Source organism: Oryx dammah, unplaced genomic scaffold (genome assembly GCF_014754425.2).
Source record: "Oryx dammah isolate SB20612 unplaced genomic scaffold, SCBI_Odam_1.1 HiC_scaffold_15, whole genome shotgun sequence".
NCBI lineage: Eukaryota > Metazoa > Chordata > Mammalia > Artiodactyla > Bovidae > Oryx > Oryx dammah.
This window is the reverse complement of record NW_024070199.1, coordinates 25,985,875-26,130,053: the sequence shown is the minus strand read 5'-3', so window position 1 is coordinate 26,130,053 and position 144,179 is coordinate 25,985,875. Positions and strand designations below refer to the sequence as shown.

Below are 144,179 nucleotides of genomic sequence, written 5' to 3'. Positions count from 1 at the left end.
GTGTATTATGCCCACTAGATAGATGAAGAAGCTATTAACAAATTCAGAGACAATTGATTTGTTAGCCTTGACTGTGGTTCTTCAATATAAATCTGGATAATGATCTCCTAATAGTACAGATTTAAAACATTGACATAGCCATAAGAAATAAAAGTGGTAATTAAGGATTTGAGCCAATATGGATATCTTCTGGAAATACTATCTCAAAATCAAAGTATGCATAAAACATATGCTAGATGCAAAGAGCATAAGAGCAAAAAAACCTATAATCATGATATGAACATTTATTTTCTGCCACCCACTTGTTGTTGACATTTTTCATTCATAAGCATAAATTTCAGTCCTGAATATGAGGACCGTCATTTTAGAAGTAAGATCCTCTTAGTCTTTAGCTAGCAGGACACTGCAAATTGTGATTTTTTTAAGCTATTTTTCTAGAATTTAGTGATAACAGCAGGTAAAACTGTTTACCTTTTTAAATACAAATTTATATTTTTTAAAAGTGGCATTGAAACATGTGTAATATCATATATGAAATGAATCACCAGTCCAGGTTCGATGCCTGATACTGGATGCTTGGGGCTAGTGCACAGGGATGATCCAGAGAGATGATACTGATACTGGTGCACTGAGATGACCCAGAGGGATGGTATGGGAAGGGAGGAAGGAGGGGGGTTCAGGATGGGGAACACATGTATACCTGTGGCAGATTCATGTTGATGTGTGGCAAAACCAACACAATATTGTAAAGTAGTTAGCCTCCAACTAAAATAAATAATTTAGAGAAATATCTATTTAATAGTTCTTTGGCCCATCTTTTGTTTGGGTCGTTTATTTTTCTCGAATTGAGCTGCATAAGTTGCTTGTATATTTTTGAGATTAGTTGTTTGTCAGTTGCTTCATTTGCTATTATTTTCTTCCATTCAGGTGGGATGATTTGGGAGAATGGCATTGAAACATGTATACACATGTAAGAAACGAATCGCCAGTCTATGTTCGATGCAGGATACAGGATGCTTGGGGCTGGTGCACGGGGATGATCCAGAGAGATGATATGGGGTGGGAGGTGGGAGGGGGTTTCATGTTTGGAAACTCATGTACACCCGTGGTGGATTCATGTCAATGTATGGCAAAACCAATACAGTATTGTAAAGTAAAATAAAGTAAAAACAAAAATTAAAAAAAATTTTAAATTAAATAAATAAAATAAAATAAATAATTTATATATTTTTAAAAGTGTATATGTACTACAGCTTTCTTATCCATTCATCTGCTGATGGACATCTGGGTTGTTTCCATGTCCTGGCTATTATAAACAGTGCTGCAATAAACATTGGGGTACATGTGTCTCTTTCACTTCTAGTTTCCTCAGTGTGTATGCCCAGCAGTGGGATTGCTGGCTCATAAGGCAGTTCTATTTGCAACTTTTTAAGGAATCTCCACACTGTTCTCCATAGTGGCTGTACTAGTTTGCATTCCCACCAACAGTATAAGAGGGTTCCCTTTTCTCCACACCCTCTCCAGCATTTATTGCTTGCAGACTTTTGGATCACAGCCATTCTGAGCGGTGTGAAATGGTACCTCATTGTGGTCTTGATTTGCATTTCTCTGATAATGAGTGATGTTGAGCATCTTTTCATGTGTTTGTTAGCCATCCGTATGTCTTCTTTGGAGAAACGTCTATTTAGTTCTTTGGCCCATTTTTTGATTGGGTTGTTTATTTTTCTGGAATTGAGCTGCATAAGTTGCTTGTATATTTTTGAGATTAGTTGTTTGTCAGTTGCTTCATTTGCTATTGTTTTCTCCCATTCAGAAGGTTGTCTTTTCACCTTACTTATATTTGAATCAATTCTAATGAGATGGATGAAACTGGAGCTGATTATACAGAGTGAAGTAAGCCAGAAAGAAAAACACCAATACAGTATACTAACACATATATACGGAATTTAGAAAGATGGTAATAATAACCCTGTATGTGAGACAGCAAAAGAGACACAGATGTATAGAACGGACTTTTGGACTCTGAGGGAGAGGGAGACAGTGGGATGATGTGGAAGAATGGCATTGAAACATGTATACTATCATGTAAGAAAGGAATCACCAGTCTATGTTTGATACAAGATACAGGATGCTTGGGGCTGATGCACAGGGATGATCCAGAGAGATGATATGGGGTGGGAGGTAGGAGGGGGGTTCAGGATTGGGAACTCATGTACACCCATGGCGGATTCATGTCAATGTTTGGAAAAACCAATACAGTATTGTAAAGTAATATAAAGTAAAAATAATTTTTTTAAAAAAATTAAAAAAATAAAAAGTGGAATTTGCACTTTGAGATATTATTTTGAGAATTATTGTATGGTATTGTATATTTAGTCCTATATTGAAAAAATATTCTACTAATAACTCTGATAATACCATAAAAGAAATCATTATGAAATTTGTAGATGATGTTAACATAGAGAAGAATAACAGACACTTTTGTTATGATAATGATTCTAGCAGATACTATTAGCCTGTGGATCTGATAGCCTTTGATATTACAAAGAATTTAATAGTCTGTAAATACAATTTGCTGTGGATATTTAGGATATAGAGATAAATAAGATAGAATCTCTGCTCTTCAGAGTTTTACAGTCTAGAGAGTGTGGAGGGGCAGCTCAGACTGTGATAAATGATTGAACAGATCCTCCAGAACATGGTGACTATGGTGCTAACCCAGGGTAGGGGTCAATGCAACCTCCCCCACCCCCACCGCACCCCCCCCAAAAAAAAAAAAAACTGAATCTGGAAGGATATAAGTAGAAATAAGCCAGGTCTGCAAAAACATTCAAAATTGGGAAGCACTGGCCTAACCAATCTGTATTCAAAACATCTTGATCAAGAGAAAATACTTCAAACTGCCAATGAATTCATTAAAAAGAACATAACACCCAAATTTAAGGGAGTGATAATCACACAAGAAAAAAGGAATACATCTGATAAATTGTGCTTAGTTCTGGGGGCTATAATTTATGATGGTGAATTTCAAATTGTAATTATCCAAGATAACAATATTTGGAGAAAAATAATTTACTCCAAGTATCTACACAACTAATAACATGAATTGGAATTAGATTTATTGTATGTAAGTTACCTTAAAGGACAGAGCTGCAGCCCATAAGATACCTGTTTCAATAACAAGGCTGTCTAACCACTAAATGGTCTGAATATAATATAGGTTGAATTATGAAAAAGATAGTTTTCTGCCTTCAGAGGCATTAAGAAGTGAGCAACCATTTTTAGATATCAACCATTTTCAGGAAATCTCTGTAATGGTGTGAAGAGGTTAGACTTTAATATTTTCAGATTAAAAATTCTGGAACAGATGGAGTTCAGATACTCACCCTTTTCTTGGAAACCTTAGACTGGAGTGTATGTCTGCTTTAGAATAAGTACTCTGTAAGGGAAATCTCAATGATGAAGGTAGGGGCTGTTCAAAATAGAAGTTCCTATGCTCTCTTTTACTCGGTGTTCAAATTCAAATCTTGATTCTTGAGTTGTTAGTAGAGACTCTGAATCAAGAGTCATGACTCCTTATTGTAGCTTCCTCATAATTCTACCAGAGACACTTGACAAAGTGATATCCTCTTATCTAAGGTTTCAATATATAAGAGGTATTAATAATATCAAAAACATGTTGGAAGCTATTGGAAACTCCCTTAAGATTTTCTTTCATCAGGGATGAGCTATTGGAGTATAGAAACAATTAAAATCTGCTTTTTTCATTCGTTGTTGATAATATCATCAGCTCTCTTGTGTATAATATTCTCAATGTTGAGACAGTAAACAGTCATTAGTTTAAGGGCTAGAAATTAAAGCCTGCAGACATTGTTTTAGGCAGTCTTTGAAAACAACTTCCTATATGAATATAATTTCTGAAATATTTAAAGCCATGATTTCAATCTTTTTCGGTTTACTTGAGGTTTGGGGAAATACTTAACTGTATCTATTATTAGTAGTAAATGCCTTATTATCACAGTAGGTAATGTGTCAGCCATTAGTTATAGGTGCTCTATGTAGTTTTCAAACACTTTATTTTTATGTACATAAGTCCACTATGCAAAGAAGTAAAATGGCTGTCTGAGAAGGCCTTACAAATAACTGTGAAAAGAAGAGAAGTGGAAAGTAAAAGAGGAAAGGAAAGATATACCCATGCAGATTTCCAAAGAACAGCAAAGAGAGATAAGAAAGCTTTCCTAGTGATCAGCGCAAAGAAATAGAGGAAAACAATATAATGGGAAAGACTAGAGATCTCTTCAAGAAAATTAGAGATACCAAGGGAATATTTCATGCAAAGATGGGCTCGATACAGGACAGAAATGATACGGGCCTAACAGAAGCAGGAGATATTAAGAAGAGGTGGCAATAATACACAGAAGCACTATACAAAAAAGATCTTCATGACCCAGATAATCACGATGGTGTGATCACTCACCTAGAGCCAGACATCCTGGAATATGAAGTCAAGAGGGCCTTAGGAAGCATCACTATGAACAAAGCCAGTGGAGGTAATGGAATTCAAGTTGAGCTATATCAAATCCTGAAAGATGAGGCTGTGAAAGTGCTGCACTCAATATACCAGCAAATTTGGAAAACTCAGCCACAGGACTGCAAAAGATCAGTTTTCGTTCCAATCCCAAAGAAAGGCAATACCAAAGAATGCTCAAACTACTGCACAATTTCACTCATCTCACACACTTGTACAGTAATGCTCAGAATTCTCCAAGCCAGGCTTCAACAGTACATGAACCATGAACTTCCAGATGTACAAACTAGTTTTAGAAAAGGCAGAGGAACCAGAGATCAAATTGCCAACATCTGCTGGGTCATCAAAAAAGCAAGAGAATTCCAGAAAAACATCTATTTCTGCTTTATTGACTATGCCAAAGACTTTGACTGTGTGAATCACAACAAACTGTGGAAAATTCTGAAAGAGATGGGAATACCAGACCACCGGACCTGCCTCTTGAGAAATCTGTATGCAGGTCAGGAAGCAACAGTTAGAACTGGACATGGAACAACAGACTGGTTCCAAATAGGAAAAGGAGTACGTCAAGGCTGTATATTGTCACCCTGCTTATTTAACTTCTATGCAGAGTACATCATGAGAAACACTGGGCTGGAAGAAGCACAAGCTGAAATCAAGATTGTCGGGAGAAATATCACTAACCTCAGATATGCAAATGACACCCCCTTATGGCAGAAAGTGAAGAACTAAAGAGCCACTTAATGAAAGTTAAAGAGGAGAGTGAAAAATTTGGCTTAAAGCTCTACATTCAGAAAACTAAGATCATGGCATCTGGTCCCATCACTTCATGGGAAATAGATGGGGAAACAGTGGAAACAGTGTCAGACTATTTTGGGGGGCTCCAAAATCACTGCATATGTGACTGCAGCCATGAAATTAAAAGACACTTACTCCTTGGAAGAAAATTTATGACCAACCTATACAGCAATATTAAAAAGCAGAGATGTTACTTTGCCAACAGAGGTCTGTCTAGTCAAAGGCTATAATTTTTTCAGTAGTTATGTATACATGTGAGAGTTGGACTATAAACAAAGCTGAGTGCCAAAGAATTGATGGATTTGAACGGTGGTGTTGGAGAAAATTCTTGAGAATCCCTTGGACTGCAAGGAGATCCAACAAGTCCATCCTGAGGGAGATCAGTCCTGAGTGTTCATTGGAAGGACTGATGTTAAAGCTGAAACTCCAATACTTTGGCCACCTGATGCAAAGAGCTGACTCTTTTGAAAAGGTCCTGATGCTGGGAAAGATTGAAAAGAGGAGGAGAAGGGGACGATAGAGGATGAGATTGTTGGATGGCATCACTGACTCAATGGACATGAGTTTGAGTAAACTCCGGGCATTGGTGATGGACAGGAAAGCCTGGCATACTGCAATCCATGGCGTCACAATATTTGGACCCGACTGAGAAACTGGACTGAACTTAATTTTTAACTTAACTATCTGAAAATTTTGAAATACATTGTTTCATGTCAACATCCATAGTTTTTGATCATGTGGGTGCAATTCTTCTTCCCTCAATTGCTGAATTCCTTCTGTGAACCCAGTACATATGAATTATACACAGAAATCAGAAATATAGCCACAATACCCAAGGAGCTTAGAAAACACAATATAATGTAACCTCTGTAGCATTAGGGTATTTATGATCTAAAGTTAGAGGACAAAGGAAACAATATAAGTCATCTTGTTGGAATTAGGTCAGACTTTTTGCAGAACTTTAGAAGATGAAATAGAAATGAATTGCATTTCAGACTTGGAACAACATCTCCGAAGACATCAAATTTTGATAACATTTTCTTTTGGAGAAGGGGCAAATAGCTTGGTAATTTTGGACTGAAGAGGAAAATAGAGGCTGGATATTTAGATTCAGCCAGGCAATGCAAATTATTATACATATATTAAAAAGTTTGTTTTGCCAGGGGAGTTTGTAATTTCCTTTGTTATGTCTCACCACAGCAAAAATTTGAACTGATGGATAGACCAGTGTTACAGCTCAGTTTTATTTGGCAAGGAAAGGAAAATACATCCTCAAGGCACAGGGGCAGGCCAACCCAAAAGATACGAAGAGAAGAGAGGCCCCTGGCTCAAATTTGGCTCCTCTTTTTATATGTTTTTTTTCTACTCCTCCTGAGCCACCCCGATATAAATTGGCCTAGCCAGAAGGGTTATTTGTTTTACCTGAGGTTCTAGTCCAGTCCTTAGACCTTCCTTTGTTCTATTTTCATGGGCTTTTTCCTTTCTTTGCCTTTAGCCACCACCATTATGGACTTTTTTTTCCCCTATTCTAACTACCTAACATTCTCCCCTCAAGGGATGGGAGGCCCAATTCTTTGGGAATAGGGGTGTTGAGGTCTCTCTGGCTACTTCCTGCTGAACTGGGATAGTGAGGGGAATTGGGCCTCCTCCTCTTGCTAATCTCAAGCCTCAGAGTCCTTAAAGTGGTGTCCATCTAAGAGTAAGTGATATTTTCCTTGGTCAGGTGTAGTTTTATATATCCTTGTCGAACTGGCACTGCATGTTGTAGCTTGTTGACCTGGGTAGAGACAAAATGGGTTAGATAATTGATAATACACAGAGCAATCATAAGCAGCATCAATACGGTGATAACAGGGATTAGTAGGGACAATAGCCAACCCCAAATTCCCCTCAACAGGAAAAGGATCCCCCAAAGAGAGATTGTAGCCACCCTGAAAGCTCTCTAGCTTGTTCTTTGAGATCCAGTAGGACCTGAATGTTTTCTTGAGGACTGTGAGACTTTCTTTAACTTAGCTGGAGGTATTTACCCAGAAACAACATGTCTCATTCAAGATGGCTCAAGTCCCTCCTTGTTCAGGGATCAGGAGATCTATCTCCTGTCTATTTTGGAGTACAACCCCTGGCCAGCTGTGTTTGCTCTTTAGAGCTATCCTAAGAAACCATATCCCCAGAAACTTAATTTTGGGGATGTTTATTAGAATGGCACTCATTTGTAGTCCTGAATAGGTATCTGAGATCTCCCAGGGCTCATAGGTGTGTTGAGTGTTCTCTTCTGTTTTCTTCTACAACTTGACTCATGAGTAGTGAATCCAGGAATCATGTCCTGGTACCCTGACTGCTGTGGGGGTAGAAAGTATTACAGGGTAGGGGCCCTTCCATGTGGACTGGAGTTGAGCCTTTAGGGACCCATCTTTCCAGACTTTAATTAGGAATTGAGTCCCTGGAGCATATAGCGGTGGCTCTTTAGAATCTTCTGGGTCCTGGTTGATAGCCACAAGTGTATATCCTGTTGGAAATGCCCAATGGCCATGGTATAAGACCAGAGGGTCTGAGACTCTGGATCTAGGAAGAGGTTATTGACATAAACAAAAGGTTTCCCATATAGCATCTCATAAGGACTAAGACCAACCTGTTCCTTAGGGGCAATACAGGTATGGAGGAGAGCTTTACTAATGCTTTCTTGCATTGCAGGGAGGTCTCCTGGATTATTATTATTATTTTTTAATCTCTGATTTTAAGAATTGGTTGGCTCTTCCTACTTTTCCTGAAGACTGAGGCCTCTGGGCACAGTGGAGATAATAAGTAATGCCCAATGCTTTAGAGACCCCTTGAGTGACCTTAGAAGTAAATGATGTCCCATTGTCACTTTGTAATGACTTGGGCAGACCAAATCTCAGAATGATTTCATGGAGCAGTTTTTTTTTTTTTTTTTACCACCTCCTTCCTTCTCAGTCTGGGTGTAAAAACCTTCAATTCATCCTGTGAATGTATCTATCATGACTAATAGGTATTTATAACCTTGAGAAACTGGCATCTGGGTGAAGTCCATCTGCCAGTCCTCTCCTGGGTAGGTCCCATGTCATTGGATGGGCTGAGGCAGCTGGGGTCTTTGAGCTCCTTGGGGGTTGTTTAATTGGCAAGTGGGACAAGAGGAGATCACTTGCCTTATAGTTGTTTGGAGGCCTGTTCCTTTGAAGGACCTTTCTAGTAATCTTTGAAGGGCCTTCTCCCTTAAATGAGTGGTGGCATGTAAGGAATTAACCAATTTTCATTGGAGTTTCTAAGGCAAAAAATGGAGTCCCTCCTTTTGGAACCACCCTATATGATCTTCTTGAAAGCTCTCACTCAGCTTTGAGAGTCTCATCTGCAGTATATGATGGAGTTTTTGGCAAATTAGTCTGTGGAACTAAGGTGGCAACCCCTATTAGGGCACTGTTCTGTAATGCTGTTGTCTTAGCTGCCTAATCTGCAGCTTGGTTCCCTCATGCCACTTCCGTACTCTCTTTTTGGAGTCCTTTACAGTGGGAGACTGAAACCTCAGTGGGAAGATGGACTGCATCCAAGAGCCTAAGGATTTGATCACCATATTTGATTGGGGAACTTCAGGTGGTCAAGTGGCCCCCATTTTTCCAAATACCACCATGTGCATGTAGCACCAGAAAGACATACTTGGAGTCAGTGTAAACGGCTACTCCTTTTCCTTTTCCCAGCTCTAAAGCTCAAGTCAGGGCTATGAGGTCAGTTAATTGAGCTGAAGTACCTGGTGGCAAAGGTTTAGCCTCTATGGTCTCAAAATATGAGACTACTACATATCTGGCTCTTCCTTTTCCATCCATGACAAAGCTGCTTCCATCAGTGTACCAGATTTCCTCAAGACTGGCCAGAGGATCTTCCAACAATCCCTCTCAGGGTTTTGTCCAGCGGTCCAAGGTTTTTAGGCAAGAGTGAAAGGGAAGAGAGTCCTCAGGACCAGGCAAGAGGATAGCTGGGTTAAGAACCTCACAAGGGGGTATAATGAGGCCTGAACTTTCCAGCACTACTTGATATCTGAGGATTCTTTGATCAGACATTCATAAATGGTCTTTCCCATTCAGGAGTTGTTTCACTTGGTGGCTGGTAAAAATAGTTGGTATACCCCAAAAAGAGAGTTTTAAAGCATCTTGTATCAGGCCTGAAATAGCTGCAAGATTTAGAAGGCAGGGAAAGATCTTTTCCCAATAGGGGAATAGGACACTCAGGGACCACCAGAAACTGGTGGGAAAATATTTGTCCATCCCAGCAGCAAAGTGCTCAGGTGAATCTTTTTTGTTTCCTGTAGCACCCAAAATGGTACAGGCTTGGGAGGAGAAAGCTCCAGAGTAGGAGGTCAGGACAGAGTAGGTATCCCCTTGGTTAACCAAGAAATTGTCGGACCTACCTGCCATATCCAGTTGTACCCATGGCTCCAGCCCCGTGATGGTTATCTGTGACAGGTGGGCTGGCTGGAGTGGGCTGCTTCAGTCCTGTTGAACCATCCTGAGGAAAGGCTTGGCACTTGACCTTGAGGCTCTTGTGTCCCCAGGGCAGAGTGCTGCTCAGTGTCCCAGTTGATGACATTTGTAGCAAGCCATTTTAGGAGACTTGGCTTGTTTTGGACACTCTTTGGCCCAATTCCCACCTGTCTACAGATTAGTCATTTGCCTCATGCCTTGTCCTTTAAGGTCCTGGGGTTTGCCATAGGGCTTCCCAGGAGGGCGGCCAGCATCTGGGCATGCCTTGTCTCTTCTTTTCTCCCTTTCCTGGGCCTTGGCCTCCCTCTCATGTTCTCTGTTATAAAAGGTATAACTGGACCACTGTCAGGGCCAGTGGCCTCATCTAAAGAGGCAGCAGGGCCCTGCTTCTGTAACTGTTTTAACTTTATCCTGATGTCTGATGCACACTGGGACAGGAATTTGTCCTTTAAAATCATCTGTCCCTCATAAGAATCTAAGTCCAGATTGGTAAACTTTTGGAGGGCCTCTTTTAGCATTTCCAGAAAGGCAATGGGGTTCTCTTTGGGCTCTGAGTTACTGCTGAGACCCAGGTGTAGTTGATTACTTTTTGCTAGGCTGCTTTTAGTCCTGCTTTTACACAGATCAGACCAATACAGAATTGTAAAGTAAAATAAAAAATAAAAAATATAAAAAAAAAAGAAAAGAAAATGATCCCTTTCCCAGATGTGCTCAGGGTCATTATAATTTCAATTAGGATCTGAGGAGGGGACCGCAGTTTCCCCCACTGAATATTTCTCACTTGACATGTAAAGTCCCATAGCATACCTTTGGGTTTCCTTTAAGACCCTAGCATGCTCAGGGTCAGATAAAGTTCGACTAAATATGACCATGATGTCCTTCCATGTCAAGTCAAAGGCCAAGGTATTCAGTTGGAATGTACCTATATATTCGCCTGGGTCATCTGTATAGCTCCCCAAGTCTTGTTTGATCTGTCTAGTTCTAAAAGGGAGAAGGGCTTATGGACCCAGTTGGTCCAAATTCTCCTCCAGTTTCAACTAAGGGACATACTTGAGTTGGCTTTTGTGGAAGAGGTGCTCCTGGATACTGGAGCACATTTGAATACGAGGAAGGAGCACCAGGCAACTCAGGAGCCATGGGAGGTAAGCCTTCACAGGGAGCTTCCTTCTCTATGTTGTCTGTGCCTAACACCATTTGCCTAGTAGGCTCACTTTTAGGGCATACAACAATCCCATACTTAAAAGAGAGTCCCTTCATATCTCTTAGTTGGAAGAAAATTTGGACATAGGGGAGCTCTGTCCATTTCCCTTGTCTTTTGCAGAATAAGTCTAGCTGCAGGATGGTATTGCAATTTAAACTCCCATCCTCAGACTAGCGTTCCTTGTCCCCCAGAAGATACCATGGTCATGTAGTGACACAAAAGGATTTTAAGCAACTTCTCCATAGAGTTAGAGGATTGAATAGCTTCCAGTTGTCAAGGATGCATCTCAAGGGCATCTGTTGGGAAGTGGATTGATTATTTCCCATCTGAAAGACAATCATGACAGGTAGGAAAAAAAAAAAAGAAAAAAACTAATAGGCCTCCTTCTATTTCCATGGGTGGACTTCCTTAGGGGTAAGTCTTTTTTAAGCCATCCTACCCAGTACTGTTGCAATCTGAGAGCCAGGTGTCCCAGGGTCATGGTGCAGATCCCCAGGCAAGCTGAGGCATGACAGCCTTCTGGAGATCTAATCCCTGGGCAGGTCAAGGAAGGTCAGCCCCCTGGGACCCCTAGACTGGCAGATCCCCAAGCAGGCTGAGACGTGACAAGCTTCCGAGGACCAGATCCACAGGCAGGTCAAGGCAGGTCGACCTCCTGGGACTCCCAGAACCGAGTTGGGTGTCCCCAAGGTCTCCAGCATGACAACTGCTGGGTAGGATTATGGGGCTGTAATCTTAACTCATTGCTGGTTTGTCTACCACAGATGGGACTAGATGTGAAGTGAAGTGAAAGTCACTCAGTCATGTCTGACTCTTCATGACCCCATGGACTATACAGTCCATGGAATGCTCCAGGCCAGAATACTGAAGTGGGTAGCCTTTCCCTTCTCCAGAATATCTTCCCAGCCCAGGGATTGAACCTGTGTCTCCTGCATTGCAGGCGGATTCTTTACAATCCGAGCCACAAGGGAAGCCCATGGGAATAGATATCATGACATAAAGCAATCCTAGCTTTTGCTCTGAGTCTGGGAACCTGGTGAAAGAGCCATAAGCCCTATACTCTTATTGCTCTGAGAGAAAGCAAGCCACTGATTTCCTCCCCTAGTCCTCCATAAGAGCAGTTTAGGGTGTTTCCAGTGGTAAACATTTCATTGTCATAGACCCACTTTAGGTAATAGCAGAAGTAATGGCAAAGGAGTTGGTTATCTGGTCCTGTTAGGAGCATTAAGAGTATTTTAATAATAAGTGGGGTGGAGAAATGTTGCCTATAAGCAGGCAGGGTCCTGGTTGCAGGAGTTAGTAAGTGGCTTAAGAACAAATTGATAGGAAGCAACAAACCAGATGTTCCACAAAAGAGGAGCGGAGATTTAATCCAGGGGTATGCTTGTAAATTTAAGAGAAGTGTGGTAAGGGTTTGGGCCCGAAAGGACTGCAGGGCTAACTCCCAAAGTGGCAAACATTATCCCTGGAAGCCCAATTGCCTTTGAAGGGATGCCAACAGATGGACTTCTAGCAGGCATTGTGTGCCTGTCACCTGCCCTAGTGGGTTCACTGAGATATGCTGTTGTTACACATATAGTAGGAAAAATAGAAGATGAAGGACTTAATATCTAGAGGGATCGGATATTATAGAGTACTTCCCTCCCAAGGGCCAGCTAATTTCTGGTTGTCCCTCCAGAAGAATGTAGAGGCAACATTGTGGGCTCAGACGGGGCTCAGGAAAAGAGCATGAAACAGGAGGGAAGGGGGCAAGCCCAACTTTTGAAAGAATGACATAGCCCAAAGGAATAACATAAATTGATTCAAATCAAATGGGTCCAAGATAACAAGTCAAATTCAACTAAACGTTTATCCTCAGTCTGCAAGCTAAATGACACACCCAGAGGTGCCAGGACAGTTTTAAGTCACTGTCAAAAGACCCAGAAGTGGGTGGTTCCCAACTTGTTGGAATGATTCTCCTACTCATGAGCATATGAAATCACCCAGCTAGGAAAAACTAACCACACCACATTCCATGGATGCCACACTCCCCTCTGTGATGGCCCACACTTTGGAATGTGCTTCTCTCTAAATCCAAACAAATCCAAACAAGCTTATCTATCACTGTGTCTCTCAATGAATATTTTTGCAATGAGACATCAAAAGCCTGACCTTTATTAGGTCCTAAAACCAGGCATTGTGGGTGTTGGCTGGGCTCAAGTCCCAGTCAGATGTGACTGAGAGACTAAGCATAGCACAGAGTGCCTGCCGTGTGGGTTTGAGTCTTAATCTTAGGTAAACAGTTTCAAGAACAACTTTCAAAAATGGAAATATGATGACCTGCCCAAAACTTTGTAAGCAGTGGCATAGATGGAGACAGGAGCTAAAGGACAGGAAGAAAAAGCAGTGGGGAAAAAATGTGCCAAGGAATCTCCATCATAACCTGCTGAAAATCTGCTAAATACCTGACCTGTGCTCACAGCTTTCATTGGCCTGATACTTGACACAAAGGAAATTAAGGACAGAAGAACCCCCACCTGCTTGGGCAACACCTACTAAGGCACAGCAGATAGTAGAGCCTTCAGAACACCCTGGGACACCCACAGCCACTTGCCTGTTCACAGGGGGTTTGAGGAAATAAGAAACAAGAGATTGTAAAGGAATTAAGACTTAAGATTTTGTTAGCCATATGTCCTTCCAGTCATAGGAGTAAGGACTTCTACCCCAACCAAAGGTCTTCTGGAATCTGAGACTGAGTTGCTTGAGCTTTCTGTGGCGTTTGTTTCTGCTGTCCTGTTTTCCAGCACACTGGGCTTCTTGTCACCTCCTATGTGCTGGGTTTTCTTCAAGTTCAGCTTCTACCATGGGAGCTTTTGCTGAGTTGGGCTTCTGCTGTACTTGGCCTCTGCCTCATGGGGGCCGAGCCAAAGTTGTTTCCAAGTTAAATCCGAGCCAGGTTAAATCCAAGTCATGGCACCATAGATGTCGAGGGAGTTTGTAACTTCCTCGGTTCTGCCTCACCACAGCAAAAATTTGAAGCGACAGATGGACCAGTGTTACAGCTCAGTTTATGTTGGGGGAGTGTGTAATTTCCCTGGTTCTGTCTCATTGCAGCAAAAAATTGAAGGGACGTATGGACCAGTATTACAACTCAGTTTTATTTGGCAAGCAAACAAAAATACATTCTTGAAGCATGAAGACACGAAGAGGAGAGACCTAGGCTCAAATTTGGTTTCTCTTTTAATGTGTTTTTTTCTCCTCTCCCTGACTCTGCCCTATGTAAATTGGGCTAGCCAGGAAGGCTGTTTTGTTTTTTTGTTTTTTGTTTTTTGTTTTTACCTGAGATTCTAACTCTAGTCCTCGGACCTTCCTTTGTTCTGTTTTCACAGGCCTTTTCCTTTCTTTGTCTTTTAGCCACCGCCATCGTGGACTCCTTTTTCCTATTCTAACAACCTAACAGTTTTATTCTAAAGACACAAAAAATTTTAAAACACAAAGTAATGTCATCAGAAGTACTTCTACATTGTTAAATACATAATGGAGACTGGACTTGAGAATTTTCTCAATAGCCAAAACTATTTAATCCAAATAAGTAAGTAAAACTAATTCTAGCTTATTTCATGAACTTAAGTGAGACTTAATTTAGGCTATTTCTTGTAAATGCTTCTGATAATCATGAAAGAAGGCTTCTAGATGGCATGGTAGTAAAGAATCCGCCTGCCAATATAAGAGATGCAAAAGAAGCAGGTTGCATCCCTAGGTTGGGAAGATCCCCTGGAGTAGGAAATGGCAACCCACTCCAATTCTTGCCTGGAAAATTCTATGGGCAGAGGAGCCTGATGGACTATAGTCCATGAGGTAGCAAAGAGTCAGACATAACTGAGGGACACACACAATCATGAAAGCAGCTTAAGTCATCTTCCTAAAAATGGTATGAGTGTTAGCGCAAGTTTGTGTGCACAGTTAGGCCAAGTAAACTGAAGCATAGGAGTTTGGAGCAGAGAAATGCATATTATAAGGTAATGCAAGGAGACAGGTGATTCATGACCTTAAAAACCCCTAGCTCCCCAAAAGAGTTCAGCAAATCACTTAAAAGGCAGATGGGGGAGACGGAACACAGGGTATGTGATCAGCTCCTGCACAGTTCTCTGGCTGAAGGTAAGGAAACAGCGTGGTATCACAAAGTTTAATTTAAATCAGTCTTTAGGCTTCAGGAAGCCTGGGGCTGTGCACTCTTGGTTATCAAGTAATTAACATCTTCCATTTGGGATGGAGTGGGTGTTCACATCTCTAAACAACTCAGGCAATCTGCATCAAATACTGTTACCTAGGTACTTCAGAAAGGAGCTAAGGCAGAGGGTCTGGAGGAAGGGCTGTTCCAGGAACGCCCCACAGGATCCTGCTCAGACACTTGAGATGGTCACTTGTGACCAGTTCCTTGCCATTTGGCTTCCCAGATGCCCCAGCAGTAAAGAATCTGCCTGCCAGTGTGAGACTCAAGTTCAATCCCTGGGTCAGGAAGATCACCTGTAGGAGGAAATGGCAACCCACTCCAGTAGTCTTGCCTGGGAAATCCCAGGAACAGAGGAGCCTGGTGGGCTACAGTCCATGGGGTCTCAAAGAGTCTCACATGACTGACATACATGAAGCACTAGCACTGCCATTTGGAAACCGCATGGTAATAACCGATCATCGTGGAGATTACACAGCTTCCTCATTTCCACTTCACCAACAATCCTATAAATTCATGATCATATCAGTCTTTGCATTTGAAAGTTCCCACTTTGTGAACTGTCCTCATCTACACAATAAACTCTCAGAAGTACAGTTCATTGATTTGGTGAGTTTAATTTTGCTGTTTCTGGATTTTTGACAACATAAGTAAAACTAATTTTCAAAAAATACCTATTTTACCAAGCAGTCATTATTTAAAGAAAACATTTTACCACAAGTAATAATCACAAGTATTCACTGTAATTTTAAAAAGTCATATCAGAAGAAATGTCTACAATTCAATTGGATATAATTATTTTTACCATTTCTACTGAAAAAATAGGTGCAACCTAAAAGTTGAGAGTTACGTTTTTATTAGCAGGAATTTTCAGGATGTCAAGCCTGGGAGACAGCATCTTAAGTAATCCTCAGAGAACTGTTCCAAAGAGGAGAGAGTGGGAAGCCATGATATATAGAAGTTTTGTGACTAAGAGCAGGTATGTCCAAAGATAATTGCAAATTAAAGAAAAAACATATCTCAAGGAATTTAGCATGTTACTATGTATGGGAAAATGTAAGAATTTGGGTTCACTGATATCATTCCTTTCATACACACCTCACCTGTCTGAGGCCAAGATCCCACATTCTCACATCCTGAGTTTCCTCAGGGCTCACCAGCTCACCTTTGGTGGTGCTTGCAGTCTCTAATAACAGTGACACCCTTTGTTTACTGATATGGCAGCAAATATTCCATTTCTTAACACCATTTTTCAATATTTCAATTGTTTCCCGTGTTTTCAAATATTATAAATATTTTTATAGAGAGCATCTTTGTACATAACATTTATTCAGAATTTTCATCTCTTCAAACTGATCAGCTCACTTATAAAGCAAATTTTCTCCTCTATCCGAGCCCCTCCAAACACAAACATATTCTTGATTTCTAAAGCCAGCTGCTGCTGCTGCTGCTAAGTTGCTTCAGTCATGTCGACTCTGGGAGAACCCATAGACAGCCTATCAGGCTCCCTCGTCCATGGGATTCTCCAGGCAAGAACACTGGAGTGGGTTGCCATTTCCTTCTCCAATGCATGAAAGTGAAAAGTGAAAGTAAAGTCGCTCCAGGGAGAACCCTTACCTGTGCTAGGTTTGGAGATGCTCTTCATCCACCAGAGGGCGACAGAGCACAGTTTGCAGAATACGAACAGCTGGCCTTGTCCATCTTGGATCAATCTAAGTCTAGACTTAACAGACTTAGACTGTACCATGGATCCAAGATACTGCCAGGATTCCTGTTCATCTGTAAACCTAATACATATTGGAAAAGATAAGGCAACTATCTTGTGCAAGGACAAATAATGGGAAACACATCAGAATATCAGGGATAATTTAAAGAGCTCAAAGAGAGCCTGCAAGCTTTATTATTTTCAATCACAATCTCCAAAACCAAAATCAGGGAGGACAAAGTGAGTTCCTAATTCTTTCATCCTTCTGGGTTTTCAGTAGATGCTACACCCACTGATTTACCCTCAGTTTGGTAAAATAGGTCACAAGTGGGATCCTTGTGACTTTGGGCACCATCTTTTTGCAATTTGCATTGAACTGGTGTGGTGTGTGTGTTCAGTCTCCCAGTCGTGTGACTCTTTGCGACTCCATGGAATGGAGCCCACCAGGCTCCTCGGTCCAAAGAATTTTTCAGGCAAGAATACTGGGATGGGTTACCATTTCCTCCTCCAGGGAATCTTCCAGCCCCAGGGACTGAATCAGAGTCTCCTGTGTCTCCTGCTTGTCTTTCCATTTTGCATGCCATTGATAAAGCAGGGTATTTAAATACAGCTTGGAGTCACACAGGCTAAAGAAGCCTGCACTTTGCTCACAGTACAGTAACTTAAGACTCAAAAGAGGGAGAGATTAGATTCTATTACTGACAGTTGTTCAAAGGGAAGCTCCGAGTTCTCCAGCTCTTTGGGTTGCTAAGAAGCAAAAAATATGAAAACATTGTTATGACCAGGGCATGCAAATTAGTATAACTGTGTCTCAGATCCATTACAAATGTAAAATGTACTATTAACATATCCTGTATATTTGTTACTTCTGTTTTTACCTAAGTACACAATCATAAATTGAGGAAATTTTATAAAGGATTATCATTCTCTAAGAGCTTCCCTGTGGCTCAGATGCTAAAGAATCTGCCTGCAATGTGAGAGACCTGGGTTCGATCCCTGGGTTGGGAAGGTCCCATAGAGAAGGGACCAGCTATCCACTCCTGTATTCTGGCCTGGAGAATTCCATGGACTGTATATTCCATGGGGTCGTAAAGGGTTGAACATGACTAAGCGACCTTCACTTCACTTCACTTCATTCTCTAAAGTGAAGCATTCAGTTTAGCTGTATTGAATACAAACATTCCAGTGGCAGTTGTTGGCTCCACAATTGTCATAACCACTGTGGGTCAGTTATTAATAAAAGCCTTTAGCTTTCAAGGTATTCTAAATATAACTCCTTATCAAATTCTATGGTTTCCCTGGTGGCTCATTGCTAAAGAATCCACCTGCAATGCAGAGGACTTGAATTCAATCCCTAGGTCAGGAAGATCTTCTTGGAGAAGGGAATGGCTACCCACTCTAGTATCCTTGCCTGGAGAATCCCATGGACAGAGGAGCCTGACAGGCTACAGTCTATGGGATTGCAAACAGTCAGACATGAATGAGAGACTATCTTTCTCTAAACTGAAGCATTCAGTTTGGCTGTACTGAGTACAACCATTCCAGTGGTGGCTATTGGTTCCACAACTGTCATAACCACTATGGGTCAGTTATTAATAAATGCCTTTAGTTTGCATGGTATCCTAAGTATAAATACTTATCAAAGTCTTGGAGTGTACTTCAAACGCTTCCTGCTGAACCTTAGTTATTCTGCTATAAATTCCATGTGGGTCTTATTGTTTCATATAAATTTATTGATCCTAGTAGGGCTTGATGCCAATGTATCAGGTATTCACTTAGTATAAAAAGCTTTTGTCATCTTATTTCCCTCCACTCATACTTTTCCTCAGCTTGGTAGTAGTTGTTAGGAGTGTTGGCTGCACCTCTGTAAAGGAAAGGGATGTTTCTCTCCATTGGGTTCTATAAGGATTAAATCATTAGCCATCCTGGTAACCTACCTAGAGTAAAGGCTGAAAGCTAGTCAAGGACAAAGAACAAGATAAAGCACTCTGTGCATTTCGAAAACAGGCCATCAGATGGTTGGATATATTTCAGGAGAAATGAACCCGATTCTTGTATCTTCCCATACTTTGGAAAGCACTAAAGTCTTTAACTGAGATATCCATTCCTTGTGATTAGCGGTAACCTTCTGCTGAGATGACTGCTGGGCTGCACTTACTCTGTCACCAATGTCACAGGTATAATGGCTTCTCCCCTTACCTCTTCAGAGCAGTTGTTCAGAGCTCCATAAAAGACTGTAATAAACGCTGGAAAGGTGGAGAAAAGGGAACTCTCTTATACACTGTTGGTGGGAATGCAAACTAGTACAGCCACTATGGAGAACAGTGGGGAGATTCCTTAAAAAAAACTGGAAATAGAACCACCATATGACCCAGCAATCCCACTGCTGGGCATGCACACTGACTGAGGAAATAGAATTGAAAGAGACACGTGTACCACAATGTTCATCTCAGCACTGTTTACAATAGCTAGGACATGGAAGCAACCTAGAAGTCCATCGGCAGAAGAATGGATAAGAAAGTTGTGATACATATACACAGTGGAATATTACTCAGCTATTAAAAAGAATGCATTTGAGCAGTTCTAATGAGGTGGATGAAACCAGAGACTATTATACACAGTAATGTAAGTCAGAAATAAAAGCATCAATACAGTACGTTAAAGCAAATATATGGAATTTAAAAAGATGGTTATGATGATCTTATATGCAAGACAGTAAAAGAGACACAGATATAAAGAACAGACTTTTGGACTCTGTGGGAGAAGGTGAGGGTGGGATGACTTGAGAGAATAGCTTGGAAATATGTATATTACCATATGTGAAATAGATGACCAGTCCAAGTTCAATGCATGAAACAGCACACTCAAAGCCGGTGCACTGGGACGACCCAGAGGGATGGAGTGGAGAGGGAGGTGGGAGGGGGGTTTGGGAGGAGGGCAGACACCTATACACTGTGGCAGAATCATGTCAATGTGTGGCAAAAACTACCACAATACTGTAAAGTAGTTAGCCTCCAATTATAATAAATAAACTACTTTTTTAAAAAGACTGTAATCCAGGCTATGGTCCCCCACAAATCTCCAAATAAAATTCAGTTTCACAGCTCTCCAGTTGTGTGGCTTTTGTTTTAAGTCTACACTTCCGAACAAAAGGGTTCAGAGTAGAGAAGTGGAACATCAAAGTCTTTGGAGAGGCTGGGGTGAGGCTGAGCTTAGATAGTGTCTTGAAAGATGAGTATGATTTATTTGGACATATAAATAAAACTCATGTGCCAGGCTGAGGGACCAAGATCAAGACCCAGGGTCAACAAAGAGAGGGCATGAGTGAGGAATCACCAAAATTCAGGCTCCACGGTCTGGCGCCACGGTCTGGCATCGTGTACAAAACATGGCCTGCATGTCAACAGGATCTTTTCAGTCAGGACTGAACTGAGAAATCCAGGCTATTTTGTTACATTGTTTCAGGGAATTACAAACTAGTTTAGGTTAGCTTGTGCAAAAGTCATCTGTGTGTGTGTGCTTAGTCGCTCAGTCATGTCTGACTCTGCAGCCCACAAGAGGCTTCACTGTCCATGGGATTTTTCAGGCAAGAATACTGGAGCAGGTTGCCATTTCCTACTCTGGGGGATATTGCCAACCCAGGGATGTAATCATAATTTGTTGAATTGTTTTTCTTCATAATTTCTGAGACTGGACCTCTGGCTCTGTAAGTATGCTTGTTCTATGATGCCAAGGGACTTCTGCTTAAGACAAATACACAGTTGCACTCCTAGGGCAGTTGAGAACTGAGTGCTTACCCCAAAGTCTTCCTCGGACCTGTCCCAGTGAGTGTCTAGGGTCTTTGTCATCCTGTGTGCTTCTAGTTTGGCATTCCTGTCTTCTCAGTGAGGCTAACAGGTTCTCAGGAGTTTGTCATACCATCCATCCCTCAGAGCCATCTCTGCCCTAGCTGAGCAGAGGAGAACACAGGACAGCTTCCGCATCAGCGGTGAAGGTCAGAGACACACCAGATGTATGAGATTCCTATTGCTGCTGTGACAAATTACCACACATGTAGTGACTTAAAACAATGCAATTTATCATCTACAGTTCTAGAGATTAGAAATCCACCGTGAGTGTCACTGCTTCCCTGGTGGTTCAATGGTAAAAATTCTGTCTACCAAGCAGGAGATCCAGGTTCATCCCCCTGTCAGGGATGTCGAGAACATACCCTGAAGAAGGAAATGGCAACCCACTCCAGTATTCTTGCCTGGGAAATCCCATGGACACAGAAGCCTGGTGGGCTACAGTCCATGGGGGTCACAAAAAATCAGACATGACTTAGCAATGAAACAACTCAACCCTGCTAAAATCAAAGAGTTGGCAGGACTGAGTTCCTTCTCAGCTGTCATTTCTCTGATTCTCTTCTGCCTCTCTTCCACTTAGAAAAATCTTTGTAATTATATTGGGTTTACCCAGATCACTAGGATGATTTCATTTCAAAGTCAGCTGATTAGCAAACTTAATTCATCTGCATTCTTAATTCCTTTTTGTCAGTAACCTAACACGTTCATAGGTTTTGAGGATTTGAATGTGAGCATCTCTGAGGAACATTAGTCTGTCTATAACACCAATTGACAGATTTCTTCACTGCTGAGTTATCAAATTCCATCATTAGTCAACTTTTACTGGACAGGAATGCTAAACAAAGATTATTGGAAGTGTTCAATAAATCCACCCAAGCAGGGTTTCTGGAATACAGAATTAAATCCATGTAACTCTACATCCACCCAGAGTGGATCACTAAAAATATCACCTTAGCTGCTCATTCACAAATTGCGGGATCTGAAAGTTAGCAAATTTATTTAGCAGCTCAAAAATATTAGACAAGTGTTTAAAATTAGTCTATTTTTGCTTTAAAAATTGATAGCTGAGTTGTTGCCAGAGGTGTAGTAGGGGCAGGAGTGCAGAGGGTCTGAGAGCACAAGCCTGACTCTCACACTTGTTTTGAATCACACAAGCATTTCTGTTTTACTGGTGTGTGAAAACCTGTAACGTGTTGCCATGACAATCTGCATGTGTTGCCATAACACCAAGAAAAAAAAAAAAAGATTATATCTTTTAATAACCAAATCAGGAGAAAACAGCACAGTGTGGAGCCCCATTTTTCAAGCTTTGTTGTCTGGACAAGGATGCATCTAAATTGGACCTGAGATTCATGATGCAACAGAATAAATAAGAGTTACCTTTATAAAGTCCTCAGACTTTTAAACTTGAAATTTTGAGGATAAAAAAAAGTCCTATAAAAATTAAAAATGAATCTATTATGGAATAGAAAATAAAGTATTTATGAAGCAAATTATCAAATAACCTTTAAATTAAAAGAGAGAGCTTAGACCATTTCTAAGATGGATGAAGATAATTTCCAGATGACTATCCTCCCCCCATCATCCCCTGTTTCCTTTCAACTTCATTCCGTCCTACACAGTTTTTTCTGTATAGCCTTTCAAGTCACTTCAGTGGAATATTAAAAACACTGGCTAATGGCATGGGGATAGAACTAAGAATCAAAAGACTTGGGTTTGGAAACCAATTCTACCCAAATTATTCTATTTCCTTAGGTATGTGTCTTAGATATTTTCAAGTTATTTTTTATCAGTACAATAAGGGAGAGTGAAGAATTCAGCAATATGTGTTGATCTATCACCAGGAAAAGCTTAGCAGTTGTTCCAAAGGACTTCATAGACTGAGATTCATAACGCTAGCAAATTTGTCACAGTCTAGACATCTGACCTTCAGTTTTGTACCTTTTGGAAACTTAATTTTCTCCACATGCAGAAAGGAAATTAATCTCTCAGGGGAGCAATTTCACATCAACCAGGCACATAAAACAGGCATAAAGCCAGAATCCTAATTTATTAATTTTCCATGAACCTAAGATACTTACAATTGTAAAGAGCAATATTGTTACACATGGGAAGTCTGAATACCAAAAGTTCAATTTAATTTAAAATGGGAATCATAAATGTCACACAAACTAGCAAAATCTGCACCCTGCAATTTCTCTCCAGTGAGATCTTATTAAGAAGTCAAATGAAAAGGAAAATAGGTGAATTGAATCAAATTGAACAGAATCTGTTTTTCTCAGTTTTTGAATTTCATTGTTCAGTAATTTAAAAAAGAAAATAATTCAATTAAAACTACATTTGGAGTTACCTACTTCTTATTTTGGCAAGATATTAATTAAAACTGTAATTAACACTAAAAGCTACTTTAAAAAAAAAAGGCAGGGGCGTGGATATAACATATAGTTTCACAGAAAAAAAAATACATTCTTCCCAAGGAAAGGCAATGCCAACATTAAAATTTTAGTTTTGCCATTGACTGGTGAAAATTTTATCACACTTTCATACTATTCCATAGACCAGAAGTAATAAATCACCAGATTAGGTATTTTAAATAGCTGTTGCATTCATCACTCAGTATAAGTAATTTTCCAATGGGCTGGTAATACTTAGAATCAATTGGCTACAACTTCCTTTAATTCCTTTCTACATGAGAGTGGACTTGACTTTGAAACCATAATACTTGGAGTCTATCTCTTGGGTTTATTTTAGCTGTAAATATTTATCTTAATAATGTATCTTTTTTGTGGTTCTGGATCTGAACAATTCCTACCTATCCTAAACACTGTCCACTGCCATGGTTGAACATTCATATCCTTCTAAAATTCATGCACTGAAATCCTAACTCCTAAAGCGATGGTATCAATTAGTGGGGCCTTAGGTAGATGATTAGGTCATAAGGGCAAAGCTGTTGTGCGTCAGTTGCTCAGTCATGTCTGACTGTTTGCGACCCCATGGATTGTAGCCCTCCAAGCTCCTCTGCCAGTGGAGGTCGATTCCTGACCCAGGAATTGAACCCAGGTCTCCTGCATTGCAGGTAGATTCTTTACTGTCTGAGCCACCAGGGAAGCCCCATTTTTAGTGTCATTATGAAAGAGATTCTAGAGAATTCCTTTGTTCTTTCCACCATAGGGGACACAGTCAAAAATGGCAACTTATGGACCAGGAAGCAGGCTCTCGCCAGACACCAAATCTGCTGATGCCTTGATCCCGGACTTTTCAGCCTCCAGATTGTGGAGAGATGGTGTTTAAGCCACCCAGCCTATGGTATTGTTGTTCCAGGAACCTGAATAAGTTGACACAAATAAATTATATTCTGGATAAACACATTATTTCAGATTACAGTCAAGTCTTGCTGGACCAGAATACATTACACTTGGTAAAGTTTATTTGTCTGATATAGTGTTCATTGAATTTAGAATATGTCTCAGAGAGTAATCTATTTACAATCCCAAGTTATTTGTGAACATCCCTCTTTGGCACCTCGTTTAAGAGCCAAGAATATCTACCTTATACTTTTCCAACCTCACAGGTCTATTTTGAGAATAAAAGCGGATGGATTGTGTAGAGTAACTTTGCAAACCACAAATGACTATGCACACATTTGAGTTTATTATCATCATTCATAAGAAGGCCAGAGATACCAGTGATGTGCATCTCTTTGATTTAAATTAGGGACCTTATTAGACCAAATCTGATACTCCTCCAGTTATTATTTGAGTTCTACCTTCTAAGTCCTTCTATCCTGGTTCATATGATCCTTTTGAAGCCCTTTAATTATCTTCTACATTAACTGATGTGTGCCAATGGCCAAGAGACAGTCTATTGATATAGGCAAAGAAGACATGAGGAGTATCACCAACACATAGGGAGAAAAGGACCTTAAGCCGGGTTTCCTTAAGCTGCTGGCTCAGCTGGTAGAGAATCCGCCTGCAATGTGGGAGACCTGGGTTCTATCCCTGGGTTAGGAAGATCCCCTGGAGGAGGGAATGGCTACCCACTCCAGTATTCTGGCCTGGAGAATTCCATGGACTATACAGAGTCACAAAGGGTCAGACATGACTGAGTGACTTTCACTTTCACTTTCCACAATAAACAGAGACTGGCTTTGGTACCACCCTTCCCAGAGCTTTCTGCTTGAGAAATATGAGGAGAAATTGAAAACAGTCAAGAGAAATTCTATGACCACCAGCTGTAGCACCTTTTAATTTGGCACTGAAGTTACATATATATAAAGAGAGATTCATATGTGTATGTTTCTGTTTTCCTGGATTGTATGCTTTTATAGAACTAGGATAAATTTTATTTTCATCTTTTTTCAGTATCTAAAAAACAGCTTATAAGATATGGATCAGAATATTATCTATAGCCCTTGAAGGGAAACTAAATATCTTTGACTCTGCTTAATGACTAAACTATTATTTGGTCTTGTTTATTTTCATTTGCTTCTGCATTTCTCACTTTCCTGATTAAATTTATTCTTCTATTATAGTTTTTCTACAGGCAAAAGGCAGGTAGAGGACATGGGCATGGGACCATAGGTTCCTGCTCTGTTTCAGTATTTTGTCTTCAATTTTTCATTTTGTCTTAAAATATTACAAAAAATACGTATTAGGGAAGCAGGAAAAGTGCAGTCCCTTGCTATCATTTCTTTAGGCCCTTGGGTGAAATTGGAAACCACCAAGGTGCTCTTGGATATTTTTTGTAGGATATCCCCTCCCCATTAACAGCCTTTGAGATGCTTTCTGAGATTCAGCAGAAGGTGAATTCGCCAGGCTCAATGCAAACAATAGTGTGGCTGAAAAGAAGGCTGTGAGCCTCTAGAATAAAGGTCGTGGTCCAGATGAGGTGAGGAATCAACACTAGGAAAGTATCATCCATCTCTTTCATGGTCCAGGGAACTTCCTCATGAAGGGGATGGAGACCACAGGCGATAGAGGCGGCATGGGGTCGATGTTTGCTTGGAGACAGAGCTTTGTCTCCAGCTCTTGCGTGTTTTCTTATATCCTTGGTCTTCTCTCCTCTTTGCAAGTTTCCTCAGATTAGATATAATCAAAGTTTCCAGTGCCTTCATTTATAGCTCCTGCCCTCCTTTTATTCTGGAAAAAGATGTAGAGAAAGATGTAACACTTCTTATTGCCAGGTGGCCCTCCTTGCTTTTCTGTTGCTGTGTTGGATCCTAATTGGCGTGCCCCTTCATATCTCACTATAGGGCCAGAGTGAGATAAACACACCACTGACCACTTGGGTTACCATTTCCTTCATAAGGATTGGGGAAAAAAAAAAAAGTCCTTATCTAGGCTCTGTATCTTCTTGGGTTTGCATAGATAAAGATAAGTGATCCTGTTTAGTGCCTTACCTATTCTCAACAGGAAAGATCCCTAAGTATTTGGTAGATTTTCTCATTAATAGAAAAAGCCTCAGCTTCATAACCTAGTCCTATTATATTCTAGTTATGTGATCTTGAGCAAGAAATTTCTTTTTTATTAAGCCTTGGAAATTCATTAATACAATTGAGATAATAATACAATTGTCACAAGATTGTTGTGAAGAATAAATGAGATCGTTTTGTATAGCATTTTGCATATTATCTGACAAAGAGTAAGGGGTCTATAAATAATGATCTTCATACTAGTGAACCAAAGACAGGAATGTGAGGCACAAATGAGTGAAGAGACTATTGAAAACAGTTATATACAGATAGTCCCCAACTTACAACTGTTTGACCTTTTTTTTTTTTTTAACTTTCTGGTGATGCAAAAGCCATATGTATTCAGTACAAACCTTATTTCTATTTTTGAATTTTGATCTTTCCCTGGATTCACTATGTGTGGTAGGATATTCTTTCATGATGCTAGACAGCAGCCGTGAGCCCAAGCTCCCAGTCAACCATATGATCACGAAGATAAACAATTGATACACCTATGCCATTCTGCATACAACCATTCTGTTTCTCCCCTTCAGTACAGTATTCTGTAAGTTACATGACCTATTCAACACTATTAAAAAGTAAGTTTTATATTAAATGATTTTGCCTGACTGTAGGCTACTGTAAGTTTTCTAAGCATGTTTAAAATAGAGAAGGCAATGGCACCCCACTCCAGTACTCTTGCCTGGAAAATTCAATGGATGGAGGAGCCTGGAAGGCTGCAGTCCATGGGGTTGCTAAGAGTCAGACATGACTGAGCAACTTCACTTTGACTTTTCACTTTCATTCATTGGAGAAGGAAATGGCAACCCACTCCAGTGTTCTTGCCTGGAGAATCCCAGGGACAAGGGCGCCTGGTAGGCTGCCATCTATGGGATCGCACAGAGTTGGACACGACTGAAGCAACTTAGCAGCAGCAGGCTAAGTTATGATTTTTGGTAAGTTAGGTGTACTAAATGCATTTTTTACTTAAATGTTCAACATATAAGCTCATTAGAATATAATCTCATCTTAAGTTAAAGAATATATGTACATGATATATAAAGTTTGGGGAAGAGACTTTCCCTTTAGGAGTCACTTCTAGGAATTCTCAGGGCATTTTATGAAGCTGAACTTATTTTCTATCTGACTGAATCAGGAGATATTATAATTCGAATTTTAATAGTACAGTGCTTAAGCAAGAGGTACAAAAGGTTAAGATAAAATTATGAGTAATGCAGGCATTGAGTATGATAGATTCCATTAAACCCACCCTTCCCCTCTATAACATTTCAGATCTAATCAGTGCCTTCCAAAAACTTCTGTGTAGCCATTTGTGGACCAAAGTAGATATCACTGATATAGATCAAATAGTAAAGAGGTTACATGAGACCAAGTATATAATAATATATAGGAAAAGGAGAATTGTCTGGCAGGTATTTAAGTGAACTCTGGGACTTTAGTACAACAAGCTCAAGTAAAGGTTGAAGAGGTAAGGTCAACGCGTGGGTGCTGCAAAAAGACAATTATACCTTTAAAGTTATGGGTAAAAGAAAATTATGTATATCATGGTGCTTAGTTCTGGAAGGTACCATGAATGTTCTATATTCCAGAGGCTTTCAAGCTTTTCCCAATGGAATTTGCTCAGAAATAAAATATATAAAGTAGATGAAAGGGAAGTTTTCATTATACTTAAAACAAAGCCTTAGAATAAATTCACTAGAGTCTCATGACTGCTGGAATCGTGCTTGGAAAACCACTGGCTCAGTCTAATAATATGACTTAATAAAATGGCTGTTTTATCACATTAATAGGCTTCCCAGGAGGTGCTAGTGATAAAGACCTAGCCTGCCATTGTAGGAGACACAGAGATGTGGGTTTCATCACTGGGTCGGGAAGATTGCCTAGAGGAGGAAATGGCAACCCACTCCAGTATTCGTGTCTGGAGAATGCCATGGACAGCGGAGCCTGCTGAGCTACAGTCCATAGGGTCACAGAGAGTTGACATGACCGAAGCAACACAACACAGCACAATATGGCATCACATTAATAATCACACTGTTGGCAGGTAGTGAAACAGATGCATCTAATCTAGGGTGCTAGTCATAAAGCTTTTCACTTTCCTTTCACAGTTGAGCTAATTTTAGTTGCCTGAGAACCCTCAGGCATGAGGAAAATCATGGGATGAAGAAGAGAACATCCTTGCTGGCAAACATTCCCTTCTTATGCAGTAAAGGCAGAGAAGGCAATGGCACCCCACCACAGTATTCTTGCCTGGAAAATCCCATGGGTGGAGGGGCCTGGTAGTCTGCAGTCCATGGGGTCGCTAAGAGTTAGACATGACTGAGCGACTTCACTTTCTCTTTTCACCTTCATGCATTGGAGAAGGAAATGGCAACCCACTCCAGTGTTCTTGCCTGGAGAATCCCAGGGACGGGGGAGCCTGATGGGCTGCCGTCTGTGGGGTCAAACAGAGTCGGACACGACTGAAGCAACTTAGCAGCAGCAGCAGCAGCATGCAGTAAAGGAAGAAAAATAAAAACTTTATGTTGCCTCTGGCATTCAGTCTGTTAATACTAAAAAGGAAAAGATCCTATCAAGTTCTTATTCAGTATTTAAAATTACATTCTTCTATTTATTCCCTCACTTCATAGCCTTGGTCTCACACATAGTTTCAGTTCAGTTCAGTCACTCCAATGTATCTGACTCTGTGACCCCATGGACTGCAGCATACTAGGCCTCTCTGTCCATCACCAACTCCCAGAGTTTACTCAAACTCATGTCCATTGAGTCAGTGGTGTCATCCAGCCATCTCATCCTCTGTCATGCCCTTCTCCTCCCACCTTCAATCTTTCCCATCATCAAGGTCTTTTTAAATGAGTCAGCTCTTTGCATTAGGTGGCCAAAATATTGGAGTTTCAGCTTCAACATCAGCCTTTCCAATAAATATTCAGGACTAATCTTATTTAGGATGTACAGGTTGGATTTCCTTGCAGGCCAAGGGACTCTCAAAGGTCTTCTCCAACACCACAGTTCAAAAGCATCAATTCTTCAGTGTTCAGCTTTGTTTATAGTCCAACTCTCACATCCATCATGACTACTGGAAAAACCATAGCTTTGACTAGATGAACCTCTGTTGGCAAAGTAATGTCTCTGCTTATTAATAAGCAGTCTAGGATGCTCATAACTTTTCTTCCAAGGAGCAAGTGTCTTTTAATTTTATGGCTGCAGTCACTATCTGCAGTGATTTTGGAGCCCCCAAAAATAAAATCTGACACTATTTCCACTGTTTCCCCATCTATTTGCCATGAAGTGATAGGACCAGATGCCATGATCTTAGTTTTCTAAATGTTGACTTTTAAGCCAACATTTTCACTCTCCTGTTTTACTTCCATCAAGAAGCTCTTTAGTTCTTCTCCACTTTCTGCCATAAGAGTGGCATCATCTGCATATCTGAAATTATTGATATTTCTTCTGGCAATCTTGATTCCAGCTTGTGCTTCCTCCAGCCCAGCATTTCTCATGATGTACTCTGCGTATAAGTTCAATAAACAGAATGACAATATATAGCTTTGATGTACTCCTCTCCCAGTTTGGTACCAGCCTGTTGTTCCATGTCCAGTTCTAACTGTTGCTTCCTGACCTGCATACAGATTTCTCAGGAGGCAGGTCAGGTGGTCTGGTATTTCCATCTCTTGAAGAATTTTCCACAGTTTGTTGTGATTCACACAGTCAAAACCTTTGGCATAGTCAATAAAGCAGGAGTAGATGTTTTTCTGGAACTCTCTTGCTTTTTTGATGATCCAATGAATGTTGGCAATTTGATCTCTAGTTCCTCTGCCTTTTCTAAATCCAACTTGAATATCTGGAAGTTCACAGTTCACATACTGGTGAAGCCTGGCTTGGAGAATTTTGAGCATGACTTTGCTAGCATGTGAGATGAGTGCAGTTGTCTGGTAGTTTGAGCATTGCCTTAGGCATGCCTTTGGCATGCCTTTGGCATTGCCTTTCTTTGGGATTGGAATGAAAACTGACCTTTTCCAGTCCTGTGGCCACTTCTGAGTTTTCCAAATTTGCTGGCATGTTGAGTGCAGCACTTTCACTGCATCATCTTTCAGGATTTGAAATAGCTCAACTGGAATTCCATCACCTCCACTAGCTTTGTTCATAGTGATGCTTCCTAAGGCCCACTTGACTTCACATTCCAGGATGTCTGACTCTAGTTTAGTGATCACACCATAGTGAATATCTGGGTCATGAAGATCTTTTTTGTACAGTTCTTCTGTGTATTATTGCCACCTCTTATCCTCTGCTTCTGTTAGGTCCATATCATTTCTGACCTTTATTGTACCCATCTTTGCATGAACATTTCCCTTGTTATCTCTAATTTTCTTGAAGAGATCTCTAGTCTTCACCATTCTATTCTTTTCCTCTATTTCTTTGCATTGATTGCTGAGGAAGACTTTCTTATCTCTCCTTGCTATTCTTTGGAACTCTGCATTCAAATGGATATATCTTTCCATTTCTCCTTTGCCTTTCACCTTTGTTTTCATAGCTATCTGTAAGGCCTCCTCAGACAACCATTTTGCCTTTTTTGCATTTCTTTTTCTTGGGGATGGTCTTGATCGCTGCCTCCTGTACAATGTCACATTCCTCCATCCATAGTTCTTCAGGCACTCTATCTATTAGGTCTAATCCCTTGAATCTACTTCTAGCTTTCACTGCATAATCATAAGGGATTTGACTTAGATCATAACTGAACGGTCTACTGGTTTTCTCTACTTTCTTCAATTTAAGTCTGAATTTGGCAATAAGTAGTTCATGATCTGAGCCACAGTCAGCTCCCAGTCTTGTTTTTGCTGGCTCTGTAAAGCTTCTCCATCTTTGGCTGCAAAGAATATAATCAATCTGATTTTGGTATTGACCATTTGGTGATGTCCACGTGTAGAGTCTTCTCTTGTGTTGTTGGAAGAGGGTGTTTGCTATAACCAGTGCATTCTCTTAGCAAAACTCTGTTAGACTTTGCCCTGCTTCATTTTGTACTCCAAGGTCAAATTTGCCTGTTACTCCAGGTATCTCTTGACTTCCTACTTTTGCATTCCATTTCCCTATAATGAAAAGGACAACTTTTTTGGTGTTAGTTCTAAAAGGTCTTGTAGGTTTTCATAAAACCATGCAACTTCAGCTTCTTCAGCATTACTGGTCGGAGTATAGACTTGGATTGCTGTGATACTGAATGGTTTGCCTTGGAAACAAACAGAGATCATTCTGTCATTCTTGAGATTACATTTTGGACTATATTGTTGACTACGATGGCTGCTTCATTTCTTCTAATGGATTTTTGCACACAGTAGTGATATAATGGTCCTCTGAGTTAAATTCACCCACTCCAGTCCATATTAGTTTGCTGATTCCTAAAATGTTGATGTTCACTCTTTCCATCTCCTGTTTGACCACTTCCAATTTGCCTTGATTCATGGTCCTAACATTCCAGGTTCCTATGCAATACTGCTCTTTACAGCATCAGACTTTGCTTCTATCACCAGTCACATCCAGAACTGGGTGTTGTTTTTGCTTTGGCTCCATCCCTTCATTCTTTCTGGATTTATTTCTCCACTGATCTCCAGTAGCATATTGGACACCTACCAACCTGGGGAGTTCATCTTTCACTGTCCTATCTCACAAAAAGTTTAGCAGGGAATAAAGTAGAAAAGGTAGGAAAAGTGCAATGGCAAAGGCAATTTTCCTTCCTTTTAGTGGGAAGAGGAAGGAAAGGAAAGCAGTATAACAAGACTATATTATTTTGAGGGTTTCTCTGGTGCTCAGTGGTAAATAATCTGCTTGCTAATGCAGGGGAAGTGGGTTCGATTCCTGGGTTGAGAAGATCCTCTGGAGAAGGAAATGGAAACCCACTCCAGTTTTCTTGCCTGGAGAATCCCATGGACAGAGGAGCCACGTGGGTTACAGTCCATGGGGTCAAAGAGTCAGGCATGACTTAGTGACTGAATAACAACAACATGCTATTCTGAAGCTATGAGAAAGGGCTTAGGTAATACAAGAAAATAAAACAGACAAAATGATGACATATTTTGACATACCCATCCACACTATTCAGCATGGGCTGAAAAGCCACATGTAAGAATTCCAGAGAAAAATTTTGCATATTGGGGCAGAAAGAATTCTACATCATCAACCCTTCCAGCCATTCTTTTTAAATCACAGGAATATGGTTTGTCCTGTGCAATACTTTGTTCATAGCTGTTTTTACTTCTTTATTCCTCAAGATATAGATTAAAGGGTTCAGCATTGGTCCCACCAGATTCATCAGAATTTGCACCACAGTTCCTAGCACTGGGTTAGGTGTGGGCTGCAGGTAGACAGTAATGATGGGTCCATAGGCACAGAGGATGGCGATGAGGTGGGCACTGCATGTGGAGAAGGCCCGACGACGGCCCTCAGTTGATGGAATCTGCAAGATGGAGATGGTGATCCGAGTATAAGACACAAGGATTAGGAGAAAGCAAACTAGAGATACTAGGCCAACGTTAGTGAAACTCACCCTCTGGGCCAAGGATGTATCAGCACAGGCCAAGGGTAAGAGTGCCGGAATATCACAAAAGAAGTGAGCCACTTCATTGGGACCACAGTATGGCAGGGTGAAAGTAAGCAAAGTCAGGATGCTGGAATGGACACATCCTAACAGCCACGTGCCCACAGCCAAGGCCACGCAGACTCTAGGGTTCATGATGACTGCATACCGCAGAGGGTGACAGATGGCAGTGAAGCGGTCATAGGCCATCACGGTGTACAAGAAACACTCGATGCTGCCGAGGAAATGGAAGAAGAAGAGCTGGGAGACGCAGTCCTTGTAGGAAATGAGTGGGCTCAGGCCCATGAGGTAGAGCAGCATTTTAGGACAGGTCACAGAGGAGAAACTCATATCAAACACAGACAAGTTCCCCAGGAAAAAATACATGGGTGTGTGAAGGCGATTGGAAGAAAGAATAGTTACAAGGATCGACATGTTTCCCAGCAAGGTGCAGGCATAGAAGGGCAAGAACAGGACAAAGAGTAGAGTCTCCAGCCCCTCCGTGTGCGGGATTCCCAACAGGATGAACTCAGTCACCTCAGAGCAGTTCTTCATCTCCATGAATGTCAGTCCTGTGGAAGGAAACGGAAGCAGAGGATGTGGAAGAATGTCCTAGTTTGACGTCAGCAGACTGAATGTACTGGAGAAATGAAATATGTGAGAGACATTACAGCGTTTTGATTCAAAGTTAAGGAAATACTATGTCTAAGCCAAATTACGGAGCATTCAACCTGGAATGCAGCTACCGTAGCAAAACGTCATAGTTTTTATACCAAATATTTTTATCATACTGATTCTAAATGCATATATCCTTTATTAAAACACTACTTTTAATGTTGGAGCAAGGTTTTTAAAGGGAAGGGTGATGCCCATACAAACATATGCTCCCTCAGAGTGGAGGAGTATCAGAAGCCTCAAAACCAGATAAAGTCTCTTTAATGTCTCTAGATATGAAACTTGAGAATCACTATATTTGTGAGCCACTACTGCTGACAAAATTATATTTTACCTGTTTTCTGGTGAGACCTACGGTTGAACCTCATAACAGTTTGAAACACTTACTCAACATGATCTCAGTTCATTTAATCCTCCCAGCAACCCTTTGAGATAAATGTATAGAAAATGAACTTTCTGAACATTAGGAAGAGTGAACAACTTGCCTAATTTGAGGTTACTATACATGGCAGAGCTAGGTATTTAAATCTTTTTTTTTTTTTTCTCCCTGACATGAGTTTTTCCACTGTGTGCACTTGTGATGGACTGTGGCTTTACTGACCTTGTCAAATTTTGTCCTTCACCTCTGTGTTGTTTATGTTTTTCCTTTTGATGTCACCAGGCTCTAAAAATGCTCCCAGTTCTCTTTAGTAAACAATGTAAACCCATCTTGTCTCTCCATGAAACACCACCACCACACACACACACATTTAAATATAAAGTCTAGAAGAGTTAGTACTTTTTGACATGTACTGCTATATCCTCAGTGCAGAAAACAGTGACCAGCACAGAGTAGGTTCTTAATAAAGAGCTGATGAATGAGATGATGAAACAACTCCATGAATAACTGGAAAGGAAATCACTCAGTTGTTTTGTCTTGTACAAGGACTTACATGACACTATCAGATATTAGTCTTCCTAAACAACCATGTAAAGAAGCTTGATCATACACCTGTTTCTCTTTTGCACCATCCTCTGAATAGTTGAACTTTCTCTGTTACCTATATGGCATCTGAACCCAAGAAGAAGCTTTGCTTTGTGCTGTAAAAGATGACCCAAGACAAGAGCTACATAAGCTGTATGTGAGTGCATGCTAAGTCGCTTCAGTCTTATACGACTCTTTGCCACCCCCTGAACTATAGCCCGCCAGGCTCCTCTGTCTGTAGGATTCTTCAGACAAGAATACTGGAGTGGGTTACTGTGCCCTCTTCCAGGGGATCTTCCTGACCCGGGGATCAAAACTGCATCTCCTGTGGCTCCTGCATTGCAGGCAGATTCTTTACTGTCGAGCCACCTGGGAAGCCCACATAATCTGTAGTCTCCAAAAAAAAAAAAAAAAAGAGAGAGAGAGACCTGATATCTTATCAAGAGAGTCACACAGAAGCAAATAACTGGACTGAAGGTGTCCAGGGATAGGCTCATTTAAGTGTCCAATCTTTTAATTATTTTGATTCAAGACCAAAGCCTTGGTTGTAAAGAAAGGAGATTTGGAGATGATGAGCCAATATCATGAGGTAAATGACAAACCAAGCAAGCAGTGTTCTATTCTTAGCCACAAGTTTCTGTTTATTTCCTGGACTTTGAGACCATTTATAAACCAGGGACTCCAAAACTCCTTTCCACTGGGTACCTGAGGAAGAAAAGAGGACTTAAGAGAGAGAGATGAGAATGGCACTTACATGACTAGCAAGGAGAAAGTTTCATCCCTGTATTATTTGTCTGTCTAGGATCTGTCACCCAAGTTTGCTTCTGACATCATACCGTAAACTAGGATCAGGGATCTCCTCTCATAATCTGGAAAGTTCTTTCTTCTTAGTGAAATAAACTCAGGTTAAGTGACAGAAAGCTGAAAGTCCCTCTGCCTTCTGCAAAGATCTCTTGCAAAACACTAATAGTAACATTGTTTTCTCATAGTGAAAATTTAAATACTCTTGAAGCCCTTGGGGAACCCCATTCCTGAATGAATCCTGTTTTGCGGGGGTTGTTGAGTAAAGGGAGTAATTAGAAGTGAGTGATGGTAACTCCCCTGTGACATTACTGTGATGTGAACAAGATAGAGCCATATCTATATTTTCTACTTCTGTTAATGACCTGGGGAAGTTAGAGAAAAGCTAAGAGGTACAGCTCAACCTTAGGACATATGCAGAAACCATTTCCCCAGTTTCAGGGTATACTTTTAGAATAAGAAATAGCAACCATATATCTCATGCTTTTAAATATCCAATTTCATATACTTTATCTCAATTTTTCTTTAGCCCATACACTTTTCTATGATACTTTGGTTTGGAAATATAATTTCCTATATCAGATTCTCCTAAAAGCAGAATTCTCAATTGGCAAAGTTGACTTCCCCGAATGAGGAATTGTTCTCCACATGACTTTCCCGGAATTCTATTAATGTATTGATCAGCAAGTATTTATTAATAACTTATACTACTATGTGCAACTAAGCACAAAATATGTTTGCTGACTCTGGAACTTCTCTTACTTAAAGGAAGTCAAAAAACTTGACTCTTGAACACAAATGTTGGAAATGTGAGAACTGATCTTTTATGTGGAGACAGCCAACTAATTTTCAAAGAACTAAAATAAGTAAATAAAAGCATAGACTAATGAAATGAAGAAAACCAAAAGCAAAAAGATGAATGAAGCTAAATTCTGACCTTGTTAAAATACTAAGAAAATAGATATACTGCTGCAAAGATTATTACCGAGTAAAACACCATATAGGTTAAGATTGATCAATCTCAAAAACAAGTTTGATGGGAATAAAGGCAATCACGTTAGTTTTTTTAAACAAATTTTAAAACCTGAAGAAAAAAAATAGTATATTGTTCATATGCACTCATAGTGGCAAATCCATAAATAAAAGGAAAATGTTTTCTTAACAAAAATTCAGCTAACAACTGCTGAGAGGATGAGGATGACAAAATTACACAAAAGGAACTTCTAGATTATATTCTATATCCTGTACTGGCTGAAAAGCTCCCATGAATTTACTAATATTCTTTTTTTTTAATTATTATTTATTTATTTTTACTTTATAATATTGTATTGGTTTTGCCATACATTGACATGAATCCACCATGGGTGTATATGTATTCCCCATCCTGAACCCCCCTCCCACCTCCCTCCCACCCCATCCCTCTGGGTCATCCCAGTGTACCAGCCCTGAGCACCCTCATCATGCATCAAACCTGGACTGGCAATTCATTTCACATGTGATAATTTATTTTTTATTTTAATACTCAAGATATTCCACAAGAAAAATAATTTTTAAAACTGTAATAAATGAAAAATGTTATTAATTTTAAATAATATATAAAACATATATGTATATATTTCTAACGATTAAAGAATGTACCCTATTAATTTATCTTGAATTGATTATGGAAAACAACAAATAATTTATTACCACATTTCTTTTTAATGTCTTACTATGTTATGTTTGGCTAGTTTACCAAACATGTACAAAAAGTACAGACTAAAATGTCATTGAGTGTTAGGACATACACATGGACAAAAATAGTTTTTAAAACCCACTGCCTAAATTTTTAAGTAAAAATAATGTTAAAAAGTGAAAGATTCAGTCTTTTATTTGTAAACACTTATCAGTTATTTTAAAAACCAGGTGCAAAGTCTATATCCTCAGGAAAAGAAAGAAAACCTTTGTTATAATTGTTGCTATATATCTTAAAGTTGATTTTAAACCAGAGACCAAAATTTGATGAGTACAATTTCTGAAGTTCAACGTGAGCCAAATGTGTTATTTATGTCAATCTATCTATCTTCTGTAAATGGAAACCCACTCCAATATTCTTGCCTGGAAAAGCCCCATAAAGAGAGGAGCCTGGCCGGCTATCGTCCATAGGATTGCAGAGAGTCAGAAACCACAGCGACTGAGCACGCACACATTTACCCTCTGTATTAGTTTCAATCTCAGTATCATTTTTCCTCATGCTTCCTCTTTTTAACCATTAGTCCAAAGTGAATAAAATTACATATAAACAGTTGAGACAAACAATTTAAAGACAGGGAGTAATCAATTGTTATTTTTGCACAATATCAACAAATCAGGCTTTCCAGAGGCTCAGAAAGTAAAGAATCTGCAGGCAATTCAGGAGACACAGGAGACTCCAGTTCAATCCCTGGGTGGAAGATCCCCTGGAGGAAGAAATGGCAACCCACTCCAGTATTCTTGCCTGGAGAATTCCATGGACAGAGGAGCCTGGCAGGCCACAGTCCATGAGGATGGAGAGAGCTGGATACAACTGAGTGACTAAGCACACACATCAACAAATCAGTGACCAAATCGTGAGCGTATAGTCTCATAGCCTCAAATTGCTGCTCTTGTTTATTCAAACCACACACAGAGGCTTTCAAGGCTTTTATTTAGGGAAAAATGCATTAAAATACTTTTGTTGGCTCATTCAAAAAAAAAAAAAAAACATATTGAAAAAAGTACGCCACTGCTCTCCTTACTGATATGAAGTGCAAGGATCATTTCCAGGAAATTTCTGTGGGTTTTGAAACCCTCAATTTGAAAAGGCTGCTGAATAATTTAGAATATCCTCTGTCAAACCTAGAATGCACTCCAGTGCTTCTGGGCCAAGAATGACACTCTCCAAGCAGACCATTCTGTAGTAATTATCTCCTCCATTTAAAGCCTACCTCCTTGAGTTTTCTAGCAAATGTTCCTTGTTTTACTCTTTGCACATTACCAATAGAATCTAACCCTTTTTCCATTCAACATCCCATTACAAATTTGAGATCCTTGGTTATATCTGCTTTCTCTTTGTCTAAACAATCTAATTTCCAACAACCGTTTCTCATATACCTTGCTCTTTTGGCTTTCTGACATTTCTGCATCTGGTTTGTCAATAGCCCCCTAGTGATTTTAGACTTGACAGTATTTCAGGATTAATAGCATTTAGATTGTGCCTTGGATATAAGACTGCTCAATAAACGTCTATTGAACAAATAGATGACTTCTTTCCTCCACCTTTTGTATTTCTTTGTGTTGGAGTAAAGTTGCTATTCCTGTCTGGAAATTCACTGTACCTCCCCCATACACATTCTCTAGCTGAACACTGACAGCTCCTATCTTACTCTTAGTACTTCATTTCCTGGAGGTTTGTGTTTTCAGGCCACATCTCTTTGCTAGCACAATTTTACATCTTTTTTTTTTTTTTTCTGCTCTTTATTCTCTTTTCTTTTCTTTTTTTTCTTTTTATTTTTACTTTATTTTGCTTTACAATACTGTATTGGTTTTGGCATACATTGACATGAATCAGCCACAGGTGTACATGAGTTCCCAATCCTGAACCCCCCTTCCCCAAGAGAAGGCGCTTTCATAAAGAAGTCATTGCTGAGAGAGTGATATCTGCCTTCACATCTCAATCTGTTTTTTACATTTACTTGTTCTCAGTTTTCGTATCCCTTGTTTCTATTGCTATCCTTCTAATAACATCATTTTTTTTTAATCAGAGAAAAAAATGTCTTGCCTAAACCAGTTCAGACTGTCAACCTGCAACATGTGTACCTCTGATTAATCCATGGGTGAGAGCCAACAAGGAAAAAGTGAGACACAGAGGGACAAATCTGAGACCGTTTTGTAAAAGGACTGAAGATTTTCCTTCCTGTGATTAACTTTGGGTGCTCTGAGTTTCGATACAGCAAGACACATTGATACCTTTCAATTTCATATTCTAGGACTTGTTGGATGACATCCTTTACTCAATACTACCTATGGCATGTGCACTAGAGGAAACAGAAGGTGCGATGAACACAGTGTTGTTAACAGGAAAATAAGCAACTGTACTAAGAAGGGATTTTAATACGTATAAAATATGATATCATAGGATGATATTAGGAAGAATTAGAAATGCTGTCAAAGTTTCTCCACTATTAGTTCATTTGAAACAGTATGTTCTAGGAGATGTAAGGCAATGGTCCCTCTCAGGAGATGAAAGTAGCAGATTAAAAAAAAAAAAACAAACAACCTCTAGGAATAAAAAGTTCAATGGACTTAAGAACAGATGTGAGGATAATGCCTGACAACTTCCAATTGTCCCAAGTTCCTCTCAGTACTATTTTTCCATATGCAGACAACTTCTCTTGAGTCATTTTTTTGGTTCTCTTACTTCCTAGACTGGACACCAAGATTTCAGACAGATAGTTCTTTTCTTGGTGATTCAGACAGCAAAGAATCTGCCTGCAATATAGGAGACTCGGGTTCAGTCCTTAGGTCGGGAAGATCCCTCGGAGAAGAAATGGTAGCCCACTTGCCTGGAGAATCCCATGGACAGAGGAGCCTGGCAGGCCACAGTCTGTGGGATCGCAAAGAGCTAGACATGACTGAGTGACTAACACTACTACTACTAATGACCTCTGTGACCTTCAAGCCTACGAAAACTGGCCGCAAACCATTTCTAGTACCAGGACCAAAGGTATCAGTACATTTCTAGGCATTGTTGCTGTTGTTTAATCATTAAATTGTGTCTAATCTGTGCAGCCCTATGGACTGTAGCCTGCCAAACTCCTCTGTCCATGGGATCTCCCAGGCAAGAGTACTGAAGTGGGTTGCCATTTCCTTCTCTAGAGGATCTTCCCGACCCAGAGACTGAACCTGCATCTCCTGCTTGGCAGATAGATTCTTTACCACTGAGCCACCTGGGAAGCTGATGATTTTTGGCATTGTTGTTGTTCAATCACTAAGTCATGTCAGGCTCTCTGCAACCCCATGGTCTGCAGCACGCCAGGCTTCCCTATCCCTCACTGTCTCCTGGAGTTTGTTTAAACCCATGTCCATTGAGTCGGTGATGCTAGCCAACATCTCATCCCCTGTCACCCCCTTCTTCTCCTGCCCTCAGTCTTTCCCAGCATCAGGGTTTCTCTTCTTTGCATCAGGTGGCCAAACTTTAGCATGGGTCATGTTCAGATGAGCCTGTAGCAATAGCAGGCCTCACTGAGACGCTGTGAACTTCTCTCCAAGGTGTGCTCCCTGTGTTCCTGACACCCATCCCTTCCTTGATCGTCCTTGATCAGCTTGTGCGCTGGTGGGACTCAGCCCACGTCAAAGTCCAGTCTTAAACCACTATCAACGTAGCCTTGAAAAAAACTGATTTCAAATTCAAGTAACCTCTGACAGAGATCAGCAAACTATGGCTTGTGAGGAATATCCTGCCTGTAGCCTATTTGTGTAAATGGAATTTCACTGGATTAAGCCTTCTCTTTTTTCATTCATTCATGTTTATTCAGTCATTCTATGACTGTTTTCATTCTACCATAGCAGAATTTTGTATATGTGACAGAGATCCTCTGGTTCCCAAAATACCTACTACCTGGACCTTTAGAAAAAATATTTGCTGATGCCTAGTCTCTGAGATGGGGAAAATGCCACCAGTTTGGATCAGCTAGAGTTGCTTCCCCACTTTCTTTACTGCAAAAAGATCTTTACAACTGTCATAGATATATTTTGAAAATTAATTTACATACAAATGAGGAGGGGAAAAGAATCATCTTTACCCACAAGTGACTAGTGACCTCCTTCTGAAACAATCTACCCTCCAACCAGTTTCTTCAGGGCTCCCTTGACATCTTTGTTTCTCTAAGTGTAGATTGTGAGATTCAGCATGGGGGAGATTACACCTGCAAAGATCTGCACTGGAGTGACCAGCACCTCACTCAAAGACGGCTGGGTATAGACAAGAGCACAGGGCCCAAAGAACAGAGTGACCACAGAGAGGTGGGACACATGGGTAGACCATGCCTTGTGCCACCCCTCAGCCGCATGCGTCTTTACCACTGCAGTGACGATGCGCATGTAGGAGGAAACAGATCCTGGGCACGAGGCCAGTGTTGGTGAGGCTCACCATCTCGATGAGTGTGTTACTACAGGCCAATTTGACAACAGGAAAGATGTCGCAGAAGAAATAACCTATCTCATTAGACCCACAGTATGGCAATTGGAAGGTCAGTGTAGTGAGACTTGTGGCGTGGAAAAAGCTAATAGCCCAGGTGCCACCCACCAGCAGGGCACACGCCTGACGGTTCATGATGACGGCATAACGCAGCGGGTTGCAGATCGCAGCAAATCAGCCATATGCCATTACCGTGTAGAGCAGAGACTTCGTGCAGCCTAGGCAATGGTAAAAGAAGACCTGGGACATGCAGCCACCCAGGGAGGCGACCTGGCTCTTCACCAGCAGGTTGGCCAACATCTTTGGGGTGCTCACAGAAGAGAAACCAATGTCCAGCACAGAGAGGTTACAAAGAAAGAAATACATAGGAGTGTGGAGACGGGAATCAGACACCACAGCTAGCAGGTTAAGCAGATTTCCTAGCAGAGTGCAGACGTAGAAGATTAAGAACACCACAAAGAGCACAACTGTCTGCCCCTGGGTTCGAGGGATACCCAACAGGATGAACTCTTTAACCAAAGTGTGATTCTTTATCTCCACAAAAGTTAGATTTTTGTCCTGGAAAGAAGGGAAGTGACAGTAAGTTAATGACCCACAGCATCAAAATCCACAGCTTGCTACCAATAGATTCATAAAAAGAAAGACGATCATAGGTTCTATTCATGGAAGGATAATGCTTATTGTGATTGAGACATCAAGAATAGCAAATACCCCAGAAGGAGGTGCCGTCTCTGGGGTAAGGACTGAAGGCAGGCTGGTATATGGACAGGACAGACATTGTTTTATTATCAGCTAGAGAGGAGCAAGTGACAAAGAGAGTAGAAGCCTTGGAAACTGATGAAGGAAAAGAAAGAGAAAAGGAAGGAAAACAAAATAGAGTAGAGAAAAGAAAAGGAAAAAATGAGGCATGTTTACAGTTTACAGAGGATTTTTATGACCATTTTCGAGTTAAGCCTTAATAGAGTCTGATAAGGGAAGGTCCCCTGGAGAAGGAAATGGCAACCCACTCCAGTATTCTTGCCTGGGAAATCCCACTGGCAGAGGAGCCTGGAGGGCTACAGTCCATAGTGTCACAAAGAATGGAACACGACTGAGTGACTAAACAGTAACAGAGTCCTGTATATAAGATAGGAATAATATTTCTATTTCATAGATGATGAAATTATGATTCAGAGAGATTAAGTAATTTGTTGAATTTCTCATATATAACTCATGGAAGATCCAGAATTAGACTCCAAGGATTCCAAATCCATTACACTGTAATTGGAAAAGGAGAAAAATAATTATGGAAATGCAGATACGAGAAAATATTATTGTATTTTCTAAACTGAGAGGACAAGACAATGTGGCTCGGTCATTCATTTTTTTTTAATTTGGATTTCTCCATAAACACCCTTGCCAAGTTGTCACTGAGTCCCTCCTTTGCAATTTTTGTTTCACTGTACTCTTCCTGTCTATTATTGTTAAACATTCCAGACAGTTAAACAATGAGAGCTGTTACCCTGCATTCCTTATTCTATTTCTGCCAGTGCACTTTTACATTTCATGAACTTTCAAAGCAACTTTGAGAACACTGTGATCTGAAATTGAATTATTTGTATGTGAAGCTAAAAAGATGTTTTCACACTGGTTTCTGTTATTTAGTGCTGAAACCATTTTTTATGTCTGTTTTAATGAAAACACAGGTTCCTACATACATAGTTTATAGGTGTCCAGTTTCATAGTTTTAGTATTCACCCATCACCCAAGCCTATCGAAGCATCTTTGTGTATTTGGACTGTCATCAAAAATACACAATACACTGTATTCTTTCCAGCATGCCCTTCCTTTAATCATGAGGTGTTGTAGTGTCCACATTTTCATCTACATCCATATGGAAGATATTGGTAAAAGAAACTGCCTAAAATGGCAATAAGTTTTTCTTTACTAAAATATTTGGATATATTACGTATCCTATTTCTGATCTAAGTAGGGAAGAGATATGGATTAACTTTTATAATTCATTCAATTTAACTAAATTTGAAGATTCTAATTAGCATTGCACAAATGTACATACAAAAAAATTTCAAAAACTATGGATAAAGTAAATCACTGAAAATAAAGAATATTTCATAACATTCTGGAGAGGTTTTTTGGTATTCTCTAAAAGAGATTCAGAAATAACAAATTTCATGAACTATCTGAAACAGGATATTTTCTGCTCCTGAAGCAACCATATGAAATCAGATGAACTTAATTTAACATCCTAAACAGTTTTTTTTTTTTTAATATGCAAAGGGAAAGCAACTTTTAAGTGTAAAATCAAGACTACCATGTGTGATGAGTGAGAAATGAATCAGAAAAACAGATTATTAACTTTGAGGAATCCATCATACTCACATCCTTCAGCTTTTTTTCTTCATTGCCTCAGGGAATAATAAGATATATAAAATTTTTATGATAAAATAAATCATAAAACTTTAGACCATGCCTTTTTTAGATAACATGTTTTGATTTTATTTTCATTGAAGTTTTGAATAAAAAGAATACGTTCTATTGATCCAAGAGGAGAAAGGGGAAAGTTTTCATATCAGCGAAGAGAAATTATAACACGCAATAATACAAAATTAGCAAAAGTTTAGACATTGAAAAAAGTCTCATTCCTATAATGCTAAATTATTCTCTTAATTCAACATGGTGGATGGTAGTGCTATTCAATGAAATATGGGACTAAGTGAATTATAGAATGAAAATCTATTTTTAAGGTAAATAATAGAATTGTTCCCATATCTATTGACTTTGAGGAACGTATGGACCAAGCAATTGATGATGTCCAAAGTGGAGCTGAATGCATGACTCTGAAACCAAAGAGAAGTTCAGGGATAAAGATGTAACCAAAAAATGGAAGATTGCTCCTTGCATTTATTAAAATATAGATGAGTACAAAATGTAAAACACAAGAGAGGAACTGGGAGCACTTGAGAAGTCTAGGGAATTACAGGTCCTGTCTTCATTCCTTCCCCTCACCATTCCTCACATTATTATCTGGTTCCAATGTACTATTGAAAATCAGTAAATTAAATAAATAATAACTAATAATCAGCCCTTTATATACATTAACATATTTAATCCTCTTAACAACCATCTGTAGTAGTTGTATTATTATTCCTCACTTACAGAAGAGTAAATGGAATAATAATTTGCCATATTACTTACGACTGAAAATGAAAGTGTCTCAGAAGAGTAAACTGCGTAATAGAAGATTAAATAAATTGCCACATTATGTATGATTACCAGATAGTAATTTCTGACACTCTCTCTCCCCACCAAAACAGAGATCTGGTGAGCTGTTTGCTAAGCATGAGTCACCTGATTACAGTTGGTCTATAATTATTTCTGAGTTTTTAAAAGTCTCAGTCCAGGTTTTGTGTTGGTGAAAAAGAAGCCTCATACCGTTGTAAGGCTATAAAGTGAGTCAGACAATAAAATGGATAGAAAAAGACCTATCAGGCTGAATGTTTACTCTGTGTATAATAGCATTGAAGTGAATACCAGGAAATGACATACCAAGCAATGTTAATCATTTGAATGACTCTCCAGGGACAAGAACACTGTAAATATATTAAAGTGGTTATTTTTAATTTCTTCTCTTAAAACTCATGAGAACAGTTAGGCCAGAGAACAATTTAACAATCCAGGAGCCCAAATCTTAATGTTCTAATGAATAATTCTATGGCACAATTCCTTAACTGTAAACATATCTTTATTATCATCATACAAAGGAGAGCCAGAGAGTAGACATATATCAAAACTAATGCAGAGTAAATCCTACATGGCTAAATCTGGAAGGAGACAAAAAGACAAACTCAGTTTGTGTCTCGAATTGTATTTGAAAAAATAAAGGTCAAGAGAGGACAAAAGTGCCCAATGTCTTAGATTCAGGATTAGAATTTAGGGCCAAGGTGTGTTGTGGTTGATCTGAATCAGTTCTACTTAATCCCTTGATATCATTTTCAGCGTGTTGTGTAGGGGGGGATGGTGAGGGAGATACACGCAGACACACACACACAGACACATATTTTTTCTGGGAAAATGTCCATAAATATTCTTGGGTTCTTAAAAGGGGTCACAGCCATCAAAATGATGAGGAATCACTACTTAGACTAAACTAGAAAAATGACACGTAATATATATGACTGAGCAGGTTAAGAACTAAGGTGAAACAAATATATTTCTGTTTATATTCCATGACAAAAGAGTGAAAATGTCTTAGCGTCTACTTAGAGCAAATGGGGAAAAAATAGAATAAGGAAGTTATATAGCAGAAAGGGCAGAGAGGAGTGAGAAAGTGATAGGAAAAGATACAGGGAAAAAGAAAGGAAACTATATGTTATAATAAACATGTAGGCTTATACTGTCATAAAAACAGTGTTGTGGTCCAAGTCAGTACAGTTTTACACTTCTCTGTTCTTCTGGTCCCTCTTATGGATGCTTTTATTGTCACTTTGTCAAGAAAGGACTACAAACTGGCTTGATCCTGGGGTCTTTAGGTTTGTGGTGTTGCTGTGTTTCTGTCCTTAAGCTGGTCAGGGTCTGTGCAAATAGATTCCCAATCTAGAGCTCATTGAGTCATTGATCCTTTCTCTAGGCTCTTAAGCCTCCCTCAAGAGGGGGTATCAGAGGCTTAAATAGAACTGGCATCTCTAAGGGAACAGATTCCATGAAGTCTGTTTTAAGTCCCTAAGGCTTACAGATAACATCATTTTCTCATTAATTAGTTTAAGGACTCTAATACTTTTTTTGATTTTTGACATAGCCAGTTGGTCTCTGTGTTGAAGATGATGAAACTTATGCCAAGGACCATTCTGGAAGAGCTACCTGGTACACTAGAAAACATTCAACTTATTATCTATGAAAAGTAAAGACCTGATGCTACATTAATGTTTTCATTCCTGACATTTAATGTCTCAATGGTTGGTTCTTCCTCAGAACAATTATAGGGCTCATGATTGCTGTGTGGTACTTAAAGTGTAAGATTTTTTAATCATAACATCTGGGTTTAAATCCTGACCACACAATGACTGGTGTGTGAGAATGAACAAGTTACTCAAATTGTCTGATGATCACCAAATTTCTTTATCTGTAAACCTGAGATGATACCTTTCACATTATAGTTTTATGAATTTCACATGAGATAATGTATGTGCAAATTTGGTTTTGAATTGTAAATTTTTCTGTAAATATGAAGAGTTAGCATTATTTTAATTACTTTCACTTAATTAGTATGATTTAAAGTGGCTGGAATAATGTGTTAAAAGAACCTAGACTATTGACTTTTAAATAACAAATTTCTTGAGATATAATTCACACATCATAAGACCCACCATCTTAAAGTATACAGTTTAGTAATTTCACAGTTTTGCCACCAATACCACAATCCAATTTTAGAACATTTCTATAACTTTAGAAAGATCCCTCGTGCCTACTTGCAGGCATTACTTCTTCCCATCCCTCACTCTAGGACACCATAATGTGCTTTTCTGTTGTTATGGACTTGCCTTTTGTGCACAGTTTATGTAAATACAATCATACACCATGTAGCCTTTTGCATCTGCCTTCTTTCATTTGGCATGCTTTCAAGGTTCATCTACTTCATAGCATCTACCAGCACTTCATTCCTTCTATAGCCAAATAATTGTGCACAGTGTAGATATAGTACATTTTTTACTCATTCATTACTTTATGGGTATATGGGTTGTTTCTGAGGTTATTAAGGTTACTGCCTCAGGAATGCAGATAACCTCAGATATGCAAATGACACCACCCTTATGGCACCTTTATGGCAGAAAGCAAAGAAGAACTAAAGAGGCTGTTGATGAAAGTGAAAGAGAAAAGTAAAAAAATTGGCTTAAAACTCAACTTTCAGAAAACTAAGATCATGGTATCTGGTCTGGGCAAATAGATGGGGAAACAATGGAAACAGTGAGAGACCTTATTCTGGGGGGCTCCAAAATCACTGCTGATGGTGACTGCACCCATGAAATTAAAAAGCACTTGCTCATTGGAAGAAAAGCTATGAACAACCTAGACAGCATATTAAAAAGCAGAGACATTACTTTGCCAACAAAGGTCCATCTGGTCAAAGCTATGGTTTTCCCAGTAGTTGTGTATGGATGTGAGAGTTGGATTATCAAGAAAGCTGAGTGCTGAAGAATTGATAATTTTGAACTTGGTGTTGGAGAAGACTCTTGAGAGTCCCTTGGACTGCAAGGAGATCCAACCAGTCAATCCTAAAGGGAATCAATCCTGAATATTCATTGGAAAGACTGATGTTGAAACTGAAGCTTCAATAATTTGGCCACCTGATGCAAAGAACTGACTCATTGGAAAGGACCCTGGGAAAGACTGAAGGCGGGAGAAGGGAACAACAGAGGATAGGATGGTTGGATGGCATCACTGACTCGATGGACATGAGTTTGTGTAAGCTCCGGGAATTGGTGGTGGACAGGGAAGCCTGGCGTGCTCCAGTCCATGTGGTTGCAAAGAGTTGGACACGACTAAGCAACTGAACTGAAACTGAACTGAGCTGGGTTGTTCCTACTTTAGATTATTGTTAATAGTGCTCTTATGAAAATTTATATATAAGTTTCTGTTGGACTATATATTTCCAAATCTCTTGTGTATATGCCCAGAGGTGAAATGCTGAATCTAGATTGTTGGTACTTAAACTTGAATTATATACAAACAGAAAAAAATTATTCTTGTTGACTGTACATTTCTTAAGTATTGTTATCTCTAGTTTGAAACTAGATGTGAATGGTTGCTTTCAACCTTTATATAGAAATAAGCAAAATAAATGCAAAAAAATACTATAAAACCTATAAAGTCCTAAATGCACTGATTTGATCTAAATGATTATGTTGTTTTATGTGAAATCAAATAATTGATACTGAATTTAATCAAATAAATATATTTATATTTGTGAGTTTTATGCTTCATTTGTCAACTTGATTTCATTTTTTTATTTTTTCTTAACTTTTTATCTTATATTGCTGTATAGCCTCTTAACAATGTTGTGATATTTTCAGGAGAACTACGAAGGGGCTTAGCCATACATATACATGTATCCATTCTCCTCCAAGCCCCTCTTCCATCCAGGCTGCCACATAACATTGAGCAGAGTTCCCTGTGCTATATGGCAGGTCCGTGTTAGTTATCATTTTAAATTTAGCAGTGTGTACCTGTCCATCCTAAACTATTCAAGGTATATTCAATCATCCTTTGAATTATCTTCTTACCCTTGCTGTAATCTTACTTCTTTTAAAAATGAGCTTTTAAGACTATACTTTCAGGGATCATTTCTATAGTTTGTTACTAGAGAAGTTTCTCTGATCGTGTAGAGCACCCGAAACCATGAGGAGGAGGTGCAGTGTTCTCTCCTGAGCGTGAAGCCGGTCCTTGGTGTTGCTTCTGCAGCTGCCATTGGCCATTGATGATCGTTCTTCTCTTCCTTTGGGAGAGTAAGAGGGAGAGGACACCATCTGAGTGGTTTCAAAAAAAAAATAAAATAAAATAAAAATAAAAATGAGCTTTTAACTTATCAATATATTATTTTTACCAGCTAATTAATTAAATTTTAAAGGGATTATAGCAATTAGATTTTAGGGGAAATCTAAAGGAGTCTCCAGTTTCTGATGAGGGGAGTCTCCACCGGATGATGATGTTGGAGGTCAATGTTAGAGAACAATGTTGTTGGGTGACCATGGTAGGAATGAGTTACTTCCAGCAGATGTTGGGGCAGAGAGAGTTGACCAAACACCATCACAGGTCACAGTACATATCAGAGGAGGCCAAAGGAAGGTGTATCAAAGTGGAAAAATGGACATCACTCTTTACCAATGCTGTAGCCTTGTAATTGCAGAGCTCAGAATCAACCCTGGGGAAATGAAGGATGAGGGTAGAAAGTTCAAAATTGACTAAGTTTGTAACTTGAATGTAACAATTTTGTAACTTGAATATAATAAGTGTAACTTGAATATAATAAGTGTAACTTGAATCTCATGGACTTCAGTGTAACCAGGATACTTTTCCTACCAACCATTTAGCAGAAATTGCCCGGGGCCAGTGTGAGGAACTCCGCCCATGGCAAAGGTCATGAGGAAGGAGGCTTGGCATATGCAAAGGCGTGATCAAGCCTCAGGAAACCCCCTGTTCCCGAGCATCTACCCCAAAACCAGAGTCTGTTTTATGCTCTCAGCTACACCTCTGACTTTACAGGGGGGCTCTCCCCCATAACCGTTTCTCTCGGAGAAGGAGTTAACTTGCAGCTCCAAGGCAATAAAAATTCCTGGGCGTGACAAGAGTGTTTCAGCTTACGAACTCCTCTGAAGGTTATCTAACCCACCTGTATAGGTTCGTCAGGCCACATGTGATTGTTTACAGCCTCCCAACCTGAGAGGCACGAGATGTTTTAGACTTACTAAAGGGAAATTCTTTGGGGGAGTTAGAAATTATTAATATAGTGGGTTGGTTAGAAATTATATTGGTGAAGGGTTTTTCATTTGTTGTGCCAATAATTGCTGCTAATTCCCTCTGCTGGGTGGGACAAGAATGTCTCAGGTCAAACCTCTCTGCTGACAGACTAGCTTGTGTGACAGGATTATCCATACTCCTGCCACATGATTGTTTACTACCTCTCAACCATAAACAGCACAGAGAGTTTGGAGTATTTTGAGAGTCTTAATTAGCATAGGGCTTTTCTCATTGTTGAGTCAATGACTGCCGCCAGGCCTCCATATCCTTAGGCACCTGGGAATATATTAATCAATGTATTTTGAATATAGAAAAGGAAATATAGTAGTTTTTGATGTTAGCAATACTAGACTTTTTGAGTTAATGGATTTTCTCTTTTGTATTAGATCACTGTACTTTATTATAAATCCCTATGTCCTTGCCATGCAAAAATGTAACTTTATCACTATCTTAAGACTAGATAGATCTTAAGGGGAGCATTGGTGAAAGGATTTTCATTTGTTGGGCTGATGTTTGCTGCTAAATCTCCATGTTCCCTGCCCTTATAATGAATAAACATATAGGAGAAACAAGTATTGACCTTTAAGCATATAGGAGAAATAAGTATTAACCTTTAAGATTAATCATGTTAACCTTGGGTTAAATAAATTCCTTTCTTGATTGTAACTCACTACACCCTCATCCTATAGGAATGCAACTTTATTTGGAGGGTGGTGCCTGGTTTAAGAAAAAACACCCTTGGAAAAAATAAGTTTTTTGGTTATCAGAAAGAAAGGATCATAAAATGTCAGCAGGTCTCACTCATGGCCAGAAGATGATGTAATATCCCTAAGACCTTTTTTTAATACATTTATGTGAAGCACCTGATTTTGATAAAGGTCAGGACTGCTGACCCCCGCGTGACTCTGTATTCATCCCTATGTGTAACAAAAGGTATATAAGCAAACCCCAAAATAAAGAAATTGGATCAGTTTCTGGAAAGACTGATTCTCCCATGTCGCTTCTTTCTTGCTCCCATTTCTCTGGCTGAATTCCCATCTGGATTCAGCCTCCTTTTCTCCACTACACTATCTCCTACTACACTATCCGTTTCTAATCTCTCTATATATCTGTAATTAAATATGTATTTTTCCAAAGACGCAGACGCCATCCCCCCACCTTCGAATCACCCTGGATCCACCGGGGCTGGACCCCAGCAAGAAATGGAAGTGCAAGATAAAAATAAGCGAGGTATGAAAAAATAAAGGGAGCTGCATTTTGTGCATCTGGGTTCGTCCTGTAGGAACAACAGTTGCCCACTATATATCTCCTTTGTATGTCTGCATCACTGCTCAGTTGTGTCTGACTCTGCAACCCAATGGACTGTAGCCTCCCAGGCTACTCCGTCCATGGCATTTCCCAGGTAATAATACTGGAGTGGGTTGCCCTTTCCTCCTCCAGAGGATCTTCCTGAGCCAAGGATTGAATGTGTGTCTCTTGCGTCTCCTCCATTGACAGGCGGGTTCTTTACCACTGAGCCACCAAAGAAACCCACTTACATGTTTGAAATGACCTTAAATTGTGACTCCCCAAGAGATACATAGTGATATAAGTTATATACATGTATCTGGATGTGGTCGGGGACCTGATAATATGATGGCTAGGAATAGAATTACGGGTGGAAGATAATAGGACTAATTATGTTCAATGGACTTTGAAAATTATTCAGCGGGTGCAATTTTACTTGCAACATTTTCTCTGACATTCAAGCTTACATCTCATTTCAAAGGGCTCAGCAAACCAGCTTTGGTCAGTCGCTGACTTACAGGGTCCTCTGGAAGGTTTCCATGGAAACCAAATGCAGAGCAGAAGGAGAGCATGGATAGCCTAACAATTAATTTCAAGCCTGCTGTTTCTCTTTTTCCTGACCATATAGCCAATTCTTTTAGCATGGCTTTTGCCAAATGAATATAAATAATACCATGCTACAAACATTTAAAATACTATAAAATACTATATTAACAGTATCCAATAAAAATAGAACATATTACTATATATATATATACACACACAAATGAATTATACAAATATGTATAGTATACATTGTTTGTACATACCATATTATATATAATAATAGCTGTTATATTATAAACATATAACATAATATTAAGGATTATATATTACTGATTTTTGTTTTTGGCTAAAAAGAAAAAAAAACTAATGACTTTTCTATATCTCTTGACATTTCTATGCCTTAACCACTCCTAGATTTTCCTCTTATGGCCATCCCCATTCTCAAATTTTTAAATCCTACCCCAGCCAGCAATACACATTTCATATGTGATCTTCTCTTTTAGGCTCACCCTGGTATTCCCAGACCAAATAAACATCTCTCATTTGAACCCACTTCATATTTTAAGTAGCAATGGCAAGCCACTCCAGTACTCCTGCCTAGAAAATCCCATGGACAGAGGAGCCTGGTAGGCTGCAGTCCATGGGGTCGCTACGAGTTGGACACGACTGGGCGACTTCACTTTCACTTTTCACTTTCATGCATTGGAGGAGGAAATGGCAACCCACTCCAGTGTTCTTGCCTGGAGAATCCCAGGGACAGGGGAGCCTGGTGGGCTGCCGTCTATGGGGTCACACAGAGTCGGACACAACTGAAGCGACTTAGCAGCAGCAGCAGCATATTTTAATTACATTTTTTGACAGATAATACTTAATTTGTTTCATAATTAATTACATAAATACCTCTGCCCAAATCAGCTTTTCTTTCTCTGTAGCATCTAGTTAAGTGACTTAACAGTGACTCAATGAATGTTTGCTAAATTAATACATCAGTTAATTATAATAAGAGGAAATCAACTTAGACTTCAGATCCCTTGGAGAACAGAACTCCCAGTTTAGTGCTCTCATTTCTGAGCACTCAGTAAGATACACAGACCTCCTTCCTCTTTTCTAGGAGAGGTATTTATATGAGGGATCTCTGAGGTCCCTTCTGCCTCAACAGTTCTATTTGGTAATCATGATCTAAAAATAAGGTCTAACTATGTTGCATTTAGACTATCTTTTAATGTAGACCCTAGTCTAAATTTCTCTCTTTAGTTCTGCTCATCATTTGCTTCCCAGTAGACAGACTTAGCTCTATAAATAATAAACTGGCCAGAGAGTTGAGGACCAGGCTATGTAAAGGCATCACTGACTAAAGCATATCCAATTCAGTATTAAAAATAGTGATAGACTTTCAGCTGTGCTCAGACCCTGTGCTGAACCACTGCATGGGACACAAAGATGGGCTTAGTGGTACAAGATATATGAGACATACAGTACCTATTCTCAGAGAATTCACCAGCTACGAGGTGGAGAAGACAAGTATAACTATAAAAGCTATGGAGGAGGATTCAGGAGGAAGGGGACACATGTATGCCTATGGCCAATTCATGTCACTCTATGGCAAAAACCATCACAATATTGTAAAGTAATTATCCTCCAATTAAAATAAATAAATAAATTTTTTAAACTTATTCTAAACAGACAAACTCAGTATAAGATTTAGATCCTAAATTAACTACCAATCCATTCTTTTAAGTGAAGCGGCATTGGAGAACAGAGTCCCTAACTTTTTTTCTCACTTGTTCCATGTTATTTTATGTATGTTGTTTGGGCTCTCTGGATTCAGTTGCCTCATTATATTATACAATGAAATCATTGTTTTACATGATCTTTAAGGTCTCATAAATTTCTATCTTCCTGTGTCTTACAGGACTTAAGAATGTAGCTCTTTGTTTTCATAGAGATGGTTTGTTTATTGGCGTCCCTAAAGGACTTTTATATTCACTTTAAAAATAATGAATTTCATTCTGTTGGATTATTATCAGAATTATTATCAGTTCCATTGATTATATCATGTGTGTGTGTGCATGAGTTTTGTGTGTGTGTATTTAAGGAAATTAAATATTCCTTAGCTCTCTCAAAATAACTAAGAATATAAAATACTTCTAAATTTTGGGTATCAAAACTGCAGGCAATAACATGAGATACAAATTTTCACAGCACCTACTGATGGAAAGAATTAGCAAGTATCGGATTAATTTAAGCCATGAGAACTGTCAGGGCTGATAAACTGAACCTTCTGCATTCCGTCTTAAAATTCATTCTGAGTGTCAGATTGCCCACCCTGTCCCTGCTGTTTGGTCTAACTGCCTTGCTTTAATTCTGCTTTTTATTAGGCGCTGGGCAAAGCCAGCTCTGAGCCTGGAATGTGATTGAAAGATTCCAATGGTGCTTCAATTGAGATAAGATTCCATGCTCAGAATATGTAGCCATTTGAACTCTGAATTATTTTAACTGCTTTGTCTAGACCATTTAATTGCATCATAACTGGCAAGTGACATTTTTATCACTAACTCTCACAAAAAGCTAATATCATAGAATCTCTCTCTTTTAATGCAATAATTTAGGAAGAAATCAGTCTCACCTTAGAAATGCTAGAAAAACTGAGGTGAATGAAATTTTGCTTGAGTGTGTGTGTGGAAAGTAGGCTGTATGTTATGTGTGTGTGTGTGTGTGTGCACGCATATACACACGTATGTTACACTCACACTTAGTTCTTCCCTGGAATACTAATTGCAGAAAAAACCCAGACCATAAAACTAACAAGCCTTCTTGTACTTCCAGTATCAATTCCCAGTCTTATTAATCCACTTGGCCCTGATATGCAGCTCTGAAGTGAGAGCTAGAAATTAGAGGGCAAAAATAAAATCCAAAGTCATAATGAGCAGGAGAAGGATCTCATAAGAGTGAGTACGTTTGAGATTAATTAACTAGAGAATTATCTTCACAATGATTCCCTTAGAGAAATCTTACAGCTTGGAGTAAGTGGTAAGAAAGTTTTTTAAATGTGTTTCTTTTCTGGAACTTTCCATTACCTCCTTTGGGAAACAAAGACCGTTTCTGAGTCTCAAACAGTGATGTTGATAGGAATGAACATAGAAAGTGCATGCTGTTAGCAGCACAAATCATACATTGGATACGGGAGACATTAGAACAGATCTGGGCTTGGAAGTCTCAGTTTTCTAGGACTATGGGGACAAAACACTGAACCACAAATTGGGTGGCATGAACAACAGACATTTATTTTCTCACAGTTGTGGAGTCTAGGAGTCTATGATCAAGGAGAGAGAAGGGTTGGTTTCCTCTGGGAGGACAAGGGACCCATTTCAGGCTCTGTCCTTGATGACTTGCTGACGGCCACCCTCTTGCTCATCCTCATGCCGGCATTCCTCCAACTGTATCCCTGGTGTCTCTTTGTGTCTGCAGATTACCGTTCTTATCAGGACATCAGTCATATTGAATTGGGGTCCACCCTAAGAGCCTCATTTTAATTTAATTACTGCTTTAAATGTCCTATCTCCAAATTACAGCCACATTCTGAGGTATGGGGTCTGGCGGGAGACAGTTAAGACTCCAACATGTGAATCGGGGTGGGGGAAACACAATTCGGTCTATAACAGAGTAAGACAAACATAGGGCTGGATGGCAGCCAAGGTACACATGACATGTATGGCTTTGAACAAGTTTCCCATGCTCAACCTCATGTTTATAAACTGTAAAATACAAAAATACAGTAACAACAAGTATTTAGCTCATAGGGTCATTGAGTGAGTGAAAGTCGCTCAGTCGTGTCTGACTCTTTGCAACCCCATGGACTATAGAGTCCATGGAATTCTCTAGGCCAGAGTACTGGAGTGGGTAGCCTTTACCCTCTCCAGGGGATCTTCCCAACCCAGGGATCAAATCCGGTCTCCCATATTGCAAGTGGATTCTTTACCAACTGAGCCACTAGGGAAGCCCAAGAATACTGGAGTGGGTAGCCTATCCCTTTTCCAGGGGATCTTCCCGACCCAGGAACTGAACCAGGGTCTCCTGCATTGCAGGCAGATAGGATCATTATGAGAATAAAATGATATAAGAATGCAAATAAACTAGTATAGTGCTTAGTACATGATAAATGCTCTATTTATCACATTTATCAAATTAATCACATTTATCACATTTCCTTGGTCTCTCCATTCCTGGTGGTAGCTTAAGTTTATCTTTTTCTGTCTACAGTTGTAATTTAACTATTGTATGTCTGTTTTCTCCAGCAGGCTATGACATCATTCAGGTAAGATCATCTGTGCCTTCTTAATCTTTGCCTTGCCCACTCCTAGCAACATTATCTATCAAATGATATCTGAATGAGTGAAAATGAAAAGGAATTGGATTCCATCTTTTATTATTACAAATTGTGCTAGGTTGACCTTCTGAGCTGTTACAACCAGGAAACTGAGGAATGGGAAGAGATTATGTAGACTCAGGGAGGCTTAGAAGTATTTGTGTATGCATGTGTCTCTCTTTTTTTTCAACAGCTCCTAGACCAATAAAATGAGGGCTTATTCAATGAAGACACTGGAGGAAGCAAACACTGCAGCCAAGATGAAGAAGCACCAGGGCAAAGGGGGAAAGAAGAGGAGGGGGGGCTGCAAGAGGATGAAGGAAACAGATCTTGAGTAGCTGAAGAAGCAAACGGTGACCGCCCTCCTCCCCTTATCAGCAGCATGATAACACACACATCCCAGTGTCAGAAAGCCAGCCCTCGAGTCTTCTTTCTGCCGTTCACTCCTTATGTGTCCTTGCATACGTGCAGTTGTGCTAAGTCACTTCAATTTGTCCAACTCTTTGTGACCCCATGGACTGTAACCCACCAGGCTCCTCTGTCCATGGGATTCTCCAGGCAAGTATACTTGAGTGGGTTGCTGTGCCCTCCTTCAGGGGATCTTCCTGACCCAAGGATTGAACTCCCGTCTCTTATATCCCCTGTATTGACTGGCAGGTTCTTTACCACTACTGCCACCTGGAAGCCCTATGTGTCCTTAACAAGCCATTTTATCTCTTCCAGTCTTAGTCCCCACATCGCAAAATGGATGTAATCATAATAGTATCTGTCCTCTCGAAGATGTTTGTGAATATTACCATACAGTAATATTCCATAAATTATGAAGTGCAGTTGAAGTAGTAGCTACTGATTTCTCTACCTCTGCTCAAGAAGGAAGTCCAGCTGATATAGGACCTTCCTCAGAGATGACTTCACCTCCTTATTCCTGAGGCTGTAGATCAGCGGGTTGAGCATGGGGGTGACCAGGTTATTCAGGATCTGAACAGTTGCATCCATCCAGGGGCTTGGGGTTGGCTGTAGGTAGATGAGGACCACTGGCATGTAGAAAAGCAGGATGGCAGTGAGGTGGGCGCTGCAGGTGGAGAAGGCGTGCTTTCGGCCGTCTGCAGAGCGGATCTGCAGGATGGAACAGACGATGCGGCTGTAGGAGGTGAGGATGAGAAGGAAGCAGCTGAGAGGCATGAGGCCCACACTGATGAACCCCACCATCTCCAAAGCTGAGGTGTCTGCACAAGCCAGCTTCAGCATGACCGGAATATCGCAGAAGAAATAATCCACTTCATTGGGGCCACAGTAGGGCAACTGGAAGGTGAGTGTAGTTAGAAAGGTGGCCTGAATACAGCCAAAAAATGAGGTGCCCATGGCCAGGATGGCACACGCTCTGTGACTCATGATTATTGTGTAGCGCAGAGGGTAACATATGGCAACAAAGCGGTCATAGGCCATTACCGTGTACAGGAAACACTCTGTGCAACCCAGGAAGTGGTAGAAGAAGAGTTGGGACACACAGCCTGCGTAGGAGATGGCTCTGCTGTTCCCTGCAAGGTAGAAGAGCATCTTGGGGGAACTCACAGAGGGAAAAAACATGTCACACACAGACAGTTTACACAGGAAGAAGTACATGGGAGTGTGCAGCCGAGTGGAGGAGACAATTGCCAGTAGGATGAGCAGGTTCCCCATTAGGGTGAAGATGTAGAAGGACAGAAACAGGACAAAGAGCATGGTCTCCAGGTCCTCTGTGTGCGGGATGCCCAGCAGAATAAACTCAGTCACAGCCGAGGCATTCCTCATAGCTGTGATGAAGTCAAACCTTAAAAAGGGATCAGGAACACTGAAGTCTGAACACCAATATCAAATTATTAAGCTTTTTGCCAATGAGCACATTGGCATGTGTTTTTAACAAGCAACAACCCGCTTTCCTATGAATGGCAGGTTAAAAATATCATGTATTAAATATATCATATCTTAAAGTATCATATATTAAAAATATCATGTATTAAGAAAAGGCTATCTTACAACCAGTCTATCAATCTCTTGGAAGGAATGTTTTGAGAGGCTGATGGTTGTTTATGACAAGACCAGAAGTTCTGAGATATATTCAAATCATTTTCAGGTCAAGTTAGAAACCACTTTACAGTTGTTTAATTCATGGATTCACTCTTTTCAGGCACATTTATATTTTGAAATCTCACAATATCTTTGAGAGGCAAACTCCCACTATGCATTACCCTCTGAAAAATAATCAGGAAAAAATTGTGTTAGGAATCAAAACATTTAATTTTAATTCTGGCTTTGCCACTTATTAGATATAGTAGTTCAAACAATTTATACAATATCTTCCATAGACATAGTTTTGTCATACACAAAATGAAACTAATAATTACCTTAGCAAAAACATCAACAACAAAGATACTCTGGTGTCATAGTAAAGTTAATGCAATTTCTATGAAAGTATCTGTGGAAAACATAAATCCTAATGAAAAGTGTATTTTTATGTTTCTTAAATATATGTTTAAATACCTTTCTTCAATGTTGGCATTCTAAAATTATTTGCAAATACATGTTTTATGAAATAATATTATTAAATAGACTTACATGACATATTCTTCAGGTTACATCCTTCCAGACTTGGGAGGTACAATGTCCCCAACTCTATCAGGAGATGCTGCTCTGGTTCTTCTAGTCCTTTTAACATTTTCTGAGTGGACTTAGAAATATTAAGTCCTAAGGTGACTTTGGAATATTAAATAAAAGAAAGAATAGCAGCAAGTAGTAGAATAGCAGCACCAAATACTACAACAACATATGATTCTATAATACTGTTTTATTTTTAAAGTCCATTTCAGGAAAAAGAAGCCTCAAGGACCAGGAAGGTCCCTTTATGTGGTCCCCAAGCGTGTGGGGGGGAGCAGAAGCTAATGATAAGACATGGCATGGGCAGAGGTTGAAACACTCACAATAGTCCACCTGAGAATGGAGTCACATTTTCCAGCATTATAACAGGACCTCGTGTTTACTGCCTCTGACCAGAGAACAGAGTGCTCCAGCCAAACACTCTTTAATTCTCCTACTTATAAAAATTGAGTCTCTTAAGGTTTGTGCATTCGAGACCTGTACACACTCCTACTTCCAGGAGTGCTTCCTTGGAAGTTGATTCAGATCCCCTGAAGCCCTATTTGGGAATGAGTGATAGCTCTGAGGGAGCAATTAGTTTGTCGATCTATTCATCATCCAGATATGAAATAATAGTCGTGTGATCATCAGAAAGGAATTCTCTGAAGTGGGAAATATCTTTGTTCCTCCAAGAGTATTTGCATGGTAGCATGAGTTCCAATTCTAACCTTAGATCACCTGCAATGCTATCTCTTTTTTGGTTGTCTTTTACACCTTCAAACTTTTCCTTGTGATATCCTTTGTCTACTGTTTTTGAAATTATCTATACATACATGCAACTACGTGATTATCTCTGATAAATATCACTTCCAGGTAGAAACTTCATCAGTTATTATTTGTTTTATATCTATTATCATTATTTGTCCTTCAGGTCAATACTCCTAAAGACAAATGTACATTCATGAAGGGTGATCAGTGTACATAAAGGGGTTGGCTGCAAACCTTCTCCAAAAATAAATTATTGACTTAATAGCTAATGTTCAGTTAAAAATTCACAGTAAGCATTTGCCACATGCTAAAGAAAAGTGAAAGTGTTAGTTGTTCAATCATGTCTGACTCTTTGCAACCTTATGAACTGCCAGCCTGCCAGGCTCCTCTCTGCATGGAATTCTCCAGGCAAGAAGACTGGAGTGGGCTGCCATTTCCTTCTCCAGGAGGTCTTCCTGACCTAGGCATTGAACCTGGGTCCCCTGCTTTGACAGGCAAATCCACTGTCTGAGCCATCATGGAAGCTCTGACACATTGTAAGTGTTACGCTAATTCTTAAAATTTATTACTACATTTATTCTCCCAAAGAAACCATATAACAAAGAAACTGAAAAGCAGATTAAATAACTGATCACACAACTACAAACTGACTGCACTGAGACTGTAATTTTAAAGCCAATGTTTTTAAGCTCAACGATATGATGAACTCCAGAGATTTGAATTTTGTACCCAGACAGATTTGGGAGAATGGCATTGAAACATGTATAATATTATATAAGAAAAGAATCGCCAGGCCAGGTTCGATGCAGGATACAGGATGCTTGGGGCTGGTGCACTGGGATGACCCAGAGGGATGGTACAGGGAGGGAGGCGGGAGGGGGGTTCAGGACGGGGAACACGTGTACACCCGTCATGGATACATGGTGATGTATGGCAAAACCAACACAATATTGTAAAGTAATTAGCCTCTAATTAAAATAAATAAATTTAAATTTTTTTTAAAAAAGGCTTCCAGGGCTGATAGATAAACTTTGTATGCACTCTTCCATGTGATGATTCAGGAATCATGGGCATATCTGGTCGAAAGATTTATTTTCAATGCAGAAAATTTAATTATTAGAAATTGGACTCAGAGCAACTGTGAATTTCCTAAAGTTAGACAGCAGAACAGTCATCTCCAAGCTTAGCCCTCCTTCACTGCATCATCACTGCTTCCCAAAACAACCCCATGCAGAAAGCAGCTGGCCCTGTGTGAGAGTTATTAATAGATTCACTTGAGGGTTTTGGAGGAGTGTTGTGTATGCCCTTAGTGTATGCCTTATTACCATTTTTATTGTGTATTCCATGGCAAGATTTTATGAGAGAGAGAAAAAGAAAAGAACCTGTTCAGAATATGTCTTGTTTCATAGGAATCAAGTCTCAGAAATTTCAGTAGGTATTTCTCAAGGGAACTGTCTTGCTACAATTTATTTGTAGGAAATCTTGCCTTATTTGGATCACTCTTGTTTTAATCAGAAAAAAAAAAGCCCTGCCTTGTTTAATGTCTTTTTTCCTCTACTCTGAAATTCAAGTAAGTCACTAGTACATTCTTGCAACAACTGATTTCTCAACTAATCATTCAGCAGAAATTTCTGATTATAAATAGCAAGACTAAGTCCAGGCATTCTCGGTCCAGTGACAGGTGCTTTATTGTTTGTTGGTAGGGCTGGGGTCTGGCATGAGTAACCAAGTGAAAGTTTCTTCTTTCATCTGCAAAAACTCAGCAGTGAAGAAGTGGACTGTGAGCCAAAACGGAAGAGTAAGATATGGCTACTTACTGGGTCATAAATTTCTTAATCGGTTTTCCCCCTCCCTTTCTTTTTCTTTTTTTCCTTCTGGTAAGAAAGTGTTCAGTTGCTTTACTGTGCTCCCTAACAATTTAATTATTTCTATGGAAGAGGTGGAACCCAGTTAATGGAGGAATTAAGTTAATAAATATAGGAATGAAACATACTTTCTGCATTTTTATTGGGGAAAGATGGGTATGACAGAAATATCAGGGACTTGAATCCCAGGAAACTCTCTTGAGTGGCTTGGTGTCCTTAGTTTTTACCAGTTCTTAAGTGATTCCTTGCATTTCTTTGTGGTCCCCATTCCCATGATGAGAGCCGGTCAACTGCTGGAATATGGTTCAGGTACGCTCAGAAGGCTACAGTACTGAAACAGCCCCTGTGTGTGATGGAGCAGACCAGGTACTAGCAGAAAGGTGACTGACCTAGCAGGTTTGAGATATAGCCCAGTCTGACAGCAAACTACAGTATCCAGTTTCCATGGCACAAGCAGGCAAGTAGTCCATAGTTCAGAAAAAACAAAACTTTTAGTAACAGCTATCCTGAAAGATACAGTAGAACATCCTTACAAAAGAAAATATATATATATAAAAAGATGCACCTTTGTGTCACATATATGTAAATATATATGTGTGTGTGTAACTATATATATTCAGGGTTCAATTGCTAAGCTTTTAATGTTTATATTCATTCCTGTTTTGCTCTCATTCGTTCTAACAATATTAAATCCTGTCTTCATTCACATATTTATATTTCTAGCCCAGTTTTCCCCCCTTGAATTCTAGACTTGTTACTCAATATCTCTGTGTAGGGGTCTGGATATTAGGCATCTCAAACTCACTGTAACCAAAAAGGCACTCTTGTTTTTCCATTCCAAGCTTTCCCACAACTATCTCTAGCTAAAATGCTACAAAAAACAAAAACAGATAAAATCTTGAAAAAAGTCAGGGTCAAGCAAAACACTTTATCCACTAATGAAAAAGGATAAGAATTACAACATATTTCTTGCCAAAAATTATACAACCAAGGAAAAAGTGGAGTGAAATCTTTAAAGTATTGAAATAGATAAGCACAGAATATTGAATTCAATAGCCAGTAAAATTATCCTTCACAAGTGAAGTGTTGGAGATTACGAGTGAAATGACACAAAGACAAAACACATGAGACACACAAGAGACAGACACCACTCGGGCCAGAGGAAAAAGAACTGCGCAAGCAAGCGAGCTTGCGGTTTATTTATATATAGCCCCCCCTGGGCAGAATTCCAGACTGTATGACTAAGCCTTCTCAGCATAGCGCATGTGCATAAATGTTATCGTATAGCAAAAGGGAGTGAAATTTCTGCTTACTGTAGAGTCTGTCCAGAGCCCTTTCTTTCTTCTTATCACAAGAAGGGAATGTTCCCTTGTTTGCAAGGGACCATCAAACTCAAGGCTGTGTCTAGTCTCCTTGGTAGAACATCCTGCCTGCAAGCACATTCAGCCCACGCAGAGAGTCCCGTTTGCAGGCACATCTCCACTTTCCCTATTGTGGCAGCATTAACCCTTCATCTCCCCCTTTTTTTATTTTATTTAAGCCCTTGAGACATTTGTATTGATGTTTTGTAGAGCAAGGCATAAAGCTGTAGGCGGCCAACCTCCAGCCTCGCCAGCCCCTCTTGCGGCTGTGCCTGTCTTTGGTTGCCCTCCTCTGAGGGTCTTACCCGTCATTGGCTATCCAGCCACCTCTTGGGGGCTAGGCGGAATCTCTCTAGATGATGGGCATCTAGAACTCTTTTTATTTATATGTCTCGGTTAATCTCTTGAAGGGCTCATGTTAAATGGTACAGGTGTTATACAAAACTGAGAAGAATTTTAATCACATTTTAACACACTTTGTGTAGATAAAACAGCTAATTGATCTCCAAACCAGGAAACGGTGCGTTGAAGATTGAGCACACCGGTAGCAAGTTGTGCATCCAAACCTCGCTGTTGTTGCCATAACAAATGAGAGTCCTTATGCCAGTCCTGAACAAAATCAGCTGTTTGAATTTCTTGGTGTAACACGAGGCCTGCTACCACCGCTGTTGTAGTTATTGACGCAACTGCTAGAATCGAAGCAATGACCACACCAAGCATATGTCGAAATCGATGTAGCAAAGTCTGTACAGCAGTTACTAGATGAGAAACAGCAAAAGAATCTGACCATGGCCTAGTCAGATTTATAGGCAACCATACTTTTGTCTGAGCTTTAACAATTTCTAACAAAAAATTGGAGTTACAGGCTTGTCTTTTAAATTTTTTTCACCAAGACTGATTTACACATTGAGTTAGATTACATAATCACATGACACAAGCTCCACAGTATCATTTCAGGTCTAATTTCCATATAACAATGCAAAAGGATATTTTACACATGCCATTGTGGAATAAGATTTATTAACATGTAAATTAACATGAAATGGACCCGAAGAGTCACCACTATCAAAAGTATAGTTGCCTGACCAGATAGTGAGGTTATCAGAAACTGCCCATAGTTTTCAAATATCCCCTTGAATGTGCGGATATCCCTGCAGTTGTAATTGAGGAGGGACAAGTGCAAATTGCTGCCATTTAACTGGTTTATTACCATTACCCATCAAAGTGCTATTTGCATGATGCCACCTAAGAGATTTATTTGACCATTTTTTTAAGAATTGCCCATGATCTGGACTCTAATCTACAATGATAGACCCAGAATAATTTATGACTTTAAAGGGTCGATGACCTCGGCAATGTTCTTATTCCAAAGATTTTAGAGAAGGAGAAAAAGTTAACAGGACATAGTGACATATGTATTCTATTATGAATGTCTATCGGTTCTGTCGAGGTGTGGCTTCCCTTGTACAAAAAGTAAAGCTTCTCTGCATAGTAAGCTCTTCAGTTGAACAAAGGGATCAGCCATTGTTAATTCTGATCAATCTCGCTGGGGTCCAAAACCTGTAATTATTAACAGAAATGAAAGCATACCCTCGTCCCAGATATATTAATGATGCTGGGATCCAACCTTTCTCTTTATCTTATACCAAATAGGCGTATTCAAGATCTTCTTGTCTTCTTTTTTCCTTTGAAAATGCAACTCTGCTGCTGATAGATTTTTCTTGCTCCAAATATTCAAAAAATTTAGGGTAAGTAAGGTTTTATTCAAAATATCTTTAGGTTTCATAAATCTCTCCTGTTTTTTCTTTTTTATTTTATCAAGATATTTATGCAAGGTATGATTAGCTCTTTTAATGATACCTTGCCCTTGACTATTATAAGGAATATCAAAAGTATGAGTTATATGGTATTGGGATAAAAAGTGAGCTAATTTTGTGAATTGGTAGGCAGGTGCATTATTAGTTTTTAATTTAATTGGTAATCTCATAACTGCAAGACAAGATAACAAATGAGTAATAACAGCATCAGCCTTTTTAGAATGTAATGCAGTGGCCCATTGAAAATGTGTGTATGTATTTATAGCATGAAGCACATATTTTTGTTGTCTGAAAGAAGAAATGTAAATTACAGCTATTTGCCATATTTGATTTGTTTGTTGTCTTTTTATGTTGACACCTGGTGAGGTAAACGGTAAAGCAAAGGGTGCACATATGGAACAAGAATGAATAATATTTTGAGCTTGTTTTTGAGTAATAGCATGAGATTTTTGTAACCCTTTAGAATTGGTATGCTGTAAGAGATATTTTTGTTTTGCTGCTTTTATAGGATAAAGTAAGGCATCAATTGTAGCATTTTTGAATGATAAGGGTCTAGGAAGGGTGGAATGTGCACGAATGTGAGTAAAGAAAATTAATTTTGAACGCTGCTAGAGCAATTGTTGTATTTGGTAAAACAATTTATCAATAGCTGTTTTAAGAGTTAGTGGAAGGGAGACATGGGGAAGCTGTAAGCAAGAGAGAACAGCATATTGAGAATCTGAAACAATGTTAATAGGAATTTGGGGAAAATCTTGCAAAACTAAATAGATAGCCCACAACTTAGCGGGCTGTACAGAAGAAAATGAGTGGGGAAGAACCTTAGAACTTTTGGGGGGTCTAATATCTAGCAGTATTTTTACTTGCATCTGTAAAAATAGTGGGTCTTTTAACTGGAACATCTGAAATTGGGGATTGCGATATCATAGAGTTAGTCTGGAGAATATCAATCAATTTAGATGATGGATAGTGATTAGAAAATGAGCCAGGAAATGAGGCAAGAGAAATTTGCCAGTTTTTATTAAACTGTAAATATCGAGATATTTAAGCAGTTGTTAATTGAGTAATAATCTGGTGTGGTTTATATCTTGACAATTGTAAAATACGATGGTGACCTTTTTGGATAAGGAAGGCTAATTTATCTATATACGTAGTCAATTTTTTGGAAAAGCTTTTAGGTAAGAAAACCCATTTTATTAATCTTTTTTTTTTTTTTTGAGCAATTACACCAGATGGAGAATAAGGGGTATGAATTATTATAAATGAAATAAGTTGAGACGCATGTAAGTAAGTCAAAAAACTGTCATTTAGTCGTTGTTCAACAAATTGAAGTTTTTGTAAAGCCAATGGGGTTAAAGTTTGGGGGCTATCCAGAGCTGTATCTCTTTTTAAAGTAGAAAAGAAATGTCGTAATTGATAAGTAGGAATCTTAAGTACCAGGTGTAGCCAATTGATATCTCTCAATAACTTTTGAAAGTCATTTAAGGTTTTGAGGTTTTTTTTTTTTTTTTGTAACTTTTGGGGCCATTGTTGAGAAGAAATGATTGAAATATCTGCCTTTGTGTCTACTAGTCTCTCAAAGTTTTTTTTTTTTTTTTTTTTGTATAATCAAGGAGAGAACAGGGCGAGAATCTTTGATAAGCATTTTTTAAAATATATGTCACCCAGTACTTTCAAATCCTCTTATTTGTTCATTAGGAAGAGCCAAAAGGGGATGATAAGGTAGGAGAAGTATTTGAGCAATATATTTTCCAGCTAACAATGGAAGCGTGGTAGAAGTAGAAACCATAATCAAAATTTTTTTAACATAGTTGGAGTTTATTACCCCAGGAATTATGGTTAGACCTCTCAAAGCCGCACTGCTATGGCCTAAAATTAAGCCAAAAGTGCCTTTAGGCAGTGGTCTGAATATATTTGTTTTTAATTTGTAAATGCCTCCTCCTGGTGACAAAAGAACATTTTTAGCTAATGGCAAATCAGCAGTAGCACTCCCTGAAGCAGCAGACCGTAAGTCTGAAATCATCATTTGAGGTTCTTTTAATGAGGCATTGACTGGTAACTGTTGTTGGGAGGGAACAAGGTTGGGGTAGGCGGGACGACAGGAGGACTGGGAGGAAAAGTCCCCGGTATTGTTTTTGGGCCCCAAGGACTTAGGCCCACAAGATAGTTTTTCGGTATCGGGTTGCCCATTTTGTCTGTTTTAGATTTGCACTCATTAGTCTAATGAAGCCCCTTTCTGCATCGACGGCAAGGTCTAGGAGGAGTCTTATTTTTCCCAGTAAAAGATCCATCTTTAGGAATTGTACTTTGATCAGCTTTTAATTTTTGACACTCTCTTTTTATATGACCAGGTTTTTTACAATGGAAGCAGTTACCTCTCTTTTGCGGTTTTATAGCTTTGGCCAAGGCTGTAGCAAAGACATTAGCCTGATGGTTTGTTTTTTCTATTTTCGAGTAGGCTCTGATATATTTAGCTATAGATGTACCCGGTCTTTTTGATGGTCTCAGTATATGTTTGCATTTAGTATTTGCATTTTTAAATGCTAAAGTTTGTAATAATATCTCTGAAATTTTATCTCTTTTTACAGCTCATTTACAGCTACCCTCAATCTTGCTAGAAAATCAGTATATGGCTCACTGGGGCCTTGCATTGTTTTAACAAAGGAGGGCTGGGCGTGGCCAGTAGGCACCACACGGCGCCATGCTCGTAAAAAAGACCTGGCAGACTTGTTGTAAGTCTTGATCAGAGTATTGAGCCAGTTTTTTTAAAGCCCAATAATGGCCTTTTCTCATTAACTTGTCTTCGAGAGGACCAGGGGGATTTTGTCTTTTATCAATCTGAGCCTGCTTTTTAGCCTTTTATTTTCACCAGTTACGAACTTGCAACCATTGAGAACCCTCCAAGACAGCTTGGGCAATAGGTTTCCAATCTAATGAAATGATTAATTTGCCTTTTTTCAATGATTTTAGCATAGCCAAAACAAAGGGAGATTGAGGACCGTATTGTGCTACTGCAGCTTTAAGATCTTTAAAAATTTTATATTTTAAAGGAGTGTATTGAATATTTATCACGTTGTCATCTTGCTGTCTCTGAATGGGAAATAATTGTGGAGGATCGATAAAACCACTAGGGGGAGCAGATAAGTCATCATCATGAAGCATAGACAAAGGAAAGGAGAACTGACAATGTTTTCTGCCCACATCGGGGCAGTGGGGAAAAGAGGAGCATTTAGTTTCATTATCAGTAGACAGCAAAGTCAAAGCCTGTCTTATAGCATTACATAAAGTCCATAACTTTAAAGGGATCACATTACCATTTTGATGTTGCTTTTTAAATTTTTTTTGCATTATTGCTAAACGTGATGAATTTTTTTTTAAAGTACAGGAGGCTCTAAGACCATACAATCTGCAAATAGACCCAGAAAAAAATCCAAAAACATTTTTTTTCATATTTAGGGATGGCATTGGAACAACATAGAACAAGACTCTTTTAAAGTTAATTGTAACTTTGTTTGATATTGAAACCAATGACAAGATTGCTCCACCAAGTGAAAGAGCTCACTCAATCGATGAGTCGAGACCTTAACGCCTATGGAGTGGAGAAGTCCTTTGACCAACTCCATGTATTGTGTCCGTAATGATGATGAGGAATTCCCCATGATATTTTTGAAAGTTCCCCTGCCTGCTAGGGTGAGGAATTCCCCAGGATTTTTCCAAAAGTTGCCCTGCTATGGATTTAAAATTCCCCCGGGGTTACTCACCCTTTTGGTTTCACTCGGGCCCCACGTTGGGCGCCAGATGTTGGAGATTACGAGTGAAATGACACAAAGACAAATCACGAGACACATAAGAGACAGACACCACTCCGGCCAGAGGAAAAAGAACCGCGCAAGCAAGTGAGCTTGCGGTTTATTTATATATAGCCCCCCTGGGCAGAATTCCAGACTGTATGACTAAGCCTTCTCAGCATAGCGCATGTGCACAAATGTTATCGTATAGCAAAAGGGAGTGAAATTTCTGCTTACTTCAGAGTCTGTCCAGAGCCCTTTCTTTCTTCTTATCACAAGAAGGGAATGTTCCCTTGTTTGCAAGGGACCATCAAACTCAAGGCTGTGTCTAGTCTCCTTGGCAGAACATCCTGCCTGCAAGCACATTCAGCCCACGCAGAGAGTCCAGTTTGCAGGCACATCTCCACTTTCCCTATTGTGGCCGCATTAACCCTTCATGAAGGAGAAACAAATACTCTCAGACAAACAAAATCTGAGGAAATCTATTTCCAGGAGAACTATTCTGCAAGAAATGTTAAAAGGAATTCTTCAGAAAGAAGGAAAATAATATATGTCAGAAACTCAGATCTACATAAAGAGAGAGTGTCAGAGAAGGAATAAATAAAGGTGAAATAAATATTTTATTTTTCTTAATCTAAAAGATAACTTTTTAAACTAATACTAATGCATGGGACATCATGAGAAATGCTGGGCTGGAAGAAGCACAAGCTGGAATCAAGATTGCTGGGAGAAATATCAATAACCTCAGATATGCAGATGACACCACCCTTATGGCAGAAAATGAAGAGGAAATAAAAAGCCTCTTGATGAAAGTGAAAGAGGAGAGTGAAAAAGTTGGCTTAAAGCTCAACATTCAGAAAACGAAGATCATGGCATCTTATTTGGGCTCCAAAATCACTGCAGATGATGACTGCAGCCATGAAATTAAAAGACGCTTACTCCTTGGAAGAAAAGTTATGACCCACCTAGATAGCATATTCAAAAGCAGAGACATTACTTTGCCGACTAAGGTCCGTCTAGTCAAGGCTATCTTTTTCCAGTGGTCATGTATGGATGTGAGAGTTGGACTGTGAAGAAGGCTGAGCCCTGAAGAATTGATGCTTTTGAACTGTGGTGTTGGAGAAGACTCTTGAGAGTGCAAGGAGATCCAACCAGTCCATCCTAAAGGAGATCAGCCCTGGGATTTCTTTGGAAGGAATGATGCTAAAGCTGAAACTCCAGTACTTTGGCCACCTCATGCGAAGAGCTGACTCATTGGAAAAGACTCTGATGCTGGGAGGGATTGGGGGCAGGAGGAGAAGGGGACGACAGAGGATGAGATGGCTGGATGGCATCACTGACTCAATGGACATAAGTCTGAGTGAACTCCAGGAGATAGTGATGGACAAGGAGGCCTGGCGTGCTGCGATTCATGGGGTCACAAGGAGTTGGACATGACTGAGTAACTGAACTGAATTGAACTGAATGCATTGGATAATTATAAAGAAATGAAGAACAATGCCACAATGAATGGGATGAAAGAACTATGAAAACTCTCTAACTCATCAAGGTACCTGAACTACATGTAAAGTAAGATAGTGCTATTTGAAGGTGGACCTGATTCGTTTTAAATATATATTGCAAATTCTAGGGAAACAACTAAAAAATACATACAAAGAAATGTAATTGATATGTTGAGAGTGGAGATAAAATGAAATCACATATAATGCTTAATTAAAACCAAAAGAAGTGGGAAAATGTTTAAAAACAGATGTAAGAAATAGAAAGCAAACTTAATAAATATTAAGCCAATTATATCACTGATTACAAAATGTGCTAACTAAAACTCAAAGATGGTCAGAGTAGCTAAAAACACAAGTGAAGTGAAGTGAATCACTCAGTCTTGTGCAACTCTTTGAGACCCCATGGACTGTAGCATACCAGGCTCCTCTGTCCATGGGATTTTCCAGGCAAGAGTACTGGAGTGGGGTGCCAGTGGTTAAGATTCCATGCTGCTAAGAGGGCACAGGTTCATTCTCTAGTTGAGATACTAAGATCCTGCATGCTATACAGTGTGGCCAAAAAAAAAAAAAGTGTGTGTGTGTATCACTAGAAACCTGATTTAATTATAAAGACTTATGTTAAAAGCAAAGAAATAGAGAAAATTATATATCAGGCTGCTGCTGCTGCTAAGTCGCATCAGTCGTGTCTGACTCTGTGCAACCCTGTAGACGGAAGCCCACCAGGCTCCTCTATATCAGGCTAAAACTAATCATAAAAAAGCTGGACTAACTATATTCATTTTAGACTAAGCAGATTTCAGAAAAAGGAAAATAATCAGAGATAAAGGTACATATTACAACATAATCATTATGTACCATTATGTACCATTATGTACATAATGTACATCATTACATAGTGATAAAAGGTGCATATTACATAATGATAAAATCCAAAATGTGTATGTGCCTAATAAGAGAACATCAAAATGCATGAGGTAAAAACTGATAGAACTGAAAGGAAAAACAATATATGGGGCATTGCATGGAGTTTTTTTTCTTGTCAATCAGGTACTTCAAGCAGATGGGCTGATTTTAAGGGAGCCATGGCTGAGCTGGGAGAGAAACAGCAGATGCTAAATAATCTCCATCATGACTGTTGTTGTTGCTAAGTCACTTCAGTCGTATCCATCTCTGTGTGACCCCATAGACAGCAGTCCACCAGGCTCCCCCATCTCTGGGATCCTCCAGGCAAGAACACTGGAGTGGGTTGTCATTCCCTTCTCCAATGCATGAAGGTGAAAAGTGAAAGTGAAGTCTGTCAGTCATGTCCGAATTAGTGACCCCATGGACTGCAGCCTACCAGGCTCCTCCGTCCATGGAATTTTCCAGGCAAGAGTGCTGGAGTGGGTTGCCATTGCCTTCTCCAAGAGGATCTTCCTGACCCAGGGATCCATCCCAGGTCTCCTGTATTGGCAGGAGGATTCTTTACCATCTGAGCCACCAGGGAAGCCCTTGGTGAAAATACCAATGGGTTTATTAATAAGTCTCTGTAGAACAGCGTACCCTGCCCTGAAGGCACTAGACTCAGTCTGAGTGGGAGAATCTTGAGGCCATGTTATCTGCCTTCCCTCTGGCCAAGTCTGCAGCAGCCAGGAAACTACAGCAACAGGGTGAGGAAAACCAATAAGAGAGCAGCTTCCTTCCCAGGCTCCTTGCCCAGATCATCAGTTCCTGACAGCACAGATGGTGTTTGACATTTTTCTAAACCGTGAAGTACCAGCCTTGAACGTGGGCTTCAGTGCAGGTGATAAAATATCTTTGTTGGTTCTGAAGATAAACACTTGTTTAGATCTGAAGAATGTATAGTTGGTACAACATTCTATAACACAAGAGCACAACTAGAAAAATAAAAGCATGGGCGTTCATAGTTTATACTTTAAAATGGGAGTTGATTCTGCAATTTAAAGAAGACACAAGGAAGACATAAGTAAGATCCTTTGTTTTGGTTTTTGCTCAGTTGCTCAGTCCCAGCTCTTTGCAACCCTATGGACTAGAGCCCACGAGGCTCCTCTATCCATGGGATCTTCCAGACAAGAATACTGGAGTGGGTTGCCATATCCTTCTTCTGTTTTTTGTTTTGTTTTGTTTTAGAAGTTCCTAAGTCTCAAGTCTGGAAGCTGAGGGTGAGCAAAGGAGAGATGAACAATGAATGGAATAGTCAACATCCTGCACAATAAATGTAAAGGACTGTCATTTTGTGGAAGAGGGTAATTGTGCAAGTGTCATGGTCCTTAAGAACCTGTCTTTTCTGTCATTACATTGATAGGGACTATCTAGATCATGGGTCTCCAGCTTCTGGGATCTAATGCTTGGTGATAGGAGGTGGAGCTGATATAATAATAATAGAAATAAAGTGCACAATAAATGTGCTTGAATTATCCTGAAACCAATTATCCCCGTCCCCATCACCCCAGGTCCATGGAACAATTCTTCCACAAAACTGGTCCTTGGTGCCCAAAAGTTGGGGGACCTCTGATCTAGATGACAAACTTGAATGCAAGCCTATTTTATGAAAAGATTAAGCCCTTATTTCTCTAAGTTCAATGTGTGTACAAATCACCTGGTGAACTTGTGAAAATGCAGGTTTTGATACTGTAGTTTCTGGGGTTGCCTAAAATTCCGCATTTCTAGCAAGCTTCTCAGTGATGTCAGGGCCATATTGCATGGGTTGCACTCAGCTGTAGTAAACTTGGAAGAAAGTCTTGGGAGGTGGGTCACCACTGTGCAAGTCAGGCAAATCTTCCTAATGCCAGTTCTTGCAAAAGCCAAACAGGACTCAGCTCTGGGCCATTCTCCACCTAAGTGAACAGATATTGTGGTCTTGCACAGAATGCTTGAATATTCAAGATGAAAGTAGTAACAGAATTCTAGTTTAATCCCTTAGTTGTAGGATGGGAATTCTAAGATCCTGAAGGTAAAATCATTTGTCCCTCCTCACATGACTATTTAAATGTATGGTTAGGATTCCAACAGTGGTTTTCTGGCCAGTGCTCTTTACCTGCCTCATATAAGATAGGAAGCCAGGGACTTCCCTGGTGGTCCAGTGGTTAAGAATCCACTTGTGATGCAGGGGACACAGGTTCAGCCCCTGGTCAGAGAACTATGATCCCATATGCCTCAGGGCAACTGAGCCCACGCACCACAACTAGAAAGTCCATGTGCTGCAATAAAGATTACACACGACACAGTAAAGACCTGCATACCACAACCAAGACCCAATGCAACCAAAATAAATATATATATATATATATTTCTCATTTTTAAAATGACAGGAAACCAGCCTACAACAGAAGATAGGAGGAAAGGACACAGCATGAACAATAGAGGCACCAGAAATTTGGTTGGAAAAAACAAGGGATAATAAAAACTGATGCAGGTTCAGTGGGTAAGTCTATAAAGAAAGACCAAATACAACAAAGTGCAGGGTAGAGATGGCCATTTTAATATTGATATGATAGCATTTTAGGAGGCAACACGTCATTTCCACCAGGATAGAGTATATGGGACATAAGTTTCAGAAACACAAGGAGCTTCTTTCTTCCTCACGGGGTGAGTGGTCTAGGTGGAGGTCTCAGAGGAAATTGCCCTTCAACTTGTTTTTTCCTATATTATATGAGGTCAGATCTGGACTTAGAAGCCTCATGAGTTCAGACTAGGACTAAGGAGTCCATTAGTGCTTTCTTACTAAGTTGTTTAAGGATTAAGGAAAAACAGGTCTCTATCAGACATAACTTAACCCAAGTCACCAAGGCAGTGGGAGGAAAGGCATGTAGCAGAGGCAAACAAAGCCCAAGCAGGATCAATCAAGAAAGTCCCCAAGAAATAAAGGGTGGGATGAACTGGGATAGTAGTGTTGAAACATACATATTACAATATGTAAGACCAATAGCTAGTGGGAAGTTGCTGTATAATGCACACAGCTCACCCCGGTATTCTGGGATAAGCTAGAGAGGTAGGATGGGGTGGAGGGTGGAAGGGAGGTTCAAGAGGTAGGGGCCATATGTATACTTATGGCTGATTCACACTGTTGTATGGTAGAAACCAACACAACACTGTAAAGCAATTATCCTCCAAATTAAAAAAAAATTTTTTTTTAAAGAAGTTCCCCAAGTGCCAGATCTCACAGTGGACCCCTGAGTCTCCCTCTTTGTGATCTTAAGCTTATATTCATCCCAGTGTTGGCTTTCTACCTCCCCTCCAACTCTTCTTCTGGTCCAGTCTGGTCCTGACAAGTACCTAAGAACAAAAACAGACAGGAAAAAAGTGCAGAGAGTTCTCTAATTCAAGCATTCCCTGAACATCATTGCTACAATCTTTAGTCTGGAGTCCACATCACCTGTGTTCCATGTGGTCATTCTGGAAAATTGAGGAGGAACGTTATAGCCTAGGAATGCTTTGAATTCCTCCAAGAAAGGGAACAGATTCTGGGACCCGTGACACTCGGCTGAGAGTATGAGCTGGGGAAGGAAAAGCACATTCGAAGAGAACCTGACACTAAGAGGCAAGAGGGTGTGGCCGCCCACTGCTCGTGTGATAAGGAGCTGCCAGGACAGGTGTAAACTACAGAAACTTCAGAGAAGAGACGGTGAAGGCAAGGACTGTAGCATAGCAGAGGCACTTCTTCTGGACGGTCTCCTCAGGGGCCGAAGATGGCAGGATCCACAGAAGATTTCACGAAAGCAATTGCAGCTTTCACAAGCTCGTGCCTGATGGACCCTGGTAGAGGAGGAAACAAAAATGAGGGCTGAGGGACAGCGATGAGAGGACAGGCTCTCCTCCCAGGCTCCCCTAAACTCTTCAGCATCTTGCCTGAGCCCTACTTAGCAGTCTTCAATACCCCTGACTTTTTTCTCCCTAGTGCCCAGGCTCCCTCTAATCTTCTCCAGCCCCAGAAATATTCAGCAGCGGTGAAACGATAAATACCCAGGGAATAAGGGCTCCACATGCAGTCCTATGCTCAGTACAGCGTATTTTCACTTCACGTCCTTCTCACAGCTCACACTCCCCACCCGTGTCCCCTTCCCTCTACACCCACCTCCTCCACTCCCCCAATTTCAGGTTGCACCCTCATCCAACCAGTTGGGGCACCAGGAAAGGTCTGAACCAGGATGGTCAGGAAGGGAAATATGGGGACCCTATCTTGGTAACCCTCTATCAGGTTTAGAGGCTCAATGCCTGGGATGACGGCTAGCTTCTTAAACATGGGGAAAGATGGGGTCTTAAGACTGGGTTCCTACCTGCGTGGATGTGAATCCAGGCCACTGCCTTCCTTTCCAGAAGCTCCCACTCACAATCCATGTCCTTAGCGTTGTCATGCAGCCAGAGCACTGCCAGGACTGTGGCCCAGCTTGAAGAATTCACATCCTGTACCACAGAGAGAGATTTCCCTGAGGCCCTCAGGTTAAGTTCAGGGACTCCCCTCATGGCCCAGTGCTTAAGAATCTGCCTGCCAATGTAGGGGATTTGGGTTCAATTCCTGGTCAGGGAACTAAGATCCCACGTGCTGCGGGGCAACTAAACCCATGCGCCCTGCAGCCAGAGTCTGTGCACTGCAACGAAAGATCCCTCACAATGCAACTAAGACCCGACACAGTCAAACAAATAAGTGTTTTTTTAAAATTCAGATTCTTTATTGAAGGACTCTTCATTATTGATCCAGTTACCATGAGAAGGAAGGAAATGTTAGTCGGACACGTCTTGTTCTCAATGAAACCAAGTTAGAACTTCACGATTCTCATATCTTCTTCCACTTACTTGTAAATTATCCCTTTAATTATTTGTTTTAGAATAATTATTTCAAGAGAATTATAATGCTAGACACATATATAACTTTAAATGCCCAAGCAGCCACATGTAAAAATAAAGATGTATGATTATTTAATATATTGCATTTAACAATATATTCAGAATATTATTTTAACATGTAATCAATTTAAAAATAATTATCAAGAATGGTTTACATTTTTATGTTGTCTTTGAAATCAGTTTGTCTTTCACAACTATAGCACATTTCAATTCAATGGAAAATTTAATTTCTCACTTGCATTTGTCACATTTCAAAGCTCTTAGAGGCCACAGGTGACTAGTGGATACTATATTAGATGAGGGCATTATAGCATTTAAAATTTATTTAATCACCTTCCACATTTTGAAAATTCAGCATGATGGGTGTCCTTCAAGTTTTTGGCATTCGTCTCATGTCTCATTTGGCGTATATCTCAATATTCAACAATTTCTCAATTAGAAGATTCAGTAAGTTACCTTGAAATTCTTGAATATAATTTGTCCTCATCAGCATACTTGAACACATTTGAAATAACTGAGTTCTCCCTATTGATACTTCACCTATCCTAACTTTGATGAAATTCTATTAATTTCTGAACCACCCTGTTTAGGAGAAAGAACATGGATTCTGAAGACAGATAGTCTTAGATTGAATCCAGCTCTGCCACTGACTAGCTGAGTACACTCAAAGATATTGTCATACTTCTTTGAACCCTGGTTTATTCATCTATTAAGCACAGAATGAGTAGGATTTACCATATTTAATTGATTGATCAATAAATAAGGTCATGAAGGGAAGTGCAATGCACAGTGGCTGGCATAGAGTAATTGCTCAATAAATATAAGTAATTATAACTAAGATAACTGGCAGAAAAAGTAGTTAAAGAGGATTTTTGCTTTCCCTCTGTCATCCATCAACTATAAACCATCAACTTCTACTAGCACACTAATTCCTTATTCTTTCTGCTCCAGCACAGCCAGAAAAATCTTCAACTTCTATTTATCAGAAATTAGTCTATGACCTCTTGTATTCTCCTTCCTCAGGTGAGTCATGATTCACCCCAACTCTCATTACTCACCTCAACCTCACAAAAATATATATACTCTCTTTTCTTCTCTGAATCTCACCTTGTCAGGAAGTGCAGCCTGTATGTCTTCCAACTTCATACCCAGGACCAAAGCCAGACCTTCATTCAGATCCCAGGAACCATCTGCCTTTTGAAGGGAAATCAACTGTACAAGACGATTATCTTCAATGACTGTGGGGGAGAAGAAAAGAGAGGATGGGAGATTATGGTGCTAATGGCCCCTGAGCATCCTGAGAGACAGGTCTGAATTCAGAGACAGGATGCAGTGAGAGCCCAGCGCTAAACAGATACCACAAGATCCTCATTTTAGTCTTGTCCCCTAGGACACATGCCCTCTCTTGACAATGCAGGCCACTCAGGTGACACACTGACAGCACTGAAACATTCAGTAACAAGGGAAAGATACAGGCCACTAAAGAACCCACATGATGGTGCTGTTTAGGTCTTACCCAGTCCTGTTAATATTATTTTAATTTTTTAAATTAATTTTTATTAGCATGTAGTTGCTTTACAATGTCATGTTAGTTTCTACTCTACAGCAAAATAAACAGGACTGGGTAAGACTTAAACAGCACCATCATATGGGTTCTTTAATGACCTGTATCTTTCCCTCGTTGAATTTTTAATTTCTTTCCCATGTAGGTCACCACAGAGCATTGAGTAGAGTTCCTTGGGCTATACATTCGGTTCTCACTAGTTATCTATTTTATACACAGCATCAGTCATGTTTAAATGGGCCTTAAAACTTTAGGTATATTGAAAAATTCTAGACAAATGTGGTTTGGATTTCAATTATCGAAATTTCCAAAGAAAGCAGGTATTATGGAAGCTCTCAACAGTCTACCTCAAAGAATAGCCTAGTGTCCAATCCTGGCGGTATGAAAATTGCTTAAAGGCCACAAAATTTTCATAGAAAGTATCTCACATCTGGCTATCAATCCTATGAGATGATGTACTTACAGCAACTTAGAAAATCAGTAGGTAAGAAAAACTGTAACCAAAGAAACAGTTCCACTCCAATGGAAAAAGAAAAAATACCTAAGGCTCTGATTTCAACAGTCTTAGTTTGAAACTCAGCACTGTTAACACTCAAAATGTAACAGTTCTTTAACAGGAATCTCAGCCTTCTCTGTAAATTCAAGACAATAGAGCCTAACACACGACAAAGAATGTAAACTACTTGGAAGGCCACTAATTAGCTCTCTATAAATAGTCATTGCTAATTAATTCATAAAAACCAGCAGCTTATTCTCATGGGTAATTTTTCTTTTTACTTTGGTAAAAGGATTCATAAGTGAGAAAGCTCAGAGTGGGAATATTCTAAGTTACTGAAATAGTAGGACACTACAGACAACCAACATAAACTATTGGTTTGTCCAAAAAATCTTCCAAAACATCTTATGGAAAAACCCAAATGAACTTTTTGGACAACCCAAGAAGGTTCTTGTGACAACCCAAGAAGGTGAGGAGCTGTGCAGATGAGTGAGCTAAGGCGCTAATAAATGAACTAATTTGCCTAAAACTCCACAACAACTGGGAGTACAGAGATCTGAATCTACCTTAGACCCTGAAGCTGTGATAATCTAATGAGAATGAGTGCCAAATAAGATTTTAAAGAATGAAATAATTGTACAGCACAAACTCTGGCTACAAAACTGGAGAGACTAGAAAGAAATGTCCTGTAAGCCTATTTTAATAGAAAAGACATCCCTTCATGGTGAAATGTACTTAAGATTCCATTTGTTATGTACATGTAAAGCCAGCTACTTGAAACAAAAGGCAGTGAGCAAGGAACACTCTTTGGTGACAGACGATCATCAGACAGTATCCAGAAGACCCATTTGTAAACCCAGTCTGTACAAGAATGGCAGTGTAGCAGGGGCCCACACATGGTGAGCTGTGCAGGAGGAGGGCCCCAGCCCATAGGCAAGGAGTGTGAGCTGAGATGGCAACGTGGTTTATCTATCTAAGGCTCAACTCAGACTCTACTGGGTAGGTTTCAGGGTCATAAGCTGTAGGGACTGACCCGGGCAAATATAGGGACTGGACAAATCTCACCCTCTGCCTGCTGCTTTTCAAATAGGTAACTTCCTGGTAGAGAAAGTCACAGGGCTCCCCTGGTGGCTCAGGTGTAAAGAATCCACCTGCCAATGCAGGCGACACAGGTTCGATCCCTGGGTAGGGAAGATTCCCTGGAAAAGGAAATGGCAACCCGCTCTAGAATTCTTGCCTGGGAAATCCCATGGACAGAGGAGCCTGGCAGGGTACCGTGCAAAGAGTCAGACACGACTGAGCGACTAAACAACAACAAAGAAAGCCACAAGATAGCAGAGAATTAAGAGGACACTAATAGATGGAGAAATACCATGTTCATGGATCAGAATAATCAATATAGTGAAAATGAGTATACTACCCAAAGCAATCTACAGATACAATGCAATCCCTATCAAGCTACCAGTGGTATTTTTCACAGAACTAGAACAAATAATTTCAAGATTTGTATGGAAACACAAAAAACCTCGAATAGCCAAAGCAATCTTGAGAAAGAAGAATGGAACTGGAGGAATCAACTTGCCTGACTTCAGGCTCTACTACAAAGCCACAGTCATCAAGACAGTATGGTACTGGCACAAAGATAGAAATATAGATCAATGGAACAAAATAGAAAGCCCAGAGATAAATCCACACACATATGGACACCTTATCTTTGACAAAGGAGGCAAGAATATACAATGGAGTAAAGACAATATCTTTAACAAGTGGTGCTGGGAAAACTGGTCAACCACTTGTAAAAGAATGAAACTAGATCACTTTCTAACACCACACACAAAAATAAGCTCAAAATGGATTAAAGATCTAAATGTAAGGCCAGAAACTATAAAACTCCTAGAGGAGAACATAGGCAAAACACTCTCCGACATACATCACAGCAGGATCCTCTATGATCCACCTCCCAGAATTCTGGAAATAAAAGCAAAAATAACAAATGGGACCTAATTAAAATTAAAAGCTTCTGCACAACAAAGGAAAATATAAACAAGGTGAAAAGACAGCATATGGAATGGGAGAAAATAATAGCAAATGAAGCAACTGACAAACAACTAATCTCAAAAATATACAAGCAACTTATGCAGCTTAATTCCAGAAAAATAAATGACCCAATCAAAAAAATGGGCCAAAGAACTAAATAGACATTTCTCCAAAGAAGACATACGGATGGCTAACAAACACATGAAAAGATGCTCAACATCACTCATTATTAGAGAAATGCAAATCAAAACCACAATGAGGTACCACTTCACACCAGTCAGAATGGCTGCGATCCAAAAGTCTGCAAGCAATAAATGCTGGAGAGGGTGTGGAGAAAAGGGAACCCTCTTACACTGTTGGTGGGAATGCAAACTAGTACAGCCACTATGGAGAACAGTGTGGAGATTCCTTAAAAAATTGCAAATAGAACTGCCTTATGACCCAGCAATCCCACTGCTGGGCATACACACCGAGGAAACCAGAATAGAAAGAGACACATGTACCCAATGTTCATCGCAGCACTGTTTATAATAGCCAGGACATGGAAACAACCTAGATGTCCATCAGCAGATGAATGGATTAGAAAGCTGTGGTACACATACACAATGGAGTATTGCTCAGCCAGTATAAAGAATACATTTGAATCAGTTCTAATGAGATAGATGAAACTGGAGCCAATTATACAGAGTGAAGTAAGCCAGAAAGAAAAACACCAATACAGTATACTAACACATATATATGGAATTTAGAAAGATGGTAATGATGACCCTGTATGCGTGACAGCAAAAGAGACACAGATGTGTAGAGCGGACTTTTGGACTCTGAGGGAGAGGGAAAGGGTGGGATGATTTAGGAGAACGGCATTGAAACATGTATACTATCATGTAAGAAATGAATCGCCAGTCTATGTTCGATGCAGGATACAGGATGCTTGGGGCTGGTGCATGGGGATGATCCAGAGAGATGATATGGAGTGGGAGGTGGGAGGGGGGGTTCATGTTTGGGAACTCATGTACACCTGTGTCGGATTCATGTCAATGTATGGGAAAACCAATACAGTATTGTAAAGTAAAATAAAGTAAAAATTAAAAAAAAAAAAAGATAGAGAATTGAAGATCTGCTCTTCAGTTCCCATAGAAAAGAGGGTAAGACTGAGGCCCATCTCACCTGGACCATGAGTTTCCGCATTGGTCTTTTTGGCAGAAGCACAAGACTTTGGCTTCTCAAGACAGGCCTCTGATAAGGATGTGCATTTCTTCTCTTGTCTATGACCAAGACACATGCGTCTTCTTTGTCCTATACAGGCGGTAGACAAACACTGGTCAAAAAAAGTCCCTGGAAAGATGCTCAGGTAGAGAGAACAGGCTCTGTTTAATCACAGGCTTAAAAGGATCAGGATCACGACTATTCTGCTGGTGGGACACCCCTCAGTAATGAGTGATCATCGGTGGGCCGAGGAGGAGGATGGAAGCGGGAAAAGGCCTCTGAATGAGCTGAAAAACACCAGTGTTAACCAGTGTAGAGACTAAGGTGCCCTCTATGCTTGGGTGTAGCCAAAGGCCCTGGATAATTTGAGAACCTCCTAACCAGATCAGTTCTGCCACTGGCTCTATTATGCATTTTTTTCTTCTACGATAAGCCCACATCCTGCACACAATGTTACCCTCTGAATGCTTTGTTCTTTGTCTTCTGGAACTCTTGACACAGGACAAAGACCTCTTCCGCATCGTGAGTTTCATCACAAGAGGCTTCTTCAGACCACATAACTTAAAACTGTTAAAACCTGTTCCTCCCCTACCCCCTCAAATTGCTCGAGGTGCCATATCCCAAGTCCCCAGGTTTGGGAGGTGTGGGTGGAAACCACTTCATTCCCAAAAGCTGCAGCCAGGTCACCAGTCTGCCAATCTCACCTGGGTTACCCTCCTCATATCCTTGCTGCTTTCAGCCTCCAACCTCTCTGTCACTTCCCATCATCCACTGGAGTGTCTGAAAGATCACAGACTTGCACTTCATTGCAGGCTGCATCACCTTGAGAGATGTCAACACCTATCTATGCAGATAACCTGTCCAACACCCTACTTTAAAACTTCTTGACTTCTTCAATCGAATGGCTTCAGCCTCCCCTCTTCTTCACCACTCCCTCCCAAGTCAGAATCTTATTATCAAGCAAATTGTTCCATTTATACAAAATAAACTTTAAAAATATTCTACTTTTAAAATACAGGATCCACTTTTCCCAGTTTCTTTTCTTGTTATTGGTTATGCTTTTTAATTGGAGAATAATTGCTTTAGAATGTTGTGTTGGCTCCTGCTGTCAGTTCAGTTCAGTTCAGTCGCTCAGTCGTGTCCGACTCTTTGAGACCCCATGAATCGCAGCATGCTAGGCCTCCCTGTCTGTCACCATCTCCCGGAGTTCACTCAGACTCACGTCCATCGAGTCTGTGATGCCATCCAGCCATCTCATCCTGGGTCGTCCCCTTCTCCTCCTGCCCCCAATCTCTACCAGCATCAAAGTCTTTTCCAATGAGTCAACTCTTCGCATGAGGTGTCCAAAGTACTGGAGCTTCAGCTTTTGCATCATTCCTTCCAAAGAAATCCCAGGGTTGATCTCCTTCAGAATGGACTGGTTGGATCTCCTTGCAGTCCAAGGGATCCTCAAGAGTCTTCTCCAACACCACAGTTCAAACGCATCAATTCTTCGGCACTCATCCTTCTTCACAGTCCAACTCTCACATCTATACGTGACCACAGGAAAAACCATAGCCTTGACTAGACGGACCTTAGTAGGTAAAGTAATGTCTCTGCTTTTGAATATACTATCTAGGTTGGTCATAACTTTTCTTCCAAGGAGTAAGCGTCTTTTAATTTCATGGCTGCAGTCACCATCTGCAGTGAATTTGGAGCCCAGAAAAATAAAGTCTGACACTGTTTCCACTGTTTCCCCATCTATTTCCCATGAAGTGATGGGACCAGATGCCATGATCTTCAATTCAGTTGTAACTGTGTGTGTATACGTATGTAGCTTCTACATCTGGAGCCTCTCTCACCCACTATTTCACCCCTCTAGGTCATCGCAGAGCACCGGGCTGAGTTCTCTGTGCTACGCAGCAGCTAGCTATTTTACACATGGTAGTGTATATATGGCAATGCTACTTTCTCAACTTGATCCACACTCTCCTTCACTTCCTGTGTCCATATGTCCATTCTCTACGTCTGCGTCTCTATTCCTGCCCTGCAAACAGGTCCATCAGTACCATTTTTCTAGATTCCACATATATGCATTAACATAGTGATATTTGTTTTTCTCTTTCTGACTTACTCCACTCTGTATAACAGGCTCTATGTCTTTGACCTCATCTGGATTCTAAATCTGTTTCCCCTATTTTTTTTTTCCCTATGTAACACTTCCTTCTATCTTTACTTTCTCCCCTACTTAGCTTAAATCTCAGGTCCAACACAATACTACTCTCTCATCAATATCAATTCTATGTCTCTAATGTCCTTTTCATCACACCCATCTGACAAAACCCCAACCTCAGTATTAAGCCAACACTCTACCTGCTTCATTCTTATACTAAAGCTCCTGATTCCTTTTAGTAGTTCGGTGCCACTAAAAAAGTCAAGGAATCAAAACTAAACTGGACTTTCAACATCATGCTGGGTCTCCCTTGCTGTGTGTAGGTTTTCTCAAGTTGCAGCAAGCAGGCTTCTCATTGCAGTAGTTTCTCTTGTTGTGGATTCCAGGATGAGCAGGCTTAAGTAGTTGCAGCACATGGGCTCAGTAGTTGCAGCTCCTGAGTTCTAGAGCACAGGTTCCACAGTTGCCACTCATAGGCTTAGTTGCTTCACAGCATGTGTGATCTTCCTGGACCAGGGATCAAACCTGGGTCTCCTACACTGGCAAGTGGATTCTTAACCACTGAGTCATCAGAGGAGCCTCACTTATACCCTTTGTCATCCTGTAATATGGATTGTTTCTTGATCCAAGCCAATAAAACTGTTCTTCATTAGATTGGCAAGGGCTTCTTTGATATTTATCCAGTAGCTCTTTTTCAGCTTTCATCTTGACTTTTTTGCAGTATCTAATATTTTGATGAACCCATCTGAATATCCTTTGTTTTGAATATACATTCATTTATTGTCTTCCCACTTCATTTCTTCTTAATTTCATTTGGAAAATCCTTTGCCATCTATCCCTAGATACTTGGGATACCTAGTTCATGGGATTGCAAAGAATCAGACATGTCTCAGCAACTGAACAACAAGGACCTTTCACAAACTTTTGCTTTAAATCCTGTGTTCAGATGTCCAGAGGCCCTTCTTTTGCATGAGTTTGAATGGGGTAAAACTTACCAGTTCCACACCTCAATGGTGACAAGGATTGCATCGCTGGGGCAGCATACATCAGCATTGGCCTTGGAACATCTCGAGGAGCCAGTGGCCCCTGAATTGGCTTGCTGAAATCCTTGTTGACAGCAAGGAAAGCCGTGTGGGAGCTTATGACTCCAGACTCCATGCTAACTTTCAACACATCTTTTTTATCACCTGCTGGAGTTTCCCTGAGGCCCATGTCCTTGGTCTGCAGAAAAGATTTGGCTGCAAGTCGGTGAATGGTGAGGCTAAAAAAAAAAAAATCCTGTGACTTAGGGACGCACACAAAAGTCAGTTGTATGGGACCCTCAAAAGTTAAGGCTGAAAAGGAGGGAAAAACCAGATTAGGGGAAGAAAAAGAGATAAATGGGTTAGGAAGGAGAAGTGATGGTAGGGCCACTACTAAACCCCAAAATAAGAGAAGGAAATCAACTCTGAAGGATGGCAGAGACCAAACAAGAAAGAAAATAGCAAAGGAACACTGAATTCTCACTTGGCATCAAGCTTGGGTTGTAGGGAAAATGTCACTTTATTCTCCAGACTCTCTCCTTGGAGTGTGTACTTGAGGCAAACTTCTCCTGTTGCCTCTGCTGGCTACAAATTAGAGAAGGGTAAAAATGGCAGAGGAAGAGATTAAAAGAAAGGATAGCTATGGGGCAGCTCCCCAACCCAACCCATTAAATTTCTGACAGGGAACCAGGCCACTCAAGAAATCAGAGACTTGAAATAATAGAGAAGGGCTGGGCTGACTCTACCTGTCAAGGGAAATCTCCTGATGAGACTCTACCAGCTTTCATGGAATTGCCCAGAGCAGAGTTTAGGACAATAGCTACTCTGACTAGAGGAACAGACAAGAATGAGAACTCACCGGCATTGTCCCGGTCAACTGGGCATAGAGGATTAATCTCTGACCCCTAAAGAGGACAGTCTGTTCTGGGGAAAGCATTTTAGCAGACAGACCATCAGGCAAATCCCAGCTGAGAGAAACATCGTCTACCACGGGCTGCAAAGAACGTTTCAGGGCTCTAAGTGCCTGGTGAAGGAAAAAGACCAGAATAAGCACAAAACATAAAAACAGCAACAATACTACTAATAACTGAATATCACATACCAACTGTTATGCAATGTAATACATGATACACCTATTCCTTAATACTATCTACATCAGGACATGGGCATTATTACTCTTGCTTTACAAATGAGGAAACTAACATTGAGAGATTGAATGACATAATTTTGAAGGAAGGAAGGAAATGTCTGGGAAAGGAAACCCAGGAGAGGTAGGGATTGGATAAGAGATCTGGCAAAGAGGAATTTAGAAATATAACGAGAGGTGGAAGATGCCTTCCCTTGTGTATATGAAGCAAATGGACTATCAATCTACCACCTCTTCTAGTCTACCAGACCTATTACTGCTGTTCCTTCATCTTTACTTTGTAGTATTTGCACAGAAGATGGGGTTCAATACCAAAAGAGGCCCTAAAGCAAACACCTAGAATCTCAATCATGACATTCAAAATTCAGTTTCTCTGTTTCGGGTCTTAAACCCAAAGCCCTAACCTATTCCAGCATCTTGGCTCTGGGCCTCCAACTACTACAACCAGATGCCATTTCTTCCAAAACTATATACTAGGCTCCTTCTGCATAAGGCTGAAAGTAGCCCCATTAAGTATATAGCCCAAGTCCTTGGGGATATAAGAAAACGAATGCTGGCAGAGAGTTGTTGCCCCACTCTGCTTCACACTCTCCTTATATTGCCACCTCTAGACACAAGGCCTGTCCCTCACCTTGGCTTGCATTCTCTCCTTGCCTGTGATAAATTCTGAAGTGCCCCGTGACACCCGGGCAATGCCTTTTACTAGGCTGGTGGAGACTCCTTCACCAATACCAAATGAAAAACATCTGGAATTATAAAAGAAGACATTAGAGACAGGCACTAAAAAGTGAATTTATAAAATTAACACAAAACGATCAAAAATACATGAAGAGATAGTTTTCTTCCTTGACCAAAAGTATGAGCTACCATTTATTGAGCATATTTCAGGGGACCAGATACCTTAAATTAATGATGCAATTTAATCATCATAAGGTTCCTAAGAGATAAGCTAACATCTCATTTTCACAGGTAAGGAGCTAAGGCCCGAAGAACTTAAAAAATATGTCCAAGATCACATATCTATGAAAAAGCAGAAACTGCATTGAGCACTAGTCTGATCATAAGATGCCCCTGGCAAGCCACTATATTACACTGAATCTGGAAGCAGAAAAAAACAAACTAATAGGACTGCATCCTCATCAATTATTTTAATAATCAATCCAAAGAATTAATCAGAAATCAGAAGTTAGGAAAACCAGACACTGCCATGAGTGTTTGACTAACACTGTACCGAAACCACATCTACCCTCAAAAGGCTAGTGTTATGAAAAGTGAAAGTGTCAGTTGTTTAGTCATGTCCGACTCTTTACAACCTCATGGACCATAGCCTGCCAGGATCCTCTGTCCATGGAATTCTCCTGGCAAGAATACTGGAGTGGGTTGCCATTCCCTTCTCCAGGAGATCCTCCTGATTATTCAGGGATCAAACCCTTGTCTCCTGCATTGCAGGCAGATTTTTTACCATCTGAGCCACCAGAAGAAAAGTGCCTCCTGCTCTTTTAACTGGAGGGTCCTCTCCCCACCCTTGTCGATGTGCACCAAATAGCTTTTAAACCACAAACAGATTCCCAAATAAGACTGTCTATAAGCAGAGATACTACAAATATAAGCATTTTTAAGGGTATGAAAAATAGTTTTCATTATATGAAATTAATACATTATAATTTTGGCCTATAAATCCATCTCTTTTTTATCAGGTTAATGTGAGTCATCATCCCCATATCTAAAAAGTGAATTTATGCAGAGCTAAGAACCCGACATCCAACTGTAGGAACCTAACTGTGATCAAGCCCTCCAGAGACCACAGCCTGCCAGCATACTGGTATTATCTTCTTCAAATTCTCAACATGATCTCTAAATTGTTTTTTTGGTTGTTGTTTTTGGTAAGAAAGAAAGAACATATTCATAAACCAGAGATATGTGAAAAAAGACACTGGAGCAAGTTAAAAGGGCTTACACTGACCAAACCTAGAAATTCTGAGAATCTAAATAGAGAATGAGAGCAATGAATCTTTAAAAAATGAAAAATAATAGAAGAATCCAAAAGTACACATTGATACAACAACAACAAAAAAGGTGGGGGGGGCGGGGACGGAGGTAGTCAGGAAGAGAAAATTCCTCTTTACAGTAGGATGCCAAGTAATAAATATAGAAAAGTTGACAGAATTGAAAAAAATCACCATTTTGTAACCACTAACAGCAATCTGGGCAATAATCGTCAGTGAATGCTAAAACTACTGGGTAAACATTGGTTGAAAACAAGATGTTTACAAAAATGTCAAAGTTATATGTCAGATACCACCTTTAACTAAGTGACAAAATTCACAGCCAGGCCCAAATTCACTTTGGAATATTTTTTACAAAAATATTTAATATTAATCTAAACATAAACTTAAATAGTCAAACAAACATAATTGCAATTTTACAAAAATAACTAGCTAGTACTCTTTTAAAATGTCAGTGTCATTAAAGATAATGAAAAGCCAAGAAACTACTCTAGAGGAAGAGAGATTAAAGAGGCATAATAACTAAATAAAACCTTTATTATTGGCTTTCCTCCTGAAGAAAAATAAAAAAGCAAACAAAATTCTATATGACATTATTTAAAAACTGGCAAAGTGACCTATATTTAAATAATGTATTATATAAAGATTAAATATCCTGAATTGAGTAGTTGTTTTTTTTAATTTACTCATTTCTCTTTGGCTGTGCTAAGTCTTTGTTGCTGTGTGTGCTTTCCTCTAGCTGCAGTGAGAGGGGGCTACTCTCTCGCTGTGGTGTGTGGGCTCCTCACTGGAGTGGCTCCTCTTGTTGTGGAGTGCAGGCTCTAGGGCACACTGGCTTCAGGAGTCGTAGCTCCCGGGCTCTAGAGCACAAGCTCAATAGTTGTGACCCATGGGCTTAGTTGCTCTGTGGCATGTGGGATCTTCCTGGGTCAGGGATTGAACCCATGTCTCCTGCATTGGCAGGTGTATTCTTTACCTCTGAGCCACCAAGGATGCCCAAGTACTTTTATTCTGGCTATTTGTCAGATACTCTTAGTTCTTTGAAGACAGAATGCAAAATGATATGCATAAGAAAGGTCATGGCATCTGTGGCTTGCTTTCAACTATTTCAGACCAAAAAAATTAAGTGAAATCAATATGTTAAAACGTTGATGACTGCTGGATGTGAGTGAACGGTAGATGAACATCTATTGCTTTATTCTTGCAACTATTTGCTAGGTTTGATAAATATTTCAAAACAATATATAGGAAACACATATTTAGAAAAAATGAAGAAAGACCCAAATGAAAGGAAGGACATATCATATAGAGGAAATGTTTGATACAGCAAATATTAAAGTTCTCCCAAAACTGACTTATAAAGAGAATACAATTCTAGTCAATATTCAAACATGTTTCCTCTTTTGGTAAAAACTGACAAGCTAATCATAAAATACAAAAAAATCCAAGAATGACTAAGTCTTGAAAAAGAGCAAAGCTGAGGACTTACTCTACTAGAAATGAAAATTTATCAGAAAGTAACATTAGTTTATCCAGTGTATTGCTGGCATATGTCCAAATAAACAGACCAACAGAATGCAACAGAGGATACAGAAACAAGCCACACATGGATAGATGCTTGTTTGTGACAAAATGGCTCCATACATCACTGAGGAAAGCACAAGCTTTTAAATAAAAGATACAAGGTCAACATAATATCCACATGAAAACAAAAAAAAGAGAGAGAAAAAAGAACCCTGACCCCTAACTCATACAATTCACAAAAATAAATTTCAGATCAACTGTGATTCTAACTGTGAAAGAAAATACAATAAATCTTGTAGAAAATGACAAAGGCAAATAGCTTGAAGACCTTGGATAATGGAAGACTTTTTAACAGAACAGAAAAAAATACTAACCATAAAGCAAATTACTAAAAGAGAAAACTATATCAAATTAAGAACAATTATTAATCAAAAGATACCCTCTTGAGGGAAAGCCATAGAACAGAATACTATATTTCTAGAACATCTCAGAAACTGTTTGTACCTAGACCATAGAATGAGCTACAGATCAATTTTAAAAAAAAGAAAATCTAATAGAAAAAAATTGGAAAGAGACTTGATCACAAAAGGACATCCAAGTGATCAATAAATGTGAAAATGTGCTCAACTTCATTACTTAGGAAAATGTAAATTAAAACCATGATAAGCTAGTACTACACACACCCACAATATTAGTTACAGTTTTAATAGACAAATGCCAAATTTTGGATAAGTAAAGCAGCAACTGGAACCCTGATACAATGCTGGTATGTATTATATTAGCACAGTAACTTGGAAAACTATTTGGTATACCCCCAAAATTTCACAATGATGTCAGTGTGTTTAAATTCTATATTATATGAGCATAGATATGTATGTATATATTCATATACATGTATACACATGTTCATGTACAAGAATGCAAGAATGTTCACAGAAGTATAATTTTTAGCAACGAAACCAAAGACCATCAGCAGTAGAATCAATCAATAAATTATGGTATAATCACCCTATGGAATACTATATACCAATGAAAATTATGGCTCCATGAAAAATATGCATGAATCTCAACATACAGCTGAGGGAACAAAGCCAGATACACAGAAACAAAAACATGCTGCATAACTAATTTATTTTCATTCAAAAACAAGCAAAAATAATCCACAATGTTATTTTATTTCCTCTTTGGAGAGGAAAAAAATGAGTACAGATTAAAATTAGGATGTGATGGAAATGGATAGAGAAGTCAGAACCATTCTGGTGCTAGACTTGTGTGGTGGTTATACATGTGTGTAACTCCGATAATTCACCCAACTGTATATTTAAAGTTGTATAGTTTTCTGTATTATTTTGATTGCAATGTTTATAGTAAAGAAAAAATCTTACTGTTCAGTTTTTGTTTCCATTGTGGTTTAGAGACACCACAAGATAATGATTTCATTGTGTTGTTGATATTATTTAGAAAACTACTTTTTTCTTTTAGTAGGAAGTGAAGATTATATAGAAAAATATTTTCAGTATTAAAACTAAAATGCTTGAATCATTCTGTTGTCTGAAAGGAATATGAACACTGTTATCAGGTGGCACTAGATTGCATGTGACATTATGTGGGTCCAGACACATTAACTCATACCTGTGCCTTAGACAGTGGCTCTTAACTTCTCTAACGACAGTAAATGTATCAGTAACTTCTCCATCTGTGAAGACAAAAACCTGTAGAAAGAAAACATCCATCAAGTCTCTGAAGTATATTTAAAGACATCAGAACTTGCCCTTGAAAAACCCCAACTATTTCATTTCAAAGACTCATGTCACTTCAGACAGGTCAGTTCAGTCACTCAGTTGTGTCCAACTCTTTGCAACCCCATGAATCACAGCACGCCAGGCCTCCCTGTCCATCACCAACACCCGGATTCACTCAAACTCATGTCCATCAAGTCAGTGATGCCATCCAGACATCTCATCCTCTGTCGTCCCCTTCTCCTCCTGACCCTATCCCTCCCAGCATCAGGGTCTTTTCCAATGAGTCAACTCTTCGCATGAGATGGCCACAGTATTGGAGTTTCAGCTTCCACATCAGTCCTTCCAATGAACACCCAGGACTGATCTCCTTTAGGATGGACTGGTTGGATCTCCTTGCAGTCCAAGGGACTCTCAAGAGTCTTCTCCAGCACCACAGTTCAAAAGCATCAATTCTTCAGCGCTCAGCCTTCTTCACAGTCCAACTCTCACATCCATACATGACTACTGGAAAAAATATAGCCTTGACTAGACAGACCTTTGTTGGCAAAGTAATGTCTCTGCTTTTCAATATGCTATCTAGGTTGATCATAGCTTTCTTTCCTTCCAGGGAGTAAGCGTCTTTTAATTTCATGGCTGCAGTCACCATCTGCAGTGATTTTGAAGCCCAAAAAAATAAAGTCTGACACTGTTTCCCCATCTATTTCCCATGAGGTGATGGGACCAGATGCCATGATCTTAGTTTTCTAAATGTTGAGCTTTAAGCCAACTTTTTCACTCTCCTCTTTCACTTTCATCAACAGGATTTTTAGTTCCTCTTCACTTTCTGCCATAAGGGTGGTGTCATCTGCATATCTGCAGTTATTGATAGTTCTCCCAGCAATCTCGATTCCAGCTTGTGCTTCTTCCAGCCCAGCGTTTCTCATGATGTATTCTGCATATAACTTAAATAAGCAGGGTGACAATATACAGCCTTGATGTACTCCTTTTCCTATTTGGAACCAGTCCATTGTTCCATGTCCAGTTCTAACTGTTGCTTCCTGACCTGCATACAGGTTTCTCAAGAGGCAGGTCAGGTGGTCTGGTATTCCCATCTCTTTCAGAATTTTCCACAATTTATTGTGATCCACACAGTCAAAAGCTTTGGCATAGTCAATAAAGCAGAAGTAGATGTTTTTCTGGAACTCTCTTGCTTTTTCAATGATCCAGCGGATGTTGGCAATTTGATCTCTGGTTCCTCTGTCTTTTCTAAAATCAGCTTGAACATCTGGAAGTTCACCATTCATGTACTGCTGAAGCCTGGCTTGAAGAATTTTGAGCATTACTTTACTAGCTTGTGAGATGAGTGCAATTGTGTGGTAGTTAGAACATTCTTTGAAATTGCCTTTCTTTGGAATTGGAATGAAAACTGACCTTTTCCAGTCCTGTGGCCACTGCTGAGTTTTCCAAATTTGCTGGCATATTGAGTGCAGCACTTTCACAGCATCATCTTTCAGGATTTGAAATAGCTCCACTGGAATTCCATCTCCTCCACTATCTTTGTTTGTAGTGATGCTTACCCACTTGACTTCACATTCCAGGATGTCTGGCTCTAGGTGAGTGATTACCCCATCATGATTATCTGGGTCATGAAGACCTTTTTTGTATAGTTCTTCTGTGTATTCTTGCCATCTCTTCTTAATATCTTCTGCTTCTGGTAGGTCCATACTATTTTTGTCCTTTATCGAGCCCATTTTTGCATGAAATGTTCCCTTGGTATCCCTAATTTTCTTGAAGAGGTCTCTAGTCTTTCCCATTCTGTTCTTTTCCTCTATTTCTTTGCACTGATCACTGAGGAAGGCTTTCTTATCTCTTCTTGCTATTCTTTGGAACTCTGCATTCAGATGCTTATATCTTTCCTTTTCTCCTTTGCTTTTCACTTCTCTTCTTTTCACAGCTATTTGTAAGGCCTCCTCAGACAGCCATTTTGCTTTTTTGCATTTCTTTTCCATGGGGATGGTCTTCATCCCTGTCTCCTGTACAATGTCATGAACCTCTGTCCATAGTTTATCAGGCACTGTCTATCATATCTAGTCCCTTAAATCTATTTTTCACTTACACTGTATAATCATAAGGGATTTGATTTAGATCATATCTGAATGGTCTAGTGGTTTTCCCCACTTTCTTCAATTTAACTCTGAATTCGGCAATAAGGAGTTCATGATCTAAGCCACAGTCAGCTCCCGGTCTTGTTTCTGCTTCTCCATCTTTGGCTGCAAAGAATATAATCAATCTGATTTCGGTGTTGGCCATCTGGTGATGTCCATGTGTAGAGTCTTCTCTTGTTTTGTTGGAAGAGAGTGTTTGTCATAACCAGTGTGTTCTCTTGGCAAAACTTTATTAGCCTTTGCCCTGCTTCATTCCGTACTCCAAGGCCCAATTTGCCTGTTACTCCAGGTGTTTCTTGACTTCCTACTTTTGCATTCCAGTCCCCTATAATGAAAAGGATACGTTTTTTTGGGTGTTAGTTCTAAAAGGTCTGGTAGGTCTTCATAGAACCGTTCAATGTCAGCTTTTCAGCATTACTGGTTGGGGCATAGGCTTGGATTACCGTGATATTGAATGGTTTGCCTTGGAAACGAACAGAGATCATTCTGTCATTTTCGAGATTGCATCCAAGTACTGCATTTCGGACTCTTTGTTGACCACAATGGCTATTCCATTTCTTCTAAGGGATTCCTGCCCGCAGTAGTAGATATAATGGTCATCTGAGTTAAATTCACCCATTCCAGTCCATTTTAGTTCTCTGATTCCTAGAACGTCGATGTTCACTCTTGCCGTCTCTTGTTTGACCACTTCCAGTTTGCCTTGATTCATGGACCTGACATTCCAGATTCCTATGCAATATTGCTCTTTATAGCATCGGACCTTGCTTCTATCACCAGCCACTACCACAACTGAGTATTGTTTTTGCTCTGGCTCCATGTCTTCATTCTTTCTGGAGTTCTTTCTCCACTGATCTCCAGTAGCATATTGGGCACCTACCAACCTGGGGAGTTCCTCTTTCAGTATCCTATCATTTGGCCTTTTCATACTGTTCATGGGATTCTCAAGGCAAGAATACTGAAGTGGTTTGCCATTCCCTTCTCCAGTCGAACACATTCTGTCAGACCTCTCCACCATGACCCACCTGTCTTAGGTGGCCCCACACAGCATGGCTTAGTTTCATTGAGTTAGACAAAGGTGTGATCCATGTGATCAGATTGGCTAGTTTTTCTGTGATTATGGTTTCTGTGATTCAGACAGGTATGAAGTTCCTAATGTTCACATCTCTCACATGGTCTGATCAGAACCCTGAGAATATTCAGCATCTCCTCTGCTAGTTTCATGCAAGGCTTCTGTCGCACTTCCCAAAAGAGCTTCCTTCATCCATTGTCCATAGCATGGAGCTAAGGGAGAGGAATTCCATCAAATGCCTCTTGTCTTAGTCTCTTTATTATAGGACATGAAGCTAAATTTGTTGTTGTTGTTTAGTTGTTATGTCATGTCCAACTCTTTTGTGACCCCAAGGATTATAGCCAGCCAGGCTCCTCTGTCTACAGGATTTCTCAGGCAAGGATACGGGAGTAGGTTGCTAATTCCATCTCCAGGGCATCTTCCTGACCCAGAGATTGAACCCGAGCTCCTGCATTAGCAGGCGGATTCTATACCGCTGAGGCTATACCACCAATGATTCTATACCACTTCACCTGGGAAGCCCACGGCTAAATGACTACCACATTTCAACGATCCTGTGATGAAGCCCAGAGCTATGTATTCTTGAACAAGGATTCTATTCCATCCCTTTTTTGAGCTCTGTTCCAGTTCTTACCTGCAGGGGGTGGCCTGGGACAGAAGGCTGCTTATAAATGTGTTGGAGTGGTGTCAAGATTTCCGTACCCCCGAGGTTAGCCCTCATAAGCTTAACTCTTCGCAGTGCCTCCTCCACAGTACTCTGAGCATACTTCACACTATTCCTGAGAAAAACAAACACTCCCCAGTGAAATGAAGGCTACTGAACATAGCCCAGTATTAAGTCCCTGAATTGTAAACAACTTAACTTGAAATCTCCAAAGCCAAAGTCAATTCTGCAGCAACCCCTTTAACAATCTAGTCCTTTCTTTAAAGTAGCCTTTTTAAAATTTGTATTTATTTTTTAATTGATGGAAAATTCCATTGATGTTGTGTTGGTTTCTGACATACGACATGAATCAGTCATAGTTATATATATATATATATACACATATATATATATATCCCCTCCTTCTTAACCCTCCCTCCCCTGTCTCCATACTAGCCATCACAGAGTGCCAGGCTGGGCTCCCTGTGTGACACAGAAACTTCCCACTATCTATTTTACACATGATGCTGTATATACCGTCAATGCTACTTTCTCAATCCATCCCACCCTCACCTTCCCTCACTGTGTCCACAAGTCTGTTCCCTACTAGGTTCATCAATATCATTTTTCTAGATTCCATGTGTGTCAATATATGATACTTGTTTATCTGACTTACTTTACTCTGTATAAGGGGAGAGAGGAGTCACTACAACTGACTCAAATCTGTTCCTTTTCATGATTAATATTTCATTGTATAAAGTAGCTTTTTGAATTCTCTATGGACTTTCTGGAAACTTACGGAAAGAATGCCTCATAAGTAGATCCAAATTCATAGATGTTGAAATAACAGCCCAGAGGCAAACTCTTCAGAAGCAAAATCAGTGTTTCCTGAAGGAAGACCATGTGAGAAGACAGTGAAAAAGGATCCTCTCAATCACATGACCCTGCTAATCTAACTCAGGAATGAGTCTTCACCCCTTCATTCCCCCAGACCCTTCTGTTCCAAGGCTAACCTCACAGTAGTCATGTTAACTGTAACTCAGATGGGGAACAGACCTATAGCTCCAATGGACCCTAATTTAATCCCCAAGATTCACTCCCACTTGAGCAAGTGACTAGGAAAAGAAAGAAACTACTTTTACCTTGGCTACATCTATGCGCAGCTGAGATTTACTCTGCTTACGTATGGGGCTCTGCATGCTTCCTGAGCAGTCCATGAGGAAGATAAATTCTCCACAGGCAATTGATGCCTGAGCTTCTGGGATATTCGGGTAGAAAGTCACCATTGCAGCTGGATCTCCCAACACACCATCTACTCAGAAAGAATAAAGATGTGGTAAGAAAAAGGGAACTCAAGAATCAATTGTAGTGAGTTACCTAAGGAGCTAAGAAAACACAAATCTAAAACAGCTTACTCTTTATACGATATCTGCTGGCAAAGAATTTGAGGTGAGTTACAAACATATAAAAGATATAGATGTATTACAGATATGAAAGAGAAGAAAGAGGGTAGAATTTACTATATACAAGCAATATTAAAATACTATATCTGGATGTTAATCGCCTAGCAGTTGGGAGTGAAATACATCATTAAAATGTTCCAGCATTTGCCAGGGGAATCAAGCTAATTTATTTGATATTTTCACATCAAATCAAAGGGAAATTTATTTACATGGAGTCCTTAATTCTATTTTTTCTAAATAACTTTTTTATTTATTTTTGGCTGTGATGGGTCTTGGCTGCTGCATGTAGGTTTTCTCTAGTTGTGGTGCATGGGCTTATTGCAGTGGCTTCTCTTGTTGCCCAGCATGGGCTCTAGGGTGTACAGGCCCAGTAGCTGCAGTTTCCAGGCTCCAAAGCACAAGGTCAATAGCTGTGGCACATGGGCTTAGTTGCTTTGTGGCTTGTGGGATCTTCCTGGACCAGGGATCAAACTGGTATCTTCTGCATTGGCAGGTCGATTCTATCACTGAGCCACCAGGGAAAAGAAACTGTTAGTCGCTGAGTTCTGTCTGACTCTTTGCAACCCCATGGACTGTAACCTGCCAGGCTTCTCTGTCCATGGAATTCTCCAGGCAAGAATACTAGAGTGGGTTGTCATTTCCTTCTCCAGGGGATCTTCCCAACCAGGAACTGAACCCAGGTCTCCTGGCATTGCAGGCAGAGTCTTTACCATCTGAGCCCCCAGGAAAGCCTGTCCTTAATTCTTAATTACAGCTTTGAAAAAAAACGATGACTGTGTAGAAATTTTTATGCTGACAATTTACAAGAGCTGAGAGTGTAATGAGTGTCATACAGGACAAGGAAATCCATCTGTGCTTCATTTGGGTGCAAAGCACTTATGATACTCTTCAGAACAAAGAAAGAGAAGTACTTAAATGCGTGTTGCACTCTAACACTAGCATCATCCAAATAATGGTATGGAAGAGATCATGGGCATCTAGCCTATGTTACCAAGTTGCAAAAGCCAGAGCTGTGATTCTATTTTGAGGAACAAGTGAAAACAGATACAGGAGATGAACTAAGAATGGCTGGGTTATACCAACTCTAGCTTTATTGTTCAGAGAATATAAAAAGACACAGAATTAAGTTCCAGTATCCCATTTTTATAAAGTGATTCTAGGATTACAGTTTTAAATTATCAGTACCACTGGGATTCAGAATGATAACAAGATCTGGTTCAGTTTAACCTCTTACCTCTGAGATATCTCAATAACCAAAATGGCTTCCAAATAAAATGGGTGTGGCTCTGCAAATATTTGATAGAGCACTGATTCAAAAATAATTTTTATACAATCCAGGATCTCTGGATATAAAGGAGTAGCTTTTTTTTTTTTTAATGAGCAAGGTAGATTACTTTCCATTCTGAGAGACAACTCGTTACAGTGGGACTAGCACTGTGCTAAGAGGTTAGAGAGGTTGCCACAACAATGAAATGAGCCAATATATAACTTTAGAACAATGCCAGACACATAGGAAATACTATATATGTGTCATTTACCATTATTCTTTTGTCATGACTCAAATTATTTTCATCTCCAGAGTCTCAACTTGCTATTTTTTAAATGAGGCATTTCAAACCCTAGCTCCTCTGCTTGCTAGCCTGTTTCCTGTGAAATCAAAGTAGTAATACCTGCCTCAAGATTATTTTAAGAAACAGAAGTAGATGGATGTAGAAAACAAACTTATATCTACCAGGGGATAAGGTGGGGGAGATGGATAAACTGGGAGACTGGGATTGACACATACACACTACCATATATAACATAGACAGCTAGTAAGAACCTGCTGTATAGCACAGGAAAATGTACTCAGTACTCTGTAATGGCCTATATGGGAAAAGAATCTAAGAAAGAGTGGATATATGTACTTGTGTAACTGACTCACTTTGCTGTATACCTGAAACACAACATTGTAAATCAATTATAGGCCAATAAAAAATTTTTTTAATATTATTTTAAGAGTTAAGTGAGGGAAGTCTGATACAGTACCCTTAAGAAACTCAGTCTATGGCTCAACTTAGATTAAGAATATTTTTATAAAATTATTTATAAATTGTTTTATGTGATTATTTTTATTAAATTATACATACCATTTTTTTAATATCATGTTCTTAATATGGAAAGTACAGTCTAAGTTTTTGAGAAACAGACTATGCATTTCTGTCATGTAGTGGTATGCTTCATTTGGTCGAACTACAAACTGTTTTCGTGAATCAAGCAGTCAGCTGTCATTTGCTTCTTTGTATGGATGGAAATAGCGAGTCATCTTGACCAAATACATGATCTAGAAAGCAAGATGTGAATGACCCTGCTGGACGGGATTCTCTAGACTTGTAAAGGGTCCCCTGAAGTCCTCCTATGACTAATAGAGCTTGCAAGAAGAGGGCTTGACATCTTAATCCTTACCACTTGAGATTCAACATCATAGAACTTTCTCCAGGGGGTTAAAATAACTGAATAAAGACCAGGTCAAGCTTCCCAGGTGATTCATTGGTAAAGAATCCCTCTGCCAACACAGGAGTCATGGGTGGGTTCAATTCCTGAGTCAGGAAGATAGCTTGGAGAAGGAAATGAATTTCCCAGTATTCTTGCCTGGGAAATTCCATGAACAGAGGAGCCTGGTGGGAGCCTGTCTCTGGGGTTAAAAAGAGTCAGACACAGCTGAGCATATGAGCACACACATACTCACACAAAGACCAGGTCACTGTTGTAGGAGAATTTCAGCGGCACTCAAGGGGGAACTCCCCAAAAGGAAAGGACAAAGCCAGGCAACTAATGTACAAAGACAGAGCACGGGGCTTCCTGGAAGAGGAGCTGTTGTAGACCTCTTTGAGGTCCCTGCAATCCAGTGGCCTGACAGCCCAAGAAGGTCCCACAGAACAAGAGATGGATATGGGTTATACCAGTTATAATTATAAGGAAACTACACATATATTAAGAAAAGTTTAGAAAATAAGATAAATTGCTATTAATATTTTTTAAAGTTTTTTTTTTTTGATGCAGACCATTTTAAAGACTTTACTGAATTTGTTACAACATAGATTCTGTTTCATATTTCTGTTTTTGGGGCACAAGGCATGTAGGATCTTAACTCCCTGACTAGGGGTCAAACCCACACCCCCTACATTGGAAGGCAAAGTCTTAATCACTAGACCACCAAGGAATTCCCCCAAAAAAGACACGTTAAAGAAATTACAATAATAATTTGTATATATTATAATAATAATAAGCTAAGCAGTAAGAAAGTAAACATAGTCTCAGAAATTAAGTAACTAGGACAAGATGAAATATATCTGCAGATGGATGGTGATGATGGTTGAACAGCAAGGTAAATGTATGCAAGGCAATGGGATTTTATACTTAAAAATAGTTACAAGGGTAAAGTTGATGTATATAAATTTACCACACACACAAAAACAGAATTCCAGGTGAGATTACGTGAAGGTATATGAATCAAAACCAACAGAAATTGTTAGATTTAAAAAGTAAACTTACTTTTAAACTAATCACAGTTACTTCTTGCATACTTTCTCTGTTTTAAAATGGTTTTTCCCCATGCATAGATTATTTCCTAGTGGCAATCTACTTCTACAACTTATTTTTACTTTAACAATCTTTGGAAACCTTTTCCCCATATTATTTCAATCTGTTAATGTATATTATTTTAGTAGTTACATGGTAACTCATCAAATATACCTAGCATAGTGAATTTAACCACTGTAAGACATTTTGATTGCTTACTGGTCTTTGATATGATTAAATTAAAAGAGAAGAGAACTTTTCAATCCATATTTTTACTTAGATTTATTTTCATATGTAAGATTCCCAAACTTAGAATTACCAAAATAAACATTTATTTTGATGCATATAGCCACATTTCCCCTGAAAAGCTTGATACCAAATTATTTTGGTTCAGGCAATCTCTGAGTACCAAATTCACCACACCTTTTAAAGCATGATTTGGAAATCTCTGAGAACTTGAAAAGTGAAAATGTCACATAATTACTTTTATTTTTATTTGCCTTTGTAGAGACTGATCATTGTCACATGTTTGTAAACTAGTGTTTCCTCTGGTGAATTATTTGTTCATGTCCTTGGTTCAATTATCTACTGATGCACTTAGATTTGCCTAAAAGATATTACCACAAGACATTCATTGAACTTAACTTAACCATTTCTTTCACATCATAATGTAAGCTGTTTCAATGTTTCACCCACTACTGGATAGAAGGAAATAAAACAGGACAATTTGAAGATAATTCCATATCAGAAAGTTACTCCTCAGGAGGTAACCGCAGAGGGAGAAAGACAATACCTGACTTTGTGGTAGCTTCTCCCATCTCCACGACTACACTAGGGGTGTGCACTGCTCTGTAGTAAATCAGGAATTCCACATCCCTGTCAAACTTGTGTCCATCAGCCAAGGAAACCTGAATTGGGAACAAAGATGCCATGTTAGAACTATAGCTGCCTCTGCCCAGGGCTGAGATCAGAGCTGAGGGCTACAGGCTTCTTCCATGAAGGAGAACAGCCAAGAGCAGGAGCAAAAACAGAGAGAAGCCTAGGGAGATTAAAGGAGGGGTGAGGAGGGAGCACAGTGTGATCCCCTCTGGGTTAATAAGAAAAAATGAGAAAGAATTGAGTGAGGACCAAGGTCAGGATCTAAAGGAAAAGGGTACCAGCAATGATAATGCTCTCCTATGAATTACCTGAGCAGAAGTCTTGTTATCTCCAAGGTACTCAATAGGACTCAAGGAGCAGTTGGATTGAATCCTGTCAATGCCATGCTGGGAACTGATGGTCGCCACCATGCTGATTGTGTAGGGCAGGTCCTCCAAAGAGACTACAGGAGTCTTCATATTAAGGCAACTGTCCTCAGAACATCCTACAAAAAGTTATTTTAGTTTTATGTTCCCTTCCCACTCTTTCTAGCACCCTACAGCCTTGAAGGGGTTTCCCCAATTACGTCAACTCCCCCAGGAGTATTTGGAGGGAGAGGAGACTGACCAGAGAGTTGGTACCGAGGATTCAGGATAGCAGGGAGCACGTAGCGCAGAGCCCCGTCTGTTTCCAGGGGCAGCTCCTGCACGTACTTCAGGGTGAGCTCCGCCTGCGACCCGGGGAGGAGGTTCCCCACGTTACAACAGAACACATCCCTGGAGCACATGTCCTCCTCTAACAGGAAGGCTTGGTGGCCACGGATGATGGCATTCTCATAGTTGGTGTGTGCCTGAGGACAGAGAAGGAAAGCTGACACAGTCGGTGGAGGTACACAGGGTACAGAAAACAAAGACTAGCAGGGAGAAACAGTGACTGGTATTGCCAAGTTCACACCCGCACTTTATTTTTAAATTGTATTATTTGCTTTTATTTTTGGTTTCAGTGGGTCTCTGTTGCCTGCTCGGGCTTTCTCTAATTGTGGTGAGCAGGGACTACTCTTCACTGAGGTGCTTGGGCTTCTCAGTGTGGTGGCTCCCCTTATTGTGGAGCACAGGCTCACATGTGGCCTTCAGCACTTGCAGCTTGTGGGCTTAGTTGCCCCGTGGCGTGTGGAATCTTCCCAGACCAGGGATTGAACCCATGACCGTGCATTGGCAAGCAGATTGTTATCCACTGTGCCGCCAGGGAAGTCCCCACAGCTGTACCTTAAGTGACTCTGATTGACTTTCCCTCCAAATGATTTTAGGAAAATAGCAGTTAGAGGGGAATAAAGGAAAGAGCATTCAACATCAGCATTTTTTTGTGAAGTTGCATTTGCTGGAGATCCTGAAGAATGTTCATTAGGGAAAGGAGGAAGGAGGTAATGTACTTATCCGCAGTACCGTCATCTTGTCCTGTAATTCTGCTTTAATTTTCTTTCCATCCACCATGGCCTCGAAGCTGTAGACAGCTGAGTCTTCATCCATGGGGAATATAAAGAAAGCCTCCAAGGGAACTTCCTCCTCATTCTTGTAGTTTAAGGTTGCAGACACACCAGCCACAAACTCACAGATGGACAAGGTCACAGAGATACTCTTCAGTGGCACTGGAGACAGACCAGAGTCCAAGAGTTCAACAAAATGTAATTGAATACCTCCTACAGGCCAGGTTAGGTATGAAGGCAAGTAAGAGTTATGAGTCAGACTTACCTGGCTTCTCCTGGGGGGTTAGGAGGCCTCCGGGGTGCACCATGGTGACACAGGGTTACTGTGGAGAAAACACATGATGAACAGAGTAACATGCTGGGAGCTATTCACTCAGAAAATTAAAGTGAAAGTCACTCAGTCGTTTTTGACTCTTTGTGACTCTTTGTGACTGTATAATCCATGGAATTCTCCAGGCCAGAATACTGGAGTGGGTAGCTGTTCTCTTCTCCAGGGGATCTTCCCAATCCAGGGATCAAACCCAGGTCTCCCGCATTGCAGGCTGATTCTTTACCAGATGAGCCACCAGAGAACCCCAATCACTCAAGTACCAGCATTTTATTTGTTTCTCTCTGGCATAATGGTGGAGGAAGGAACCTAGAAAAAAAGACTGGATAGGTGAAAAAGTTGCTAATAGTAAGAAAAGAGTCAGTTGCTCAGTTGTGTCTGACTCTTTGTGATCCCATGGACTATAGTCCACCAGGCTGCTCTATCTATGAACCCTTCAGGCAACCCCTTCTGGAGTCAGTTGCCATTCCCTTCTCCAGGGGATCTTCCTGACCCAGGGATGGAACTCAAGTCTTCTGCATTGCAGGCTGATTATCTACCATCTAAGCCACTGGAGAAAACCCGGTGGTAAGGCTCCTTCTAAATGCCAGACCCAGGTGGGGAACCTGTAAGGTTCAGTAAGTATATACTAAACAGGAAATCTCTGAAAAACCCTGAGGTTTGTTCAAAGGCTGGCTCCAGTTTTTTCAAAAGCATATTTAATACACCACTTGTTACATATATTGAATCAGTGTAATTAGTTTAACCCCTCTGAATCTCAGTATTCTCTTGCTAAAATGAACACCATAATAGCTGTATATCATATATGCATATATGAATTAGTACATGTGAAGTTCCTAGAACAGTGCCTGACTTATAGGAAACAGTTAAGCAATGTTAACAGACATAAGTATTGTTCCTATTATTCCTTTTACTATTATTAAATAGACCTCTGCTGTCACTTTGATCATGCTATTCAGACAAGTAGGAAGCTGCCAAATTCAAAATGGACCCCCTTACAATTTGGAGCAATTATCTTGTAGCTTTTCTTTTGTGGCTCATAACTGAAATTGCTGATGGATTCTCCTGTTGAAGATATATTTATATATGTGTGTGTGGTTTGTACACATGTATGTGTCCAGCGCTTTGGACTGTAGCCTGCCAGGCGCCTCTGTCCATGGAATTTTCCAAGCAAGAATACTGGAGTGGGTTGCTATTTCCTTCTCCAGGGGATCTTCCCCACCCAAGGATCAAACCCTTGTCTCCCGCATCTCCTGCAATGATAGGGTGAGCCTTTACAACTGAGCCACCTGGGAATCACCTATTTGCACTGTGTGTGTGTATATATATATGTATGTATATTACATGCTACATGTAGCATGTCCTCTATTTTAAATCAGGCCCTTCTAAACATATCTTCCAAGTTTTACTATAACCCTAGACAACCATTTCATGTGACATATTAACAAAGAAATCAATGTATGTACATATACTGTGATTTACATTATGATTCCTTTATGCAGAGAAGTAATAGGTGGAGCTGGTCCTACCCATTGAAGATGCCCTGGGACTTTTCTGAACCCAAGCATTTGTGAGATTGCCTCTAAGTATTCTAGGCCATCTATGCTCATACCAATCACCATTTAAAGTATATCACACACTATCCACACTCCACAGCAAAGTCCAGGTTGCTCCTTCAGATGATGGCAATCCTGTTTCTTATCGCGGTGCCCCTCCTCACAAATCAGAGCCAATAAAACAGGCTCTTCCTTCCGTGTCTGTTTTTATTTTGAGCAACTGAGTAAAACCTGAGTGTGGTAAAATGGCACACTATCTGACAAAGAAACACAGAGCACAGTAGCAGCTGTCCGGGAGGAGAGGTTTCCATGCAGACTCCTAACTGGGCTAAATTCCCTGCTAGAACAGGCTGGAGCTGGGGACAGGAAGAATTGCTAACCACACCAGCAGGGCGCTTAAAGCAGGAGGAGGACACCGACCCGGGTACAACAGCTTAAGAAACTGCGTCACATGTCAGGCCACCCATGCTCCAAAATTAGGTAATACTCACCCAGGGTGGTTTTCAGATGGGGTGAGAGAAGCAGAGGGACGTCTCCTATAAAGAAACAACCCTATTTATTTCCTGGTTATGACCCCAGAACAAATCCCTCTTTGCCAGTCATTTGATTTCCTGCACCCTCTCCCCTACCCTTTTCAAACAAATGATGCTGCGTCAGAATTAGTTCTTCCTTCAAGAAGGCACTTCAGAAATGCAGCCAGCAACAGGTAGGCAGACTGGCCACAGCGGCTGAGCAAGGTCAAAGCCTTGAATCCCAGGCAGCAGGGAGAGCAGAAGATGGCTCACTGAGCCGGGGTCGGGGGGCCTCAGTGCTAGGCGGACCCTCAGGAATGCCGGAGCCCCGGCAGAGCGGGGGCGGGAAGGAGCAGCTGGCGGTGGCGCAGTGGGTCACACCCCTGCAGCCTGCTGCAGGGCAGAAGTGGAGAACCCGGAATCCAGAAGAGTGGGTGAAAGCGGAACTCCTCTAGAAATGGAAAGTGACTGAGTCTTTATTCAGTCCTAAAATTTCGGCATCCAAATACTAACGGAAGGGATCTGAGTCAGTCCTCAATTTCTATATAGAAACCTTTAGGGGCTGCAATCAGACTGGGGAGGGGGTTGGGGGTCGAGGGTGGGGGGACTTGGAGAGAGAAGGCTTGAAGCTCCATTTCACCAGCATAAAATCACATAAAATTTAGAAACATCAAGTGTCCACAGGAAACAAAGGAAGGAAGAAAGAACGAGAGAAGTTGATCAAAAGTAAAATGAAGTAAGAGAAGTGAAGTAGAAAGAGGGGTCTTGGGATTATCCGGAGATGGCTACATCCCCCTTCCACATTCAGCAAGATTCCCCTGACCCACCAAACCCGCAGATACCCTCTGGGCATCGCACTCCAGGACTGAGTTCCCTACCCCGGGCTTGCAGTTAAAACGAGCCCCGAAAGATTTAAAGATGGGGAAAGGGAGTTGTAAGAGGCAGGTCTCAATCCTCAGGAGCAAGGGGTGCCATTCAGCGCCGGCGCGGGCACCCTAGTCACTTACCTCCAGCTGTTCCCAGCACTCTGCGTCGCTGCAGGCAGAAAACAGCTGCAGACAGAATTCCCAGGAAGCCACGCCCCCTCTTAGGGACCGGATGTAAGGTAGTGACTACGTGACTAAGGGATCGACGGAAAATTCTTACACAGAATATTGAAAATTTCACTTCTCTCTGGTTCAAGTCCTCAACCCTGGAACGTTTTTGTCTTTGTTTTTGTTTTCCTTTGTCTTGTTTCAGTTAAGGAACAAACAGAGGAAAGGCAAAGGGAAGGGATTTTTTTTTTTTTTTAATGAAAACACTGTAAGAAACTACATTAACATCAAAAATTACGTGTTTTTGTAATAAACTGAATTAGCGTTTCTTCATTCTTACTGTGCTAGGCCCCAAACTCTATTGGCTTTATATCATTGATTCATTTTTCATTTGAGTCGTTTATTCCAAGATTGTCTCCCTTCCTACAATCTGTGAGGAAAATGAGGAGCCAAGGAAAGGCACCCACAGACCAAGTCTTCCAGTCATGAGTCACTTGTGGGTTTTTCATTCTGGCTATAAAATCAAATGATGGGGGCTAACTGCAAATAACTGAGAATATTTGTGCTCATTCAGGCCTTAGGTGCATTTTGGAATTCAAAATCAGTTTAGCAATTTAAAAGCTACGTTTTTAAACATTTCCATGTACTACATACTACTATTAAAACTATGGAAATTGAAAGTATTTTTTCAAAAGTGAAGTCTAGGGGAAAGCGGAATCTACACCTTCCCCGCCAGCGGCAGCAACTGCAGAACTGCAGGGGACAATCTTTCTAGACAAGGCAGTTGAGGAGAGGGAGTGATTTGAAGAGGGGGGTGACTTGGCCTGCACTGCGCCCCTCGGGAACGTTATTGCGCGTGGAACGGCTGCTTTTGGAAGGCTATGGCCCAGAAGAAAAGATGTTTGGTTTTCACAAGCCAAAGATGTACCGAAGTATAGAGGGCTGCTGTATTTGCAGAGCTAAATCCTCCAATTCTCGATTCACTGACAGTAATCGCTATGAAAAGGATTTCCAGAGCTGTTTTGGGTTACATGAGACTCATTCAGGAGATATCTGTAATGCCTGTGTCTTGCTTGTGAAAAGATGGAAGAAACTGCCAGCAGGATCAAAAAAAACCTGGAATTATGTGGTAGGTGCAAGGGCAGGACCCAGTCTAAAGACTACACTGAAACCAAAGAAAGTGAAAACTCTATCTAGAAACAGGATAAAAAGTAACCAGATCAGTAAATTGCAGAAGAAGTTTAAATGCCACAATTCTGATGCTCACAGAACAACCTCAAGTGCCTCTCCAGCTCAGTCTCCCTGTTACAGTAACCAGTCAGATGATGGCTCAGATACAGAGATGGCTTCTGGCTCCAACAGAACACCAGTGTTTTCCTTTTTAGATCTCACATACTGGAAAAGACAGAAAATATGCTGTGGCATTATCTATAAGGGCAGTTTGGGGGAAGTCCTCATCGACATACATCTATCCAAGCCTTGCTGCTACAGTAAGAAAGCAGCTGCTGAGAAGCCGGAGGAGCAGGGGCCAGAGCCTCTGCCTATCTCAACTCAGGAGTGGTGACTAAGCTTTATGTAGAAGAGGAGCAAAAACGATTTAAATTTTGGAAAACAAAGCAACAAAATGACCCTCTTATTTTTAATTTGGATACCTGCTATTCTGCCAAAAGATGGATTTGTAGAATAGTTTTGAATGGGTTATTTTTCCTCCAGTTCGACAAGAGTTTGTGAAGCTTACTAAGAGATAAAAAAGAAGTGTGCATAATATTTAAGATGCTGAGTATTTCATAGGAAAGCTGAATGTTGCTGTAAAGTGCTCTTTAAGTCTTTTTTAAAAATCCCCTTCTAATGAATGAAACTAGGGGAATTTTCAGGGGACAGAGATGGGATTTGTTGTATGATAAACATATGTAGTTTTAGTCTTTCTATTTTGAGAAGCAGTGGTTGGGGCATTTTTTAAGATGGCTGGCCTACACTTGTTTTCCTTCATTATAGTAAATTTGTCATAACTCAATAAACATGGACTTGCCCCTAGAGGTAATTGTTAATAACTGAAATATTAAGGTCTTGCCGAGGTTCTGGTGATTCAAACTTGTACTACTGAATATTAAGCAGGACAGACAGCTCTCTGGTGTGAATATCTTGAAGGAGTAATTGCTGAATATGCAGAGGTAACTTGACTGTATATGTTGCATCCTGTGTCACCTCCCTCCATATTGATATTTGATACAGATTTTAATTTATATGAAACTTAAAAAGCAAAAGCAAAACTTAAAGCAGAATTAAAGTTCCTCTTGCAGAAATGTTAAGTCTTTAGGATAAGCAATCCTATATGAATAGTTTTGGTAGAGAACATTCTCTATTAAAAATGTTATATTATCTGAAAAATAACAATGTGCAAGTCTTTAGGATGGCACACTAGAAAAACAAAGGTTAATGCTTCTTGGGGCACGTTTCTTAGAGGGCTTGCAAGTGTGTAAATAATTTATGTTATGTGACTGGTGACTTCACTGAAAATCTGCACAACTCAGTTTTAGCTCGGGATTACTTCAGTTGACCTTTGTGAAGGTTTTATCTGTGTAGAATGGTTGTTTGACTTGTTTTAACCTGTTAGGGTTTTGGGATTTTTTTTTTTTTTTTCATTCTATATTAAAGTAAAATTCTACTAAAAGAAAAGAGGTGTGTGTTAATGCTGAGTGGGTTGGTTTTGGTTTGGCTTCTTTTAGTCAGGCTTTCTGAACATTGAGGTGTTAGATGATACATCCTAAATGTGGAGCTCTTCCGTTCTAAAACCTTCATTAAAAGCCTTTCGCTGCTGCTGCTGCTGCTGCTGCTAGGTCGCTTCAGTCGTGTCCGACTCTGTGCGACCCCATAGATGGCAGCCCACCAGGCTCCTTCGTCCCTGGGATTCTCCAGGCAAGAACACTGGAGTGGGCTGCCGTTTCCTTCTCCAATGCATGAAAGTGAAAAGTGAAAGTGAAGTCACTCAGTCATGTCCGACTCATAGCGACCCCATGGACTGCAGCCCCCCAGGCTCCTCCATCCACAAGATTTTCCAGGCAAGAGTACTGGAGTGGGGTGCCATTGCCTTTTACTTGAACCCAAACCAAAGTACTATTGCCTCTTTTCTAAAAGTACAGGAAAAATATATCACCTGTTTTCATAATGAGGAAGCATCGTTTGCCTCCCTGGTAAAACATGACTCAGTACTTATTTTTAAAACTAGATTTTAAAGATTGGATAGTATACATAACAAGAGAGTGAGCCACTTTTTATGGGCACCCTATAGTTTTATAGTTCTTAATCGAAACTTAAAGTTTTATATTTCTTCCTTTGGAAAAAACTACAAGCCACCGTATGCACAGACTACACAGTGAGTTGGGTCAGTGCTCCCACAGACTTTGAGGTGTATTACAAGAACCCCAGCCATTATCATCTTCCTCCTGAGTTATTTTGAAATTTTTTTTTGTACATTTTGGCTGCAGTATTGGTGGTAGAATATACTATAATATGGACCATCTCTACTTCTGTATTTATTTATTTATTGCTAGACCTCAACCACAGTCTTCTTTCCCCCTTCCACCTCTCTTTGCCTGTAGGATGTACTGTATGTAGTCATGTATTTTGTATTAATATATTAGAAATCTACAAATCTGTTTTGTACTTTTTATATTGTTGGATACTTATAATCAAAACTTTTACTAGGGTATTGAATAAATTTAGTCTTATTAGAAAATAAAAAAAACAAAAAAGGGAAGTCTAGATCATCATTGCTCAATAGAAAGATAATGCAGGGTCTTTCCTGGTGGTCTAGTGGTTAAGACACCATCCTTCCAGTGTAAGATGTGCAGGTGTGAACCCTGGCAGGGGAACTAAGATCCCACATACCACATGGCCAAAAAACTAAAAAGAAAAAAAAAATTTTAGAAAAGGAAAGATAATATAGTCACATGAGTGATTATAATGTCCTAGAAGCCCATTTTTTAAAAGGAAAGCAAAAAAAAAGTAGCTGAACTCAATTTAATGCTGTATTTAATATGGTATATACAAAAACTTATATTTTAACATATAATGATGTAAAACTCATGAAGCATTTTGCATTTTTTGTACAAATTTTTGAAATCAATAATGTATTTATATTTACACTACACCTAAAATCATACTACATTGCAAATGCTCAGTGACCACACATAACTAGTGGCTATAATATCCCACAGCACGGGTCTAGAATATAATTTTTTAAAAATCAAAGTTGACTGTCAAATAATTGCCCCCTTTTAAAGAAGGGAACCATTAACACAAAAATGGCAGAAACAGCACTGAATCACGAGTCAAATACATTTTGTTTCAGTGCCAGCTCTAACACAGGGTACCATCTGATCCATCAGAGAGGCTCTCTGAGCTCATGTTTTAACCTGTAAAAAAAAAAAATTAAATACTTCTAAGAATTGCCATACAAATTAAACAAGACATTTTGTGCATTGTCCATTGTGTATAAAAATATTTCTAGTATTAAAATCTCTATTTTAGAGGATGATGATGTCACAGAGTAATTCACACACTAGACACTATGTGACTTAACTAAGCATTAAGAAGACACTACACATCTGAGTCTAAGATAGGTGTCCACAGGCTCTTCTCTCTACTCCTGTGGCTCGATGGCCTGCAAATATCAGAGCCTCTAGCTTACGGGAAAATTAGAAATTAATTTAGAACCTGTTTGTTTTTATTCCTATACAACATAAACATTGTGACTATGAAACTCACTTCCTCCTCTGAAACTAGCTGAGTATCTTTTCTTTCACTAATCTCATCATTTTAAGAGGAAAGATGTCAGTTATTCCTTTTCATCTTTACATTAAGAAGAAGCAGGTTTAAATGAATGTGACTTCTGTTCTCAGTTCTTTTATGCCAAGAAATATAAAAGCAAGTGTCCCTCAAGGAATTCTGATCTCTGGAGTTTAGTGGCCTAAATATTTGTAAGAATATATCCTATAATATTCTTTTTACATGTGGAAACCTGTGTAATATCATATTTCCAGAATAATCCAATTAATATAACCTAACATCAGATACATATTTAGAACACAATGATGAAGAAATAGAATGTGTAAAAGAAAGAATGTAATATTCTCTTAAGAAATGTTTTAAACTATAGTGGTAGATTTCCAGTCATATTTTTAAGTAAGACATGGATAAATTTTTAATTTAAAAAATATAAGAATAATTCCAATATTACATAAATTTATTCCTACCACAAAATTATATAACTACTCTTTCTCTCTTAAAAATTTTTATTGACTTGTAGTTGATTTGCAATGTTGTATCAGTTTCAAGTGTACAGTAAAGTTATTCAGTTATATATATATATATGTCTGTATATACATATTCTTTTTCAGATTATTTTCCTTTATAAATTATTACAAGATATTTAATATTGAATATAGTTCCTTGTGTTATATGGTAGGTCCTTGTTGTTTATCTATTTTTATTTGTAGTAGTGGGTAACTATTAATTCCAAACTTCTAATTTATTCCTCCCTCCCTTTTCAAACCTTTGGTAACCATAAGTTTGTTTGCTATGCCTATTTCTGTTCTGTAAACAAGTTCATTTGTGTAGTTGTTTTTTACTTCACATATAACTGATATCATTCATATTTGTCTTTTTCTATTGGACTTACTTCACTTAGTGTAATAGTCTTTAAGACCATCCATTTTGCTGCAAATGGTATTTTTCATTCTTTTTTAATGTATGAGTAATATTCCATTGTATATATTGTATATTCCAATCTTCTTCATATATTCATCTGACAATGGACTTTTAGGTTGCTTCCATGTCTTTTTGTTGTTGTTTAGTCACTAAATCATGTCCGACTCTTTTGTGACCCCATGGACTGTAGCCCACCAGGCTCCTCTATCCATGGGATTTCCCAGGCAAGAATTCTAGAGCAGGTTATCGTTTCCTCCTCCAGGGCATCTTCCCAACCCAGCAATCGAACCCACATCTCCTACTTGGCAGTCGAAATCTTTACTGCTGAACCACATCTTGGCTATTTTTAATAGTGCTACTATAAGCATGAGGGTGCATGTATCTTTTCAAATGAGTTTTTGTCTTTTCTGAACATATGTCCAGGAGTGGAAAAAGTTATATAACATAAAGTTATATAAAGTTATATATATATAAAGTTATATAATTGTAAGTGACAAATGATGGAATTTTTAAAATTTATTTACTAAGTATTTTGGGGAGTTCTCTCACAGTCCAGTGATTAAGACTCAGTGCTTTTACTGCTATGACTTTTGGTTTCAATCCATGGTTGAGGAGCAAAGATCCCACAAGTTACAGAACATGGGCAAAACAAGTATTGATGATATCTACTAGATAGCATATTAAAAAGCAGAGATATTACTTTGCCAACAAAGGTCCGTCTAGTCAAAGCTATGGTTTTTCCAGTGGTCATGTATGGATGTGAGAGTTGGACTGTGAAGAAAGCTGAGTGCTGAAGAATTGATGCTTTTGAACTGTAGTGCTGGAGAAGAGTTTTGCAAGTCCCTTGGACTGAAATGAGATCCAACCAGTCCTTCCTAAAGGAGACCAGTCCTGGGTGTTCATTGGAAGGACTGACGCTGAGGCTGAAACTCCAATACTTTGGCCACCTCATGCGAAGAGTTGACTCATTGGAAAAGACCCTGATGCTGGGAAGGACTGGGAGCAGCAGAAGGGGATGACAGAGGATGAGATGGCTGGGTGGCATCACCGACTCGATGCACATGAGTTTGGGTGAACTCCGGGAGTTGGTGATGGACAGGGAGGCCTGGTGTGCTGCCATTCATGGGGTTGCAAAGAGTCGGACACGACTGAGCGACTGAACTGAACTGAACTGAACTACAGATGAGCTCACTGAAAGATGACACAGCCTCATTCTCTTCACACCCTTGCAGTCTAGTGAGGAGAGGAGTGGCCAGCACATGCCTCATCCTGACCAACTGCTGGATGAATGAATCACCATATCCAGTGCTCTCTTTGACTTAGAACCATCGCTGCTAATATATCAAACCCATCCCTGAGGAGACCAACAAGTCATTATAAAAAGTGGTAGGAACTGGTTGAGTTTCAGAGATGAGGCAGAACACTACTGTCTATAGCAATAGTAGCAGTCTTTAGGGAAAGGTAGATTTTAAACTTTCAGAAGTAGGGAGAATTCACTTAGGCTGAAGGACACAAAGGGATATTCAGATGTAAGATAAAATAATCACCGCCAGATTCCTAATTCAATCAGAATACTTTGTTTTTCTCCAGCTTAGAGATTCATGGCCTGAAAAAGAGGTAAGATACACTAATTTATACAAGAAGTTTTTCATTTCCTAGAAAAATCACAAAATGAGATTGGATGTATCCCCCAGATTTACTGACATATAACTGACAAATAAATATTGTGTGCGCTTAAAGTGTAAGCTTCCCAGGTAGCCCAAGTTCAAAAGTATCCACTCGCCAGTGCAGGAGATACAAGAGTCAAGGGTTCAATGTACAGGTTGGGAAGATCCCCTGGAGAAGGAAATGATAACCCACTTCAGTATTCTTGCCTGGAAAATTCCATGGACAAAGGAACCTGATGGGCTATGGTCCATGGGATGTCAGAAAGTCGGACAAGACAGAGCAATTGAGTACACACACACATACATACTTAAAGTGTACAAACTGATGATTTGATATATTTTGAGATGATTATCACATTAACACATTAACCACCTTATATGGTGACTGTTTTAAAATTTTTTCAGTTATAAGATAAATTCCTGGAATCTGATGTACAGCATGTGAATCTTATTCATAATACTATTTGTATACTTGAATTTGGCTAAGAGATCAACTTTTAATGAAAAGAAATGAATCCTCAAAGATATGGATTATGGTACTAAAGAGTAGATATTTGACACAGTATTCTTGCTTATCCTTAAAATATTATAAACATCTGTTCTCCTTATATATGTTCTAGCAAAATTATTGCATAAGGTCTACTAGAGTCAATATTCATTTTTTATTTTTATTTAAAAAAATTTTTGGAGTTAAGTATTTTAAACACAAAGCTCCAAGCATACCCAAGACCTATATGAGCCCTCCACCAGCCCATGAATCACACATATTGTGAATAATGTTTAGTAAAATAAATCTCAAATCAGACTATATGATCCTGTGAGTGTGAGTGTGTGTATGCATCACTGTCTCACCATGCAAGTAGTTTGTTTGTAACTAAAAATTATTTGTAATTTGCTGCAAAATTATCTTGAGGGGTGATACCAGATTGCAAAAACCAAAAAATGTAATTCAAAGGCAAGGAGAAGTGTTTGAACTATCTCATATTCTTTTTGTAACGAGGATAAGTCAAAGTGAAATGAACTAAAGCAATGTCTTCACAGTTATGCCAGGCATCCCTCCTAATGTGGAAGGAGATAATTTAGGTGATTCGTTCTGTGTTCTAACTTCTGTTTGTTGAATTAAAGGTGAGCTGAGTCCCTATGTATAATTGTCAATGTGTTATTTGACTTAGAATATATATTTCAAATATATCAAATCCTTCTCTGTGGGGCAAAGCAAATCACTGATCTTATTCTCATACAGATAATTACATAATTTATTTTCCACCACGGTTGGAAATTCTTCTGGAGGAGGGCATGGCAAGCCACTCCAGTATGCTTGCTTGGAGAATCTCCATGGACAGAGGAGCCTAGCAGGCTACAGTGCATGGGGTTGCAAAGAGTCAGACATGACTGAGCAACTGAGCACATATTCCAGCACTGGCATGGTGCAGTCATCCAAGAAATACTAAGGGGTACATGTACCTCTAGGAGATGTTTTTCTTTAATCCTTAGACAGAAAATAATATAAGACTTTGGTTATTAGAATTATGTGAAATAACATGTGAAAATCAACTTGTCTGCTGCTTTGGGGATATCAATATAGAAGATTTTATTGACTTTATACCTGTCACTCTCCTTTGCTTCCTTGGGGAAAGTTTCTGAAGTGGAATAAAACTTAGAGATCAAGAAGTTACACAGAGAGACAAGCACTAAGAGTAAACACAGAGAATGACTTGGATGCCATCTCTCTTCTTCCTCTTTTCCTTTATCCAAAAGCCATGGTTTAGGTGCTGTCTCAAGGTAGAGGAAAGAAGAGTCATGTGAGCTAGTGAAAAGCCTGGACACTAGAGAGGTGGTTTTGTTTTTCATCTGTTTTTCAACGTTTTAGCTCTTTTTAATCTATGACCTTCTGAAGCTTTCTATTGGGGCATTCAGATTTGGAAAGAACTGCTGCTCCCTCCAAACCCTGCTCTCACTGCCCTAAGTACAAGCCACCAGAAACAGTGCCCACTCCACCACCACCCACAGTGCCTGGCAGCCCCCATGGGCACCCTGAGCTTACTGCTGCTCCACCAGACATGGCTTGCTTTAGTCTGAAGGGAGCCATGGTCAGTGGAGTGAAGACATGTTCTTACACTTGGGCTGCATGACTGTTACGCTTTGCTGGTATTTATCCAACAAATGGTAATGTGCAGCAACATCTTGTAGAGATTTCTACCAAAATCAAATGTGGGTTTTTATATCCCTCAGATACTGTGAAAATATGAAAAGGAAATGGTCCAGAATCCAGTCTCAGTGAGAGCTTCACAGTGTCCTCAGGTTTTGCCTGTTGAAGGGGAGATAGAGATAAAGTGGCTCCCTCTAACCCCAGTTGTCTGATTATGCAAATCTGGGGTTGGAAAATGAAATTTTTAATTTCAGTAGCATTCCAGTTCAGTTCAGTCACTCATTCGTGTCCAATTCTTTGCGACATCATGGGCCGCAGCACCCCAGGCCTCCCTATCCATCACCAACTCCCGGAGTTTAACCAAACTCGCATCCATTGAGTCGGTGATGCTATCCAACCATCTCAGCATTCCAGAGAGGTACATAATCAAGAAATCCTGGGCTATAATGTAGCAAAATGCCACCGTCCAGTTCTGCAAATCAGAGTCTGTCCTGAAGGTCAAAGTCCACACCTCAGAAAGACATCTGATAAAGAAGGGAATGGAGAAGCCAAGTGATGTGAAAAGTATCTGAGTGGAAGCACAGACATAGACCATAGAGATGCTGTATAGAGACTCTCCACCCATAAACACTGCAATCATCACCTTCGCTAACCTCCAACAGGCAGAAGGGGATCTTCTGCCTATATATATGTGCCTCAGGGTTCGGGTTGACCCTCTGTGCTTTTTTCTTCAAGATGATGTCAGGAGGAGCTGTTTCAGCTAAAGGGATCATGATAAACAGCTATGTATTCATTTGCCTAGAATACGTATCCCATGGGCAGGAATCAGACCATCCAGACTGTTAGCCTATGGTCTCTCACTCCCAAGCTGAAGGGTATTCCAAGTAGAGTAGAGGAAGGTAGCTATCATACTTACATTTAGAAATAAAGGAAAACAAATATCCAGGAGAGAGACCCAGAAACAACACAGTCCCAGACTTGTCCATGGTACCCTAACCCGGGGGACGGAGTCTTAGAGGATACTCTTGTCTTAAAATTGTTTGGCTCACAGAGACACCTAATCAAGCTGATAAGTGACAGAGACACTGCTTTAGAGCAATAATGATTCCATTTTTCTTTTTGATCTCCAGTGTTCCTGTTGTTTAGGAAAAGATTCTGTTTTCTTGAGGGGAAGTGGGAGGGGAGCTGGGCTCCAGGGAGGTGGGGGCGAGGGACACAGAGAAAGGCAGAGAAGAGAGGCCCAGGTAGCCTGGCCACTGATCTTCCTGCCTTGCTGAGAACCTGCTTTCATTCCTGCCCTCAGGTGTGTGAAAGGAGCTGGTTCCTTTCTTTCTTTTTTAAAAATAATTCATTTACTTTATTTATGGCTGTGATGGGTCTTCCTTGCTGCAGGTGGGCTTCCTCTAGCTGCAGCGAGCGGGGGCTGCTCTTCATTGCAGAGGACGAGCTTCTCATTGAAATGGCTTCTCTTGTTTCAGAGCAAGGGCTCCGGGTGCACGGGCTTCAGTGGTTGTGCTGCACTGGCTCAGTAGTTGCAGCTCACAGGCTCTCGAGGGCAGCCTCAGTAGTTGCGGCTCACAGGCTTAGTTGCTCCTCAGCATGCAGGGTCTTCCCAGATCAGGGATTAAACCCATGTCCCCTGCATCAGTAGGTGGATTCTTAATCACTGTACCACCAGGTAAGTCCCAGGAAAAGCTTTAATTGTCCCAGATGGGACTATGTTCAGTTATTTACTAGTGAATCTTGCAATCATGAACTCTACAATACTATAGTTCCTACTTTCCAAGATACGTTCAAGTGGGAAACATTTGTACATGTGAACACAGTCCCAAATAGATTTCAATGGTGAAGTCAAAATTAACATTAAGAACTGTCTAATGTGGAAATATATGAGACGTAAGCCAAGAGTGAACCCTCACATTAACCATGGACTTTGGACAACAATAATACGTCATTGTAGGTTTATAAATGTAACAAATGTACCACTTTGGTGGGGATGCTGAGAACAGGAAAGGCTGTCCCTGTGTGGGATATACAGGGAGTATATGAAAAATCTCTGCATCTTCTGCTCAATTTTGCTGGAAAAACATAACTGCTCTTTAAAATATTATTTTCTTAAACTTGTTTAAATAGGAAAAATTATATGAGATATAGCAAACTCTGTGCACAGATAAACATGGGTGACCTTAATTCCTGGCATATTAAAGAAGTTTTAACTATTTTAAGAAATTTGAGGGATAAAAAATTAATTGGAAAGGGAAATAATGAGGTAAAAACTTAAAGTAGTAAAATCTATTAAAAATAATATTTTCAAATGGATAAATATGTAAAGGGATCTTGAAAATTATCAACAAATTGATAATCCTTTAATAAACCAGATTAAGAAAACAAAGAGGGAGAGTAAGTAATTCTATGAGGAAAACTTAGTCCTCATCTTTTAGTGATACCAACAAATATTTAAGGATGAGATTCTCTGGGTTTGTTTCAGAATAACTCAGGGATGAGCACTAAAGCAGGGTGAAGGGTACACGGGAATCATCCCACCAATCTCTCCTTTTTCAAAATTGCATACTTACCTTTTGAAACTAAAATTCTTATTTTCTTTTTCCATTTATTGCTATTTCTTTAATCTAGTTTTCTATTTAAAAAAAAAAGGAAAACATAAAACCTAACAATCTCCCTTCTACTTTCACTTCTCCTGTTGTTCTGCAAAGAACACCATGCCCAGAACCACCAGTGACATTCTAATCATCAAATCAAGTGACATATGTTCAGCTTTCACCTAATTAGATTTCTCTGCAACATTAGGAATCTAATCTCTCCTCAGAGCTCAAGCTTCTTTAATTAGTCAGCAGCATTTGTATTTTTCTACGTGGCTTTAGTGGTAAAGAACCCACCTGCCAGTACAGGAGACATAAGAGACAGGAGTTCGACCCAGGGTGGGGAAGATACCCTTGAAGAGAGCATGGCAACCCACTCCAGTATTCTTGCCTGGAGAGTCCCATGGACAGATGCGCCTGGCGGGCTACAATCCATAGGGTCACAAGGAGTCGGACATGACTGAAATGACTTAGCACGCAAGCACACACACGCAGCATTGCTCTGACCTCTCATTCTTTGCTCTTTCTCATAAATGACGTTAATCAGAATTTCCTTCACTGCCTCTTGTCACCTTCTGTGTGATATCCTCTCATGATGATATGCACACCTTTGTTTCAACTGCCATTCCTATGTTGATAACTCTTAACCTACTATTAAGTTTCAAGACTAATTCTAAGCAAGAGTACTGGAGTGGGGTGCCATTGCCTCCTCCATCATATGCCTTCAAGGCACCTTAAATTTAACCAAAACCTGTACTTACTAAACTCATTCTCATAAGCAGGCTTGTGCTTGCTCCCATGGCTTACATCTTATTTAATGGCATCTTGACTCCTGTTTTCCCTAACTACATACATAATTCTTCTCTGACCTGTTTCTCACTAATCTCTCTCACCTATCTTCAAAACACCCCAAATTATGAGTGGACATTTTCTTTTGTGATGCTAGCTCCCTGACATCTAACGTAATGGTCCAATTACCTTCTTCATTTCCTTGATCCATATCTAATGTTCATCAGTCCTGGAGCATATAATCCTAATGTCTTCCATCACACATGTTTAACTTCTTTCAGGACCTCTAGTTGCTCTTATAGCTGATAGTGTTCTCTATGTGTGACATCATATCTCCTTCTGTATCTGGTTCCTCTTTCAAGGCCTCTAGGCCCCTTGCTGATTCCACTGTAGTAGGTCTCAGGGTCAAGGGTCAGACCAAGATGATCCCATGGCAGTTGGCAGCCATGACAACAGACTAGCCCAAATGGAGGAGTCAGAAACAGTAGGATTTATCTTCTCTGTTCCCTAGGCTACTTCAGTTTCTGCCACTGCCATTGCGTCAGCAATCACTAAAAGATTTTGCCCTATTTCTTGTGATTAATCCTATCTGAGAAGAAGCATGTGAGATATTGGTGACGGTCTCCGCTTGAAAACCCCAGTCGCAACGGTGCACATACTGGTCAGAAAGGTCGAGGCCACCAACATGTTCTTCTCCTCCTGGGTCTTAGTCTTCTTGGCGGTAGGACTCATCATAGAAGAATGGGCTGAACTAAAGTTGGGACCCCAAAATCCTACAATAACCCACCATTCGTGGATATGTTGTACTTCCCTGTGGCCATCAGGTCAGAGCTATTATATGGAAAGAGATGTGTGGAAAATGAGTGTTCATCCTTCCTTGACTTCCGTTTATCTCACCATTATCCTCTAGTGCAACCACCTGTAGCCGCAGTGTGCCCACTTTCATAATCAACACAGTCAAGGCCTACCCCAAAAGCTCAGCATTTGCACATTTTGGAAAAATGTTTAGAAGCTCACAGACTTACCTGATGGATCTCTGAGAAGCCGTGACAGTAACAACAGGGAGTCTAGCACATCTAGAATGTGAGGATATAAAAGAAAGGTGACTGGCAGCAAAGAAAACACGTTACATTGCCACTAGAAGAAGCCAAGAGTGTTTAGCAAGAAATGCATTTTGAAAAAATAGAAGAGAAAGAAGGTTACAGAGATACAAAGATAGAGAACAATTTCTTTTGGTTCCGTCTCCCATTTAACTTAAGACCCCTACCTCTTTCGTTCCCTACCTCTGCTCTTTATTATTTAAGCAAATGTTTCACCTCATCCATGTTTACTTAGAGATATGTGTGCCCCAGGTAGAAATGAGCCAGAAGAAATATCTGTCCTTGCCTCAATACAGCTTCTTCTTTTCAACAGATGGCCTGGAAGTGGTCAGGAACATTCTGATTGTGGTGTTCAGCTTTTCCTTCATGCATAACTTGCTCCTGGGTTTTGAATTCATCTATATGATTCCTCAAACCAAATATACTCTCATGACTTGCCTGCCTCGCTTTCCTCACAGGTAACTTCCTGTCTTCAGCCACCAGTAACTTCCTGTCTTCCCTGACATAGGATCGGAGGCATACTTGGTTTGTAGGTCCAGGCTGTGGTCTCTGACTAACTCAGCCCTCTCAGTTCTTTGGCTTAGATATGCAGCTGCCAAATTGGATCCACCACTCATGTGGCATTGGCCTCTGGACAAGGTGCAGTTGTGCATGGTAGGGGTTTGGAAGTCAAGCATATCTCGGGTTAAGACTTAAGTACGAGTGCCGGGGTCCGTCAGAAGGGACTTTTCTTTCTCCTTTTGTCTGGGCATCAGGCATCCTTCTGCTCAGTGTGCTCCTACTGTATCACCACATGCTAACTCAGGGTGAATCCATGTACTACTCGAGTTACAAGGTCTCCTGGATCATTTTCACTGCATACTTGAATACTTTATTGTTATTTGCCTCTGAGGAGTGTCTTCAGGGCCCTTGATGGGAGCTAAAAACCAATCTCTGATAGGCGGGAGAGTGAGAGGATGGGAAAGAAGATAGAGGAAAAGTTACCAACCTTTCCATTTTAAAGGGCTATTGGGGTAGTTAGACTCACTCTGAGGATGGTTCCTACAAGGATGTGAGCTGAGTGAGATGTTCGATACGCTTGCCTCCAAGGGAACCCTTCCTTTCCACCTTTTCTTTCACACCTGCCCCGTTCAGAGTGGAGATAATCGCTAACTTCAAGACTAAAGAATTGGTAGGGAATGTTCACTCATGTGGAGGCGGTGACCCTAGGGGCATAGTTGTCCTGCCAGGACAGGCTGAGGTCAGAGAAAATCAGTGTCTGATGCACAGTGACCATTTACAAACACCAGAGACTCTTCTAAGAAGCCTTTAAAATTTCCCTTGGAACTAAACTTCCTAACTCAGAAGCATGTCCTCTGTCAGAAAGAATCCTCAATTGTGTTGAGCACTGCCTGTGTGTGTGCTCAGTCACTCTGTCGTGTCCGACTCTTCCGCGACCCCATGGACTGCCAGGTTCCTCTGGCCATGAGATTTTCAGGCAAGAATACTGGAGTGGGTTGCCATTTCCTCCTCCAGGGGATCTTCCCAACCTAGGCACTGAACCCAAGTCTCCCGCATCCCCTGCATTGCAGGTAGATTCTTTACCTGCTGAGCCCTCAGGGAAGCCCCAAACCTTGTGCAGATGTGCTCAGGCAAGTCCGGCTCTTTGTGACCCCATGGACTGTAGTTGGGCTGCATTTAAGCTATTCTGCACACACTTTTAAAGTGAAAGAAAGAAAGTGAAGTTGCTCAGTCGTATCTGACTCTTTGCGACCCCATGGACTGCAGCCTTGCCAGGCTCCTCCGTCCATGGGATTTTTCAAGAAAGAGTACTGAAGTAGGTTGCCATTTCCTTCTCCAGGGAATCTGCCTGACACAGGGATCAAACCCGGGTCTCTCGCATTGTAGGCAGAACTGTCTGAGCAACCAGCACTCTTCTGCTAAAGCACTCCCCTCCTGAATGGCTTGGGACTGTTCAAAGGGAACCATTAGGCTTTACAGCTGGGCCTCATGGCCCATAGGGAGGGAAGTGTTTCTGTGACTTTTCTGTTGTTCCTTCATCACCCTCCCCTGGCTTCTCTTTTTCCCAGGATTCCTCTCTCTCTTACAGTACAAGCAGTCTATTAATGGTTCTGGTAGCCTGATCACCATCCCCAAATCTGCCAGAGAAAGTCAGGTTATGGAGCACCATGGAGTTTCAAATTTGTCTCGTTACCAGCAGGTACTGCAATGCCTCATAGTATTGTCCGGATACACTCTGCCCACATGAAAGAAGATTGTCCAAAAAGACCAAACATCCAAGCACATCGTATAACCAGGGCTCTATGATTTGACAATTTATCTTTCTGTATATGTTCATCTTAATGGCAACAGCTTGTGCATATGTGGTGTGTGAAGGTCCAGCTGTATGGTCTGGTGTGGAATTATGTAAATGACTATAACTGGATTGGGGTCAATAAGAAGATCCAGAAACCTTTAAAAAAATTGTTTTACCCTGACCAGCTTTTATTTCTTCTCACCATTTAATAGCATCTGTTATTAATATAGTAAATATCATCATATAACTGATACTTGCTGTATTACTAACTTTATATATCACAATGATTTGGAATAATGTATATTACCTTTAGTCTCATTGATTTTATTGTAAAATATTTCAACCTTTCAGAAAAAAATACAAAACAACATGATAAATACCTGTGTATACATCACCCAACTTTCACATTATAGACATAACTGATATTCCCTTAATTGTTTTTTCTAATCTTAATTCCCTCATTTGTTTCACTGTAAAACACCTTTAATTATGCATTGTTGATAATTGTACATTCATGTCATCTTTCCTACAACTTTATACATCTATAAAAATTGTAAAGATTAGCTATCCAAGCATTTAAAGATCATTAAATATTGTACTTTACAGATCATTTTTAGAAAGTCACCTTTTTCACTTGACTTTATGGTTTTGTAATTCATTGATAAGTTTTGTTCTACTTCATTGATTCAGACTCTTGTTAAGTTTTTCCCTTTAGGGATATAATGTGAAATACTCACTTTCCAGTTGATAAAAAGCTAGCAGTTTTCTTTTGTTGTTTTGTTGCTAAGTCATACGTGACTCTTTTGTGACCCCATGGATGGGGGGTAGCCCACCAGTCTCCTCCGTCCCTGGGATTCTCCAGGCAAGAACACTGGAGTGGATTGCCATGTCCTTCTCCAGTGCATGAAAGTGAAGAGTGAAAATGAAGTCACTCAGTCGTGTCTGACTCTTAGCGACCCCATGGACTGCAGACTACCAGGCTCCTCCACCCATGGGATTTTCCAGGCAAGAGTACTGGAGTGGGTCGCCATTGCCTTCTCCTGCTACAAAAATAGCACTGAACAAAATAGACAAAATCTATGCCCTTATGGAACTTAGATTCAAATGCACCTGAGCATATCAATGTGTGTGTATGTGTTGTGAGAAAAAAACTAAGTAAACAAATAAGTGACTAGTATTTCACAGAGAGGTAGGTGCTGTGTATTCAGGAAAGGTCACCTGCTTTTCTATTTGAGGATGTGCCCCATATGGCAACAAACAAAAATGTATGCAAAATGGTTTACTTCCAATACATCACTGTTATAGTGAACTCAGCTTAAAGTAATTACTTCAGCAGAGTAATTTCTCTTTGCTACAAATCATGATCTCTGGGGAAAGCACAATGAAAACCTAAGACTTCAAGTTTTAATCAGGTCCCTAGGATTTTCCATTCACAATAACCCTTGGGTCATATTAGCAGGTGGCTCCCTGGGCACCAACAGATGCTATTTCCACTCCCCTGGACTGGAGAGGACACTCTGGCAGAGCCACCATCAGAAATCATGACCTGTAACTCATGTCACCTTAGAGCCTGGTGTACTGAGGTCTGTGCTCTGACTCATTCCAAACGCACTCAAAACAGAAACAATAGCAAAGAAGAATCTCTGTTCTGGGCTGTTCATCTCTAAAATTCATCAGAGCCTTTTGCTCTTCCTTGAGAATAAGGAAGCAGAGGTAGCAAGTCCCAACACTGAAGTCTCCATACAGAAGGGTGAGTGTTGAATTTTATCTGCCCTGTTACTCATCTTCCAAACCTCATCTGTGGAAGCCAAGGATTCTTTGAAATGACAGCTTTCTCTCTGCTGAGATAACTACTGATCATTGGGTAAGTCTGGTAAACTGTCAGAACAGAAGTGGAAAAGAGATGCTGTCGTCATGAGTCCATGGGTTACTGAATTTTATCCCTGTAGAACTTGCCTGATAGTGTTTTTGATACACTTCTTTAAAAATTTCCTCAGCCTTTATACAGAGGAGAAAACAAAGGCACACAGAAGGGTGGGTGGGGTTTTTTTCTCGAATTCTGGGACTGTCTCAATAGACTGGGATTGAGTGGAGAGAGCAGGGCACTCATTTTAACATTACCCTCTGTCCTGTTCCCACAGGTATGTCCTAGGGAAGAATGGCTCCAGGGAATGAATCTACAGTGACTGAGTTTATCCTGCTGGGTTTAACACAGCAGCCAGAACTCCAGCTGCCTCTCTTTTTCATTTTCTTAGCAATTTATGTGGTCACTGTGGTGGGGAACGTTGGCTTGATTATTCTTATTGGTCTGAACCCTCACCTGCACACTCCCATGTACTACTTTCTCTTCAACCTTTCCTTCATTGATCTCTGCCACTCCTCTGTCATTACCCCTAAAATGCTGATGAGTTTTGTAAGCCAGAACATCATCCCTTATGCAGAGTGCATGCCTCAGCTCTGCTTCTTCTCCTTCTTTGTTATTGATGAGTGCTTTATTTTGACATCAATGGCCTATGACCGATACGTGGCCATCTGTAAGCCCCTGCTGTACAAAGTCTCCATGTCCCATCAGGTCTGCCTTATGCTGACGGTGGGTGTATACGCGATGGGGCTGGTGGGTGCCATGGCCCACACTGGGTGCATGCTGCGACTCTCCTTCTGTGATGGAAACATCATCAATCACCACATGCGTGGCATCCCTCCTCTCCTCCAGCTCTCCTGCACCAGCACCTCCATCAGTGAGCTGGAGGTTTTCACTGTGGGGGGCGTCAATGTCCTAGTGCCCAGTATCACCATTTCCATTTCTTACACCTTGATCCTCTTGAACATCCTTCGCATCCGTTCTGCAGAGGGCAGGTCCAAAGCCTTCAGTACCTGCAGCTCCCACATAATTGTGGTTTCTCTTTTCTTTGGATCATCTGCATTCATGTATCTTAAGCCTTTTCCTGCTAGGTCTCTGGATGAAGATAAAGTGTCCACAATTTTTTACACCATTGTGGGGCCAATGGTGAATCCTTTCATCTACAGTTTGAGGAACAAAGATGTCCAAATTGCATTGAGAAAGACCTTGAAGAAAAGAGTATTCTGAACTAAAATTTTGTTAGTTATTGATGCCACATCTTAGTATGGATACACAATGTATAAAGACATGGAGAACATAGAAATTAAAGTAGAAATGAAAGTGATTTAAATCATAGCATATATTAAGTTCATTATATAAATCACTTCATAAGAAAAAATACTGTATGGAAAAGGAGGATCAACCCTTCATCCTTTCATAGAAAATAGGGAAAGTAGTCATTGTGTCATTGTTCAGCTTATTTTCAGAGACTATAAGGTTTCAAATCGAGAAAGTTGAATGATAATGTATCAAGGAATGGTAAGATTGTCAGGTTTTTCATGGGAAGTAGGGAAGGAGAGGGTAGGGAGAATAGAGAGAGTAGCATTGATATATATACACTACTGTGTGTAAAATAGATGGCTAGTGGGAAGCTGCTGTGTAGCACAGGGAGCTCAGCTTGATGTTCTTTGATGACCTAAAGGGGTGGGGTACAGGGTGGGAGGGAGACTCAAGAGGGAGGGAATATATGTATATACATAGCTGATTCATGTTATTGTACAGCAGAGACTAACACAACATTGTAAAACATTTATATTCCAATTTTTAAAAATAAATACAATGAAATAAAATTTTAAACAAAGATTTCAAAAGTTTCTCTTTAGGTATCCCCCGGACATCAGGTACAAATAATATAGTTTATTTAATCAACAAATTGAAACTGAGCACCTATTCTGTATCGGTTTGTGTTTTTAAACAGCAGAGATACCATGGTGAACAAGGCAATGTTTGTGCTTTCATCAGGCTAGTTATCTATGGGAAGGTGGAGGTGGGGTGCAAGCTGGAGGAGTCAAATTATGAGCAAATAAACATATACACATGTATAGATGGGAAATGCCATGTAGAGTCTTGAATTAAGGAGATGGTACAAGAAGTAACTATGGTTACTTCAGACTGGGTGTTCAGGAAGGATTTTTCTGAGAAGGAAACATTCTAACTGAGAAGAGGAAAACTGGACACAGAGAGATAAGAATATTCTTTACAGGGGAAAATCCACATGGGAACACTGGAACAGAGTGGCCATCTGCAAGCCAAGGAGAAAACAAATCTGCCAGCACCTTGATCCTGGATTTAAAGCGTCTAGAACTGTGACAAATAAATTCCTATTTTTTAAGCCACCTAGTATGATATTTCTTTATAATAGCCCTAACAAACTAATGCATGGACTATTTACTGAACACTATGAAATATTTTTAAGAGTTGGGACTCATGATATAAACATCTCTTTTTAATGCTAAATATAGTCACATAAAATTTGATGGTCAAAAAGCCATACCTAACAAACTTACTTTTACTGAAATACTAGTCTCTCTTTATTTGAGTCTTTTCCTTAATTCACTGAGTTTCAAAACTGTATTAAAAATAATATTCATCAAGATGTCAGGAAGTGAATAGTTTTATGCTTGTGCAGAATTAGTGCTTTCGGAGCAAATTTCCCTTGAATTCAGGTCATAGGACAAGTCTTGGAAAGGTCAAGATGGAGGAGGCAGGCTCCACTCCGCCCCCGATTTCCTGGGGGGAAGGCACAGGAAGGCCAGTCTCAGAGCCAGCAGGCTGCAGCAACCTCTTTCCTATTTCTGCTGTTCTTAGCTACCACAAGCATCCAGGCTGTGGTTGAAAGAGAAACCCATTCGTTGTTCTATGTGAGCTTGAGAATAATATACATACGGCTGTTGTCGGATACTATTCCATCTCCCAATTTCGGTTGGATCCTTACAGTGCTTCTGCCTGCTTAATTATTAACATTCTGTAATTCTTCTTCTGTATTAAAGATTAAATGTCCCTGGTAAGCTTCCTATGTCCTTAATGTAAGTTTTCTGAACTTAATATAGTGACTCCAGCTTTCTTCTGAGTGTTACCATGGTATGTATTTCTCCATCCTTTTACACCTAACTTAAATCTTTACATTTAAAATGAAATTCTTCTGGACAGTGCATATTTGGTGTTTTTTTCATTATCCACTATGAAAATTTCTGTCTTTTTTTTTAATGTATTTTATTGGTTTTGCCATACATCAACATGAATCCCCCACAGGTATACATGTGTTCCTCATCCTGAACCCCCCTCCCTCCTCCCTCCCTGTACCATTCCTCTGGGTCATCTCAGTGTACCAGCCCCAAGCATCCAGTATCATGCATTGAACCTGGACTGGCGATTCATTTCATATATGATATTATATATGTTTCAATGCCATTCTCCCAAATCATCCCACCCTCTCCCTGTCCCACAGAGTCCAAAAGACTGTTCTATACATCTGTGTGTCTTTTGTTGTCTCGCATATAATGTTACCATTACCATCTTTATAAATTCCATATATATGCATTAGTATACTGTATTGGTGTTTTTCTTTCTGGCTTGCTTCACTCTGTATAATAAGCTCCAGTTTCATCCACCTCATTGTAACTGATTTAAAGGTATTCTTTTTAATGGCTGAGTAATACTGCATTGTGTTTATGTACCATCGCTTTCTTATCCATTCATCTGCTGATGAACATCTAGGTTGCTTCCATGTCCTGGCTATTATAGACAGTGCTGCGATGAACATGGGGTACACGTGTCTCTTTCCATTCTGGTTTCCTCGGTGTGTATGCCCAGCAGTGGGATTGCTGGCTCATAAGGCAGTTCTATTTCCAGTTTGTTAAGGAATCTCCACACTGTTCTCCATAGTGGCTGTACTAGTTTGCATTCCCACCAACAGTGTAAGAGGATTCCCTTTCTCCACACCCTCTCCAGCATTTATTGCTTGTAGACTTTTGGATCGCAGCCATTCTGACTGGTGTGCAATGGTATCTCATTGTGGTTTTGATGTGCATTTCTCTGATAATGAGTGATGTTGAGCATCTCTTCATGTGTTTGTTAGCCATCTGTATGTCTTTTTCGGAGATATGTCTATCTAGTTCTTTGGCCCATTTTTTGATTGGGTCGTTTATTTTTCTGGAGTTGAACTGCATAAGTTGCTTGTATATTTTTGAGATTAGTTGTTTGTCAGTTGCTTCATTTGCTATTATTTTCTCCCATTCTGAAGGCTGTCTTTTCACCTTGCTTATAGTTTCCTTTGTTGTGCAGAAGCTTTTAATTTTAATTAGGTCCCATTTGTTTAGTTTTGCTTTTATTTCCAATATTCTGGGAGGTGGATCATAGAAGATCCTGCTGTGATGTATGTCGGAGAGTGTTTTGCCTATGTTCTCCTCTAGGAGTTTTATAGTTTTTGGTCTTACATTTAGATCTTTAATCCACTTTGAGTTTATTTTTGTGTATGGTGTTAGAAAGTGTTCTAGTTGCATTCTTTTACAAGTGGTTGACCAGCTTTCCCAGTACCACATGTTAAAGAGTTTGTCTTTAATCCATTGTATATTCTTGCCTCCTTTGTCAAAGATGAGGTGTCCATAGGTGTGTGGATTTATCTCTGGGCTTTCTATTTTGTTCCATTGATCTATATTTCTGTCTTTGTGCCAGTTCTATACTGTCTTGATGACTGCAGCTTTGTAGTAGAGCCTGAAGTCAGGCAGGTTGTTTCCTCCAGTCCCATTCTTCTTTCTCAAGATTGCTTTGGCTATTCGAGGTTTTTTGTATATCCATACAAATTGCAAAATTATTTGTTCTAGCTCTGTGAAAAATACCGTTGGTAGCTTGATAGGGATTGCATTGAATCTATAGATTGCTTTGGGTAGTATACTCATTTTCACTATATTGATTCTTCCGATCCATGAACATGGTATATTTCATCTATTAGTGTCCTCTTTGATTTCTTTCACCAGTGTTTTATAGTTTTCTATATATAGGTCTTTAGTTTCTTTAGGTAGATATATTCCTAAGTATTTTATTCTTTTCGTTGCAATGGTGAATAGGATTGTTTCCTTAATTTCTCTTTCTATTTTCTCATTATTAGTGTATAGGAATGCAAGGGATTTCTGTGTGTTGATTTTATATCCTGCAACTTTACTATATTCATTGATTAGCTCTAGTAATTTTCTGGTGGAGTCTTTAGGGTTTTCTATGTAGAGGATCATGTCATCCAAACAGTGAGAGTTTTACTTCTTCTATTCCAATTTGGATTCCTTTTATTTCTTTTTCTGCTCTGATTGCTGCGGCCAAAACTGTTGAATAGTAGTGGTGAAGGTGGGCACCCTTGTCTTGTTCCTGACTTTAGGGGAAATGCTTTCAGTTTTTCACCATTGAGGATAATGTTTGCTGTGGGTTTGTCATATATAGCTTTTATTATGTTGAGGTATGTTCTTTCTATTCCTGCTTTGTGGAGAGTTTTTAATCATAAATGGATGTTGAATTTTGTCAAAGGCTTTCTTTGCATCTACTGAGATAATCATATGGTTTTTATTTTTCAATTTGTTAATGTGGTGAATTACATTGATTGATTTGTGGATATTGAAGAATCCTTGGTGTATCTATATGACATACATTTAACATGATTGCAGAGTTTTCTCAACTCATGACAGGGTTCTGGGGTCATGTCATGACCTAGCCTAGCCTCCCTTCAATGTCTTCAGCATACTTACATTAACCGACAGTTGGGCAAAATCATCTAACATAAAGCTAGAATGTTGTTTTCATTAAAATATGCAAAGAAAAAATGCCATTATAATAAAGTGTTACATACCTCATGTAATTTGTTGAATACTGTACTGAAAGTGAAAGTCTTTGCAATTGAAAGAGTATGGGCTGTTTACCGTCATGGTCAAATGATTGATGGGGAACTGCAGCTTGTGGCTTTTGACCCGTATTTATTTTAGGCCCATGATGAAGTTGAAAAATCATAAATCAAACCGTCCTAAGTCAGGGACCAGCTGTATTAATAAACTTGAGTTAATATGTTTATAAGTGTTTTCTACTTGTGCACATGTTGTGTTCTTTGTTTCTTTATTTTCCCCTTTGTTTTCTTATTCTCCAGATTTAATTGAGCATTTTCTATTATTCCATTTTATCTCCTATCTTAATATATCAATTATCCTTCTTTTAAAATATTTACACTGGTTATCCTAAAGTTTACAATACATGTTTTAATTTAATCAAATCCACTTTCAAATAACTCTATTCAACATCATCTGTAGTACAGTGAGCTTGGACAGTTTCTACTTATTTCCTTCTGTGCTTCTATGACACTGATGTTATTCATTTCACAGAACCATGTTGTAATTACTAATGCATTGTTTCTACTATTATTTTAAACACACAGTTATCTATTAGATAAATTAAGAAGAATAAGACAAACTTTTTATGACTATTTTTTCCCTCTGATGCTCTTTTTTAAATGTCAGTTCATGCTTCTGACCTATATTCTTTTTCTTTTGCCTAAAAAACTTCTTTTAGTATTTCCTGCAAGGCAGTTCTGTTGACATCAAACTCTCTTAGATTTTGTTTGTCTGAGAATGTCATCATTTCACTTTCAAGTTGAAGGATAATATTATTGAATTTAAAATTACAGATTGGTGATTTTTTTGTTTCAACACTTTAAATATTTCACTCCATTCTTTCTGTTTGCATGGTTTCCAATGAGAGTCTCTCTGTAATTATTTTTTTCATTTTAAAAATAATTTATTTGTAACAAATGCTAACCATCATCTGTGCCTTCAGTGAATCATAATCATTTAGCTGTTAGATAATCTCGCCTTGATGTTGATGGCTGTGGCAATTTCTTTTTTTTTTTTTTTTAATCTTTGTCCTTATGGGTAAAACACTTCTCGCCCTTGGCTTCTTTAAGATTTTGTTGTTGTTGCTGCTGTTTTGTTTTGTTGAAATATACTTGATGTACATATTGTGTTATTTTCAGGTGTGCAACATAGTGATTCAATATTTAAACACATAATGAAATGATCACCATGATAAGTCTGGTAACCATCTGTCCTCATACAAAATTATTATAGTTTTTTTGACCATTTTTCGTATGCTGTGTATTCCCATGACATTTATTTTATAACTAGATGTTTGCACCTCTTAATTCCGTTCACCTATTTCTCTCATCCCCCACACCATCTCCTCTGGCAACTGTTCACTTGTTCTCTGTATGTGTGAGTCTAATTTTTGTTTTGTGTTTTAGAGTTCGCATATGAGATCATACATTATTGTGTTTCTCTGACTTATTTCACTTAGATGCATCCTTAACATAAATGGCAAGATTTCATTCTTTTTTATGACTGAGTGACATTGCAGTACTCCATACAAACTTTACCCATTTGTCTGTCAGTGGACACTCTGTCACTATCTTGTCCTTTTTTCGTTTTAAACTTCTTAATTTTATATTTTACATGAGTACCTATGATTCATTTTGTGACAGTTGTGTTAATGTTGTGAGGTACACATTGAATCTCTTTGTATATTTGTTTGCTTTTTGTGTATTTAATTATTTCTGCCTCACTGTATTAAAGGCCTGTCATTTCTCCTTTAGATTGCCTTTGTTTTTTTGTCAAAATTATTGTTTCTAATGTATATAGATCTATTTCTGGACTCTGTATTTCATTCCATGGAACTATGAATTCTTTGGACTATTTGCATTTTTTAATTATTGAGTGAAAGAGTGGTTTACGCATTTTGGATGCTAAAATCATGTGCATGCATGCTCAGTTGTGTCCCACTCTTTGCAACCCCATAGACTATAGCCTACCAGGCTCCTCTGTCCATGGGATTCTCCAGGCAACAATATTTGAAGGGGATGCCATTTTCTCCTTCAGGGAATCTTCCTAACCCAAGGATTGAACCTGTGTCTCCTTAAAAAAAAAAAAAATGTGCTTCCCAGGCTACACTAGAGGTAAAGAATTTCCCTGCCAAAGTATTTTGGATACCATGGTGGTTTAGTAACTAAGTTGTGTCTGATTCTTGTGACCCCATGGACTGTAGCCCACCAGGCTCCTCTGTTAGTAGGATTTTCCAAGCAATAATACTGGAGTGAGTTGCCATTCCCTTCTCCAGGGGATCTTCCTAACCCAGAGATCCAATCCAGGTCTCCTGCACTGCAGACAGATTCTTTACTGACTAAACTACCAGGGAAGCCCATTTGGATACTAGGTCCTTATCGAACATATTTCTCTCATTCTATTTGCTGTTTTTTTTTTTTTTTTTTTACCATCTTGATGATGTGTTTTGGAGGCACTCATATTCTGAGCAGTGTGAAGAGTTAGAGCCTGGTACTTTCAGACTAAGAAGGAAAACTTCTCTATTTAGTATAGTATCTCACTTGACTTTTTTTACTTTTATGCAAAACTTAATCATAGTTTTGATAGTTATATTTTTATTACAGTGTTCCAGTGTGCCTTTATTACAGTGTTTCAATTGCCCATTAGGTAGCTTAAGATCATGGAACATTTTAAACTAGGAATTAACAGATCTGTGCTTTCAGAACTTATTCTAACAGCTGTGTACATAGCGAAATAAGAGGGAGTATGTGGGAAAATCTGGAATAACAGCTGCAGTCACCATATCATATTTAAGCATATAGTTCAGTAGTTCAATAAAAACCTAAAGTCAGTGTGGCTGTAGACCCTAATGCTGAGCATGTGAGAAATGTGAGAAACACTCAGGAGGCTTTCACCAAAGAACAACGTAGCTTATAGAGTTATTTATGCAGTGCCTACTGTGTACTCTGCACTATACACAGCACTGTGAGAAAAGTAATAAGACAGAAGACATGTTTGTCCTTATAGAACTTATAGTGTCTAGGGGGACACAGGAATTAAAGGGGAAAATGGCTGGTGAGTGTTATGATGGAGGACCTATTGGAAGTTTTGACAACATAGATGATGACAGCTGATACTGTTTGACTATATCCCACTTGACTGGTACTATTCTAACCAATTTTTGTACAGTTTTTAATTTCATCACCAAGACAATGTAATGAAAAAGATGCTGTCATTATCATCACTATTTTAGAAATTATGAACCTGAGGCATAGAGTTTAAGCACTGTGCTCAGGTTAGTAACTGTGGCAGTAGGACTCAAAGCCTCACCCTAACTCTGTATCCCCCAGTCGTTTCTATGATGAGAAGGAATTGGTGACCTCAGTTAATGAAATAACTTAATACATTTAAGGGCTCAGCTAGATCCTCAGAAATTTCCAGTAGGGCTTTAAACATAAAAACTTTAGAAAGGAGAAAGTCACTCAAAAATTTTTGAGATAACTCATGAAAGACAGTAACTGAAATTAGTTACTAGGGTCTTTGTAAAATTTATAGTAAAGATATGAAGAAACCTATAAGCACTCTCTGGAAATTTTCCATGTAGGATATGGAAAGACACAGAGTAAGAATCTGTAAATAGATTTTTCTAAAGTAATGAAGATGATAGGAAGATGGGAGTCTACTTTTGCCTCTGCCTTGGGGGATGTACAGTCCTTGGAGTGATGTGTAAACTGGATTCAAATACTGAGTCCCTAAAGAACTAAACAGAGAATATGGTCCAGAGTGTAAAACCAATTCCCTTATTTCTTTGCACACACAAAGACTCTATTCCCTGAGGAAAGACTGAGCAAGCTTCCACCCTGTTTATAATCAAGAGCACTACATCATTAAACCACATTCAATCTTCTGTGTCTTATCAAGTGGCAAACCTGATAACAATGTTGTTAATTTTTTCCTGATTCTTGAGAAGACTGGAAGTCATAATCTGAAATTAATATATGTAAGTCAGAAAGATTTCCAGGGCATGTCTGAAATTCAGTCTGGGCTGCATCCTTTTAGAATTTAAGGAACCTCAGACCTGAAACTGCCTTTCCAGGACTACAGGGGTAAATACCAAGGGAGAACACCAAAAAGGGTGAGTTTACGAATTCTGTTGATTTAATGTCTGTCCTGTTTTGAGATGGAAGGCCAGGGGTATCAGATCTGCCACTTTCATTCCTGTTGTGTGCTGTCCTGAGATTTAAGTAAAACTGTCAGGAGAGTATATTCATGGAAGATCAAAGAGTGTTCAGAGATTAAGAGGCTCAAAAAATGCAGTATCTCAGTCAGTAATTTCCTTCTCCCTGAATGAACTCTCACTTTTCTACACTTATGGATTTTATTCTGTGAAATAGAGCAGTAACTTAACCTCCTCTGGCCTTTTGTCCCTTAGTTTTTGTTTGGAGACAATGTGGTTCCCATTCCACCATGTATTACTCCTCTAATGTATTCGAGGTCAGCACCAAGGAGCGAGGCTCTCTGCCTTCTAATTTTACTGGTGAGGGGAGGGCTTAAGTGAATGAAGAAACGATGAGATGTGAGAAGGAAGATTCTGTCCTGGCACATTTCTCTCTTTTCACTTTAGTTTTTTCTGGCATATTTTGCATATGGCAGCACTGCCCTCTCTCTTTAGGCTGTTTGTGATGTTCTTTGTGTAATTAACATCTTAAGACTCCGGTAAGGGAATGTCTATGTCACTCACTATCATGATAATGGTAAAGGCAGATTCTATGGGTCCAGGTTGGCTAGTCTCAGACATGCTCAGTATATACACTTTCATGTAGGATGAGATATTGTCAGAAGGGCTGAGTTTTTCTCTAATGTCACTCTTTTCTCCTGTGTCCACAGATTCCCTTAGCGAAGAATGGCTCCTGGAAATGGTTCTTTTGTGACTGAATTCATTCTGGTGGGGTTAACAGACCAACCAAATCTTCAACTTCCCTTGTTTTTCCTGTTTCTAGTAATGTATATGGTCACTGTGTTGGGAAATTTTGGCTTGTTAACACTAATTGTGCTGAATTCTCACCTACACACCGCCATGTACATTTTCCTCTTTAACTTGTCCTTCATAGACCTGTGTTATTCTTCTGTATTTACACCCAAAATGCTGGTAGATTTTTTATCAAAGAAGAATATGATCTCTTATATGGGATGCATGACTCAGCTCTATTTTTTCTGTTTTTTTGTCATTTCTGAATGCTATGTGCTAACATCAATGGCCTATGATCGGTATGTGGCCATCTGTAACCCACTCTTGTATAACATTGCCATGTCCCCTAAAGTGTGTTCCAGCCTTATGCTTGGTTCCTACTTGATGGCATTTTCTGGTGCCATGGCTCACACTGGATGCATGCTGAGACTGACCTTCTGCGATGCAAACACCATTGACCACTATTTGTGTGACATCCTCCCTGTGCTCCAGCTCTCCTGCACAAGTACTTACGTGAATGAGCTGGTAGTTTTCATTGTGGTGGGCATCAATATCGTTGTGCCTAGTCTCACGATCTTTGTCTCTTATGGTCTCATCCTCTCCAACATCCTCCAAATATGCTCTACAGAGGGCAGGTCCAAAGCCTTCAGCACCTGCAGTTCCCACATAATTGCTGTTTCTCTGTTCTTTGGTTCAGGGGCAATCATGTATCTTAAACCATCATCTGCTGGGTCTATGCATGTGGGGAAAATCTCTTCTGTCTTTGACACCAATGTGGTTCCCATGATGAACCCCTTAACCTACAGCTTGAGGAACAAAGATGTTAAACTTGCTCTGAGAAAAACCCTAGGGAGGGGAAAATTTTGATTAGAATCAATGTCTCTGTGCAAGTTGTCATAGGACAGAAGATTCCATGTGTTTATTTTTAATAATTTCAGTGGCAGCTTTCTCATCCTATTTCTCACCATGGGGAAGGAAATCTGACTCTTCTCTCAAATTATTCCTTTTTTTAGGCCTTTCTATCTCCATTTTCACAATTTTCTTATCTTTTCCTTATGTTTCTCATTTAAGAAAAGCATTAAGAAACAAGTTATTCTCTTTTATTTTAAAATTATCATTATGGATTTTTTTCACTTGGAAGATGAACGGTACTGCTAACAATCAATAAAGTAACACTAGTATGAGTTTAAAGTCTTTTTAAAGTCTGATTTTGAATGATCAATAAAGTAACACCTTGTGCAATGGGGGTTTCTTAAATGCCTCTAGGGCCAGCAGAAGCATGAATTAGATAATCTGTCCTAACTCTTTTCTTGTTCCCTACTGTGGTCAGTACTATGACTCAAATGCCAGTTTCACAATTATAGCAGATCCATAAAAACTATGTAATATACCCCATTTTGTAGCTGTGAACATCATTCATTAAGCTGGTTTCATATTTACCTCAGAGATTTCATATTTACTCTCTACAGTCAAAGAAGCACAATAGATTTTTAATATATATTTAACATATGGATAGAATACTGAAAGAAATATCATTCATTTTGTTAAAATCACACAGCTGCTTTATTTTTTAAAAGCCTCATATTTCAAATCTACCACTCTTTCTATTATACTATTTGTATAACATGTATGAGAAAAAATTTGCTTTGAAAGTTGACTTTTTATATAAAAATGAAATATTTGGGGATCTTATAATTTAGAGAACAAAGCATGGGATGAAAATTTTTCATGAATGTGTCATTTGTCCATGGTCCAAAGAGACACAGTCAGTAAGTAAGAAGTCCCTCAAGAGAATGGACAATGAGATTTAAAAGCTGTATTTCATTCTGAATCTGTGTCTTGAGCTGTAGAATACTGTAATTATCCTCCACTGTCCATAAAGCTTCCATTAAAACTTATAATGCACAATGACCACACATTAACACTGATTTTTAGAATTAAGACCAATTTGTGGGGAACCAGGAAGAGAAAGGATGACCTCTTAAGAAGATAACATAGTTACTGTTAATCAAAACTCAAATTAGGAAGAATGAATAGAAAGTAAATGGTAAAGAAAAAACAAACTTTTTCTATGACTCTCTTCTTTCTGGAAGATTCCCAAAATCTTATGAGGGTCATAGGATTTCTCTAGATAGGATGAAAGCTTAAGTTATTTGATATTAAAAAGTTAAACTGAAAGGACTTGTGGGACCCAGGAAAGATAAAACCATTCCTTGTTATGTTGACTTCTTAATGCTACTCTTATATGGTTTTTTAGTACAAAATCCACAAATGGCACCTGGAAGAGCAATGGCAATTTGAAAGAAGTATTTAATGAATAAGGTAATTTTTACAACATCTTTTTTTAGAATTAGATGTTTTTTTTTTCTTTTGAGAAAACAGGCAAAAAGATGAACAATCAAAAATCCTTATTATGATGCCAAGAGAGAATTTAAATATGTAAGAAGTCAACACTGAATATTCATTGGAAGGGTGGATATAAAGCTGAAGCTCCAATACTTTGGCCACCTGATATGAAGATCCAACTCATTGGAAAAGATCCCTAATGCTAGGAAAGATTGAGGGCAGGACGAGAAGGGATAATAGAGAATGAGATGGTTGGATGGCATCACCAATCCAATGGAGGAGTTTTCACAAACTCCAGGTCTTCTCTGGTGGCTCAGATGGTAAAGAGTCTGCCTGCAGTGTAGGAGACCCAGGTTCAATCCCTGGATCAAGAAGATCCCCTGGAGAAGGAAATGGCAACCCACTCCAGTATTCTTGCCTGGAAAATCCCATGAACAAAGGAGCCTGGAAAGCTACAGTCCACGGGGTTGCAAAGAGTCAGATATGACTGAACAACTTCACTTGAGCAAATTCTGGAAGATGGTGAAGAACAGGGAAGCATGACCTGCTGCAGTCCATGGGGGTCACAAAGAGTCAGACAAGACTTAGCAACTGAACAACAACAAGAGAATATAATAATATTTATTACTTTGTTGTTTTTCTAGTCTCCACTCAGTATTTAGATATTTTGAAATTTAACATATTTAACATATCTGGATTGTTGGCTTGCTTGCTTGTTTTTAGATGTTCAGCACTGCTAAGTCCTTGATTTCTGGTTCTAAATGACCACTCATATCTCATTCCCTGACTCCAATATTAATATGTTTGATTTTCACTTAACTAGTTCTAGGTATATGAAATAGTTCATCTTGGTTTGATTTTTTCTTTTTGCTTTTCTTTTAGTAATTGTTCTGAAAAAAATATTTTCCAGATTGAAAGAAAAGTGTATCTCAAGAGGCAAACAGTTGTGCTGTTTGAGAACCTTGCTAGATATCACAGAGTATGTTAAATCTGTCATATAATTCATTAGTATTTGAAGTGACTCAAAGTGTGGGTTTAAGTTGTCATTAATCTTTTATTTGATGAGACTCAAAATACAAATGAAACCTATTTAATCTCAGAAAAAAAGTTTTTTTCTTTAAAGTAAGGTTTCATTCTTTTGGATTATTTTGCATAAAATTAATCAGAAAAACAGACATGCATACAGATTAAAAACTAAGGGATGGCAAACTTTCAGCAGAGGCAGTTTAATTTTTTAGTGCATATAAGTACTATATGGCTATTTGGACTTCTTTCAAAAGGAAGGGATGTGTCAGGGGAAGAAAGGTTAGTTTTACATGCACAGCATAGAACTGTCATTTGCAGAGGATTTTTTTTCTCTTTTATAAAATGGGATAAAAGGAGCTATGGGGGAATATATGATTCTGTCAAAGTTGGCACAGCTGAGAATCAAGCAGGTATGCCATAGGATCCTCCTGTGCCTATGTACCAGCCTGGTCAGTTTGAAAGCTCTGGTTTTCAAAACATAACAGTCTTCCTCCTCGTTAAGGACCAGAAAATTCCCTGAGGATATTCTGAATGTGTTTAATGTTTAGTAGCTCTAAGTGAGCTACTGTTGTTGTCAGGATCCGCTTTAGAATGAGTATGACCAGAGTGCACTGTGGCTAAGGGCTGAAGAAAACCGGAAGTAAAAGGCATTCTGATTCCTATGTCCCTTTAGTTCCCAACTTTATTGAACCCCATTATACTCTCCTCCTTATTCTGCCTCCCTGCACACACGCACACACACACACACTCAGTGCCTTCAAACCTTGCATTTTATTAGATCACTGCCTAACATCAACTGCATGGCACACGACCCATTTTTTCCCTTTTATTAAAATTTATATTTTAATTGAAGAAAAATTGCTTTACAATGTCGTGTTGGTTTCTGCGATACGACAATACACATCAGTCATATATACATCCACTCCCTCTGGAGAATCCCTCCCCCTCCCCATCCCACCGCTGTAGGTCATCACAGAGCTCCTGGTTGGGCTCCCTGTGTAATATGGCAACTTCTCACCAGCTATCTATTTTACACATGATAGTGTACATATGTCTATACTACTTTCTCCTTTCGACCCACTCTCTCCTACCACCACTGTGTCCGCAAGTCTGTTCTCTATGTCTGCATCTCCATTGCTGCCCTGAAAATAGGTTCATCAGTACCATTTTTCTAGATTTCATATATATGCATTAATATACAATATTTGTTTTTCTCTTTCTGACTTACTTCACTCTGTGTGGTCTTCCCTGGTGGCTCAGATGGTAAAGTGAGACCCAGCTTCGATCCCTGTGTCAGGAAGATCCCCTGGAGAAGGAATGGCAAGCCAGTCCAGTATTCTCTAGGCTCATCCACTTCACTAGAAATGACTCAATTTTTTTCTTTTTTGTGGCTGAGTAATATTCCATTGTATATATGGACCACATCTTCTTTACCCATTCATCTGTTGATGGACATCTAGGTTGCTTCCATATCCTGGCTATTGTAAATAGTGCTGCTATGGACACGGGGCATGTGTCTTTTTCAATTATGGTTTCCTCAGTATGTATACCCAGTAATGCAAATGCTGAGTCATGCTGTAGCTTTACTCCTGGTTTTTTTAAGGAACCTTCATACTATTCTCCATAGTGACTGTATTAATTTATATTCCCACCAATAGTGCAAGGGGGTTCCCGTCTCTCCACATCCTCTCCAGCATTTATTTTTTGTAGATGTTTTGATGATGGCCATTCTGACTGGTGTGAGGTGATACCTCATTGTAGTTTTGATTTACATTTCTCTAATAATTAGTGATGCTGAGCCTCTTTTCATATGTTTATTAGCTATCTCTATGTCTTCTTTGGAGAAATGTCTGTTTAGGTCTTCTGCTTATTTTTTTTTTTCCTGGTATTGAGCTGTATGAGCTGCTGTTATATTTTGGAGGAAAATCCTTTATCACTTGTTTCATTTGCAATTATTTTCTCCCATTTCAAGGGTTATCTTTTAATTTTATTTATTGTTTTCTTTGCTATACAAAAGCTTTTAGGTTTCAAGACCCCTTTGTTTATTTTTGTTCTTATTTTCATTACTCTAGGAGGTGGGCCAAAGAGGATCTTGCTGTGATTTATGTCAAAGAGGACACACAACCCACTTTTAATTTTTGCAAGCACATTCAAGTACATGGTTCTTGGTTTCAGCACCTGAGGAGCAAGACCAAGCAGGAAATATTCATTGAATCCAACAATAAGAAATAGCTATTGAGTCAACCATCCATTTAATTGTGTAGTAGCTACCACAAATGAAACACCCATTTTGTATGCATTTTTGGTGATTTGTGCACTGGGCTGAATGTCACAGCTGAGAGAAAGTCATCAAGGTATTTTTTTCTCATTACAGCATAGTGGAGTTGCATGCAACCCATAAATAGAATCTAAAGTCAGTCATATTAGTCAAAATTATTACTATATTCTGAAAATTTTTACTGAAATTTGACTCTGGTGAATTGATGTCCATGTTGAGGACAGACACAGTGTTTCCCCAAATCTGGCACAACTGACTTTTCTCTCAAGCAGTGGGACATTTACGTGTATCATCACCCTGGCACCAGATGAAGTTGCTGCTTTATATGCTGGGTTTGGTATACAAAATAAGTTCAGTTCAATTCAGTGACTCAGTCATATTCAACTCTTTGTGACCCCATGAACTATAGCACACCGGGCTTCCCTGTCCATCACCAACCCCCAGAGCTTGCTCAAACTCATGTCCATCGAAATAGGCACCTTTAAAGATTAAAAGCTTGCTCAATGGAGAAGTTTTATGTTCTAAGGCAGAGACTCCCTCTTCCTCAATAAGTGGGAGACTGGTGGAATCACCTGGGCTGTTTGAAGTCCCCCTGTGGCATGAGGTTTAGTAGACCCACCTCACACATTATTAGAAAGAACGCATAGGGTGTCACGATTGCTCTTAGAGGTCGTGTTGCAGTTTCCTCTGCACTGTTGCGTCTGTCAGGCTGTGTGTTCCTCAGGGGAGAATAGTGAGGGAATTAGGGAAGGGGATCCTAGTTCCCATCTCATGGATGATGAACTGAGGCTCAGAGATGTTCATGCTTGCTCCAAATTATGATTTATAAGTGGTAGAGCTGAGACTTGAGTATTTTGATTCTAAATGTATAAAGTAAATGATTTCAAAATTCAGTGAAACATTAACAGCAGTCTTAGTGAATGAAATGACTCAACACAAAGGCAATGTTCTAAACTAAGAAAAATTTAGGTACTTCCCTGCTGGTCCAGTTGTTGGGAGTCCAAGAGAGGATGAAATCAATAACATCAATCAATGAAACCAGTGACACCATTGGCAACACAGTTTTGAAAGGCAGAGCTGACTTCATGACAGCAGGGATTTAGGGGATTTATACTTGTGGTGATGGTGGCCCTCTGTGGGACTGAGCTCCATGGAGACAGCAGTGGACCGCACCAGATATTCATTAGGTGTGATTTTGGAATAATTCTACCTGATTCCTATTCCTTTTACAAGTTTGGTCTTTGGCTTTTCTGGATTGTTTGTCATGCGGGTGTGTGTGTGTGAAAGAGTATGTTTTAACTGAAATATGAGATTTTGTTTAGTTTACTTTTTTCACTTAAATTCTGTATTATGGACTTCCCTCCAAGTCAGTAGATCAATATACAATTCTTATATTTTCTGATTTCTTTATGCATACAACAATGCACATGATTTAAAAGTAATTACATCATTAATGTTATATTACTCTTTTTGTATGTTTAAACTTTTTTTAGTCACTCACACACCTCAACCCCAGATTAGTTTTATAAGCTCATTTATATCCTTCTACTCCTGACATAGAGAACAAACATATGGATACCAAGGGGAGAGGGGAGGGTGCAGTGGATTGGGAGGTTGGGATTGACATATATACACTATCAATACTGTGTATAAAACAGATAACTAGTAAAAACTGACTGTATAGCATAGGGAACTCTACTCAACACTCTATGGTGACCTAAATGGGAAGAAAATCCAAGGAAGAGGGGATATATGTATAAGTATAGCTGATTGACTTTGCTTAACAGCAGAAACTAAAACAACATTGCAAAGAAAGTATACTCCAATGAAACAAATAATATATCCTTATGCTTCTTTCTCTATGCTTTGATGACACACAAATTGTCTTTCTTGCTTTATGAAAGTGGCACAATGCTAACTACACTTCTGTATATCACATACCATCCCCAAAGAAAATACCATGGTATCTACTGAAAACCACTCAAAGTTAACTGCTGTTGTTATATTTCAGTATTTTAAATAATTGCTTTGTATTTCATGATGTAGCAGTACCATATTTTATTCACCAATTTCTTTTTGGGAATATTCACTAGATTTTCAGTTGTCTTGTTATCATAAAACATGTGTTAACACAGGAGTTTGAATATATCTACTTATGTACTGCTGCTTTTGTTTTCATGAGATAGATTTCTGGTGTGGAATTACTGGAATTTGAGAGTGTATATAAATATATTTAAATTTGGAAACTATCATTATTTTTTTTCCAAAGAATAACCTACAAACAGATGTCAGAGGAAACGTTTTTTTCATCTAAGTCAGTAAGATGTTGATATTTATAACTTGAATTAGCACTTTTAATTTGAAAAAGTTCAGATGAATCAACAAAATGATTATTACTCTAAAAGAAAGTTCATGAAAACCTAATTTTCAAAATAAGATACCCTTAAAGAATATCATGTGTTTTAGTCATGCTTGTAAAAGCAATGAAATGACAGCAATAGAATCTGATTATTAATTGTAAACTTGGAAATAATTACGCTTCTTTAGATTTCTTTATGAAAAGCCACACTAAAATTCTATATATTAAAAAAAGAAATTTGGAAGATGTTTTAAAACACCTGAAGAAGATGGTGGAAGAGAGTAACAGTGAGACGGAGAGTGCCAGCTGGGGATGAATATTATGGATGCTGGGCCACTTTAAGTTGAGAGGAATCTGTTATGAGTCTATTTGCATCACCTTTCTTCTTAGATATAAATATTAGTTCCAGAATGACATGAACTCAAGAGGGTTCAAATAACAAACTCATAGGAAATATAAGTATGATTATTAAAAACCTTTTATTAATCTCTTTCTTTTGTTTTTCTGCTCATCAAGGGAACCTGAAGACCCAAGAGTAATTCTATCCCCTGAGACACTAAATCAAGTTAATCTCCTACCCATCTAGCTGTGTTAGTTTCCATTCTCTGCACATAAACTAGTTAGGGCCTTGAACAGAGAGTAATCATTCTTTCTCACCAAACAAATAGAACACTACCTGTTCTTCTATTAGTAACCTGCAAACAAATACCTCAACATAGCATATAGTAAGCTTAAAATTTTGGTTAAAAAAGAACTAAAAAGGGACATGAGTTTTATGTTGAAAGACATCACATACTGGAAGGAAATTTCTTAGAAAGGTAGGTTTCTTTTGTTTCCCCTTATTTTCCTTCTTAAGCTTTCATTCAGAGATAAATTAGATTGTTAGACTTCCACCTAAATAAGGCTATCAAGTCTCTCTCTCTCTCTGATATATACATACAGTTGACCTTTCAGTAACACGGGTTTGAACACTGTGATCTGTTTACATGCAGACTTTTCCAATAAATATATTGGAAATATTTTTGGAGCTTTTCAACAATTTGAAAAAAAAATCACAAGTAAGATAGCCTAGAAATATTGAAAAAAATAAGGAAAAGGTATGTTACAAATGCATAAATTATATGTCAGTTCAGTTCAGTTCAGTTCAGTCGCTCAGTCGTGTCCGACTCTGCGACCCCATGAATTGCAGCACGTCAGGCCTCCCTGTCCATCACCAACTCCTGGAGTTCACTCAGACTCATGTCCATCAAGTCAGTGATGCCATCAAGCCATCTCATCCTCTGTCGTCCCCTTCTCCTCCTGCCCCCAATCCCTCCCAGCATCAGAGTCTTTTCCAATGAGTCAACTCTTCGCATGAGATGGCCACAGTATTGGAGTTTCAGCTTCCACATCAGTCCTTCCAAAGAAATCCCAGGGTTGATCTCCTTCAGAATGGACTGGTTGGATCTCCTTGCAGTCCAAGGGACTCTCAAGAGTCTTCTCCAACACCACACTTCAAAAGCATCAATTGTTCGGAGCTCAGCTTTCTTCACAGTCCAACTCTCACATCCATACATGACTACTGGAAAAACCATAGCCTTGACTAGACGGACCTTAGTCAGCAAAGTAATGTGTCTGCTTTTGAATATGCTATCTAAGTTGGTCATAACTTTTCTTCCAAGGAGTAAGCGTCTTTTAAATTCATGGCTTCAGTCACCATCTGCAGTGATTTTGGAGCCCCAAAAAATAAAGTCTGACACCATTTCCACTATTTCCCCATCTATTTCCCATGAAGTGATGGGACCAGATTCCATGATCTTCGTTTTCTGAATGTTGAACTTTAAGCCAACTTTTTTTTTTTAATTTACTTACTTATTTTTTTTTTAATTTTACTTTACAATTCTGTATT

The 144,179-nt window shown here is 39.6% G+C and overlaps 7 protein-coding genes, 1 non-coding gene and 1 pseudogene across 9 annotated transcripts; 5 read left to right on the top strand and 4 right to left on the bottom strand.

The window, feature by feature from the left end:
• Positions 1-32,434: 32,434 nt before the first annotated feature.
• On the bottom strand, positions 32,435-33,373 carry LOC120874881 (putative olfactory receptor 10D3). Its single transcript, XM_040256562.1, has one exon. The coding sequence runs from the start codon at positions 33,371-33,373 to the stop codon at positions 32,435-32,437; it is 939 nt and encodes a 312-aa protein (XP_040112496.1).
• Positions 33,374-41,310: 7,937 nt separating this feature from the next.
• Positions 41,311-51,890, bottom strand: LOC120874880 (putative olfactory receptor 10D4). The gene is given in 3 exon segments (XM_040256561.1): positions 41,311-42,006; positions 48,803-48,937; positions 51,765-51,890. Coding segments are annotated over 3 exon segments (957 nt in total).
• On the top strand, positions 48,764-48,977 carry LOC120874897. The gene has a single exon (XR_005723738.1). It is a non-coding gene; the product is annotated as a small nucleolar RNA U3 (small nucleolar RNA).
• A 4,841-nt stretch (positions 51,891-56,731) lies between the features above and the next one.
• Positions 56,732-57,949, bottom strand: LOC120874354 (olfactory receptor 149-like). Its single transcript, XM_040255730.1, has one exon. It carries the CDS (start codon positions 57,947-57,949, stop codon positions 57,014-57,016), a length of 936 nt encoding a protein of 311 aa, XP_040111664.1. The 3' UTR covers positions 56,732-57,013.
• Positions 57,950-73,327: 15,378 nt separating this feature from the next.
• On the bottom strand, positions 73,328-105,401 carry VWA5A (von Willebrand factor A domain containing 5A). 2 transcript variants are annotated; one of them, XM_040255707.1, is made up of 19 exons: positions 105,234-105,401; positions 104,206-104,250; positions 102,096-102,153; positions 101,790-101,992; positions 100,975-101,197; positions 100,677-100,852; positions 100,283-100,397; positions 95,608-95,777; positions 95,265-95,353; positions 94,457-94,601; positions 90,500-90,579; positions 85,969-86,083; positions 85,050-85,214; positions 84,675-84,775; positions 84,164-84,429; positions 80,978-81,106; positions 76,821-76,951; positions 75,146-75,272; positions 73,328-74,624 (listed from the first exon to the last, which is right to left on the bottom strand). In XM_040255707.1, exons 3-19 carry the CDS (start codon positions 102,136-102,138, stop codon positions 74,545-74,547), a joined length of 2,358 nt encoding a protein of 785 aa, XP_040111641.1. In that variant the 5' UTR covers positions 102,139-102,153; positions 104,206-104,250; positions 105,234-105,401; the 3' UTR covers positions 73,328-74,544. The 2 variants fall into 2 exon arrangements, with proteins under 2 accessions (XP_040111641.1, XP_040111642.1); XM_040255708.1 differs by lacking the exon at positions 105,234-105,401 and adding an exon at positions 104,344-104,363 and having other exon boundaries at positions 73,334-74,624.
• A 674-nt stretch (positions 105,402-106,075) lies between these two features.
• LOC120874407 (SIN3-HDAC complex-associated factor-like) lies at positions 106,076-106,824 on the top strand. The gene has a single exon (XM_040255778.1). The coding sequence runs from the start codon at positions 106,159-106,161 to the stop codon at positions 106,822-106,824; it is 666 nt and encodes a 221-aa protein (XP_040111712.1). The 5' UTR covers positions 106,076-106,158.
• Positions 106,825-118,829: 12,005 nt separating this feature from the next.
• On the top strand, positions 118,830-121,581 carry LOC120874408 (annotated as a pseudogene).
• Positions 121,582-123,713: 2,132 nt separating this feature from the next.
• LOC120874349 (olfactory receptor 8B3-like) lies at positions 123,714-124,658 on the top strand. The gene is given in 1 exon segment (XM_040255725.1): positions 123,714-124,658. A coding segment is annotated over 1 exon segment (945 nt).
• Positions 124,659-134,216: 9,558 nt separating this feature from the next.
• LOC120874366 (olfactory receptor 147-like) lies at positions 134,217-135,149 on the top strand. The gene has a single exon (XM_040255742.1). It carries the CDS (start codon positions 134,217-134,219, stop codon positions 135,147-135,149), a length of 933 nt encoding a protein of 310 aa, XP_040111676.1.
• Positions 135,150-144,179: the final 9,030 nt, after the last annotated feature.

Excerpts from the sequence above, each read along its gene's own strand:
- LOC120874354 (XM_040255730.1), bottom strand. The coding sequence starts at position 57,949 with ATGAGGAATGCCTCGGCTGTGACTGAGTTTATTCTGCTGGGCATCCCG.
- LOC120874881 (XM_040256562.1), bottom strand. The coding sequence starts at position 33,373 with ATGGAGATGAAGAACTGCTCTGAGGTGACTGAGTTCATCCTGTTGGGA.
- LOC120874407 (XM_040255778.1), top strand. The coding sequence starts at position 106,159 with ATGTTTGGTTTTCACAAGCCAAAGATGTACCGAAGTATAGAGGGCTGC.
- LOC120874366 (XM_040255742.1), top strand. The coding sequence starts at position 134,217 with ATGGCTCCTGGAAATGGTTCTTTTGTGACTGAATTCATTCTGGTGGGG.
- VWA5A (XM_040255707.1), bottom strand. The coding sequence starts at position 102,138 with ATGGTGCACCCCGGAGGCCTCCTAACCCCCCAGGAGAAGCCAG. Across the intron at positions 95,354-95,607 it reads TGCGCATAGATGTAGCCAAG|GAAACACTGATTTTGCTTCT; the intron begins GTAAAAGTAGTT and ends GTCTTCCTTCAG. Across the intron at positions 94,602-95,264 it reads ACTTATGAGGCATTCTTTCC|GAATAGTGTGAAGTATGCTC; the intron begins GTAAGTTTCCAG and ends TGTTTTTCTCAG.